At 36.6% G+C, this 144179-nt stretch overlaps 4 protein-coding genes across 4 annotated transcripts; all 4 read right to left on the bottom strand.

Annotated features, from left to right (window-relative positions):
* Window positions 1–6791: 6791 nt before the first annotated feature.
* On the bottom strand, window positions 6792–8573 carry LOC113306740 (uncharacterized acetyltransferase At3g50280-like). Its single transcript, XM_026555651.1, has one exon. The coding sequence runs from the start codon at window positions 8454–8456 to the stop codon at window positions 7224–7226; it is 1233 nt and encodes a 410-aa protein (XP_026411436.1). The 5' UTR covers window positions 8457–8573; the 3' UTR covers window positions 6792–7223.
* A 2002-nt stretch (window positions 8574–10575) lies between these two features.
* LOC113306508 lies at window positions 10576–10992 on the bottom strand. The gene has a single exon (XM_026555438.1). It carries the CDS (start codon window positions 10990–10992, stop codon window positions 10576–10578), a length of 417 nt encoding a protein of 138 aa, XP_026411223.1.
* Window positions 10993–64974: 53982 nt separating this feature from the next.
* LOC113306507 (protein DETOXIFICATION 16-like) lies at window positions 64975–77461 on the bottom strand. Its single transcript, XM_026555436.1, has 4 exons — window positions 77198–77461; window positions 76566–77037; window positions 65230–65302; window positions 64975–65122 (listed from the first exon to the last, which is right to left on the bottom strand). Exons 1-4 carry the CDS (start codon window positions 77459–77461, stop codon window positions 64975–64977), a joined length of 957 nt encoding a protein of 318 aa, XP_026411221.1.
* Window positions 77462–102853: 25392 nt separating this feature from the next.
* Window positions 102854–104194, bottom strand: LOC113306506 (F-box protein At3g07870-like). The gene has a single exon (XM_026555435.1). It carries the CDS (start codon window positions 104192–104194, stop codon window positions 102854–102856), a length of 1341 nt encoding a protein of 446 aa, XP_026411220.1.
* Between the last annotated feature and the right edge of the window lie 39985 nt (window positions 104195–144179).

Genomic DNA, 144179 nt, shown 5'->3' with positions numbered 1-144179 from the left:
AGCCTTGAGAAAAGCTCCCTTCTCGAGGTTCCTAGCATTGATTTCCAGAAAATTTTGTAAATGTGAAATCCTTCTTCGCGCACGATCTCGAGAAGAAGTAAGTAAAACTTTAAGTTTCGCGCGATCCTTCCGCATCTTAGCCATATCATACTTCAATTGAGAGATAGTGGTCATATGCGACTTCTTAGATTCTGCGAAAATAACATCAAAACTTATACAATTAAATTTCGAAAGGAAAAAGAAGTAATAATACACTGGAATTAGGGCAGTCAACTTTAAGTGACTACCTTATTTCTGGGAAATGAGAGATTGAGAAAAAGCAAAAGTATTGTTCTTCATATTATTCATAACCGTATCAAAATCATCACCAATTGAACCAGCAAGACGGGATCGAATCTTCTTCGCATCAACAGAAAGAAAATGATACTTTTTCTTAAGAAGAGTTTGAGACTCTTTTAATTGGTTATATTGTTCGTGAAGTTGATTAGTCTTTACAGTTAGGTTTATCTTTCTTTGAACAATCTTTTGGTTCTGGATGCTTAAGTCCTTAAGAGATGCTTCATACTGAGGTTTGGATGAATGGAAAGCTCGTTCACGGTCATCACAAATTTTCTGAAGAATTGAATACTGGTGCGAAAACATTGTTTCCTTAGACAAAAAGGAGCGCTTTTTTCAGAAAGAAGGAGATTTTCTTCTGATAAAGATTGATGTATTAGGTTAGCGTTATAAAGTGAATTATATAAGTGACAGATCTGCGAATTTAATGATTCATTTTCCTGATTCAGATGAATATTCTCTTGGGTTAAATTATCTATATGGTCAACAGAATATGACTGCTGACTCTTTAATTGATTTATTTGAGCCTGCAACTCTTCATTGTTCGCACGGGTGTCTTCAGCAAAAAATCGAAAAATGAAATCTCTCAGAAATTCACTTTCAGTCTAAATCTTAATAGATACATAAAAGATTTAAGAAAATAAAGATAAGCGAAGAAGCGCGTTAATGGAACAGATTAAGAAAAGTAAAGAAGTAATTACCTCTAAGTTTTTTAATTTGATCTTGCAGCTGTTCAGAATCAAAGTTTGCGACTTCAAGTTCTCCCTTTAACCTACAAACTTCCTTCTCTAAGGAAGCATTTTGATGCGAAAGTTCTAACCGAGAACAGCTAGATTCAAAGCGTTCTTCAGCAAGAACTAGTCGACGATGAGATTCCTAATAAGAAGACAAGTAATAATGAGTATGCGAAATATGAAAAATGTTAAGAAAAATATATGGAAGATATTTACCATAACATCTAGAGCAATATGAATGTTTGGATCAAACTGAGAGTAGATCTCTTCTCTCGCGGCTTTATCAGAAGGAATTCACACAGTAATTTGTTCAAAACAGAACAAAGTTGAAGCTTATAAGGATCATTGGTGGATGAATGAGTAGCATTGAGAATTTCGGACAAATCTCGAGAAACTAGATTTACATTTTCTAACATTTTCTCATAAAGAGAAAAAGGTTTCAGCAAGATAGAAGAATCCGAAGAAGAAGAGGGAGCAGTGAAAGTTAAAGAAATATTTTCTTTGATAGTCTCAACATTCGCAGATGGGGAAGTATGTGCGAAGGGTGACTGAACCACATTTACATTTGATAAGATCGTAGAGGAAGGAGGAGTAAAATCACTTACTTCAAGATTAACCACAATTTTATCCTTAGAAGGAGAAATTTCTTTAAAAGGAGTTTGAACTTTTAAAGAGGTTGCGGCTATTTTAGGTTGGATAGGAGGATTGGTATTAACTTGAGTTGGTACTGCAGAAGGTGATGGGGAAGTCATTTTCACTGATCCAAACTGGGGCATGGAGATATTAGAAGTAAGCGCTACAGGATTGCGAGATTTCTTCACTTGATTGAAACCCTGCGAATAACAATGAAGATAAGAAATAAGGGCAACAATATTGTTAAAAGAAAAATGAGATATTTCTTACTTCTTTGTTCTGCGACGGTTTCCTCTTTTGAGTTTCCATATATTTGTCAGAAGAAGATCTAGGGTTATTAATGTTATCTTCATACCGCTAGAAGAAGACATTGATCTACAAACAATATGGGAATTAGGTTAATAACAAATCAAAGAATAAAATTTGAAGAAAAAAGGATGATTTAGGGAAAATAAACATACTGTGAGTTAGTATTCATGGAAATAGAAGATGATAATAACAGCAGTAGCAGCAGATGATGATTGTGATCAAACAAACAAGCAGCAACAGGTAAAAAAGTAAAAAGAGAGAAGATAATTTCAGGAAGAAAGAGAGAGTAAAGAAGAAAAGAAAAGAAATTATCTTTCTCAGAAGAATAAATAATAAGAAGAAGATGACCGGTTAGAAACATGACCGGTTAGAAAAATGTAGGAATAAAGTATCGCACATACAAGTTATGCGAAGAAAAGAAGATATAATGAGAGTGAATATGATCGTGCACAGTTAAGTCAAAATGACGTATCAGATGAAGTCAGCATAATCACGAGTAAAATGTGAAGATCTATGCGAAGTATGGAAGATCTGCGATGTAGACATGTATAAGTGTGCGATAATAACGCACGTTCATTCCGAAATAAGGAGATATATTATCTGTCATCCACTGTGTAATACCATATATAAAGGGTAGATTGGCCTTTTGAGATAGAGGGATCTTTTTAGAATCCTTGGTCAAGAAATTAGGAGAGAGAAAGTCTGTGTAAAAGAAACTTTGAGTTTCATATCTCTTGTAATTGATCTTGAGATCTTGATATAATAAAAAGATAATTTCTACCATGATCACTTAATAATTCATAGATTCTTATATCTGTGTGGTTGTAGGATTTCCTGCAACTACAATCTTTACAAACTATAATAAGGTGGAAGTGTGGAAATTAGAGTTAGATTTGAGAGGAGAAATCATTATGATAATAGATGTGAGTCTTTCTTCTCTTAGATCTCCATGTGTGAAAGATTTAGAACAAGAAAATATATCAGATTACAAATTACTGTCTGTATCAGCGATGATGAATTGGAAGCTAATCTGCACGCAATTGGAACGCAGGGACCGTTAGCTTTTTATTGTGGTGTCTTGTATGAAAACTGAGATGGATGGAGTCTCCTTATTTCACCTTATGACAAAATGAGAAGAGAAGTGATTATGACAATTTCAAAACTCTGTGTCTCTCTTCTCTTTGATCCCTATTTTGTTTGGCTGATAAGATCAAAATCACTGAGTAATAGATCTGTGATCATCACTGCTATTTCTCCAGCTAAAGATCAAGGACTGCAGATCATCAATGCTTATAGATTACAAACAAATTAACAGTAAATAATTTTTATAAAGACATCTAAAGTAAACATGATTACAAATATAAAGACCAATTTATTTTTTATTACAGATCTAAAATAAACACCCGGTTGTAGGCTGACAAGTATAGATTATCATCAGAGGTTCTATCAACAATGTAATTGCAAGTTTCCTCACAACCACATTCCAATATAACTATAATCAATATTAGGTAATCATCATTAAACTCTTTATTGATTATCAAGACTAAAGTCGGTTTACAAGATGGATGCAAGTATTACAACAATCTTACTTGCTCCCAGATTTACTTTCTCTCTCCTGATTTCTTGTCTAACACTCACTAAAAGATCCCTCCTACAAGTAATAGCCTCTCCTCTTTATATAAGATCTTACATAGTGGATGACAGCTAAGAGATCCTTTATTTTCGGAATCTCTATGCGATACACTCGCTCATGTACAATCACTCGTTCTCACACAGACTATACTTCGCATAGATCTTCACACTTTACTCATGACTTTGCTGATATCAACCGGTGCGTCATCTCAACCTTGCTGTGTGCGATCTCCCTCGTTTAAGTTATATAGTTTTCACTTCGCATGCTTACAAACATGTGCGATATTTCACTCCTACATTTTTCCTCTTCTCATTTCGCTTATTCTACAGAGTGAGCGATATGAGAAACTCCCACCCTATATTCCTTGTTGTCTTTGCTTCAAGTTCTTCTTATTCCTTGATTCGTAAAAAACAGGTCCAAATAGTAGTTAAAGAAGAAGTGGAAAATTAAACCCTTATTAAGAAAAATTATTCTCTTCTCCCTTCTTGGACGAGAAATTCTACAACGAGCACAATGAATCTATGCAATTGGTATGGAATCACTTTAACAGCATAGGAAGTGTCGTGGCATTGCTTGAAAACTTTTCTCTACTCATCCTCGCTATTTGTTTGTTGAATGAAGTGCATGAGCCAACTAGTCAATCTTCTCTGGGCCAATAAGTTGCTACATGCCAAAGCTACTAATTTTGCCAAAAAAGTATGGTCCATGTCTTTGTGATATGGCGAATATTGATAGACATATGTGTAATGCTTCTCACATTTTGAGTTACTGATCCACTTGGCGATTGAGTTTGATCGGTCTAAATTTTGGTACTTAGGTCTCAGAAATTTTAGGGTTGATAACTCGACCCGTTTTTAGTTTTATGAAGACATCACTAACGGACTTTCACACAATCGGAGGACAAATCATTGAAAACATTTTCTTGGTCAATACTAAGATCTGTACATTGCCAGGGAAATAGGAATGCTTACAAACTCAACAACAAGAAGAAAATCAGTAAAATTTCATTTCAGGTGTGTGTAATTAATATAACAGAAAATTTACAAAATGAATTCATTAGAATGGAGAATGGATCCAATAACTCCATTTGTTTATCTACATTACTTCATCTTCAAATTCAGCGGTAATGGTGAACTACCCAGAGATTTGTTATCCCAAGTTTCAAAATTTATCTTTGCGTTAGTGAAAGGTAATCAATTAATGTAATTTCCTGATTGAATTGGACTATTCATTAATTTAGTTTCTTTGATTTAATGACATTGATTATGTTATAGGGATGAACATAATGGATCACCCGCAATGTTAGATCTTAAGCTGAATTCAACTACATTATTTGGGTCTTCAAACAATGTGAGCCTTTTTAATATTCCTCCATTTTGATTAATTAATTCAACCAATAAGAAGAGGAAAAAGTTTTGATACATTTTTGTAAATTCTTTTGCAGGAACATGTTATCTTTTGCTATAATGTGTTGGTACTTGGTAGGCCTGTGGTACTTGTTGAAACGGATATAAGCTCTACTAGTTTTTACCCTATGCTCTTGTTTCGTCAACTCTTTGTTTCATTAAGTTTTTACTTCATATCAGATATCTCATCAATCTGGATATCTGAAACTCACTCCCGTTTTCGGGGCAGAATATCGCACACAACACATTTTCTTAGTGTGCGAAATTCATCCATTTCCTTAGAGCGCGAGAGAACGTAGCACGTGAGTGTGCGAGAATAACGCACACCAATTCCGAAAGTAAAGGTTTTATTAGTTGTACTCCAGTACCTATTAGCTGTCATCCACTATATAAACACTCATATAAAGAGAAAGGTAGGAGAGAGAAAGTATGATAAAAGGGAGGACACATTTTATAAAGAGAGACATATTATTCAGAGAAAAGACTTTATTTCTTTTATCATCTTCTTCCCCAAAAACTAGATCTAGAGAGCTTCAAATACTCATTAATGGAGATTCAAAATGTAATATTCATGTAATTACAACAATCACTAGTGAAAAACCATGGATATAGATCATAATGACTGAACCATGTAAAAATTCTTTGTGTCTCTTTATGATTTTAGCACTTTAATCTTTATCTTGATTGTGAAATAGACTTAGATCTAGAAAATATCATAAGAGGTGTTAGTTGTGGGATTTCCTGCCACTACACCTGTACCGAAATATGAAGTTTAACATAGTTGGTCATATCCTTGAAGTCATGTCTCCTGTTTGGAGGTTCTCCTGTTTGTGACAGATTTGGTACAGCTAAATCACTGAGGACAGATGTGTGCTGTTTAGGCACGAGTATCACAATGATCCATTTAGTTTTCTGTCAATCGCGTCTCTTCATTTTTCTGTTTTTAGATTTTCTCCAACTTTTGTTGCATTTATTGCAACCCCTATGCTCAATATTTGTAGAGATGATGTCAGGGATGTCGGATTGGCATCACACTCGATAGTGACATCAAAAAATGACAACAAAAGGACAAGTGTGGTTATGCCCAATGGCGGTTATGTTATCTTTGGTCTTGCTGATCAGCGCAGTGGTGGAATTGTTTCAGCTGTTTATGGAGAGGTAAACTGTGAAGACTTCAAGTTGCCTTGTTCATGATGTTGCTAAGGGGCTGAAATATTATTTTTTTTTTATTTTTTTTTTTTGCATACAATGATGAATCGGTTAGGATGGACGTCTTATATGCTCATCTAAGCCAGTATATGGAGACGGAAAGGAAGCAGGCAATGAAAATGGCAACCTAGTGGAGATGTCAGCATGTTATCCTCAATCTGGCTCTGTCAAGATATCTGATGGAGAGGAGTCGAATTACAGTAGCGCCACAAAACATATAGGAGTGATGAGTTACTTCTCTAATCATATTCCAACTTGGTTCGTGCAGATTCTGGAAACCTTGGTGCCACTCTATGTAACAATATCCGGCTTCATCGGAGATGCACTTATGATTATCATCATGGCTGTCGGTTGTACCCCGAGGAAGGATGAAAAGGAAGACGGCTATAAGCAGTTAGGGGTATAAGCATTTCTCCAAGATTATCAGTTACAAATATAAATGAATAAGAGATTTAGACTCTCACTAGTGACTACTTATGTATTGATGCAAAGCAAATCGCAATAATTTCCGCTATAAGCATTTCACCAAGACGCTGCATTTCTTTTTCAGTATACTATTTGAGTGGAGCTGCTCAGGTCCTTCTTCATTGGATCTTACCTAACTCAGTCCCTAATATCTTATGAGAAACAAGGATAGAACTTCTAATTAGACTCGCCAGTTCATACACAATGAGATCTTTCTAATTTCTATCAAAGAAATATTGTCCAGTCACAGCAATGACCGCCAGCTTCATTTCATACTTAATCTCACTACATGATCTACATAGAACAAGCGCAACCCCTATTACATACCTAATTATATTGATCAGTTGCTGGAGATAGTATTGACGAACTCTGTGTCATTCTCCATAGCCATCAATGTCTTAGGAGAAAGACACGCTTCTACACATAAACTCCCTTCGACCAATCCAGAAATTACAGAAATCTTTCCGTCGGACTTGTTAGCGATCCCACTTCGCACTGCTATGGGTTTCCCCAACCAAAATCGTTACCATACATGTCGAACCTTGGAGACCCCCCAGTAAGCAATGTAGTACCTTGGAATATTGCAGCTCTATCTATAAATATAGGCTTCTGCACCCATGAATCCCAAGATCGCCGAATTGCTGCATCATCACGGGACATAATTCCTTGGTTCAGTAACAATGCTCCCCAACCATGTCCTTTTTCCAGCAGTTCACCCACCGTAGTTGTCGCAACATAGAAATTAACCGAATTACCAAAATATTCTTGAGGCAGTGGCGGCACCAATCTAGTTCTATTCCCAACCAATATACAGTAACTAGTCTCCGCATTTGGATCCAAATTCCTAGCACGGGTTACTGCCACCCAAAAGTGCGCGAGCAAAGCTTGCAAAGAAGAGATGCAACGGCCGTTTGTTGGTCCGATCTCTGCATTGGCTTTTGCTTTGAGCATTGCTACAGTTTCTCGTGTGAAATGGTAAAATCTCACTTCATATTCAGACCTAATAGTTGCAAATACATGGCTTTCTCGGAAACGTTCATCGTCAATAGAAAACGGTAAGCGGATGGGGCAATCTGCATTATTAAGGAAACACCTCTCAAGAATAGGCGGCCTTGAGATGGTACGGATTGATGATTTACCTCCAACTGAAGATCTAGAGATCTCAGACCATGAATTCATGAAATGCCAAAACGATGTTCCGTCACACACCGCATGATTCATGCTGCATCCAATAAAAATACCATCATTCAGTTCTGTTACTTGGACTGACAACAATGGTTTAATCAAACCATCATAATTCATGACACCATTTAGGGAAAAGAATGAAGATTCCACCACACTAGGAACATAGATCGGTTCTAGTATGTCAGCTACAGTTATGTGTTCAGCAACTGCATGAATAAACTCTGCCCCGGTTGAGTTACAGTTAATGTAGACAGATGTGGTTCCATCATCGACATGTTCTTCGATAACAAGGCCTCCAGCAAGCGGATAGAAGTGATCCAGTGTTTGTGAAAGAGAGGTCTTAAGGTTAGATATGATGTTGCAAATTGTTTCAGAATCTTGTAATTTGGGTTTAGTAAAGAGAAGACCTCGTTGAATGTACGCAGGTACGAGAAGTTGGAGATCCCATGTAGTTAAGTCAAGCCTCGTAGTTGTAGCACTACCGTTATAGCTTGCAGGTGCGACTATACTGGTTGAGATATGGTGAACCTGATCTTGGCCTGCCATTATCACCGGATATAACTCTTGGACCGAGCTCTGCTTTGAGATAGAACAGAATACAGGCTCCGCTGAAGAATTAAACCAAATCTTCTGTCTGACAATACCGATGAAGTTTAAATGAAATGTCCGATGATAGATTTTAAGACTGAGTCCATTGGATAGAATGTTGGGTATTAAGAGCATTAATGATTGCAGACGGACAGAATGCTACCAGTACCTAACTAAGAGAATGGATGGTTGAAATCGGGTCTAGCTGACACCATTGAGCAAGTAGCTATCTAGGGGCATGTTATGTTTCCGTCAGTTTTTTCATACATGTCAGTAGGTTGTCCATCCAGCAGTAATTAAGACTTCGTACGAGGTATGCGCTTGTTGCTTGTGATAACCTCTAGGCCATGGTTTTTACCCAACGGTTGATCTGATCCTGAAGATGGGCCGGAGTAGGACATACAGAAAACAGTACTACTAGTCAGGTCTACTTTTTAAAAAAAAAAAAAAAATTCAAGTCTAATTCAGTGTAGCTAATGTGCACCAGGAGCATAAGTTAAGACGGGAAATAGCTAAGGGTGCACACGGTACGGTTCGGCTCGGTTCTCGCCGAGGCCGAGTACCTGTACCTCCCAGAGATCGGTTCCCAGATTTTGGACCGGTACCGTGTACCTCGGTTCCGGTACCATTCGGTACATGTACGGTTTCGGTACGGGACCGGTACCGGTCGGTACTTTTCCAGCAGCAACATCATTGTCATTAAAACTCTGGATTTAATCAAACCTGCACCACCTAAAACTCCATTACTCAAACATGTAACACTTCATCAGTTCATCACCATTTCACTCCAAAGATACCCAAGCCATCACCTTCATCAACTTACAACTCCACCTGTAGCTTCAGCTTAACTATTTTATCCTACTATCTCCATTTCTGCATCATTAACAACATCATCCCAACACTAGTTTATTCCATTAATCTAAACCTCACTGCAACTCTAAGAAATTACAGCTCCATTCACATAATCTGCACCACCATCCCTGGAACTAAAGTTCAGCTGCATACTCAACTCCTCTTCTTCCCGAACTACAACTCAGCTCAACAATTTCATTACCTCCAGCAATCCACTAAATCACTAAACCTAATACAATTCAACTTCTCAAACACTTAACCAATTCAATCATCTCCAACTCTGACAACTAGAGCCAGTTATACCAAACAACTATCTTAACTATAACTCACAGATTCACATACATTCATATACACTCAAGATAATCAATAATCTACCAATTGAAACGAAAATACTAAACTTAATCGAAAAAGGAATCTTACCCAAGCGTTAGAATCCTCTGAAAAGCTGAATTTCCAATTCAAGTTTATAACATGCATTCAAACTCTTCAATTCGACCAAACCCAGTCTCTAATAATCCATGTAGAACCTTAAATTCAACTTCTAAATCTCATTTGAGTTCCTCTTGTGAAACCCTAACTCTTCAACCTAACATCAACAGCTTCTGAACATCAATTTAAACAACAACCCATTGATTCTGCGTGCAACAGATACTCGATATCGTTAACAATTCTTCTCAAACCCTTACCTCAAGTTGGGGAAGAACACATGAACCCTAACCCTTCAATTTCTTAAATCAAACTCCCGAATCAGAAACCCTAATCTTCATCCTCAAATATTCCTTGATCTCTGCTCAACCCTCACGATCTCATAATTTAATTTCATCTGTCAAAACTTTCAGAATCGCCAGAGGCGAAGAACAGAAGAAGAAAGAAAGGGAAGTAGGAAACTGAAACCCTAACCGGCTAAACCTTAGTTTATATATCCCCTTTAATCTAACGGCTAATACTGATCCTTATCCCCCAAATCTAACGGTTTATATAATTCGGGACTTTCGGTCCGGTACGGCACGGTACTTGTATTGGACCGTGTACCTGTACCTCCCAGACCTCGGTTCCTATTTTTGGGACCGATACATGTACCTTGTACCTCGGTTCGGTCCAAAACCAGGTACGGTTCCACCGGTTCCGGTTCGGTCCGTCGGTCCGGCTCGGTTCCTGTGCACCCTTAGAAATAGCCGATCTTTTTTTTTTGTTTTCTTTTTTTAAACAAAGGCCTTCAACAAGGCTAATGGTCCTCCTCAACTGTTGGAAGAATCCAAACAGGGGGTTTAGACCAGTACACGGTAGAACTGTTTTTTTTATCCCACAGAGCAAGCTCATGAGCTACAGAATTACAAACTCTAGGTTGAAAACTAAAAAAACAAGCAGATAACTTAGTAGAGAAAAAGAGAATGTGTTTAAAGATAGCATCACTTTCTATGATGATTTGAGATAGATGTTGTTCCACAGCTTTCTTTAAGACTGCCCAGATGGCTCTTGTTTCAGCTTCTTCAGCAGAGTGAACATCAAAGACTATGGAAGCGCAAAAGGTTGCTTTTCTTGTGAAGTCTCGCACCACATACCTTGCACCATTTTCTACAGAGATAACATCAAAGGCACCATCAGTATTACATTTAATCCAACCGAAAGAGGGGGCATCCATTTATCACAAATACTGACAGGCATGGTAGGGGATAGTCAGATTAGGATTCCTAGACTTCCTAGTGAGAAGCATAGCTCTAGATAAGACAACAGTGAAGTTCTCCTTAATTCCTTGGAAAATGAGGTTATTTCTACTGGTCCAGAGAGACCATAAGATAGCCACAAAGAGACATTGATCATCATCAGGAAGTTTAGACTGAGTATCAATTAACCAGAAGAGAAGCCAATCAATAAAAGATTTGTTCTGAAAAAATTGAGTGTTGATATTGAATTCAGAAATGAACCAGACCTTACTAGCAAAGGGGCAGGTGACTAAAACATGCATAATAGTTTCCTGAGGATCAGAACACCTAGGACAATCCACACTATGCATAGGCATCCTAGTGTGAAGGACAGTTCTGGAGGGAAAAGCATTTCTAGCTGCTCTCCAAATAAAGACTTGAATTATATAGGGTACTCTAACTTTCCAAATACACCTCCAAAGGTTTTTACAAGGGGAAGTCCTAAGGCCTCTGAGCCCCAAGTAGGCAGATTTAGAAGAAAATTTGCCATTCTTTGAAAGATCCCAAGCCCTCCTATCAGGAGTGCAAAACTGGCTTAAGGGAATGGAGATAATCTTCTGGACAGAAGCATTGTCAAAATGGGTGTTAAGGCGAGACACATCCCAACTTCTAGTTTGGGAGTCAATAAAATAAGCAACTTTAATACTAGGATCAGGAGGGACAAGAGGGTTGGGTGTGGCAGAACCCAAAGAAGGGATCCATTTATCACACCATGTGTCAATGAATTGACCATCCCCAATAATCCAGTAAATAAAGGATTTTATAAGTTCCTTGATGGCATGCAGACACTTCCAAGTCCAAGAGCAATTGGCAGTGCATTTCGCATTCAAAAAATCAGTTTTAGGAAAATATTAAGCCTTAATAACAGTAGCCAATAAGCAATTAGGATTTTCTAAGATTCTCCAGGCATTCCTAGCAAGCATTGATAGGTTGTTTAACTCATACTTTCTGAACCCAGACCTCCTTCAGCTTTGAGGGAGCATAAAGTATCCCAACCAAGGAGGTGCAACTTTCTATCCTTGGGATCTAAAGTTTCACCCCACCAGAACTTCCAGAGGAGATAATACATTCTTTTACAGAGGTGTTTAGGAATATAAAGAGCTCTCATTTGAAAATGAGGAATAGGTTGGACAATGTGCTTGATCAGAGTAGTTCTAGCAGCTTGAGATAATAGCTTATGAAGCCAGATAGAAATCCTGGCATCAATGGCTTTGAGAATACCCATATCGGTCTGGATTTTAGAATCTTGGAAAATAGTGGGGGTTCCAAGATATTTTTCTCCTAAATCTCTGCTTTGGATATCCAAAATATTGGCCAAAATAGCTTTCCTATGTTCAGAGATCTTCCTGCTAAACAAAAAACCAGATTTTTCAAAGTTGATTTCTTGCCCAGAAGCTAGGAAGTACTTTTGGAGATAGTCTTTTATGGCATGAATTTTTTTCAGTAGCTTTAGAAAACAAGAGAGAATCATCATCAAACAAAAGGTGATTCATTTCAGGAGCCTCTTTACAGACTTTAATGCCTTCTAAAGTCCTCTTTTTTTGAAGGCTATCAATGTAAGAAGATAGGGCTTCAAAACAAATGGTATAAAGATAGTGAGAGAGTGAATCTCCTTGCCTTAGATCTCTCTCAGGTTGGAAAAAACCAGTAGGTCTACCATTAAGAAGGACAGAATAGGAAACAGTAGAGACACACTGATTTATCAGCTTAACCCAATGGTTAGACAAACCCATTTTAGTTAAGACTTTTTCAAGAAAATTTCATTCAAGCTTATCATAGGCCTTAGATTAATAAGACATCTATCTAATCTTTCAAGAATCAAATCAGGACCTTGTTGCATATTAGACCAAGTAAACCTTGGTGGAGAAAAACCAGGATCATGAAGATTAAAGACAAAACAAAAATTTCTAATATTTTCAAAATCAGGGTCATCTACTTCTAAGCCACCATTTTTATCTTCAGTTCCTATGAGGGCATTAAAATATTCTATAAAGAAAGCAGGTTCATCTAAAGGGACGTTAATTTGTTGACATTGTTGTTCCCAAAAGGCTTGTCTTAGACTACTGTTAGGTTCACCATACATGAAATGAATATGGCAGGTCTTAGAGTGGATTATATCAGTAGTAGTAACGTAGATGCCCCTCAGACTGGATGATATAATGTTGAGGTGTACTTCCTTCTTACAAGCAAGAGCAAGACCACCACTTCTCCCAACACTTGGAACATTAAAAGTACAAGGAAATCCCATATTTCTTAGTTTTCTAGCTGCCATGTCTTTGTTCATTTTAGTCTCAGACAGGAAAATAATATCAGGGTTGACATTCTTACACAGTAGACTAAGCTCCTTATTAGCAGATTTTTTACCAAAACCCCTAAGGTTCCAAGCAATCATGTTGATGTTATTGACAGGGAAATGACTTATGGTATTATGAGAAGTGTCGATTAAAAGAGATGGGAGGGGTTGATTTACCTGAGTGGTAGATTCAGATCCACCACCAAGAGAGGCACTGGTACCATCACCACTCTGAGAAGCAAGTTGGGAGGAGTCGAGACTAGAACTAGCAGCGTTGAGAGGAGAATTATTGCAAACACCATTGTTGCTTGGGGAATTGTCAACAGGTATATTGTAGCTCCCAAAAGAATTAAAGACTGGTTGGGTATTGAAGGAAAAAGTAGAAAGGTCAATGGCTGGTAATTCTCCCAATTTGGTAATTGGAGGACATAACTGAGCATAATCAGGTTCAGTAGAAGTTTGTTCTTCAGGAATAACAACTATACTAGCCGGATTGGAATTAGCTCTCGCACATTTCCATAAGTCAGCTCTGGGATTAATCTTCCTTTTGAGATTTGCTAGAGCATCTTGTTCAACAATATTAGTTGTTACTCTAGTGATGATTGGACTGGTATTTGGCATAGCATCAGTTTTGAATCTTCTTGAGGAATTTGTGGTACGAATCGGACCACTAGGAGTTGACTCGGTGCCAGATGTAGAAGCAGCAACCGTAACATTTTGAGTGGTAAATTGTTTTAACACGATTGGCAAACCATTCTCCAACCGTGTCAGATATTTTTGAACAGGTCCAACATCAAAGATCTTGAGAGTAGAGGATCTATTGATAAACGGTCCCATTTGAAAAGTGTTTGATAAGCTCTTTTGAATAGAGTTATCCATACTTTGATCAATAGCTTCTGCTTTTCCTTTGTTGCACACTTCGATAGCAGTAGATTCAATTTGTATTTCTGGCATAACTTCAGATTGTTGCATAATAGTATCAGTGATGGCAGCAGATGAAGGAACTACTTGCTTGATTGTAGGAGGCATCATTAACCTAGAAACAACTGAAAGAGTATAATTGTTGCAAGATGCATCAATTTCTTTGATCTTTTTTTTGCTTTAATTTCCAAGCAGGGCAGTTACGATCTTTGTGATCAAGAATGCGACAGTGCAGAAATACATCGGAACTTTGATATGTCTACATTCAATCAGAAAAGGTTCTCTTCTACCACTTGTGAAGAGAGGAATGCCTATTGGTAAGGCTTGTTGGACTGGGATTGTAATACAAACTTTGACATTCTTCCTGAGAGGGTGTTTTCCAAAGGGATTTTGAGCTTCAAGTAGTTCCCCCATGCTGAGAGTGAGTTTCTAAAGATCTTCAAATTTTGTGAATTCATTTGGAATGTTGCATAAGATGAACCACATGATTTCCTCATCAAATGTGAGTTGATGGTTTGGAGGCCAACCTTCGGTCGGAACAACTTGTAGCACCATTAGATAACCACAAAGAAACCAAGGTTTTTGAGACTTGATTCTGTTAAAGTCCTATTCGGATAAGTAACGGATGAGAACTTTGTTTCGCTGACCATTAAAGGTAGTTATGGTTGGGTGTTGAGCTAAAGGCCAGTTATTATATATATAGAACCGGATTGAAGAAGTTGGGATCAAAGTTTCACAGCAGACATATCCCACCATACACCAATTCCAATTGGTATCTGATTCAGCTAGAACAACATTTATCAATGAAAACTGGTTTAGTAAGTGTAGAGGGTAAAGTTAATTTCTTAGACATTTGAGCAGAAAGAGTTTGAATTTCTTGATTTAGACTTTGGGTATTCTCAGAAGATTGTGGGAATTCCATCATGTAAGAGAGGTATATATATATGAATATGGGTTGATGGAGAACAGTTTTCCAAGTAACTAATATAAAATACAGTTGCAGAGAAAGGAATCTCTTATGAGAACTGTTTTGATATTGGATACAGACAATGTGGATGATGGATAAACAGGGAGAATTTGTTTGTTTATGGGTTTGAACCTTAAAAAAGGAATGAGAAATTTGTTGACTATGGTTTGGAAAATTTTCAGGAGGTATTTGGTGTAATATAGCTGTTGTTATATTGCAAGACTTGCTTTGGGAAGAGAGTTAACATAAGGAAAGTCCCTTTCATATCTTTGCTTTATTGACACTATCCCAGTAGAACAGTTCAAGTGAGCATTATGGACAAGAGTCCATGTATGGACAAATACAATAATACTTTGTTGATTTTTGTTGTAGGTAAGCTTGGGGATACAAGACGTAGTTTATGGTAGTTGTATATTTATCATGTTTGTCTCTTTTTGGGGTGACGTTTATACAATGTTGCAAACAGCCAAACGGAATAATGGTAGAGAATTGGAGGGAAAAATTGTGTTGAGGTGGGTGGCTATGGGTTGATTGTATAAGGTCCGTCGAGTAGTTTGGCTTAGGCGTCGAGCTAGTAACGCATCTGCCATCCATACACCAAACCGCAATAGTGCCTCTCAACTGATGTTGCATTCTTCTAGTCTGCATAAAACATAAAAAATCAATTAGACCCCAAATGGCAATCTCAAAGTTTGGTGACCTACCAAAGCCTCCCTTAATGGAAATTCTGTGAGAAGTGAGGGTAGTAATGAGGATTAGGTGTTGAAAATATATCTTGATAGGGTAATGATGGTCATTAACGTGAAGGGGTTATGCATGGCCTTGGATGGGTGTAGAGAACAAAGCGAGATGACGGTTAACTAAGCGCCATAAATGGAAGTTAATGAACAAAATGTGCCTTTAAAAGGGGGGTTTTGGAAGAGATTAACATCGCCATTAACAAATTTACTAGAAAATGGAAGGTTAAGATATATTTTAGGAGAGAATGGCAAGTTCCGGCGCCTCAAATCCGGCAAATCATGCCAACTCCGATCAATACAATCAAGCGAAAAACCAGGCATTTTCCTTGGAGATGGATGAATTAATGAGGTTGAGGGATGAGGTTCAGGGGTAGATAAATAGACGTGCAAGTGAGATTGCTGAACGTCAGATAGAAGAGGAGGAAAAGAAGAGGAGAGAAGATGAAGAGACTGAATCGCTGTTTGTTGCTTGGTTACCGAAGCATTATGAGAGGTCAGATCGGAAAACGGAGGATAGGTCTGAAAGGCATCAGAAGGGTACAAAGTATGGTAGTGTAACTGAGAGTGACTCCGAAGCGGATTCTGCAGCAGGGTACGAGTAACATGTGGAAGAGGTAAACACCGGTGAAGAAAGATCTGATGTTGCTGAGGATAGGCTAAAGATGGAGAAGTATCTTGATTGGAAGTTGCGAAGACGGTTTGAGTTTGCGAGATCCAATCCAAAGATATTTTCCAGAACCATGCAGGAAGGAGAACCCAAGGTGGAAGAGGAAAATCTTGTGTTGATACATCCCCGAACTGCTCAAGTTGAAGATTCCAGTGACTCTGATGAAAATCTCCCTGATGCCTCCAATGACGATGAAGAAGAAGATGAAAGTGATGAGTAGGACTCGTTTTATGGAGATAGTGATACTTCTCCAGCTTCATTAGACAGCAGTTGCAGTGAACGTTATGCGGAGGACGAGGACTAGAGCTACGATGAAGAGGATTGGTAAAGTTCTCTTCTAGAGTGTCGAAAGCAGCCAAGTTTTCAGACTTTGAGAAAAGTTTGAAAATGATCAACAAGTTTTTTATAAGATGGCTTTCTCGATGCTTGCTCTTGGTCTTCTGAATTTTGCTGCTGCTGTTGATAAACAGGTTACTTGTCTTCCTCCTCTTTTGATCGGCTTTTGAAGAATGTGTTTTATTTTCTAGTTGATGTGAATATATGGTGTTGTTAAGAAGGTTTTTATGGTTTGAATTAGTAATGCTTGGGTCTGTAATAGTCTTTTGGTGTTGGATATGGTATTTTACATGGTAAGTGATTTGCATTGTTTTGGTTATGGTGTTTAGGACTAGCAAAAATTTGTTTTGAACAAATGAGACTGTAATTGTTAGAAAGAAAATTTGATATGTAATTATGAATGCTAGTTTGGAACTTTTTGGAGTAATGTTTAATGAACTGAATGCTTTTAAAATTGAGCTTGTTGAAGTAGTTCTTATGGATTTTTTTGTTAGGATAGTTTCTGATCGATAAGAATTGTAGGATGAATGTGATAATGGGTAGTAAGTAGGTTTTGTGGATGATGTAACTGCTAAAGATGATCACAAGAAAAAGAAATGATTGATGAATGTTAGTAAGATCAATACTCTGAGGTTTGATTTTTGAGAACATGAAGAAATTTCAGACGCATACGTATATGGAGGAGTTGAACTTGAAACTTGAAAGTCTCAGAAATAGTCGATATTGGTCTCAAATTTTCATTTCCTTCTTCATTGGATCATTGCCTACTTCACCCCGATGAATATTTTATTAGAAACAAGAAGAGAACAACTAACGATTCAACATCTTTAACCTCTTAAATATCATGGAACCAATTTTCGTATAATATTTTACTGTACCTTCCGTTGAAAATACAGTGTCAATAACTATTTGCCTCCTTGAAATCTGATGCTCTGTGGCCAAGTCCAGTAAAATTTAAGAATGGTCAGGTAAATTTTTTTTTTTTTTTTATACTTACAGTTTCTTAGAAATCAAGTACGATACTCTAACGTAAGCAAAATACGTAATTGGAAGTAGTTATTGCTGTCTAAGATTGAAGGAGAGAGCGGCTTTGACTTTTATGTAGTAGTTCATCATCACGCAAAGGATGCTGGTCAACAACGAATACAAATTAAACCTACCACTAGAACATCTATGATCAGCTGGATTCCAATGAACTTCGTAATCGGATAAGGATTTCTTATCCCTAGTTCTTAACGTGTTGGAATTCTTCCTCTTCGAAGTCAAGCACATAGAGAAATAGGCGTAGGGGTCATTACTTGCATAATCCCACGGGTTCTAAATATAATCTTTTCATCATTTTAAGTATGTGGTTATGGCGTTGTGCATATGTCAATTGTCAAAAGTAAACAAAGTCAAATTTGGGAGATCAATTAATATGCATATCGATCATTTCCACTCACTTTCACTCCCCAATTCCAACAGCTTTTCTGTTTTTATATTGACTCGATTGTTTCTGACATACTTCAGTCAATCTATATCCATACAATCTTTGATTAACTACGCTATAAATAAAGACCTTGCAAGCACACATTTCTCGTAACAATTACAATTTCAATACAGCATTCACCAAGCCGGAGAAGAAGAATACAGCAATCACCAAGCCAGAGAAGAAGAAAATCATCCAAGAAGAAAACAGCAACCATCTTTAATACATGGAAGGTTTAATTCCATTTCTGCTTCATGCAATGAAGAACAAGAAAACTGCTCAGAATAACTACCGGTGTCTGTCTGAGGGTTCGAGCCGAAACCGCAGCTACCATCAATTGATTAATACTGAAGATTCAAGTCACAGAAGAACACGGTCGGAGTTTTAACCACCATCAACAACTGAGTTGTTTGATCAAAGCTATAGTGGTACGGCCAGTTACTTACGGTCTCAAAGTTTGCATGATACTACCATTCCCTCTCCGAAAGTCATCGAATCAAAACAAGTGATGGGTGCGACGTCTAAGCTAAACCATCGTCGGAGATAGTGGAGAAATACTGAAATATGCATAATGAAATTGGAGTAATCAATTTGGTTAAGTTGTTGAAAAGACCAACACAATCTGTTGGTTTGATTAATCTTTTAAGATGTTTGTTTTTTTCTCTTTTTTTTTTTATTTATTTGGTTCTTGTAAGTGTGTGATTATATATGAAATTCTTTGATTGATTGGTACTAAATTCGTGATCAAGTTTACTCATTTTTACAAATATAAATCTATATGGAGACTTATTTTGTTTTGGAAGAAACTTTAGTTGGAGGTTAATTTTGCTAACAGTGGTATGGAAAATTAATCACGAGTTCATAAGATCCTACAGAGTAACAAACATCACACCTATACTTGTGAAGTCGCTGCATCAAGTAGGCAAGTGACCCGTCATTGTAGAGCAGGTAGCCGTCTATTACAATGAGCAGTGTCCTAATGGACCAGCTGTGAGATAATAAGTGCAATATTTATTTTTATTTTTTGATAAAGGGAGACTTTTATAAAAACTAAGAAGAAGATACATTGTTTAGCTTACATAACTTAAAAATCTACAAATCCTTTCTAGACTTATTCCAGTACCTAGAATTAATATAAATATCTTTGTATCTGTTCAAGATTCTAGCTAACTTATCCGTGAAAATATTACACAAAATTGGTTAAAAAGATCAAAATCAACAATTTCTAGGTGAAAAAGACATCTAGGTTTTGATATTGTTTAACTGGACAAAAATGTTAAAATAGCCAGGATGTAAACAGTTTCATCATACCCATTTCCAAATACTTTTTCTTATTTTTAATTTACATCAGGATGCATCCAGTTTCATCCTAGCTATTTTTTAAGTTTAAGCTAGGATGAATCCAATTTCATCCTTGATATTTTTTTTTGTCCATTTCACCCGTAATAATATTTACGCGTCCATTAGAACCATGTTTTAAAAATATTTGGACAAATGACCATTTTTCGAAAATATTACAATTTCTTTTAATAAAAACGAAAGAAGAACTAGAAAGAAATTGGTCATAATCCAAGGCTTGCTGTAAGATTGCTTTAGACCTCCAATCAACCGCAAAATTGTTCTTCATTTCTATACCATTGATAACATTTTTAATGTCATTGAGGAAGATTATTCTTTCATCTCTACATCCTTGCATCCACTTGATAGCTTCCCTACAGGCTCTGGATTCAGCTTTTTCTGAGCTAGAACACCAACCTGAGCCTCTTGTAAAGTCAACAATGCGACCTGAATTATTAGTTTTAACGACTCCATAGGAATTTTTTTTTGTAGTACTTTGGAAAGCAGCATCAAAGTAGATATAAGAGATATCCTGCAACAAATCATAATTAGCTAAGGAACAGTTAGGATGAGGTTTATCACAGATACTAGCACCACTCTTCTTAACACGTGAAACTTTCTTGTTTTTAGTATATTTTGGTAAGTCTTTTTTGATGAATTCAATTAGATCCATAGGATTAACTTTGACATTGTGAAAGACAACTTTGCAGCGATACTTCCAAATATACCAGAGAACATAAGCAATGAAATCCTTATTGTTGTTGTCTTTTAGCCAGAAAACACACCACTCTTTGAAGTTCAAATTTGCAGCAGTATAAAAGACTCCTTAAAATGAGCGACCTCTCCAAATAGCTTCCGAAAAGACACATTCAGTAAATATATGATTGATATTTTCTCTAGCATTACAACTACATAAAGGGCAGATGATATCAATAGGTGTGTATATTCCAAGGATCTCTCTAACTGGGAGACAATCACTTAGAGCTTTCCAAAGAAAAGTTTTAACTCTAGGAATTACATTAAGATGCATACATGGTTCTTGTTGCATACATAGTTATAAGCAGACTTATCGGATACAAAACCATCTTTTGTTCCAATTCATCTCCTAACATCCTTATTTTCAATCTTATTACAAGGCTCAAGCATTCTTATTTCTTCTGTATCACTCTTTTCAAACAGGTTATTGATTATGTTGAGATTCCAGTTTCCCATATTATCAATTATATCTGAAACTTTCTTAACTATATTAGCATCTATATTATTTTTTGGTTTCGGTGTTTTGCTACTTGGATGCCATTTTTCTGTCCAGATCTGTATATCCCTTCCATTTCCTAGCTCCCGACAATGATCTTCTCTAATGATATCTAAGCCTTTACGGATACTAGTCCCAACCCAAGATTTCACTTTTTTCTTCTTATAATAAAGAGGATCATTTTTAGGAAAGTACTTATGTATTAGAACAATACACCACAAATGTTCTGGGTTTTCTAGAAGTCTCTAGGCTAACCTAGTTAACAAAGCTAAATTGAATTTAAGGATTTTTAATACCTAAACCATCATCAGCTTTGCTGATACACATAGAGTCCCAGGCTTTGAGATAGATTCCTCTATTACACTTGTTTTTTTGCCACTAGAAATCTCTTTATAGAGAATCAATTTTATCTAGAGTTTTTTTAGGAATTAAGAAGCACATCATCTAGTACATAGGCATAATCCTAGTGACAGAGCAAATTAGAGTAGTTCTAGCTACCAGCTTGTGATAGAAATTTAGCTTTCCATCCTTGAACCCTACTATAAACTTTATCAATAAGGTTTTGATAGTTGAAACTTTTTGATGTATTAAAGAATAAAAGAGTACCTAGGTAAGTATCATTTTTTGTTATTCTACGTACCTTAAGAATTCTGCCTAGTAATTTACAATGTTTATTTTCAACTTTTTTGCTAAAGTAAACACCTGATTTCTGGTAATTGATAACCTGACCCGAAGAATCACTAAATATTTTTAGCACTTCAAATAAATTTCTTACCTGGGCTATACTAGCAGTGGTAAACAGAAAAGAGACGTCAGCAAAGAAAATATGGGTAATCGAAGGACAATCTTTTGTAACTTTAATGCCAGTAACTTTACCTATCAACTCAACATGGTTCAGAAGTCTAGATAGAGCTTCCATACAAATGATAAAAATGTAGGGGGACATGGGATCCCCTTTCCTAATTCCTCTAGTGGAAAAGAAAGTTTCTCCAGGATAACCATTCACTAGAACTGAGTAAGAGACGGAAGAAATGCAATAAAAAATGAGATCCCGGAAATCTTCTGTTAGAGCATTGCTCGGTCGAACTCGCATGCGTTGCTATCTCAAGCATGTTTGTCAATACTAGTGATCAAAACTATATGTATTGATTTCTAGTTTACTTATGACTAAGTCTCGGTCTAGGATAGTCAAGTGTAGTTGAAGCTCCAGACTCCATGGTGATCATCTTACGAAGACGAAGAACTACTCGAGGAACCGGTGGAACTTCATCTGACTAAAAGGTATATGGAGACTTGAACTTATCTATCAATCAAAAGTCTATTCTATCTCATACTCTTGAGACAAAGTCATATAAGTATGATAGTTTTCATACATACATATTTGCTATTTCGAGTTGAGTTTACTCGCCTATCTTTTTCTCGAAATAAGTGTTGGTAAGCTTTCGCTTTAACCATTCTCATCTTTACCTGTAATGAAAGTCATGATGACGTTTCAATCTTGAAAATAGTTTTGATGATGATAGTCGTGAATAACGATTGTTATAACATTATAGAAGAATGTTTCAATGATTGAAATGTAGAATTGAGATTACCATCTATAGATATAAACATATATAGTGTGTTCGCACATTATTGTATAAATCCATGTGTCGGAAGCCAAGTGCGTGCATATGTGTGCATGCGGTATTGGTGAAGGAGACATGTTGAGTACACGTACCCGTACGTGTACCTACGGAAGTTTTCATACCGAAATTTTTTGTTGGAGTTTGTAAGTTTGCAAAATAGTAAACCATTCACCTTAGGTACGTGTACCCATACGCGTACTCACGGAAGTTTTCGAACCTAAAATTTCTGCTGAGTTTGTAAACTCAAATCTGGTAGCTAAGGTACGCATACCCGTACGCGTACTCAAGCTGGAGATCTCTCAAATCGGTAGTTCATGAACTTAAAAAAATAAATTATAAGATATGCAATCTTTGCAAACTGTGGCTATATTATTCATGAATTGATCCAAGTGGATCAAACTGATTTTGTTTCAATTGTGTCTATGAATAAAGACCTAAGCAATTGAACAACTCTATCAACTAGTTCTTATGAGTTATTTGAACTAGTTATGAGAAAGATGATACGGTTAATATGAAAGTGCTCATATGGCTAACCATTGGTTAACTATTTGTGAACCAACTAAGTGTACACGTTTAGGTATGATTACTCAAACCTAAATGAATTCATTTCATTTGTGTATGTGACAAGCTAAGTTTTGATCTAACAGTTGAAAGATATTAGCTTGGTTGAATCAGGTTTTTCATCTAATGGTGAATATTGAATGCTTTGTTACCAAGGTAACTTAGATTGCAAACCCTGATTTGAAAACTATACTCCCTCTGTCCTAGTTTACTTGCCAAAATAGGATTTTGCAAAAACTTGAAACAAATTCAAATTACTTCCACATACACCATCAATCTTTCAAATCACTTGCTTAATATACAAATTTTCGTATCCTAGTTTTTATTTCTTTCTTGATAATTAGATAATGTTAGTGGGAAATATAGTAATTTTCTTGGTACACTTTTGTTAAAAAAAACACAATTTTGGAAAGTAAACTAGGACGGAGGGAGTATAAAGGAGACATATATCATCTGGAAAAACTAATCCCCGCACCTCTTGTGTGATACTAGTTGGTTTGCTAGAGTCGATTCTCCTTTAACCTTAGGTTTCTTCTAGAGACCCTGTAGGTTAACGACTGAAATACTTCATTGGGATTGTGAAGCCAGACGAAACTACTTTTCTTGTAGTTGAGCGATCTGATCTTGCCATTTTCTATCGTACGAGTTCAATTGAATAATTGGTGTGAGATTATATCTCTGATAGGGCAAGATAAAAAGAAATCACAAATATCTTCGTCTCATAGTTTTTGATTCCACTATATCTAGTTTCGCTACCGTACAATTTAGATTATTGTGAGGTGATTGATAATACTAGGTTGTTCTTCGGGAATATAAATCTGGTTTATCAATTAGTTCATGTTCACCTTGATTTATCAAAAGACGGAACAGAAACTCTTGGATATTTTTGTGGGAGACAGATTTATTCAATTCTATAGACTTTTCTGTGTGAGACACATTTGTTTATCAAGTCTTCGACTTTGGGTTGTAGCAACTCTTAGTTGTGGGTGAGATCATCTAAGGGAATCAAGTGCATAGTATCCTGATAAGATCAGATACGTAAGAGCGCAACTGTACCTTGAATCAGTGTGAGATTGATTAGGGTTCAACTACAGTCCAGACCGTAGTTAGTTTATAGTAGGATAGTATCTGTAGCGGCTTAATACAGTGTGGTGTTCAATCTTGACTAGGTCCCGAGGTTTTTCTACATTTGCGGTTTCCTCGTTAACAAAATTTCTGGTATCTGTGTTATTTCTATTCCGCATTATATTTTGTTATATAATTGAAATATCACAGGTTGTGCATTAAGATCAATCAATTAGAATATCCAACCTTTGATTGTTTATTTAAATTGATTGACACTTGGATATTGGTATTTGGTACCATCCAAGTTATTATCCTTGTATTTGGTAAAGACTCGCAGATTTCTATTTCCTTGAGTAAAGATCAAATCAAGTGAGAGAGACATTAACTCCTCGATATACTTTTCTCTAGATTGAGTCTGACTGCCTAGTATATTCTCTAGAAAGTATATTGGAGTTAGTCCATACAGATTTCTAATCGAAATATTGGGTGTGGTTGTTATACCCCCGCCTTTTCAATTGGTATCAGAGAAGGCAAACACGTTAAAGACCTTATAAGTCTGTGTTTGTAGCGATCTGATTATGGACGAGTCTATCTATAATAACGTACCAGTTCAGAAATTACTAGATGATTGTAAAAGCTTGGATTTACCTGAGAGAACTGTCATATCTAAGTCAATATATAAAAATTCTCTTGATGTAAAAACTGTTGATTGGGAAACTCTCCTAGAAGAACAGTTGGATGAACTTTCTGATGAAGGTGATTCAGATATTAATAGAGATGTTGATGAGGAAGTCTCGGAGTATGTTAAGTTTTTGGAATCGTGGAATATGAAGAAGATTACAACTTATCATGTCTCACCTCTTCTGACCTCTCTCTGTCAAGAAAACAAGAAATTGAGAAGATGTTAAGCAGGTGTTTATTTTTCGAATCGTTTTAACGAATCGATCCTCAAGGATTCTGAGGAAAACCTACGTATGAAGTCACTTGAATGTGATAATATTTATCAAAAGTACTTATTGTTGGAAGAGAAACTTGCAGAATCTGAAGCAAGGTTTAAGTCTCAACAAATTATTTTTGATGACAGAGAAAGTGCTTGTCTCGCTCGAGAAAAACGCCTTGAGGCTGATTTAGCTGCTGCTCTTGATAAAATCAAGATGTTGGAAGATGACTTGAAAAAGTTAAATACTAGTTCAAGAAAATTAACCACTATGCTAGGAGCAAGTAAAAATCATCGTGATACACGAAGATTGGGCTATTAGGGAATAAATGCTCCAAGTATTAGCAAAGAGCTAAAAATTTTCAAGGCTAGTGATTCTTTTCAACAAAAGGTTTCCACTGATGGAAAAATTTAAATACCTTCACTGGCAATTAAGGTTCGAAAGAGCAAAGTATATCAACCTCCAAAGTCAGCAAATACAGATCGAGGTAAGGACATTCCTTATGTTTGCCACTATTGCGGAAATAAAGGTCACCTAGAAAGGAGATGTCATTTCCATATAAGGAATGAGAAACTTCATGATGTTCTTGTTTGGGCATCACAAGAAGTTATTAAACCAAGATCATATGTTAAGGCTAATCCCCTTAATGCTACAGGTTGTAACTGTCCAACTTTTAGGCAAAGGAATCAGTGTTGTGATAAACCTATTTTTGCCTATAAACGTCATGCGAATCCTTTTCACAATCGTAATGGTTATCAAAAGGATAACTTCGTAAAGACTAAGAGAAGATCTGATGTTCCCAGTAGGCGAAAGACTAACTTGCAAAAAAATAGTAAATCCAATCCTCTTTCGAGAAATCTTGAAGAGAGTAACGGGAAGAAGGTTCTGGTTGTTTCTAAACGCACTCATAAATGGGTTCCAAAGAAAGTCAATGATACTTTGAGTGTGAAAGGAACGATCTCCCAAAAAATTCCATGACTATGGAGAAGGCAGTATCCATGATGTTGGAACTTAAAGAGTTCTTTGGAAAGATGGATTTGGATGTGAAAGGTTCTAAAGGTGATCTCTTTTATGATAATCCGAAATTCACTTGTGGTGAGCAAGACATTGTTCACCTCAACACAACTTGAGTGTGTTTTAAGTGCATCCTCACTAAGGAATGCCCTGTTATGTATACGGTGAGGGAAGCACGAAAATTGGGGTGCAAAGATTATGTTTGGTAAGGCTGTAGAATTCAATTGGATTCATCTAAAAAGGTATGTCTATAAACTTGAGCAAGATTTGTGTTTTTATTTGCTTAGAGAACTTATAATGATTACCTTTCTTATCGCTCTTTTCTACCTAACTTGATATGTGGTTAAGGTTCTTAAATGTTTAGGTTTGAAAATAATAGTTCGGGATGTTTGGACTACATGGTAAACATACCAAGTATGCATAACATCATTTAAAATCAAAATCCAGGGGTTTAGGTATGCATACTGATAATAATTTTGATTGTTGTTGTAGTAATGAGGTTCAAACTCTCGGACTTGTGAAGATTAAATTTAAAGATTTAATAAAATTATATACAAAAATATTAACAAAGTGGGCGAGAGGTAACCAAGACACTAGATTCCACTATTACACATGAATGATGTCAAATATTTCATAACTCTAATTATCCTTTTAATCCTTTATTTCTTAATTCACAAATAATCAAACATATTCTCAAAAATTAATTGTATCCCTTAAGCATAGATTATCTAACCAAAGCATAACCTATCTAATTGAATCACAAATAATGAAGAAAATTATGTAAACTTTTAAGAACTCTGCAAAAGCAATGATTGAGTAAATTATAATTAAATATTAGAGAAAATGAAATAGTTACCCATTGTTCATGTGTGAATAGCTTCATCCATTGGCTTGGTTACGAGAGAATTAGCCTCTCATCATGTTGGAAACACGCTCAAAAGTTGATTTCATTTATGCTCAGAGGGTTACAAATGATGAATAAGGGAGAATTATAATAAAAATCGGGTTTGCAATGCTTATAACTATTGCAAAAGCCGTTACAAAGAGCCGTTACTGTACTGTTGCGTTTTTTAAGTCTGTCTCTGATCTGCGACCAACAGTATGAGTCGCTAACACTGTTTAAAAACGACGGTTGTGGCGAGTCTGTTCTTCGTGTTCTTCAGTGTTTTTCAATGGCAGCAGCAGCAGCAACTGGTCTCTCTGCAAATTCGATTATTTTGACTCTGTGGTGCTCTAAACTTCTCCCAATCTCTCCCCCTGTTTTCTCTGTGATCCCCTCACCCTATATATACTCAGCAGCATCAAAATATCATGCCATAACTCTCACAAATTTTCATTAAACTCGGCAGTGAAGAAAAATATTCTAGGAATATTTTCTTCCCTGTTTTAGCTTCTCACGTGTTTCTACAGCTGAAAAATCTCCTCATTTATCTTCTTCACGGTCCAGAGTGTTGCTAGAGTCATCATACACGAGCAGAACACGCATAAATCTTCCAAAACCCGTGAACTATTCTTCTCATGCACGGGCTGCCCTGATTCCTTGTCACGGATTTTCCAGCCAAATTTGATCGAAACAAACACCCATACCAGCTCTTTTATGACATATCACAACTACCCATGAAGTTTCAGCCCTTTAGTCCACCTAGAACATCTTCAAATTTCGATCGAAACATTCTCAGAGAGCTGCCACATTTTTCCCGCCAATTTTTAAGTTTCAAATGAAGAAGATGGTGTCCCCCTAACCAGTTGTGGGGTGCGAATAGCAGCTGCCTTTTTGGGGTGCCCCTTAGCCAAATATGGGCTCCGTATAGCAAGTGTCCTCCGGGGGTGTTCCGAGTGATTTTTCGAGCCGATTTTTCCAACAATATTTATTTTCCAAAAATACCTAAAAATACACAAAACACCATAATAAGGACGAAAACGAGTACCAACAATACGAAACATTGAGGACAAATTAGACACATAAATGCGTCTATCACATACCCGTTTGCATACTGCTCCAGGATACGAAAATTCGTTTGCAAACCCATATGCCTACTTGACGTCGATATTCGGTAAATTTGTTTTGGTCGTAACTTATTCGTCCGAATTCGGAATGACCTCATTATTTTTGCATTATATTCCTCTTTGAATTATCTTCAAAATGGTGATGAGAAATCCTAAATGTGAATGAGTTGAGGTTGGTCTTTGTCCCGTATCTTGTTTTTGAGTGTTTTGCTCCGTTTCGTCACACTTGTTCTACTGGGCTTGGGCACTTGGATTCTTGGAGTAATTCTCTTCTAAGCTCATTTGTAGCTTTTACAAGAATGATGTTGGTGAATCATAAAGAAGGAAATTAAACAATGGGAAGTAGTAGGCATTGCTTTGGGATTCTTGAATGTTCACAATCATCTTATGTGAACTATGATGCATGGTCTTTAATGACTTTGTATGTTCTTCTTTGTTAAGAAAATATTTTTATACGCTTTTGGTAACTACTCTTGGTGTAAATCCATGAGAAAAAGATTGATTCTACCTTCTAAGGACAAAGATTTATTTTTGCAGTATGAATCTTTATGGTTTTATATATTACAATATATTATGGGATATGTGTGTTTGCATCCGTGAACTATGATTGTCCCATACCCTGTCAAAAGTTATGTCTTTCATATGTCGATATGCATGTATTGATAAGAGAATGAATGAACTTTTGACATGACAAAGGTTTTAAGCCTATTATATGTCATTATGCAAATATTGATGGAAGATAGGATGAAGTTTTGTTTACGAGGATTATATCTATTATATGTCATTGTGCAAATAGTGATGGAAAATAGAATGAATCCTTGTATATTCCGCAGTATTGATCTTCCCTGATCCATATTTTATGTATATATTGTGCGGCTCTATAAGTATTCCTGTGTGAGCATTTCCAACTAAACTAATCATAGATTCGTTTGTGATTATTTTGGTTGTGTATTCCGATTAGATTAATCATGGTTCTCTTGTGGTTAATTTGATTGAGAATTTTTGGATAACAAAACCATTTTTTGGTTGTTGGTGTCCAAAGAAATCCTTCTTTTCTTGTAAAAGTAAGGTCGCTCTTGTTATTCTTTCGGGAATGACATTAAATGGGGGAGAGTTCTTTTGATCTTGCGCTTAATTTCCATATCTTTGTGGGGAGTGCGGCTGTGGAATATTTGAGGAGTTATCTTGTATCTTTATAAACTCCGTGATGAATGCATTTAGCTTCGGCTTTATGATTGCATCAAAATAAAGTTGATATGTACTTTTCTTTGGTCTTGAAGTGTCTCCATGAGAATTTCATTAGGATCTCGTTGTACCTTTGCCAATTTTATTTACAAAAAGGGGGAGAATTAATATGTAGTTCACACTACAAATACATATGGTTTTCAGATCATTACGTAAGGGGGAATGGTTTTCGTGTTGAGACGAAGTATTGACTAAGGGGGAGTGATACATATCACCATAGTATTGTTGTCGAAGTTGTGATATGATAACTTTGACGCTGTGTAATAATACTATTAACTATATAACAATGATCAAGAGCTTTTGTTTTCTCATTGTTATGGCTATGGAACTTCAACAACGATGATGCTAAACTTACAACCTTTGGAATCATTGAAGTACTTGGAAGCGACGAAGATTTCGAGTAATGTTGAAGCACCAAGGAGATCAAGCATGTGGACGAGAAGCTACAAAGTTTTATCTTTTTTGTAATCCATATGTATTGATAGTTTTGCCACTAAAATTGACAAAGGGGGAGATTGTTAGAGTATTGCTCGGTCGAACTCGCATGCGTTGCTATCTCAAGCATGTTTTTCAATATTAGTTATCAAAACTATATGTCTTGATTTCTATTTTACTTATGACTAAGTATCGGTATAGGATATTCAAGTGTAGTTGAAGCTCCAGACTCCATGGCGAGCATCTTACGAAGACGAAGAACTACTCGAGGAACCGGTGGAACTTCATCCGACTAAAAGGTATGTAGAGACTTGAACTCATCTATCACTCAAAAGTCTATTCTATCTCCTACTCTTGAGACAAAGTCGTATAAGTATGATAGTTTTCATACATACACATTTGCTATTTCGAGACGGGTTTACTCGCCTATCTTTTTCTCAAAATATGTGCTGGTAAGCTTTCGCTTTAACCATTTTCATCTTTACCCATGACGAAAGTCATGATGACGTTTCAATCATGAAAATATCTTTTATGATGATAGTCGTGAATAACGATTGTTATAACATTATAGAAGAATGTTTCAATGATTGAAATGTAGAGTTGACATTACCATCTATGCATAAAAGCATATATAGTGTGTTCGGACATTAGTGTATAAATACATGTGTCGGAATCCAAGTGCGTGCATATGTATGCATGCGGTATTGGTGAAGGAGACAGGTTGAGTACGCGTACCCACGGAAGTTTTCATACCGAAAATTTCTGCTGGAGTTTGTAAGTTTACAAACTAATAAACCAGTCACCTTAGGTACGCGTACTCACGGAAGTTTTTGAACCGAAAATTTCTGTTGAGTTTGTAAACTCAAATCCGGTAGCTAAGGTACGCATACCCGTACACGTACTCAAGCTGGTGATATCTCAAATCGGTAGTTCATGAACTTAAAACAATAAATTATAAGGAATGCAATCTTTGCAAACCGTGGCTATATTGTTCATGAATTGATTTAAGTGGATCAAACCGATTTTGTTTCAATTGTGTCTATGAATAAAGACCTAAGCAACTGAACAACTCTATCAACTAGTTCTTATGAGTCATTTGAACTAGTTATGAGAAAGATGAATACGGTTAATATGAAAGTGCTCATATGGCTAACCATTGGTTAACTATTTGTGAACCAACTAAGTGTATACATTTAGGTACGGTTACTCAAACCTAAATGAATACATTTCATTTGTGTGTGTGACAAGCTAAGTTTTGATCTAACGGTTGAAAGATATTAGCTTGGTTGAATCAGGTTTTTCATCTAATGGTGAATATTGAATGCTTTGTTACCAAGGTAACTTACATTGCAAACCCTGATTTGAAAAATATATAAAGGAGACATCTAGCATCTGGAAAAACTAATCCCCACACCTCATGCGTGACACTAGTTGGTTTGCTAGAGTCGATTCTCCTTTAACCTTAGGTTTGTTCTCGAGACCCTGTAGGTTAACGACTAAAAGACTTCATTGGGATTGTGAAGCCAGACGAAACTACTTTTCTTGTAGTTGAGCAATCTGATCTTGCCATTTTCTATCGTACGAGTTCAATTGAATAATCGGCTTGAGATTATATCTCCGATAGGGAAAGATAAAAAGAAATCACAAACATCTTCGACTCATCGTTTGTGATTCCATAATATCTAGTTTCGCTACCATACGATTTAGATTATTGTGAGGTGATTGATAATACTTGGATGTTCTTCGGCAATATAAGTCCGATTTATCAATTATTTCCTGTTCACCTTGATTTATCAAAAGACGGAACAAAAACTCTTGGGTATTTATGTGGGAGACAGGTTTATTCAGTTCTATAGACTTTTCTGTGTGAGACAGATTTGTTTATCAAGTCTTCGACTTTGGGTCGTAGCAACTCTTAGTTGTGGGTGAGATTAGATAAAAGAATCAAGTGCGTAGTATCATGATGGGATCAGAGACGTAAGGAGCATAACTGTACCTTGAATCAGTGTGAGATTGATTAGGGTTCAACTACAGTCCATACCGAAGTTAGTTTGTAGTAGGCTAGTGTCTGTAGCGGCTTAATACAGTGTGGTGTTCAATCTGGACTAGGTCCCGGGGTTTTTCTACATTTGCGGTTTCCTCGTTAACAAAATTTCTGGTGTATGTGTTATTTCTATTCCGCGTTATATTTTGTTATATAATTAAAATATCACAGGTTGTGCATTAATGTCAATCAATTAGAATATCCAACCTTTGATTGTTGATTTAAATTGATTGACACTTTGATATTGGTCTTTGGTACCATCCAAGTTATTATCCTTGTATTTGATAAAGATTCCGGATTTCTATTTGCTTGAGTAAAGATCAAATAAAGTGAGAGAGATATTAACTCCTCAATATACTTTTCTCTAGTTTGAGTTTGACTGTCTGGTTGATTCTCTATAAAGTATATTGGATTTAGTCCATACAGATTTCTAATCGAAATATTGGGTGTGGTTGTTATACCCCCGCTTTTTCATCTTCAAAGAAACCTAGTTGCCTGAAAACCATTAAAATGAAGTTCCATTCTAGCCTATCAAAAGCTTTTGAGAGTTCTAGTTTTAAAGCCATATGACCATTTTTCCTTTTACTAGTCTTCATGGTATGAAGAATCTCATGTGAAACGACTATATTGTCAGTGATCTGCCTTCCTGGAATAAACGCAGATTGATTCCGAGAAATCAAAATAACTAGTAATGGTTTTAATCTTTTAGCAACAATCTTGAAAATTATTTTATAGAGAACATTACTTAAACTAATGGGTCGAAAGTCACCTGGGTTTTTTGGACTCTTAATTTTTGGGATTAAAGATATAAAAGCATGGTTTATCAGTTGATTAAAAGTTTTTTCTTTAAAATATTTTTGAATCCAGTTAACAATATCATCTTTTAATATGTCCCAATGTTGTTGGTAAAAACCTGGAGGAAATCCATCAGGGCTACGAGCCCCCCAGACATTCATCATAAAAAGGGCTTTTTTTATTTCATCTTCACTTGGTATTTCACTTAGTTTGAAGTTATCAGTCTCATTTATTTTTGGTTTTAGGATTTCTTTAAAAATGAGATCAATATCTTTCCCACTAGTCTGAGCTACATTTTTAAAATGCTTAATTAACAGTGAGCTTAATTGACTTTGTCCTTCTATCTATAATCTCTAAGGGCATATATGCTATTAATCCTTTTTTTTATCGGAGGCATTCTGGTGAAAAAACTTAGCATTATTATCATTTTCATTGATCTATTTATCTTTAACATGTTGGCTCCAGTAAAAATTTTCTATTTCATACCATGAGCTAAGATCATCCCTGAAGTTGTTTTAGCCTAAGCTTAGTCTATAAACTGTAAGGCTTCTTATTTTCTTCTACAATAACAGATAGAATTGTAGTTATATTTTTAAATATATTTCCAAAATCATTCTTATTCCAAGATCTAAGGTCATATTGTACATGTTTTAGCATCCTCCACAAATTATTCTATTTTTCTTTACTCTTCGTAATAGATTTATTTACAATGTCATTATAATTTTTACATTCAGATCAACATCTCATATACATGTATGGTCTAGAGTGTTTATCCCTAGGGGTTATGGTTTCTAAAAGGATGGGAGCATGATCTGAGGAAACTCTAGTGAGGTGATTATTTTTAGAATTTGGGAAACATTCAAGCCATTTATGATTTACTAAGACTCTATTTATTCTTTCTTGAATATTTTGATTACCTAGTCTCTTGTTAGTCCAAGTAAAGGGAAGCCCAGTAAAGTTTAAATTACCTAAACCTAAAGTCTGAATGCAATGAAACACATATGCAAAACTACTGGTGGAAGGGTTATTTCCTCCCTCATTTTCATCCTTATGCATGATGAATTTCATGTCACCTACGATAGCCCAAGGAATATCTACCTCACTGATACTATTTATGAAATCCCATTGTTCATTCTAATATGATTGTCTAAAGCTCCAAAGATAAAAAGACATATTCATACTAAAATTATATTTTAGTAACTGAAAATGGAAAACATTGCTTTTAAAAGATATAAGCCTAACAGAAACACCATGATTCCAAGCAAAGCAAAACCTCATGATCTACCTATATATGGTATGATAAATCAATCTTTTAACTTCATATTTCTAAATATTTTTTCAACTAAAGACATTCCAACCCTAGTTTCAGAAAATGACATATAGATCATTAGATTTGTTTAAGTGATCCAGGTGATCATGTTTTAGTTTAGACCTAATGCCCTGTAAATTCCAAGAAAGAACCTTAAATTCATATCCTTTAGTGTCGTCACCAGCAATGCCATATTTAACTAAAAGATTACATTACAGGGGGAACATGTCTATATATAAGTTGAGAGATATATGATCAAATATCTATAACCATAATATAAACTACCAGTACGCGTACGGGTACGCATACTTTAGGATCCCGGTTTTGGACTTTTACACAAACGTGAGAGCACACTATGTTTATATCCAAACATGGTTACTTGTTCTAAACTATCATTTCAATCATTGAAACTTTCTTAGAGGATGTTAAAATAGTCGTTATCCACAAACTATTTTCATCAAAGCGATTTTCAAGTTACTGAATTAATCAACGTGACTTTCGCCACGAGTAAAGATGAACTTGGCCAAAGAGAAAGCTTACCAACACATATTTTGAGATATAGATAAGCGAGATAGACTCGGGTCGAAATAGCAAATGTGTAAAAATTGAAGTCTATATAGCAATGCGACTTTTGTCTCAAATAGGGGATAGAGTAGATAAACTTTTCAGTGATAGATAAGTTCAAGTCTCCACATCCCTTTTGTCGATGAAGTTCCACAAGTTCCATCGAGTAGTTCTTCGTCTTCATTTGATGAACGTCGTGGAGTCTAGAGCCCAACTACACTTATTATCCTAATCCGAGACTTAGCTATAAGTAGACTAGAAATCAAGACTTATAGTTTTGGCAACTAAACTTGACAAACAAGCTTGAGATAGCAACGCTTGTGAGTTCAACCGAGCAATGCTCTAACACTAGCCTTGTCTTTTTCTTGCATGCATATATTCTTTTTTACTTCCTCTATTTAGATAATCCAATCTATCTATTTCATTGGCATAGATCTTTAAACTTGTTGCAGCATTATTAATAAGATCAACTCTTTCATTACCTTGAGATCTTCCTTGAGAGTTGTTTCCCATGTTGGCATAAATGTCTTCTCCTTCTTCATAAATGAATATTTTTAGGAAATTATTTTGATACTCAAAATATTTCGCTCTACACTTCTGCTAGCATAGCTCAGTTGAACCCACCAAGCGTTAGTATGTCAAGTTTGGTTGTCATATTTTAGTGAACCAAAACTCATTTAAAGAGTCTCTTTATTATGTACTAGAGTTAACTTCGTATAGGTTAGCTTTAAAGTATTAGGATATGAGACATTACAAGTATTACGAATACTTAAAGAAGTGAAGAAGTAAGGAGATACAACGACAACATTATCCTTCCACTTGAGGTTAGTGATATTTGATTTGAACTGTTTCATTCCCTAACGTATCTTTCAAGTCGTGCATATTGAAAACATAACTGCGAAGCATGAATGATTATACTCTAGTTATACGTAGTATTAAGGATGCAATATGAAGTATAACGCTTATCTTTTGAACTTCGTATATAAGACATCGACATAATCGTTTAAATGCTATTGTGATTATGTATGGGTATGATGTGAAGATTTCATCATAGGAAACAATGTTTTACATTCGTTTAAAGGAAGTAAATTCATGAACTTGTTTTGTGAATCGAAAGGGAAATCGCTAGGCTTATTGGTATTGTTATTCATTACATATCGTTTGAACTACCAATATGTGTGATTAGTATAAACGCTCATGACTTGTTTATGTTCTTGGTAAAACTATTCACAAGGCCCGACTTTTGTATTGGTATGACTTTTATTAGTGAAACCGATCTTAAGTAATCACCTGAGATGGTATGATCGATTTTGTTTTATTGGTATGACCAACTCTAGGCAAAGGGGAACCGATCCTAGTAAGAGGTGCAACCGATCACAAGAGGGGAATCGATCCTTGTAAGAGGTGCAACACGTTTCTAGATATTGGGAACCGATCCTATGAACATGTGCAACACGTTTTTAGACATTGGGAATCGATCCTATGGACATGTGCAGCAAATACAAGTTAGATACCATATATATGTGGGAACCGATCCTATTACCTAGTCAACCTAATTTTGGAAAGCTAGTGTGACTAAATCCAGTACTCACATGGAGGTAGAACCGAAACTTGTTTTGGTAGAACCGTAAAACCAATGATTAGTGATTAAGTGTTCTTGATCAATCACATAGTTCTTGGAAGTCAGATGAACCAATTCTAAACTTGTTTGGAAGTGTGGAAAATCGATTCCAAGATAGTAAATATGAAAGATGATTTACTAAGTTAAGATGTCGACATTCTTTGAACATGTGCAGTAACGCTTATCTTTTATTGTTCAAAGATATTCCTTAATAGCTAAAGGAAAAATCTCGGATCGAAAAATAAGTTGAGAATCTTTTAATTAAGGTTTTTAATGTTATTTTTGGAAAATGAAAATTAGTAATGTGCATTTACTAGTTTGAGATTTTCTAAGTGATTTTCGGTCAATGTTTGGACAAAACATTTCCAGGAATTATGGAAACCGAATTTGGAATATATTTTATATCTTGAGAATATTTTCGGTTTTGGAAATTGCTTTGTGTCCAAACTTCCTTGGTCTATAAATATCAAAGTTTGCATTTCGAGCAAACTAATCCTCAGAGCCAGAAAAACTACCTAGTTGTGTTTATACTGGTGGAGCCGCCTATTCGGAGAGGAAATTAACCTAATTAGGAGAAATCTCTTATGGCCGCTTGGTTTACAGACTTCTTTGGGATTGAGAAGATCTATTAGTACCGTTGGTGGGAAGCTAGATAATTCCGGTTTATTATTAGTTTTCAATTGATTTGATTGACTAATGGTTTTTGAACTTGGATTGCACCTAGTTTATTTATGCTTGAGAATCTTCTCTTCTGATATAAGATTCACTCAAACTAGATCGAAGTTTCGACGGGGATCTTTAGACTGTTTGTAGATCTAACCACGTCTTGTCATAATCCATTGTTAACAGACTTCGTTCTGTGCGTGATTGATCACAAGATATTCAAGTTGATTGTGTGCAGGTGTTTATTGAAGATCTAAGAAGATTTGAAGACAAAGAAGACTTTGAAGATTTCTGATTTGAGTTCATAATTTATGGTGTGCACAATACTTGTTTTTGTTAAAGAGGATCCAACTATAATAGGTTTATCCTTGTGGTAGATTGGATTGATTAGTTTGAGTAGATCGACATAAATACAATTCTTTGTGATTAAAAGTATTGATTGCAAAATCTTGACAATTACTTTGGTATTTGTTATTAGATAGATCTAAGGACCTGACAAAGGAGTTTATTGGGATAAACGGAAGAGCCTTTTGTCGAAATCACATCACTTGGTTGAAAAGAATTGTTCCAAACAGATTTGTTATCCCTTTACTGTTTGGAATACGAATCAAAGGAATTGTTCCAAGTACATAACTTATTACAAGTTGGAGGCGTGGGAATACAGATCGAACTAGGTGAACTATAGGTTTAGTTGCTTGGTCTCAACTATACGAAAGTTAGTTTGATTTTGTATAGCGGCTTAATCCTGAGAGTATTCAATTCTGGACAAGGTCCCAGGGTTTTTATGCATTTGCGGTTTCCTCGTTAACAAAATCTTGATGTGTCATTTACTTTTATTTTCCGTAATTATAATTTAAAGTAAATTACACAAACATGGATTCCTATTTACTTGATGGTAATCCTATTGTGTTTGGTTAAGTAAGAACCTTTTATCAAGTAAACATACTTCGTTGTTATATTGTCTCGATCTCGTATCCATGGACGATCACACGAGGTGTGAACCGATTAGTTGTATTGTCTCGACTCAGTCCATAAACAATCACTTTCGGAGAAAGGACTTATAGGTGGAATTTTTTTAGATTGAGGTATATTTGGGTACCCTCGTCTTTTCAACTTCTCTTCTAAATGATCAGCATCAATATGCCAGCAATCATGACAAGTTCCATGGGGTATCTCCATAAAGAAGATTTTCAATTTGATTGTTTCTCTATCAGTTCCTTCTATGATGATTATCTTGATCTGGTCAACCAGGACTTTTGTTATGTCAACCAGAACATGATATTTGTATTCTTCTTATGCATTAGGTCCCATGAGATTGAGAACTCTCCCCACTTTTTCAGCCACCAATTCTGGCACAAAGCCTTTTTCTACAAGGTCACCTCTAAGATTAAACTTGATCCAGTAATATTGAGCATTAAAGTATATATCTTAAAGCTTTGTATCACCACTCCAATGTCTCATAGTAATTAACTTCCCATGTACTCAGTTTGGAATTGAGTAGATTGCAGCTGCATAGTCACCAGCATTGGAGAAACGTATTATAAACACTATAGGATCTGCGATCTTCTTAATAATGATTCTTCCAGTTGGTGACCAAGCCATATTCAGTGCATAAGCCATTTCACCTACTCTCAAACCTCTTGGGTCATCTTTTTTCTTTATTTCCTTGAACATATTGACAACTACTCGTGGAAATTTTCTTTGCTCAATTTGGATGGTAGCAAAACGAAGAAACTCCAGGTAGTATCTGAAAGAATCTGATAATGGGTTATCTTGATCATCTATAAATCTAGTAAGATTAGATATATAGTTGTTTGTAGGAACATCAGACATATTTCCTAAGTGTTTAAAGTACCAGTAATGAGAGTTATTTTGAGTTGTAGAGCAGCATTTTTTGGTAGTGTACTTGTGGTGTTTTCTTTTGGAAATGTTATGACTGAAATGAGACTCAAATTTGTTTATAAAAGAAAAACTGTTGCATGTGAATAGTGAGGTTATGATTCTGAAACTTGTTGCCATTTGTAGAAAATGAACGATATTTCCAAAGTTGCAAGTTAAAAAATTACTGACATGATAACAGTGCATGACATAATCTTCTACGCTTTTATACTCAATCTCTTTTGAGAAATTGGGTTCATTGTAATGATTATGATTTTCTTCTTCCAATGTTTGTTTTGTAATAAAATATTTATTTCCTTACTTATGTTTGAGGAAATTCCACCGCCTTAGGAAAAAACTGAACAATGACCCTGTAGCTTTTCCACTTCTCTCACAGATGAGACACTGACCTGACAAGGCCTCAACCGAGCATCAGCTCCTACCAATCTAGATAATAAGTGCAATAAAGTCCATGTTTCCGTTTACACCTATGGGTACCTTTGAAACTTAGGCCCAACACTAGTGGTCTTATGGATGTTTATGAATGTTCAAAATTTAAATCAAGTTTTTCGAGCAGCGTGGTAAAGTCTATCATCAACATCCGATTCAGCGTTTTTCTTCAAGAAACGTGTTTAGGAAAACATGTAGTATTTTTTTTCACAACAAATAATTTTGACGACGTTGATGATTGATCTCTTCCTCCCGGTGAATGAACGTGCAAAAGAACAAAAAAAAGGTCCCTAGGTAATAATTTTTTACAGGTTTTCTGTAAGGGTTAGATTTCATAGCTTGTATGATTCAAATCCCTTGTATAGTTGTGTTTTTAGGATAACTTTCTTTTGTGTGGTCAGTTAGCCAGCAAGCATTCCCAAAACTTCTAAAGCCTGTTACAAGGGTCTTGGAATTAGATCAGCAAAAATGGTCAGCATATATGGTTGTCGTGCATGGGCTGACGGAATTTTATGCTTATAAGGATGCATTTAGTTAATTTCAAAAATATTAAATTACACTTAAAAAGCATAAAATAAAACCAAAAACATGCAATGGTTTAACACGGCAAAAATACTTTTTTCGCGTAATAATTTAGCGTGAAAGAAAATCTAACAGCAGGTCAAGAGAGAAGGAAAAGGAACCTTTTTTTTTTATGCAAAACAAGGGGTCTTATTAACTTGAAAAAACTGAAAAAATATGGTTCATATCCTCCGATATTGCACTTGAAATAAAACTTGGAGGATATGCATTTCAAGTTTTAGTAATGTTATGAACTCTAGCATGTTTAGCCAGTCTATCTGCTGGCTTATTTATTTTCCTACTAATACATTTGCAAACTCAAAAAGAATGAATCACTAACTTAGTTTTTATGTCTTGTATCATGGTATGAGTTTCCCATGCATCATGTTGAATTTCTCCATTAAATTCTTTAATTACCAAATCTACATCCATTTCAAAGCACGCAAACTGTATGCCTAAATCTTCTGCACACTGCATAGCATGTAGAAATCCCCTGCATTCTGCTGCTTCGGCGCTTAAGAGTCCATTGGCATGATCACATCCTGCTTAGATGAATTCTCCTGCAAAAAAATGACAAATTAGTCCCCATCAGGAGTAGGTAACATGATTAATAATCTTAAAAGAAGTATCACAGCAAAAAGAGCAATACGGGTTTTGTGGTGGTTTCCAATTAATTATACACTCCTGCGCTCTATCTTGATTGTTTTGATGTTGTTTCAGCATGTGTGTTCCTGTAGATGTATTAACAGTTGAATCAGTCTGTTTAATTCCACTGGATTTGGTTTAATATCCTCAAAGTCACATATGCATCTTGCTTTCCGAATTTCCCAAGTTGTGTTTGCCATAATCATTGTCCAGTTTTTAATTCGACCATTGAATACATTAGTAAACCAGTTTTGAATCCAATATTGGACCGTGGAATCAGTACTAGGCATGCTTCTCCCTTGGACTTGTAGACCAAATATCTCTTGCAAAAGAGCACTTCTCGGTCGAACTCGCAAGTGTTGCTATCTCAAGCTTATTTGTCAAATTTAGTTGCCAAAACTACAAGTTTTGATTTCGAATCTACTTATAGCTAAGTCTCAGACTAGGATAGAAAGTGTAGTTGAGCTCTAGACTCCACGGCGATCATCATACAAAGACGAAGAACTACTCAAGGAACTGGTGGAACTTCATCGACTAAAAGGTATGTGGAGACTTAAACTTATCTATCGCTCAAAAGTCTATCTACTCTATCTCCTATCTTGAGACAAAAGTCGTATTGCTATATAGACTTCGATTATACACATTTGCTATTTTGAGCAGAGTTTATCTCACTTATCTCTTTCTCAAAACATGTGTTGGTAAGCTTTCTCTTTGGCCAAGTTCATCTTTACAAGTGAAGAAAGTCATGTTGATTATTTCAATATCTTGAAAATCGCTTTGATGAAGAATAGTGTGTGAGTAACCTCTATTTAACATCCTCTAAGAATGTTTCAATGATTAAAACGAGAGTTTAGAATGTATAATCTTGAATGGATATAAACATCGTATGTGAACTCATACGTGTGTAAGTCCAAAATCCTTGAACCAAAGTATACGTACTTTGCTACTCAGGATAGCCGGAACTAAAGTCCGTGTACCTGTAGGCGTACTGTCGGAAGTTCATGTCCCGTGAATTTCTGCTGGATTTTGTGAACTGAAAACAAACTTAATCCGAGTACTTAAGTATGCGTACCGGTATGCATACTTTAGTATGTTATTTTCTAAAAGAGGTTTATTCGTGAACTTAAACTTATATAAACTAAGGAATGCATATTTGCAAACCGCGGCTATAAAGTTCATGAATAGATTCGAGTGAATCAAAATCGTTTTTGATTCGATTGTGTCTTGTATACTTCTATGAGATCTAAGCAATTGAAAAACTCTCTAACCAGTTCTTTTGAGTCATTTGAACTAGTTATGGTGAAGATGAATATGGCTAATATGAAAGTGCTCATATGGCTAACCATTTGGTTAACTACTGTTGAACCAACTAGGTGTACACGTTTAGGTACGGTTACACAAACCTAATTTAACGTGCATTTCATTTGTGTATACAAGCTAAGTTCGATCTAACGGTTGAAAGATATAATCTTGAATCTAATCAGGTTTTCATCTAATGAGGTTAAAAAATGTTCTTTCTTTTACATTAAAAAAAACAAAAAAAAAACGCGGCCCTAAACTTTTCTCTCCTATTTAGTTCTCTCTTTATCTCTCACCATTCTTAGATGCATATTCAAACCTAATCTTGTTCCTTTGGTATCCCCCAATAGATCAAGATCAAGTTCTCATAACCACCTTTTTATCTCTTTGATTGTTTAGTATACAAAATATAATGTGGTATACAATGGGAGATTTTTGGATTTTTGAATCATTTTAGCCATGGAGATTTGCAGAATTTTGAATTGAATTTTGAACAAAAAATCCCACTACTAACAAAATCCTAATTTGTAGGAATTAAGTCACACATTTAAATGTGTTTAGTATTTTCCTAAAGACTAGGACACTTATCAAACAATTATTCAAATATCAAAATATTCAAAGATCAAACAGAATTATCCTAAATCTAATGTTTGAATTATAATTCCAATACCCTCCCGTAATTCAAATATTCTTCTTAAAATTTTATTATATATCGTCATTACCATGAATTAGAAAATATCAAGCATCACCATCATTAACATCATCATTATCAGCAACATCTTTGATCGTTTGCCATCTTTATTGGTATCATCATTGTTAGCAAATCAACCTCAGCATCATTTCAACCAACTCAACATATTATGCAAATCGATAATGTGCATCCTCATCATCGCAGCATAACATTTTTCTTCATCACAACAACGTTTTTTTTCTCACAATCAATCTTTGCACTCACAATAAACAAAAATGAGAACCCTTTTTTCATAACAATTTTCCTTCTGAAAATCACTATTTTTTCACTAATTTTTAGAAACAAATTTTCTTGTGACTCTCTCTCAACTCAACTCAACTCTCTGCCCCAGCTCTGATACCATGTGGGATTTCCACAATAACACAGAGAGGAGTGAAACACTCAAAAATATAAAAACTACATTGATAATCTTTCTGCTTATTTTACAATAGAAAACCAACCTTTATATAGACAGTGACTCAAAACCCTAGAATACTCTCATTATCCAACTACTAACAAAATCCTAGTTTGTAGGAATTAAGTCACACATTTAAATGCTTTTAGTATTTTCCTAAATACTTGTACACTTAACAAATAATTATTCAAATTTCAAAATATTCAAAGATCAAACAGAATCATCCTAAATCTAATATTTGAATTATAACTCCAATAATAAATGCAAGTGTATATACATTGTAAAGAAACAAAGAAATCCGTTTTAGATTTGAGCTTTGTGAATTTGATTGCATTGTCACTCTGCGATCCCTCTATCTATCGCATGATAGCCCTGCAACTTGTTACTACAAATTAAATACAGTAGTAAACTTTAATCTCCAAAATCTATGAAGATAGAATGTACGATTTATGAATATTCGGAAAATAACAGACAACCTATAAAATAATATCCCTTTATCTGTCGTATGATATCCCTACAACTTTAATTTGCTAAAAGAGTAGTACACCCTTGCATTAGTGAAAATGGTCCGTTGGACTATCAACTTGAATGCGATGGTTCTGGCAAATGTCGTATTGGTTTGGCTGTTAGCAACAAAATTGGAAAAGGAAAGGTGTTTCTCACTCTCATAGATGACTCTCGTGCACCTCCGGAAGTTTTCCACGCCATTTATCATGAAGCAGAGGCGTTGAATGCCTGCTTACTTATTGCTAAGGAAAGAGATATGCTTTCCTTTAGGATTATTGGAGACTGCGGTAATCTTATTAAGATCATCAAAAAAGTTAACAGACCAAATAGCTATGAAGAATCGTTGTATGGAAAGCTAACATGTGATTTCATCAGGAAAGTGAAAGATCGTTACAATAGTTTCATCAAACCCGGTTATACTATCTCTCTTCTACAAGTATTCCGCGAAGCGCTAGAAGTGATACCACCTGAATGATGAAGTTTATCCCAAGATTAAGGTTTTTTTTCCTTTTTTATTTTGTGTTTTTTTTTTAGTTAGGTGTTTTTAGCTTAATATCTTCACATGATGTCCGTGAAGAGTAAGGGTTTTTTTTTCTTTCTTTTTTTTGTCTCTTTATATTTTGTGCTTTAACCTGATGATATCTGAGGCTTGCTCTTTATCATCTATCTATTTTCACATGGTGTCTACAGATTAGGGTTCTAGGGTTTTCTTTTTCTTTGTGTTTTAAGTGTCACCTGATGTAATATGAGGCTTTGCCTCCTTTATTTATGAAAGAAACATATTATAAGGGCTCCAAGGATTTGGTTTTGAGGTCTCCTATAGATTCAAGTATCCTAAATGTGAATGTGGGAGGGCCTATTTTGTTATCAAAAATACAAAAATATCCTTTGAAAATCTAAATAGTTACCAAACCTAAATCTAATTAAATTAAAAACAAAACCTAAACAAAACCCGATCAGGAAAAAAACAAACAAACAAACAAACAAAAAAATCCTAAACCTAAACCTAAACCTAAACGCACCTGTCTCTTCTTCTCCTCCATCGCCATTTTTTTTTTACTTTAACAACGATTAATCATCGAATCTCAGCCAGTAATAATTTTAATTGGGTAAGAATCGAAAACCCAATCCTTTTTTAATGCTTTTGATCCGGTGAATAGGCTTGATTTGATCAAATTAGAGATTGAAAAATTAGTTTCAGAACAGGATACGGTTGGGAAATATTGATTTACGGTGGAAAAATATTGATTTTCTCACAGTATAAATTTCCATGGTTCGGAAAATATGAACTCCCAACTGTAAAAGCTTTACTAACTTTTGGATACTGTGGGAAAACCCAACTGTAAATTGCCCTAGTTTGTATACGGTTGGGAAAATAGGAACTCCCAACCGTAAGTGCTTAACTAACTTTTGTATACGGTTAGAAAACCCAACCGTAAGTTGCCTTGGTTTTGTATATGGCTGGAAAACCTAACCGTAACTTCAGTTTTCGAAACAAAAAAAGAATCGCGTGATTTTAATTTCAAATATAAACTATAAATCAAATAATTAGTCTAATTTTATTACTAATCTTACTTAATTTAGTTAACCTAATCATTAACATTAATTAATCATTGGGATAAGGGGTTTTGGATTTACTATTTCAATGACCCGCTTTTTTGTTATTTTGCGAGCTCTCAAAACCAAAATCTTGGAGCCCCAAATTTTAATTTCAACGTTAATCATAAACGGCTGATATTCAAAATCGTAGATGGTGGCTTTATACATCTCGGGGTACTCTCATTTTTGATTGGAATGTAGAGATTTATAAGAACAACATGTCACCAAAAAAATAAGCTTCAAATTTATTGTTGATTGGGCTCAGTAAAAAAAAATGACGCTAAAATGTGAAGATTACGTCAATATAACCATGTCAACCGATCCCACCCCTTCTTTATAAATCATAACAAAACAACATTGGTGTAGCAGCTAAAGAAAAACTGGCCTGTAAGAAGTTCCGAGCATGGGTATAGATGTTGAGCCCCTAGCCTGGAACTCGTTAAACGTTGTAATCCAAATCGACAAAAATAAAAAAATATTAAACTAGAGATCCATATATGAAGTAGTACTAAGAATGCGATACACAAAGTAGTACTAGTTCCGCTGAATGTGTGCTACTAGTTGTAGTACTATTGTTGTTGTCCTCCTAGATGTGGGGAGATTGTATTTTTCTTTTTCTTGGAGTTGTACTGCATTTCACGTACCATACCTCTGTAATCTTGCGATTTTGTATATATCAAGGCAAAGTTATCATTCGAAGTTATTCTCATTCCTATCTTTCACTTAATCTCTCAACCTCTGAAAATCAACCGGGAACAGGTTTGATATATGCGAACATAAATTTCTTTAACACATTGATGATTTATATGAATAAGGGAAAGTGTTTCGAATCGGTGTCGAATACAAAACTTTTCGATTTTTACTTGATTAATCATTTGATTATTGTAGTTTAGATGAGAAAGTCCAGTCTTGTAATCGAACACCGACACGAAACCCTATCCCTTTCTGTGGTCGAAGGTCATCCATCCCAACTCGCAAGCAGCAACGTCCCAAGGTAACATGGACGGATAAAATGGATCATTACAAATGTACTAGTATGTTTTACAGGTAACTCGGTAATATTAATTCTCAGTGATTTTCTGAAAATAACAAAACATCTTATAGATCGTACATTCTATCTTCATAGATGGGTTCCTAGTTAGCAATTCGGGATTCGGCAAACGTACGGAACGGCAAACGTACGAGTATTATGCGGTTTTGTAAAATTCAGATTCGGTCCAAAATTCGGTCAACGGGACGTGATTCGTCAGTAATTCGGAACGGCATATGTACGTGTATAATTCGATTTATAAATGTGAGTTCGGCTCTGAAAATTCGGTATCTATATATAACAAATAATTTGTATTTATAAGGTCATAGACCAATTTTTATGCATATGTGTGAGTTATTTAAAGAAAAAATAAACTTAATATGATGATATCAATAATATATACAACATTAGTTATCCAAGAGGACGTCGTATGGTGGTTTAGATGCTTGGTTAGTGAGTTTGAGATCTCTCTCACCTTCACCTTCAAATCTCTTCAGTCGTTTTTGTTTCATAAATATTACAACACGTCTAATATTCGGTCGTGTATGCTCGGAAGGCAGTAAAGCCCAAAAAGTGGAGTCTTTGAAAAGTAAAAGCTAAAGAATTTATGGCGAATTAAGCGGACGTATCATTCGGAATACGTAAAATTCGTGAACGGTTCGCGAATAATCCGGGAATGCCACATAATACGCGACTTGGGTTCGGAGTTGCAAACGTACGCGAATAAGACGGTAAAATTCGTAATACGGAAAAATTCGCGAATGAACACCTCAAAGACATCATATTACGTGAAATGCAGTACAACTCCAAGAATAACATATATTTAGTTGTACTGATATTAATAACATATTACGGTATCTATATATAATAAATAATTAATATTTATAAGGTCATAGACTAATTTTTATGCATACATGTGAGTTATTAAAAGAAAAAATAAACTTAATATGATGATATTAATAATATATACAACATTAGTCATCAAAGAGGACGTGGTATAGTGGTTTAGATCTCTCTCACCTTCACCTTCAAATCTCTTCTGTCATTTTTGTTTCATAAAAATTACAACAACGTCTAATATTGGGCCGTGTATGCTTGGGAGGCAGTAAAGCCCAAAAAAATAGGGCCTTTGAAAACATAAAAGCTAAAGAATTTTTGGCGAATTAAGCAGACGTATCATTCGGGATACGTAAAATTCGTGAACGATTCGCGAATAATCCGGGAATGCCACATAATACGCGTCTTGGGTTCGGAGTTGCAAGCGTACACGAATAAAACGGTAAAATTCGCGAATGATTCGCGAATCATTCGCGAACTTACTAACTAGGGTACTGCGAAGTATTACTTTCCTTGATTTTGCACGGTACCTTCTGTACTACTACTATATGTTTTTTTCTTTTCTCTTCTTCTCTTCTTTTCTTGTTCTTCTTCTCATAAAAGAGGAATAACCTCATAACCATACATAATAATATAGCCGATGCCGAAGATCGGGAACAATTACAAGATTTTTCAGGATCATTACACTATCTTCAGATTCATAATATCTCTACTAATTATTGACTATCCATCCTAATTTTACAGACTTACAAACCATTTCAGAATCTCCATAGGACCAAATCGTATCACAGGGTAAAACTAGTTTTTAAACAAAACTAATTTGAATGACTGCAAACAGCAGTGGTTGGATAGAATCCAACCTCGTGATTTCTAGAACACGTAGGCTATGCTTACATGAACTAAGGTTTTGGCTAGAATAACAGAAGTCTTCTGAACGAGTCTTTTGAGGTCTGGATAGCGATGAAACTGTCTGAATCGGCATTGAAGTCTTTGTAACGGTTGAAGTTGATGTAGTTCTTAATGATCTTGAAGTTGTTGTTGTTTCCTTTGATTCCACAGAAAAAGTGCTAGAAGTTCTCAACCGATAAAACTCATCCCTTATTGATAAACTACCCCGCCAGAAAAGTCGACAGATTTCATGTATCGGCCGGTGAATAAGAAAATCAGATGTGGTGTAAAAGCTCTCCCTAGTAGATAGATTTAGATCCCAACTTTCATCAAGACCACCAATCTTCTTGAGAGATGCATCACCCAACTTGAAACATAAAATGATGAGGTCATTACCCCCAATCAAAGATCACAACTAAAGAACCAGTCACAAAATCCATACATGAAAAAGAGAACATAAGCAAAAGAAACATAAAACTAGAAATAATAGTTGAAAAGAGTCTTGATTTAATAATAATCATGTCATCAAACAACCCCGGAAGAAAAGGACATCTGTAGCCCTGGCTGGTACTAAAATGTACATGGATGCCGGAGAAGAAACTCTTGCCGAGACCTGTTTGGAGATTAGTGATGAAAATACTTGTATGCCATCTTGATCGCTTCTCATCAATCGATCACAAACCAGACCAGCATAATCAAACAAGAAACTAAACCAAAAATATCAAGAAAAATGAGAGATTAAAGCTAGAAAAATACACCCAAACGAAATTAAAAATTAACTAGATTTACAGATAAGAAAGAGGACAAGCTGAAAAGGTTTGAGATGAGACTGTTTTGCTCAGATCATTTCCAGAGGATCCGACACTTGCAACATATTTGTTTCCTCTATCTAGAGGAGGATTTCTACGAATAACCTTTGCAAAACCTCTATATAATGGTGGATCCCGCTAATTTTGGTGTTTGTCTTTTTCACTACCTCCACAAAGATAGAGGTAACTATCTATCAATATAGAGGAAATGAAATAACAGTAATCTACTGCTATTTTTGACCCCTACCTCTATTTAATGCGTAAATTATCTAAAATAACCATAACCTAACTATCAAATTCCAACTAATTATCCAATACAAAATTTCTCCAAAAGAATCAAAACCTTTATCATGTCCTCATAATTATCCAATACAAAATTGCTTAAAAAGAATCAAAACCTTTATCGTCCCCTCATAATTATCCAATACAAAATTTCTTCAAAAGAATCAAAACCTTTATCGTCCCCTTGTAATTATCCAATACAAAATTGCTTAAAAAGAATCAAAACCTTTCCCGTCTCCTCGTCCTCCTGCACCGCCTCCTCTTCTTTTAAGTTTTAATCATCTTCAACCCCCACCACCAAGGTTGTTAACTTCTTTAGAATAAAGCCGACCTTTATCACTTCACTCCTCCACAACGGCTCAACCACCCATTATGGATACTCAACATTTCACTTCAAATTCCAAGTACCACCCCTCCACCGCTAATAAAAAGAAAAATGTTTCTGATTCAAGCCTAGATCACCAGTTATGAACTCTCTACTCAAAATCAACATCTCACCCAATACCACCACCTCCGCCGTCGCCAATAAAAAGAGCAAAATTTTGGATTCGAGACTAAATTGTTTAATTAAAACAAACCCGTGATTGATTCATTTCGACCACCATTCCTTACTTTATCACAATAAATACTTTATTATCATAAATTTGCTTATAAAGCCGATGATTCAATGTTTATACATGAGTTGTTAAAGAAAGATATTAGAGAAGGAGCAGTAATGGATTTTTTTAAGAGGGTCAAATGGGAAATGTACAACATATATTGCGCTTTGAACAAAATGTTAATGCCAGTAGAAATTAAAAAATAAACATCAAATGAAGAGGCAATAAGGTTTTGGCACTTTCAAGAAGTAGTGGTAAACATCTTCTTGGAGACCATTGTCCAAGTAGATGTAAAGACAAACATGTTGTTAATCTTCACTGTACTACATTTATGTTCTTTTATTCTCTTTGTTTTACCTAAGTAATAGGGAAAATGATTTGTTTATGAGGGAGATATTGCCCCGATAAATATCATGTGAAGAAGGAATGAGACCCATGTTAATAATTGGCAAAGTGGCCAACGGCTATGATGATTTTCTTAAGGATCATTTGGTACATGAAACCACGATCTGATGTAGATTGTAATTGTAGATTTATAATTGAAATATTGGAAACACAGAAAGATATTCCAAAATAGACGGTTTTTATGACTCGGAAGAAATGTTTTTCTGTATAGGAACAGAGTAGCCATTTATTCCTATGAAGCATTCAGGAACAAGAACATTAAATCAGAAATATCGACAAATTTTTCCGTATCCCAAGTAGTGATTAATATAATCATCTTTTTTCTTTTGATGGAAAGGTTTGACTCAGAGAATATAGTACAGAAGTTTATCAAATTCTTGTTGTGCAAACACATTACATAAAATAAATGACTCAAGATTATATTCTTTTTGTAAAAATGGATAGATATGTGATGTAAGCTTTTAATCCTCGATGTCTTTGTCATAGAGTCCGCACTCTACTGCTCTGTTGTTGTGTTTCATGTTGATGTATTTTAGCCGAGCTTGTGGTATCTTTTCCAATATCGTCGAAGCCTTGATAATAGTATTTTTGGATTGTCGGGGAGTCTCTATTTCTCCGTTATTTATAGTAACCGCCAGTTGCTTGCAGTCCATTACAATTGTGACGCTCGAGAGGATAATAATGTTTCACCAGTTACTTGTGACCAATAGTGATTGTGCTTTTGCATGAAAAGTTGAAGAAGCCTAACTCGAACCCACTTCAATGTGCATAAATGATTCTTGTTCCATAGAATATAAATTGAATGAGTAACCCGTCGACGAATCTTCTTCTTTGAACGAAGCGTCTATAGAGGTAATCCAATTTATATCCCAAGTAGACCACGAGAGTTTATTTGTTTCATTCGCTTTTTTCTGGTTTTTTGAGTAGGGGTAATGGTGGAAAAAGCTTGCAAGTGACCTCTAATTTGGTCTAACAGAAAGTTCGGATGCAGGGTTATATTTTCAAAAACCACCGAGCATATGTGTTTCCATATAAACCATAAAATGGTAGCAACTTTGATGAAGATAAGGGAATAAATTGGAGAAGTATCCAATTTGCAACCCAATCACTTAATGATTCCGTGGAATGGATAGAGGATATGGATGCTAGGGAGAAACAAAACCATATTTATTTAGTGAATGGGCATTCCAGAAAATTTCGTTTTATGGGCTTTAAGAATTATACAACAAACATTCCGTGGAAATAGTTGAAACGTGAGTTGCCAAACTGCTAGAGGTTGAAAGGGCTTTTCAGAGAAAAAGCTTAATTCTCGGTATGTTCCAGATTTTTCCCTAGGGGAAATCGATATTCTTATAAGAAGATTGAGATGGTAGGAAATTATAAACTTTTTTTAACCGAGAAAATTACTGAAGAATGGCGTTTCCATCTGATCATATCCGCTTTATCGATTTGAGGGGAAATGACTAATAATTTTGACTTATTTCTAGAGAGAAAAGATCATCTATCTTGGAAATTTCCCGTATCCCTTTCGTAGAGATTAAATCGCTGACCATACTTGGAATTGGTTCTATTTTGTCCAATGGTTTCTTGATGGTATTCAAATTTAGTATCCAGTTGTTATCCTAAATTTGAGTAGGTTTACCGTCTCTGACTTGCCATATATAGTTATATTTAATGGGGACAAGATCCTTCTGGATACTAGTCCAAATCCAAGGGAATTGGCGAAATATTTTGCTCTCAATATTTGACTCCATAGGTAATCATAGAAGGAAATACCAGATATACAGATAGATAGATAAAATAAAAAATAAACAAAATAATAACAGAAAATGCTTATGAAAATAAATGCCCATAAATTTATAATTCATTCAGAAAATGGTAGATACGTATGTTGAGAAGGAAAATGTTGTTAGACTACAAAACAAGGTTTGAACAAGTTATACAGGATAAAAAAGCGGCCCATATTTATCTAAGAAGAAGATAAATTAATGGCTATGGTTGAAAAATAAGTATTGATCTCCACTCAATCGCCTTCCCTTCTAATTGAGAGACAGGAGAGGAATATGCAAAAAAAAAGAAATTACGTTTTTCAATCGTCTCTACTTTTACTTTTCTAATAAATTTATCTCTTTGATAGATTTATGACGTAGCTTTCTCTATTCCTCTCTTTCTCTTTTCAACATCTCTCGAATTACCTCCTCCATATCCCGCGTAAGAGTGTATCATATGCTCATGCATCTAACTATCTCTTTAATGATTATCTTTGAAATAGGTTATAACTTGGCTTTTGAATTCTTATGTGATAAACACTCTTATAAGTTATACATTCACAATCCTTGGAGACTCGACAAAGTAAAACAAGTTTTAATATTTTCTTCTTGATTTTTTGATTCCTTATAATTTTTCATTTGAATTTCACTGTTCAAGAAAATCTCTATTATATTTAGGGTTATATTTCATCAAAGGATGCATGTATGACTAGGGTTTTATATTCGCAATTTATTTGCTTCAGCCAAAAATCACCATATAAGTTTGGATTTTTTTTTTATTTCCAAATATATTTATTCTTGCAGTTCATGATGAATTTAATTTATTGACTCCGGGTTACACAAAATCTTTAATTTTTGATGAATAATTTTTATGTACCGATTGGTATATATATATACACATATATATATGGTTTTTGGGTTTTTGGTTTATTGATGAATTAGGTTACGATGATACAAAATGTGAAGCATGAATCAGGTACCTAAAAGCTTATAACTTAGAAAAATCTGATGCAATGGTTCAGTGATTGAGGTTAGTTTAGTTCACTAAATCACATATTTTAGAGAATCACCATTGTTATTTTGCTCAGTTTTCTAATCTCAAAAACTTTATTGTCTTATATACTATATACAATTATGGAGTTAGAGATTACCTAGAACATTATGTTTAGATGACCTTGAACTTTAGCCAAAGAAGCTGAGGGATATTATTGCATACAATTTGAAAAAGTAACCAATAACCATTTCATGACTTCCTTGGGATATAATTATTGATTTTCCAATATTAACAGACTCAAAATCATTATTTGAATCAAGTGTATGTTGTTACTGATGAGTCTGATTGAAAACTTGAAGTTCTTTTATATTTATGAACTTGACGTGTTTATCTGGATGACTTGATTGTGTGCGACACATAAGTTGTTTATATTTGATAAACGTAAAGATGGCGGACCACTCAAAACCTTCCTCACTCGTATGGAATGAGACCCTCCCCCAAAAGCTAGCAAGAGGCCCATTATGGGGCGGTTGGTTCCACCAAGAGGTGCCAACGGGTCCAATCGAGTTCGGGTGGTATACTATCCGGAGCCGAAACCGTTTTTTTTTTTGGTTAAAGGCCTGGTTTCTAAGTTAATGGACCGGGAACCGGGACCGTTAAAAACATCAAATACCCATCGAATCCGAGTATTTATTAGGTGATATAAAGTCAACTATTTTTTTCTTCGAGCGTGCATTTATTAATTAATTAGGTAGCGAATACACTTTGATATTTGGTAACAAAGAGTCATTTAAAATAATTTGATTAAGGAAGACTGGGATTGCCTGGTCCCAGATTTGTGTTGAGGGATTTCCGGTTTGAATCTCTGTACGATGCGTGGTTGTTTAGGCCGTTCGCCACCTGATTTCCGTCTTTATAGTTGTGATGGATGGCAGAGTATGGAATTTAACGTTTTTTATTTTTTATTTCATCCATCATTTTTGATATATATCATGGCGATGGCAGGGGAGCTGACGAACTGAAGCATATTTTCAGAGTTTATCTCAAAAAGGAATTTTGGCCATTGCTTTTCTGTTGCAGTTCCCGCCACCAGAAGTAGTGCCCACATTTTAGCAACTAGCGCAGCCGTAATTCCTAACGGCTGAGCGATTGCCAGAATAACTCCGCATTCGTGCAAATGAAACCTGCAACTGCAAAACTCGTGTTGCCTCCGGCTTCTCCATTCGTGTCGGTCTTTATCAAATCCTGGATAGGGGTGGTCTATCCAAGTGAGATGGTTGTCGAATATTTGGTGCCACCATGCATGTTGCTTGATGGATGATCGGCCGGTAATACTGGATAAAGGTTTTTCTTTTCCCAAGAAAATTCTTAAAGTTGCTTCATGGCCCATAATAAAATTTCTTCAGAGGTGGTTTTCTTTTTGCAGTAGATCAGATCATTTCGGGTTTTCAGTAAAGACCATAGTAGAAAGCAGATTGATGTCAGATCTGAGGTTGGGGCTGAAGCATGCAGGAGGCTAGAAATGTTTGTTTGTTGATTTATAACATTATAAAAACTACGGTTGGGATCTTCCATGATTAAGATGAGTGTGTTCCATCCTGAGACTATTATTGGGCAGCAAAGGACCATGTGATCAATTGTTTTTGGATCAGAATTGCGTTGTGGCAGATATTGGAGCTGGTGATATAGATATGGTATAGGATAACGAAGGTCGGGAGTCATTCTTTAAATGATCTCCATAGGAAAAACTGAATTTTTGGTGCATATAGTGAGGTCCACAAACATTTGGTCACTAGGAAGGGACTCTGATGGAGTTGATTCACTTCTTGGGATAGACATTCGTATCATATTTGGGGATTGTCTTTGGGGAAGTGGATGTTTATGATTCTCTGGGATGCATTAGGGGGAAGGTCGATCAATTTTTCATATATCCAACTATGAGAAAGTGGATCAATGATACCTGCTACCCTTTATATAGGGTAATATTGAGTTGGTTCATGGTTCAGGCAATGTGGAATCCAGTTTTCCTGGAAGGAATTGCTAAACCATTTCCAATGAGATGAACAATGACCTGTTGGAAGGTAGGTGATAATGGATTTTTCGTGGTTGTAGTAATGATGATAAGGGGTATCGTTCAAACTCGAACTTGTGAAGGTAATGGATTTTTAGATTTAAAAATATATATACAAATATTGACAAATTGGTAGAGAGGTACTGGGACTAATGATTCGGCCAATCTTCATAACATAAGGCTTAATGATTTATTCTCAACAATAATAGCTCAAAACATATATGGACTCTTATTTTGCCAAAATCGATTCTCAAAACATTGGTTGTAAATTTTAAGCATGGAACATCAAATCACCTAAGCTAAGCATGACCCATCTAATCAAATAACACCCAATTTAATCAAATCATATTTCAATTAATTTTTAATGCAAAAGTCTTAAAAAGAATTAATAAAATTACCTATTTATGAAGCTCGGCCTCCTCCGTCGCCCCAGTGTTGGGGTTTAACTCATCATAGTAAAAATGCTCTCAAAATATTTCATTGATGCTCAAAAGTGTTTTACAATGAAGAGAAATACAAGACGTCCAGAATCAACGACAGAGCTGAGTTGCTGTTGTCGTTGAAGAACTACGACCCACAACCGACAGTCGATGTTGCTGTTGATAAACGACTGCTGCTGCGAGTCCGTTCTTCGTGTTCTTCAGGCGTGTTAATGGAAGCAGCAGCAGCAGCAGGTAACTTCTCTGCAACTCCTCCTGCGCCTCTCTGCTCGCCTCCAAACCTCCCCAAACTCTCGACCCCCTTCTCTCACCTCTCTCCACCTCTTATGTACTTCACAGCTCCAAATAACTCGCTTAAATCTGAGTTTATCTCCCTTTTTCCTTTCCCTCAAGTCTCGGTCTTCTCTTCAACTACAGGTCACAAATATCTGCTATTTTTCCTCTTCCTTAAGCGCTGAGTTACTCTTAACTTTCCATATTGATGTGTATGAATATTAGGAGAATATTGACTGCACTTTCACACGTAACTTCCTTGATTATTTTCTCCAGAAAAGCCGATAATAACTCAACGTCCTGTTTACTTCCAAACTCGGCTCCTAGCCAAATTTGATACCGTCCAGCAACCTCACCAGGCCTGTTTAGTTAATTATAGCCCATTCGTAACAAATCCAGCAATTGAATCTACTTCTAATTCGTCCATAAAATCGAACCCTAATATCAGTTCCGCTGCAAAGTCCTTTCCCGCCAAAATTCTGTTTTAAACGTGAAGAAGGGTGTCCCCCTATCCAGCTCCGGTGTCCCTTTAGCAGCTGCCTGGAAATGGGTCACCCCTTAGTAATTAGGTTACCCCTTATCCAAAATCGAGGGTCCGTATAGTGATTTTCTCCCACGAGCGCAAAAACCATTTTTTTAGTCAATTTCGCCGCAAAAGCTTATTTCTCCAGAAATACCTACAGGGACATAAAAAACCATAATAAGTACAAAAATGGGTACTAACACAATATACAATTGGGCTATATTAGACACATAAATGCGTCTATCAAATACCCCCAAACTTATTATTTGCTAGTCCCGAGCAAATCAAAACTACAAAATAAAATCCTAACTCACTGTCGCAGGCATCGTCGATTGCATTTAGCGTATGTAATAAGCCTTTAAACCCCTAGGTGGCCCTAGTGGCCGAGTTATAGTCTCGGGAGGGCTTACCAGAGATACACCCACAAAACCTGTACTCCAGACCTTAGCTATCTACGCAGAACCTTGGAAGGCACTAAAGAATCTCCTTGGTTGGCATACTTATTGACTACAGGAAGAAGTACCCTGATGCGAAATTCCAATTGCTGTACACGAGTTTGCACTTAAGCATACTAAAATTCATATAAAGTGACAGAGCTCTACTCAGATAGTTGCACTATGGACATCATATTCGGAGTCAAAACTAATCACATGGATAGATCAAGAAGATGGATATAGAAAAACATGTATGGTTTTGATGTTTACTAAGTGAACGGCGTTTCCCATATCTGTCTGAAGGCCTCCGCAAAAATGAACCTATCCTAATGGATTGAGATACTAGTCTGACTAATATCAACACACTGGCATATACAAGGGTACCAGTGGTCGATAACCTAACTCTAGGTCAACACAACTGGCATATACAAGGGTACCAGTGGTCGACTTTATTGAATTTATTCCTTTTGGTCAAATGGTCTGGTCTCAATTTCTTTCTTCTTTTTTTTTTTCAATTTTTTTTCAACTTTTTTTTCAACTTTTTTTTTTTTTTCTTCATGGTATCTCAATCACTCTAATTCACCCTAGCATTGGTAACAACTTGAATCGTGGGCCCCACCTATCACTTAGAGAAACATAGTTTAAAAACAAAATAAAATAAAAATAGAAGTGAAAAGGACTCAACGAGATATGGTGAAACTATCATGTTATTTCTAACACCTGAGCTCTGTGCTTTTATGAATAGACTCTTCTAGATGTTGCCATCTAATCAGATTGGTTCCTCAACTCCTATAATCAAAATGCTTCCATCCACTTAGATTAGTTAGTGCAATCCTAAATAGGCATAAATTTCTAAGCTCTGGAGTTTATTTATTCATACTGCAACTAAAAAGTTTCTCCCATACCCCCAAACTTAAATCTAACATTGTCCTCAATGTTCTAAAGATGAAATTAAAAGCATGAACAAGGAGAAACTGTTACCATTTGAAGCAAAAGAGATAAGGGAAGATATTACCGTGTCGCATGAGTTTGGGTTACCTCCCAAGAAGTGCTAAGTTTAAAGTCTTCAGCCAGACATAGAAAAGGTTTAGTCAACTCGAACCGTATAACAGTAGCCGGAATAACTGTGGGTCTTTAAAACCAAAAAGAGCTGACAAAAGGAAACTGCAGTAAACCAAGAAAATGTACAATACTGGCATGCCCTTACCTAGTTTCTGGATAACTATCGCTAATTGCGGTTCAGGTTCTATGAAGGGGTCTAAATAGACTATTTTCCTCGGATGCATTTCCTCATAGGTAAGATCCAAATTATTAGGTCCTAGAGTCTGGAAAAACTCAGATAAGAACCTGGAATCACAAAATAACCTAAATAATTTAGGATCCTCTAAGTCAATTAGGTATGACTTACATAGTTGACCACAGTCAGAGTAGTGGTCATTCTGAAGCAAATGTGTCGATTCTAATTTCCTAAAGTACTTAGGCTTAGTCTTAGAACTTAATAAGTGACACATTTGAAATCTAAACGTTCCCACAGTTGGAAGAAAACTATTTGGTGGGAAAACAAAGTCAATCTGGGGATCATAGCCTGGGCAAACCACATCAACCAGAGGATGGGTTTCTAACAACTGAGCTTCTCTTTGGACATCATTAGGTTCAGGAAAAAGTGTACGAAGATAATCTTGTAAGATGGTTGAGGCACAGATATCAAGTCCTAAGTGTGGCGATTTTCTGAGAGTTAAAGGTAAGGCACTAGGGAAGTGATAATCACCCCCAAACTTAGAGTTTTCAGTGTCTCTAGATAGACCTCTAATTATTTCTTGAATTTCCGTATCTTCAGAGTCGTTAAAATATTCAAGAGATTCTTCTAAGTTATTATCAGGTAGTGCATCTTTACTCATCTCTACGGGTCTATCTTCTTCTTCCAATACTATTGTTTCTAAGTCGCTAGACTCTAAAACAGTATTTTCGAAATGAACCCATTCCTCTAAACCACTATCGGCTTCGTAATCAAAAGGAAAAACTACATCGTCTAAAACGGTGGTATCCCTAATCAAATCCTCGTCCTTTTGAATAGGTGAATAATCATAAAAATTATTTGGATTTGAACTAGAAATAATATAATCACTATACAGCTCAATTGGATTACTAGATTCCTGATCACTATGCCTACATATTTCAGATTCTTCATCACTACTACCCTCATCATCATAATAGTACGAAGATGATTGAACCTTATCTAAATAAGTAGTGTTACCAATTATAACCTCGTTATCTTGATTATGTGAAAAAGTATCTTCATTCTCAAGGGTATTATTGGATACACTATATTGGAAATTCAAGTTATTTCGAGCAATACTTTCGTTCGTCTCTAACTCAAGTCTACGTGTCGACTCAGCTATCCTCTCAAGGGTCTCTTCCAAAGAAAGTTCCATTAGTGTAGGATCTAAGTTTTGAGTTAATATATTGAGGATATCTTCTACAGATTCAGTTGTTGTTGCAGTTCTTTCGTCCATAACTACATTATTCACCTCATCTAATTTATACGTCGATTCAGCTAACTGACGTGATGACTCAGCTAAATTCCTGAGAGTCTCTTCTAGAGAAGGAATAGGAACTGAAGGATCATAATAAGGACTACTTTTCAATAGTTTGATTGTATCCTCTAAAGACGAAGAACTAGTATTATAATCTTCTTGCTCGTATGACTGATGCGCGTGCGGATAGTAATTAGGCTCACCATGGTATGAACCATAACCTTGAAAAGGTTGGCGTCCCCAGCTACTATTCTCACTATGGTCATAATACTGATGATGTCCATATTCAAATTCAGGTCGATATTCATTGTATTGGCTTCTATCATACCAGTTCGACATTCTTAATTGCAGGGGAATTCTACGCAATCACAAACAAGTCCGACTCGACCAAATCAAACCTATAGAATCTAGCAAACAAAAAGCATGATGGCTCCACTTAGATTGTTTTCTAGACCAGCTTCTATTCCTTCGAAAAGGAATTCGTTACAATTTGAGCACACCCCTCTGGAATCAATCCGAGCTAATGTAAGTTGAATCGAGGCGAGGGAAGCTCAGTGAAGCTTTGATACCCAAGGCCTCACCGCTATCACAAGGCGGCGCAGTCACGCATTCAACTCACAGAAACCATCATGAACTTTGAAATGTGCTTAAAGAGCAACCAATATTTTTCGAACGAGTTTCCTATTAAGCTCGTTACCCTATCGGTCTCGTTCTATTCCAAATTTTAAGCTTAGGTTCGCGTTCGGTTTCGTTTTCCTAAGGCGGGCAAGAAGAGAACGGTGATGAAATCCGAACCCTTATCTTGTTTAGGCCAGGCCTTGCCCTTTACTAGGAAAATAAAGACAGTCCGGTTCGTCCTCAAACAATTATCACCTTAAGGCAGACAGTAACCCACTTGCAGGAGATTCGCGGGTGTTTCGATTGGACTTACCTCCCGTACCAGACGGGCGATGAACCGTTGTCGTCGACTCGGGCCACGACTCCTATGTCATGTACGAACCCGAGGGGCCGAGACGATATAGTAATCGTCGTCCTTCCCTGCACACAATTTATATAATAATTTTTTTTTTAATAATAATACCCTTCCGTAGGGTTAAAAAAATAAAGTCCAATTGTTTAAAGTCCAAAGTCCAAAATAAATAAATAAATAAATAAATAAAAATTACAGTTTTCCTCACACACTCTAAAAAAAAATTAAAAATTAAAAATTAAAAATTAAATCCTAAAATTGTCCCTTTTTTTTCTTCTCTTTTCGCTTTTCGCTTTAAGCTTTTTCCTCTCCAAGACCTTAGTGCTCCACTTTGAACCTGTAAATCAAAGACAAAAAGACAAAGTAAAAAGAAACAAATAATTCTAAAAAAAAAAAAAATAATAAACCTAAAAAAAAAATTCTACCTAAGCACAAATCCGCGTCGGCGGCGCCAAAATGATAATGGATTTTTCGTGGTTGTAGTAATGATGATAAGGGGTATCGTTCAAACTCGAACTTGTGAAGGTAATGGATTTTTAGATTTAAAAATATATATACAAATATTGACAAATTGGTAGAGAGGTACTGTGACTAATGATTCGGCCAATCTTCATAACATAAGGCTTAATGATTTATTCTCAACAATAATAGCTCAAAACATATATGGACTCTTATTTTGCCAAAGTCGATTCTCAAAACATTGGTTGTAAATGTTAAGCATGGAACATCAATCACCTAAGCTAAGCATGACCCATCTAATCAAATAACACCCAATTTAATCAAATCATATTTCAATTAATTTTTAATGTAAAAGTCTTAAAAAGAATTAATAAAATTACCTATTTATGAAGCTCGGCCTCCTCCGTCGCCCCAGTGTTGGGGTTTAACTCATCATAGTAAAAATGCTCTCCAAATATTTCATTGATGCTCAAAAGTGTTTTACAATGAAGAGAAATACAAGAAACTGATGTAAAACAGAACTATGCGACCCACAGAAGACGTCCAGAATCAACGACAGAGCTGAGTTGCTGTTGTCGTTGAAGAACTACGACCCACAACCGACAGTCGATGTTGCTGTTGATAAACGACTGCTGCTGCGAGTCCGTTCTTCGTGTTCTTCAGGCGTGTTAATGGCAGCAGCAGCAGCAGGTAACTTCTCTGCAACTCCTCCTGCGCCTCTCTGCTCGCCTCCAAACCTCCCCAAACTCTCGACCCCCTTCTCTCACCTCTCTCCACCTCTTATGTACTTCACAGCTCCAAATAACTCGCTTAAATCTGAGTTTATCTCCCTTTTTCCTTTCCCTCAAGTCTCGGTCTTCTCTTCAACTACAGGTCACAAATATCTGCTATTTTTCCTCTTCCTTAAGCGCTGAGTTACTCTTAACTTTCCATATTGATGTGTATGAATATTAGGAGAATATTGACTGCACTTTCACACGTAATTTCCTTGATTATTTTCTCCAGAAAAGCCGATAATAACTCAACGTCCTGTTTACTTCCAAACTCGGCTCCTAGCCAAATTTGATACCGTCCAGCAACCTCACCAGGCCTGTTTAGTTAATTATAGCCCATTCGTAACAAATCCAGCAATTGAATCTACTTCTAATTCGTCCATAAAATCGAACCCTAATATCAGTTCCGCTGCAAAGTCCTTTCCCGCCAAAATTCTGTTTTAAACGTGAAGAAGGGTGTCCCCCTATCCAGCTCCGGTGTCCCTTTAGCAGCTGCCTGGAAATGGGTCACCCCTTAGTAATTAGGTTACCCCTTATCCAAAATCGAGGGTCCGTATAGTGATTTTCTCCCACGAGCGCAAAAACCATTTTTTTAGCCAATTTCGCCGCAAAAGCTTATTTCTCCAGAAATACCTACAGGGACATAAAAAACCATAATAAGTACAAAAATGGGTACTAACACAATATACAATTGGGCTATATTAGGCACATAAATGCGTCTATCAGTAGGTATGAGAGAAGTCAATTGTTTTAATTGAGAGATGGATGATGATGGGATAGAAACACTTCTTTGTAGGTAAATAAGATATTTCTCATTGCAGAGACCGCCCCAAATGGTATTAGGTTGATTATGCAAGCTACAAATTCTTTTCATAAGCAATGCCTTATAATGCTCGCTACCTTTTCTTATGCTTAACCCTCTTTCTTTCGTTTTAGTTAATTTATTACATCATAAAGGATGAAGTTTTATAACTGAGAAATTGTGTAGCCCAGAAAAAAATACTGGTGGTGCAGGATTGATAATTTTATATATTAGTCATGTTAGCTTGAAACTGATAATTTTTTATATAAAATTAATATTAAAAATATGTATACATTTTAATTAAGATCAAATCTAAGAAAATAAATGAAAAATATAAGAAATCTAAGGAAAACAGGACATTTTTTTTACATTTTAAGTAAAATTAACAATTTTAAAAAAATATCCAGGCATATCCGCGAAAAACCGCAGGTTTGCTGTTAAGACCCAATCTTATTGGTCCCTAACAGTTCTACCCATCGAGTAGTTATATCACTAATGAATCTAATTTTATGACCCGAAACTGGATCCAATTTATGAGAGTCCGGTTTAGTTCCGGGTAATCATGTACCCATTGTCAACCTTTGTCCCACCCCATGTGAAATACGGAGCAATCCTAGCCACGGTTCGCTAAAAAGAATTGTTTTATCCTACTTTTCTTTGCACATTTGGTTTTTGCAAAAAAGAGAGTTTATACTATTCAAAGAGTTGTTAGCAGCAAGATCAAAATTATCATACCTCTCTCTTCCAAATAAGATAAAATAGAATAAAATAAGATCAACCTAAACCCTTCCTTTTGTATACACTAGTATAACACGCAGTTCCGTTTGTTCCGTAATTTTGTATTTTTCGTGTATAGCCTAGGTGTTAGAGGCTCTAATTCCACATAGCCTTCAACTTCTGTCTGCGCATTTTGTTGTGTAACACGTTCAAACAGGTGTGCAGCATTGTTGCCTGTAGCTGTTGAAGGAAGGTTCAGCTTTTCCTTGGCGGCTCGAATACGATCATGCTCGCGTCATGTTTTTCCTATGGATGCTTTGTCGATCACGGTTCATTGATCGTGAATGGCCATCTGCTCTGCAGTCATGTTTTGTCTCTGATTAACAAAGCGAGTTCCAGTAGTTTCCATGTGCTCTGCAGTCATATGAACCAAACTACGAAAAATAAGACGTGATTTTGGGATCAAAAGAGAATGTGAGAATCAGGTGGCATTCATGTGTAGTGATGTTTCTCGGAAAGTTGTAGGACAATTGTTAGATATTCATGCCTTGGTGACCCTACAATGATCTGTTTTCTCCCACTTATGTTTAGAGTAAGACTAATAACGATTGAATGAAAGCTATTTACTGTAACTCTGAAACACCTTTTTTTTTCAATTCACCAATTTGATTAACGAAACCACCTTTGTTTTTGAAGTAAATATGATAAGCTAAGAATACAACGCATATCATCCAAACAATTTTTCTCTAGGCAACCCATTAACAGTATCAATGACAGAAGAAGAGGACACCCGATAATAAAAATTCAGGGGAATAAGGGGGGTTTTGGCGATGAACCCTGTAATAAACATACACTAATTCTTACAATCCTTGGCAGATGACTTAACATAACCTCAATAGCTAAAATTCAAGTTAACACACTTCAAGAGGTAAAACAAACAAAAGATAAAACATTTTCTTTTAGAACCCAATGTGCTAAATATGCTCCAAACATAAAGAAAAAGAAGTACGTACCTTGGAGGTAAAACAAAGAAAGCGCCAAAACCCAATGTGCTAAAACATTCTCTCTAGTAAATTCGCACACGCGATGCGCCTGCAGTTTGAACCGAAGTTTGGACATCCATTTCTGATGCACACAGATCCCTATAATTCAATATCTCTTCGACGTGGGACCATTTGACGTTAACATACTTGCATTTTCTTGATTTCCCATATGACTTTTTGATTTGAATCAAAGACGCACACCCGATGCAGCTGCGGACTTGCCAAGATGTCCCTCCGTTCTAAGACCTGTAAAACATAATTTTGGATTGTTGCTAGCAAACTAACAATTTTCTTCCGCAGAAGTTCCCCTTTGAAAGCAGTACACTATTTGTATCCAGGCACTAAAAGACCACCAACTAACATCCATAAATGTAGTTTTCTTTCTGCACTCGAAAAGTACCTCATAATCTGTAACATCAAAGTTGCAATCAATCCACTACTTACGTGGTTAAGTTCAATTGTCACACAAACTACCAAAAGGTCAAAGAGATTTGGTTGTTTTGATAAAGCCTAATACACACCAATTTTTTAAGGTAACGGAATGTATTAAAACGAATTGAAAATGATCTATATTTAATGGTTGAGCTAAATTATATCGCAATAAAAATTACCGAAGATGAAGTATCAATGAAATAAGAGTTATTTACATTTTTTCATATACACAATGTATCTATTCTGATCCTACTATAGTTTCTGCTGCTAGTTTCTGCTGCACTTTGTCTAACAATAAAAGCAAGCTCATTTGAGGTGCATGGAAATTGAACATCATCTTGTCCAGCCCTTCTCTAAGTGAATCAGTTCTTTCTATCACCACTGTTTTATGATGGCACGCCTATAGTATGTGCTTCCCATCTCAAAAATATATAACTACGTGCTGCAATATGCACTTTAATTAAATGTTACGTAGAATTATATATTGTAATCCCACAAATACCTATATCTAGTTTCATAAAACTTGATGGTCTAAGATACCAAACATCTCGACACGCATTTGCAGTAGCCCATTCTGGACCACATCCACCTTTATGTTACAACTTGTGCATACCCTCAAAGAATCATCTTAAAAGCGGAACCATACACAACGAAAACATCCATGCCTAAACTTAATTCACGTGGAGTAAAACCTAAATGCAAGCGAGCTACTTAATTAAGGTTCCAAAACATTGTTTGTTCCAACTTCCCAGTCCAGAATGAAAACTGGTAAACGAAATAATACGAAAATTTGAACTTGCCAGGGGAGATGCTCATACACACTGGTAAATAGTGAGACATCCCAAGTTTCTTTCGCTCACTCCGGTAAATGAAGCACTGGTTTTGCTAAAACTTTGAAAAGTATTGGGAAAAATGAAGATACATCGTTATGTCCGAGAAACTTAACCTGATAGATAACACTGAAGTTTCTAGCTTTGGATTAGGAAGGAAACCTGATAGCAGGACCATCATATCGAAAGACCACACTTCCAAGCTGTTTAGGATGACGAAGTAATTCAATTACAAATAAAAATCAATAAAATGGGAGCTAAGAATGTGAATTTAGTTAATAATAAGTTATTCTACGAGAAGTGGAATTACCAGACCATGACAGCCGAAGGAATAGCAAGGCTCATGAAATTATATATATCCTGAACCGCTTCCTTAGAGAAACCTGTGGGCACACGAACCACGCGCGTGTCCGAACGCTCACAATCAATCTTTAACATTTAGGGAGATGATGATGATGGTACCCTGGTGTTGATTCATTGGCTCAAAACCTTCGGGTTTATCATGGCCTCATCCAACCACTCCAGGCGTGGCGTTTGTGCATGGGATATAAGTATTAAGGAAAACAAAACATATAAGCAAACACGTGCGGAGCTAAATGAATGTAAAGTGCTGAAATGTAAATAAGACCATGGTTTACGTGGTTCAGCACTAAGGCCTACATCCACGGGATTTGTTGTTCTACTATGTTCTTCACGGTTACACGAATAGTTGAATGATTTTTGGGGTTTACATGTTTCTCTCCTCTCAGGGATTAACTTACCTTTGTTATTTCTCTCTCTCTCTCTCCTTCCCTTCCTGATGTTTTCCATCCCCCTTCCTCTTGGTGGAGATTGGGTATTTATAAGGTTAGAACGTGGGACCCATCTCTGAAGACCGTTGGAACCTTATCTTCTTGTGTCCTTGCGTCCATCGCGCGGAGGTCTGTGTTTCCCCCTAGATCCCGCAGAGGCATCCTCGCTCGTTCCACAGGTTGGTCGACACGTACACTGCTCGGAGTGTTGAATGTGGGTAGTTGAGGGGTCTGCTCGTGTCAGACAAGTGTCTTCTGCCCCTGTCAGTCCGTGTCAGCTAACTTTCTCTCCACCGTTGATCTTGGCTTCTCTTTTGGGGATGAGATAAAGTAACTCCTCGGACTTTATTTGGTGTTTCGTGACCCATCATGTTTTGATGTTTTTGGCCTGCATGCTTTCCACGTACCTCTTTATATACACGTGTCTGATAGTGAGATATATGTGTACACAATTTGCCCCTTTTCTTCGGGCTTGAATGACTAATGGGTGCCTTGAAGAAAAACTATCGTCGCATATTCTTCTCACTCCTAATAACTTCTCCTAGATACTTGGGCACGTCTTTTATTCGTGCATTAACTGCTTATGTAACGGGCACGTTTTCCCATTCCTCCCTTAATTTCCTTCTCTTTCTTTCGGGTATTTTAAGGATAGAAAGAAAATTTAATTTCATTCTTCCTAAACACTCTCTCAGTTTTCATTCTTCCTTTAAATTTTCTGTCTGTCTTCATTGAACCTGTGACCTTAAATTCTCTGTCAGTCTTCATTGCACTTGTGATTTTGAATTTTTTGTCAGTCTTCATTGCACCTGTGATCTTAAATTCTCTCCACCTTAGCATTAAACACGCCCGCTTCTCCTGTTTGTTTCTTCTACTGCTGTTTTTGCCGGTAAGTTTTCCTTTTCTTTATTTCCACCGTTTTATGCTGTGTTGACTTGTGAATTTTCTGCTACTGTTGTTCCTTGTTTGTGATGAAGAACTTCTTCTGATGCTTGCATACTAGTTTGCCCCTGTTCTTCGTCTTAAATGAAGGAAGCCATTACTTCGAGGGTGAAATATTGAGCATGTATACTACTTTTAGGGTTGCTATGTTATCGTGGTTGTATTGCTATGGATGTGTTTTTTGATTTTGGTGATAACTTGTTCTTGATTTTATTCTTTCCGCAGCCATGTCTGACCGTCCGCGGCCTACTTATCAGACTCCTGATTCTGGGTTATCGAGATCTCCTCCGCGTCGAGATTCTCAAGATGATGTTCGTCGGAGTCGAGTTTCTTCTGGAGCGAAAGCCTCGTCCTCTAGGGAAGATATTCCCCCGATAAATCCGTCTGGTTCTCGAAGAGTCTTTGATCGCTCAGTGGCTCGTCTTCGTGATGATACTAGGAGTACGCAGGCTCCGCCCCGCGCTGTTGCTTTTGACATTCCTCCTCTACGTTCGTTAGTGCCCGAGCATCATCTACGGTCTTCTCCAACTTTTAAAGGGAAGAATACGAAGAGCGTAGCTCCTAGGGTTGAATCTTCAAAGAATCCCCCCGTGAAGAGAAAAGCTTCGGAAGCGTTCGTTAGTTCATCCGGCCCCGCCGAGGAGGATGAGGCTGCTCCCTTGATACGCAATGTCTCTGTTAGCAGGAAAAAAGTAACCTTCAAGCATATCGATCTTGAAATATTCAAGGAAAAGCATGAGCTTCAAGCCTTCGGGGTTCGTTTCTATGCCCCTGAGGATGATATTACGTATGAGCTTATCTCCAAGTACGAATTCGATGAGTTTCATTTGTTAACAACGGTTGGGGCATTCGAGGCTGGTCTGATGCTGCCGTTGTACAAATCCGGTGATTCCTTCTACTACGACGTGCTCGCTAGTCGTGAGGGTTCTTCCACCAATACTCATAGCCGTTCCGTATCCCAACTATCGGGGAATTATCTCCGCGCCCTGAAGGAATGCTATCTGCGGAGTAAGGGGGAAACGTCGATGACTTGTTACGTTCCTAATCCCATGGAGAAGGAATGGTATACTCCTGAGAATTTCAATAACTCCTTTGGGGATTACGTCAATAGTAGGAATCGCAAGCCGTGGAGTGTCAGCCTTCGGAATCTCCCTGCTCCTCGAGGCGAGATTCGTCTGTTAAATGAGGTCAGCGATGCCAAGCTGAAGTATGTTCCTGGCACGGAGGCGTCCAGTCGTCGGAAACTCTTCCCCGCGCGAGAGAGGATCAAGCGCGATCATGATTACGAGTGGCACGCCACCGTTATCGAGATAGTTGGTCCGTGGGCTTACGGTTGGATTCCCGGTCCCCGCGGTTGGCGGCCTACCGAGAATAGTAAGCCGCGCGAATCTCCTCCTGTTCTCTATGGAGATTTCTGCCCCTGGCATCTGAACTTCGCGGGCATGAATTTTCCTTATTCCCTGGACGTCATAGAGGGAGACGAGGAGGATGGTTCCGGTGCTATACTCCCACCGAAGAATATCTCAGCTGCTCAGGTATGAAGATTCTAGCTGCGCTTCTTTTTTAGAACTTCCATCAGACGGGAAAAATAATTCTTTTTGTGGTGTTGGTTTCAGGTATTGAAGAAGAAAAAGATTAGGCCGAAGCAGTCTTCTACTACAGTGATGGGCGAGGTTGAGGCCCAAGAAGAGGTTACTAGTCCAGTGAACGAAGAGTTTGCTGAGGACGAGATTACAGATGGGGAGGAACGTACTGGTACCTCCCCTATCAATGTCGGAGAAGAGGTCTTCGCTGGTCACGCTGGTGATGAAGGAAGGAATAAAGTTGTGATGGCTGATGACGTTGTCATCGGGGATGTTTCCGTCCCTGCTGGTGATGTCGCGGATACCCTTCCCACTTATAAAGAATTTTCTTTTGAGCGGATGTATTCCACGGGGGAGTTCTTTGACGAAGCCCTCGATTTTCCCGAGGACTTCTCTTTACTTTCCCCCAATGATGATTGGGATGTTCTTGGTGGTGATGGTAATGGGGATGCTACTGTAGAAGACGTTGGTGCGGAGGAGCCTGCTATGCATGTAGGCGCAGAGGAGCACGCTGAGGGGGTCGAGTCAGAGAAAGGAAAATCTGTCGTTGACGCGCCCGCCGATAGTCTTCCTCAGTCGCCGACGTCTGAGGGTGAGGACGCCATCATGGATTGGTTTAAGAAAAAGAATCTTCTGTTTGTCTCTCATCCCGCTCCTGTGGTCGCTGGGGAAAAGGAATCCACCGCGTATACCCGTCGCATGATGGAGATGTCTTCAAAGGCGCAGGTGTCTGAAGCCTGGGGAAAAAGGTTGACTGTTCCCGAAGATACCCTCGTGCCGGAGCCTCCTACTTCCGTTGCCGATATGATGGGTATCGCCGACGGGTATCAATATGGCTTTCCGCAGCAGCGTGTGCTTGAGGTAAATTTGAAAGCTTGTTTGATTGATAAGTTGAGGTCTGCAATTCCTCTTCCAGAGATAGAAACATGTGGAGCGGTCAGGCTCCCTTCTTCTTCTGGTACACTCCAAGCAGATTCAAATCTGGTTGCTTCTATGGGAAGTATGGTTTGAGCCATTTAGCATTCCAAGGATGCCGGAGGACCTCGTCTTTTAGATTACGAAGGTAGTAGGAACCGTTACCCGCAATGTCGTGGATCATAAAAGGTCCTCCCCATGTAGGTGCTAACTTTCCCCATTTCTTTTCTTGCTGATACCGTGGGATTGTTCTCAACACATATTGTCCCTCTACAAAATTCCGTAGCTTTACCTTTTTGTTGTACTCCCTTGCTAGTCTTTGTTGATAATTTTCCATCTTTTGCAATGCTACTTCCCTTCTTCCTTCCAAGTCGTCCAACCTTTCTAACATCATATCTGTTGTGAGGTTTTTCTCCCAAGCTTCGGTCTTCGTGGTTGGCATGAGGATTTCCGTAGTTATGACTGCTTCAGCTCCATAAGTTAGAAGAAACGGGGACTCCACGGTAGCGGATCTTCGTGTTGTCATGTATGCCCATAAGACATTGTGCAGTTGTTCGCACCATCTTCCCTTATGCTCGTCTAATTGTTTTTTGAGTATAAGGGCGAGGGTCTTGTTGGTAGCTTCCGCTTGTCCGTTGCTTTGAGGGTATAAGGGGGTGGACTTTTTCTTTCTTATTTTGAAGGTGTCGAAGAGCATGTCTATATTTTTTCCCTGTAATTGCTTAACGTTATCAGATACAATTTCCGCAGGTATACCAAATCTGCAAATGATGTTCTGGAATATGAAAGTGAACACATCCGCGTCTCTGATCCAGGCTAAGGCCTTAGCCTCCACCCATTTACTGAAGTAGTCCGTGGCTACTATCAAAAATCGTCTCTTCCCTGATCCTTCGATGAAAGGCCCGACGATGTCTACGCCCCATTTTGCAAATGGCCACGGGCTATCAACAGAGTTTAACCTTGTTGCCGGCGCGTGGATTTTTTTCGCGAAGCGCTGACATTCTTCACATCGTCGGGACATCCTCGCAGCATCTTGTATCATGGTCGGCCAGTAATATCCTTGCATTTTTGCCTTGTCAGCCAGTGATCTCATGCCGCTATGATTCCCCGCGTCACCATAGTGGATATCATTTAGAATTCGATGCCCCTCTTTTCGGGACAAGCAGCGTAGTAATGGTCCAAGGAAGGATTTTCTATACAGGACCCCCTCCCGAAGATCATATCTTCCCACTTTGGAGAGCATCTTCCTAGCTAGTTTCCGATCCGCAGGTAAGCTTCCTTTTTCGAGAAAGGACTGTATTGTCACCCTCCAGTCATCTTCGTTGCTGAAGTCTTCGTCTTGATTTGCTCTTGACAGGATGTCTTCTTCATCAAAGTCATTATGGATGTCTTCTCCTACCTGGTCTTCGATATTTTCTTCCATCACATCTTGATGGGTAGCGAAGGAGAATTGAGATGCAATCGAAGGCTCGTATACCCTTGCTATTTTAATACCTTCGGCATTTTTATCCCTCAGCATGGATGATATATATGCTAGGGAATCCGCGTGCCTGAGGTCTCTTCTGCATAAGTGCCGGAACTTAATGTTCGGGATTTGTGATGCCAATGTTTGGACCAAGGCCATGTAAGCTGAAAGAGTGTCATCGTACACATTATACTCGAGCCCAATTTGCCGTATGACAAGTTGCGAATCACTTGTCATCCTTACATCAGTTACCCCCATCTCTATTATTATACGTAGGGCATGTACGACAGCTTCGTATTCAACAATGTTATTGGTATGCTCTTTGAATTCCAATCTAAGTGCCTGTATAATCCTTTCTCCAGTTGGGGTGATAATGACAATACCTATTCCTGCTCCTTCCTTATTTTTAGATCCGTCGACAAAGACTTCCCATTGTCTATGACTCGCAGGTTCGAGGATATCCATTGGATCCTTGATTTCTTCCTCGGCTTCTGGTATTCCCTTAATCTCTTCGTCGTTGTCTAGGGGGAGGTCTGCTAAGAAATCTGCCAGCACTTGGGACTTCTGAGAATGTTGAATTTCATGAATGATGTTGAATTGGTCCAGATGGGTGTTCCATTTGGCTATTCGGCCCACTTTTCCCGTGCTTTTGAGGACTGCTTCCAATGGTGCTTTGCATGGTACCCTGATAAGGTGAGTTAGGAAGTAGGTTCTCAGTTTTTGGGTAGCCCATACCAGTGCGAGGATGAGTTGTTCAATCTTAGTATAATTTCTTTCCGCGGAATTGAGTGTCTTGCTGACGTAATAGATAGGTTGTTCTACCTTTGTATTGGTCTTGACTAATACCGCGCTGACTGCGTCCTTTGTATTGAAGCTAGATGTTCTTTGATTTTTTGGAATGCTTCCTCGCATTCAGCGGTCCATTCGAACCTGCTCCCTTTTTTAAGAATATTGAAGAAATGTTTGCATTTGTCCGAGGACCGTGCAATAAATCTGCCCAACGCTGCTATGGACCCATTGAGCTTCTGCACTTCCTTCAGATTCTTTGGGGACGACATCTCTATTATGGCTTGAATCTTAGCTGGGTCTACCTCGATGCCCCTTTTCGTCACCAGATACCCGAGGAACTTCCCCGAGGTGACACCGAAAGTACATTTTTCCGGATTCACTTTCATGTGATGCTGTCTCATTGCTTCGAAGATATTCCTCAGGTCCTGGTGGTGATTTTTACGCAGCTTGCTTTTGACGAGCATGTCGTCCACGTAGACTTCTAGGGTTCCTCCAATCCATGGCTTGAAGATAGCATTGACCATCCTCTGGTATGTTTCCCCTGCGTTTCGGAGCCCGAAAGGCATTCTGGTATAGCAATAAAGGCCATGTGGGGTATAGAACGCTGTGTGTGGCTGATCTTCTTCTGCCAGGGCTACTTGGTTGTAACCAGAATATCCGTCCATGAATGACAGCTCTTCGTACCCTTCAACTGCTTCAACCAGTTGATCTATGCTCGGCAGGGGATAGCTGTCCTTTGGACATGCCTTGTTGAGATTAGTAAAGTCGATGCATATTCTAACCCCTCCATTTTTCTTAGGAACAATGACCATGTTGGAGATCCAGGTAGGGTATTTGACTTCCTTGATAAATCCTGCATCTAGTAGCTTCCGAAGTTCTGTTTCTACCGCCTCATGATATTCTGGAGCCACTTTTCGTATTTTCTGCCTGAACGGGGGCGTGCCCGGTTTGATGCGTAGTTCATGTTGGATTACTTTTGGGTCAATCCCCGGCATATCTCCTACTTCCAGGCGAACACATCCGCATATTCCTTAAGTAATTTGGTTAAGGAATGTTCCTTCCTTCGTCCATTATGGTCCCGATTTTGATCATCTTCGGGTTTTCTTCCGTTCCTATGTTGATTTCCTTTACGGGTTCACTGGTGTGAACACAGGCTTCGGGTTTCCGAGGACTGGGACGCTCTTTAATTGCTATTTAGCGTGTTTCTGTTCTTCGCTGGTTGTTGAGGTACTTGTTTCTGTGCTTGGACATTATCTTTCGTCAAGCCCTTCCTGTAGTTTCCTTAAGGAACAGGTCTATGGCCTTCTCTTTCGCGGTTTCTTGATTTTTACTCTTCGGATTTTTCGCTGCTCTTCTTGCTCGTTGTTGATATGATCCTGAGTGGCCTGGCACTCTCGCGTAGTGATCGATCTCCCTTGATTCCATTATTCCCTCAGGTGTTGGAAATCTGAGATATTGGTGGTATGTTGCCGCAACTCCTTTGAGCTTGTGTACCCATTGTCGTCCAATAATGGCGTTGTAGGGGGAAGGGGTGTCCACCACACTGAATCGGGTATCCAGTTTCATGGGCCCTGCGTTAACCTGTAACACGATGTCTCCCAAGGGCTTCGTGGCTGCTCCATTGAATCCGTAGATGGTGTGATAAGAGGTCATCAACTGTTCATCATGGAGCTTCATCCGTTTGAATGCATCATAGAATAGGACATTTACAGAGCTTCCCCCGTCTATGAGGATCTTTTTGAGGTTACATCCAGCTACTGGTAATGTTAGGACCAAGGGATCGTTATGGTCTTCCATATCTTCTTCGATATCCTCGGCATCGAAGATGAGGAGATTCCATCCATTCTTCGTGTTCGTCCACCGCTATCCCATCGACCTTATATAACTCGCAGCGGTCTTCGAATTGCTTCCGTAACCTTTTTCCAATCTGCGCTGTGAGTGAGGGTCCTGTGGCTTCGGAACACGAGATGGTGTTGATTGTTCGGTTTTCTTCCGGAAGTTGGACTGGTTTGGTTCGTTTGGATCTGTCCTCGGTAACCTCCTTTCGTATGTAATGTTTGAGCTCTCCCGCATCAATTAATTTTTGGATCATTATTTTAAGGTTCTTGCATTTTTCGGTCTGGTGTCCGTTGAAACAGTGATACTCACAGTAATCTTTAGACTTCTCGGATCTCGGGGGCTGCTTTCCCTTAGACCATGGCCACTCTAAGTTTTCCCTCCCTTTGATCTCTCGTAGGATACGAGCATAGCTAGCGTTGAGTTTCGTGTAAACTTGATCTTCGAATTTTCGGTCGCCTGTCTTCGTTCATCCCTCCGTTCCTTCCTATCTTCGTGAGGTCTCTCATCTGAAACCCCTTTTGGCCCCATTGGTTTGTTCCGCTGAATTGGTGCGGTGAGACCTCTGCGGATATGCCCTCGGGTTTTCCCGTTGAATTTCTTCAAGTCGAGCGTGTTTCTCGATAATTATTCGGAGATCTCCTTCTGTCTTGGGCACGCTCCCGTGAATTTCAACAAATAGGGGACTCATTCGGTCTAAGCCCCATTTATAGCAGTTGATGCTTACCACTGGGTCCACGCTCCCTATGGCTTGGCAGATCTTATGCCATCTGTTTGTGTACTCCCTCGTGGTTTCCTTGTAGCCAATTGCTAGTGAAAAGAGCTTATCCATCCCGGTGTTTACAGTCTTGTTGTACATGTATGTTCTTAAGAATTTCTCTGCGAGTTGGTCGTATGAGTGGATGGAGTTTGGTGGCAGATTATCAAACCATGATAACGCCGATCCCTTCAAGCTTGACGGGAAGTATCTACAGAGTACGGCGTCGTTCTGACCCCATCTAGCTAAGACACGGTTGTAGTACCGAACATGTGCAGCAGGGTCGCTGGATCCATCATAGCATTCGAACGTCGGGACAGGGCATTTCAGTGGAATAGGGGTGTTGGCCAAGCGATGCGTTAGGGCGTGGAGTTAGCTTCTCTCATGACCTCTCTAACCTTCCCCCACCTTGTTTATTTTTTAATTGCCTGATCTCTGCCATCATCTCATCTCGTAGTTCCTCCATTGCGCGTTGGTGCTCTAAATTCTTCAGCTCATCACCGTCTGACTCTCCATCGTCATAATCCGGGTCGGATACGCTACGTCTCCTTGTCGCGTCTTCATTAGCCGCTAGGACGACTCTACAGTCTTGGTTTGGCTCTGGTGCTTTGGAGCTTGCTTCATCAAGTTGTTGGCTGGTCTTCGTGCTTAGAGCAATCCGCTCCTTTAAATCTTGATTTTCTCTGGCCAACAGAGCTACAGCTTCTGCGTAAACCTGCTGGTTCTTCCTCAGTTCCTCAGCTCAGCCATTAGTCGGTGTGATTGGTTGGACCCCTGATTGGGAGTCCCAGCGCGTGCCGCTACAGCCGTGGTGCCGCCCTCCTCCATGGTCTGTACTAAAGGTGGCAGGGGTTCAGCTTCGGTTGCTGTGTTTCCAAATTGGAGTGAGCGCCCCTCTGCGGTGCCAGAGCCGCCGGTATGGTTTGATTCTGATTATTTGTTAGTGGCATTCCAAAGGTTAGCAGGTGAGCGGGTTGGAATGTTCTGGATTCATCCACCCTTTCTCTTGGTTGATTAAGTTGACTCATGGCGAAGGTATTGCTAGCCTCCGCAGCCTTCGGAACTACCGCAGCCTCCCCGTACTTTATGTTGCTGCTCTGAGAGCCGCCGCTGCAACTGAATTAGCGTTCATGGGTGAAGTGATTTTGCAGTATCTTGCCTTCGATTGGTCATTTTAGCTTTATCTCCTTTCTGCTTGCTTCGGGTGATGATCGGGGTTGTCCTGGGCGTTTCTTTTGACAAAGCTTTGGATTTTCCTGCTTCCTGCGTCTTTTCCATCACGTGCCCTTTTGTTGATACTGAAATCTCGCGTAAACTTGCCTTCTTTACTCGCAACACGTTCTCTCTGCATAAGTTATTTCAAACAACAGAAACGGGAATATCCGCGTGAAGCGGGTTAGTTGGCGAAATACAATTTTTCAAGAGGGAATTAATACCCGCAGGCTATAAACTACGGGTTAGAGTTTTATTAAAAGCGATCCTTAGTATAAAAACTACGAAAATTGTAAATCCGATGGATTAGAACAATAACCTGCTTAGAACAATAACTCTTATCAAAGACCAAAGGTGGGTTTTTAAACATAATACAGTTGACGAATGATCTATACGGTCCGAGCTGATAAAATCAGAGCAATCATATGCCAGATTAAAATGAAATCACAGGACAAGATAAATCTTTTACCGGGACGAAGTCCCTGTTTCTAGCGCCAAATTGTGGGCACACGAACCACGCGCGTGTCCGAACGCTCACAATCAATCTTTAACATTTAGGGAGATGATGATGATGGTACCCTGGTGTTGATTCATTGGCTCAAAACCTTCGGGTTTATCATGGCCTCATCCAACCACTCCAGGCGTGCCGTTTGTGCATGGGATATAAGTATTAAGGAAAACAAAACATATAAGCAAACACGTGCGGAGCTAAATGAATGTAAAGTGCTGAAATGTAAATAAGACCATGGTTTACGTGGTTCAGCACTAAGGCCTACATCCACGGGATTTGTTGTTCTACTATGTTCTTCACGGTTACACGAATAGTTGAATGATTTTTGGGGTTTACATGTTTCTCTCCTCTCAGGGATTAACTTACCTTTGCTATTTCTCTCTCTCTCTCCTTCCCTTCCTGATGTTTTCCATCCCCCTTCCTCTTGGTGGAGATTGGGTATTTATAAGGTTAGAACGTGGGACCCATCTCTGAAGACCGTTGGAACCTTATCTTCTTGTGTCCTTGCGTCCATCGCGCGGAGGTCTGCGTTTCCCCTAGATCCCGCAGAGGCATCCTCGCTCGTTCCACAGGTTGGTCGACACGTACACTGCTCGGAGTGTTTAATGTGGGTAGTTGAGGGGTCTGCTCGTGTCAGACAAGTGTCTTCTGCCCCTGTCAGTCCGTGTCAGCTAACTTTCTCTCCACCGTTGATCTTGGCTTCTCTTTTGGGGATGAGATAAAGTAACTCCTCGGACTTTATTTGGTGTTTCGTGACCCATCATGTTTTGATGTTTTTGGCCTGCATGCTTTCCACGTACCTCTTTATATACACGTGTCTGATAGTGAGATATATGTGTACACAAAACCAGTCCAAGTTCTTTTGCAGGTGTCAGAGAATTTAATATAAAGTGCTAACAGTAATGTATTGATCCAATAAGAAATAGCATTCGCCATTGCAGCACCTCTATAACCAAGATCCGTTTTGAAAACCAGAACCCAACACACAAGTATATGTGCTAAGGCTGTAACTGCAGAGCTTATCATCATTGGGAGGACTATGCTTTGGGTTAACAAAAACCTAACTTCACATTGAAGTAGTCCAAAGGCAAAAAGGGAAGGGATCATGTAACGAGCATATACTCCGGCTTCAAATGATATGTCCTGACCTTGTCCTACGGCCGAGAGAATTAAGCCTGTGTTGGCCCAAATAAAAGCAAGGGGAACACTAACAAGTAAAAGGACAATCATGGCTCTCTGCATATGTATCCCGAGCATATGATACTGCTTTGCTCCGTATGATTGACCGCATAATGTATCCAATGCACTTCCCATGCCCATCTAATCAACACATGATAGGAGATTACCAATTCATGGACTTCAATGGAACTCGAGTTTTTCAAAAGAAAATCAAGAAACATTTTGTGGTTAACTAGTATGATTCAAAGAAACTACTTGATTAAAATAACGAATCGCTTAGAAATGAGAGAAAGCAACTTACTACCAAGCTGAAACCACTAACTGATGCAAAAGAAGTAGCAATCGAAGCGCTAGAAAGAGAAAGTTCACCAAGATGACCAACAAACATTACTGAAATTAACTGTAAGCTAAACTGTAAGACGTTAACTGATATAAGAGGTCCAGCTAACCATAGCTGCTTCTTCACTTCTTCAACAATCTCTGAACTCTCCTTACTAACAAAAATATTTTTCTTTCCAAGCAGCAACCCAAACCCATGTTCCTGTTCTCTGTTTTCTGTTAACATTGAGATTCGGTCTTTTTGGTTCTCTTGGCATTTTCAATCTGTTTCTGATTTTTTGCGGAAAAATAGGAAAGTGGTGAAGCTGATATTAGCTAGTTAAAATCCGTCTAGCCTCTCTCGTCTTTGGTGAATTTAAAATGGTGATTACTACTTGTCTTCCACGCAAATGTCCCACCTTATTCCCTTTTCTCGAATAGTAAACTTTAGTGGATTCAAGCTGATAAATTTTATTGGCACTCTCAGAACCCTTTTGGCTGTTTACAAAATGATAAAATTGTATTCTCAGTTGCCGGTCACACCAACGACAACTAGGAATAAATTAATGTTGCATCCTCTTGTTTGGAAACTTGTGTCTCACGGTCGTCGGTAACTGAACAATCCAGTTTTGAATGACTCGGGGCTAGGGCTGCACAACCGGTAGGGTGGGTAGGATATGACCTATACCCGCCACCCTATCCGTTTACCAATGGTTAAGAAAATCTTTACCCGTCACCCTACCTGCCAAATAATGGATAGGATAGGATACGGTTAAAAAACTGACGGGTAGGGTAGGGTTGGCGGGTAGGAGTAGGGTATGTGCACTTCTAGGTAGGGTGGGTAGGATATGGCCTATACCCGCCACGCTACCCGTTTACTGGCGGTTAAGAAAATCTTTACCCGCCACCCTACCCGCCAAATAGTGGATAGGATAGGATACGGTTAAAAAACTGGCGGGTAGGATAGGGTTGGCGGGTATGGGTAGGGTATGTGCACCCCTACTCGGGGCCGGCATCCCTGGTCGTCCAGTTAGAGTCGACTACAAAGTTTGAACTCAGGAACTTTTTTTCATTCCAATTTTCGTCCCCATTCTTATGGAAAATAAAATAAAATATTAGCTCAATAATATCATGACTTCCGAATATTTTCATTATTACTTCAATAAATTCAAAACAAATAACATGAATCATTAAATTACGTCAAACTTTAATAAACTATAATTGGTTTTTCGGGATTTGGCTCTAACTCAAGGTTAATAGTATTTAATGGGTTTCTAATGAAAAGGGAGATTAATGAAAAAGATGAAGATGGGGGAGAAGATGAAATCAATCGATATCATAGTTGATATCATAGTTGAATACTCTATTGTTGTTTGGAGAAAAGAGATGAAAAAAATAGCGTAAGAAGCACTCGGTAGTCGGTCTCGTAAAGATCAAGAGAAAGAGGGTAGACCTAACGGATGAAATTGATTTTTAACTAACGGTTACGCTTGAATGTGCGGACGTTGAACGGAACGAAAAATTTGTTAAGGGTTCATCCTTGTTGTCATTAAAAGGGGAGGAGATATGTATTGAGCAATTCAGTATACTTGTATATGAAATTTATCCAGAATGGTGCATGTAGCAACAATCCCGAATATTCTATAAATTTTATTAATCTTCCACCTGCATTATTCATTAATGCATGGCATGTCGAGTATTTATTCTATGCTATGTTCCCTAGTTGAACTCTTGATATTGACATGACATGACAATTAATGTTCGCTCGTAGCTGGGTAGCATGAATTTCCCGAAGTGTCGGGATTAAGATGTGCACAGAAGTACTCGATCAGAGGCACGCAAAGTGATACTTCCCTCTGAGATAAAAATTAGTGATTTTTGTATCAATGCGCAAAATTCATCAAAAGTTGATTGATTTTGTGGTAGCTCACAAAATTCAATTTTTCAAATCAATTTGCAAAAATTAGGTTTTTTACGGCCTGCGCAATATCTCGAACCCTATTGGTCGAGACCAAACCTAGGAAAACTAGGAAATTGATCCACCATGGAGTTAGTAGGAGCAAACCCTACCAAAAACAGGAAATTGGAAGAAAAGAGGAAACCGCGACCATAAGGAGTCGTGGCAGAAAAGGCTTGGCCGCTCACTTGGCCGGCCAAATTTCCCTAACTCGAGCTTCCTATGGCCGGCGCTCCTTCTTCTATTTTGTCAGCTTCGGCCCTCCTTTTCCATCAACCAATCAAATCAATCTAAATGCGCAGCCTACACTTTTCATTAAAGGTAGAAGTAAGCTGTTCGACGCTCTTAAATTCCTTAATAAACTGAATCTAGACTGTCGGTGGTACTTGGTAGGCCTGTGGTACTTGTTGAAACGGATATAAGCTCTACTAGTGTACAGATCTGTAGTAAAAAAAACTGCAAAATCATCACCATATAAGAAGACATCAAAAACTTCAAAGTCATCACCAGTTAAGAAAGGAAAAGGTAACAAATATTGGTCTTATTTTTGTGTGTTTAAATCTTTTTTCCCATCACTTATGTTACTAGTGTACAGATCTGTGCACCAGCATGTTGTTTCATCTTCGTACGACCGGTAGTGTGTGTTTTGAAGCTTTTTTTCTCGTCATTTGTGTTACTAGTTTACACTTGTGCACATGCTTGTGCTGCCATTAGAGCTACTAGAGAAGACATTTATTCATTTGTTGAGCCATACTTCACCACCGAATGGTACAACAGGACATACCAGGAGATCATCTTTCCAATCCCCAATTATGACAAGTCGCAGTCTTATGATCCTAGTGATAGGGTTATTGTTCCTATTATTGTTCCTCCACCGGGTAGACGAAGAACACAGCGCTTCAAGAATGCATATGAGAAGAAAAAGAGGAAAATGATGTGCACAAAGTGCTTCACTCTTGGTCACCATAACAGAGCTACCTGCCCCATGCTTTGAGGATTTTTTCTATGTTTCATTTGCTCAAAGATTCTGTCTTTTCAATTTGCTTTTGGCGTGGATAATTAGTGCCAGGACATGTGTACCATTATGTACACCTTCCTGCAAACTTCTGTTTTTCCTGCCTGTCTTTTTACAGGTGTACCACTATGTACACCTTGGTGTACAATGGATGCTTTTATTCTATTTTGCTCAGTAATATTATATATTTTTTCAGATCTGTATATAATTAGTAATTACTTTTTCTATGTTCAATTCTCATGTTTTTCAGTTCTACATGCTATACAAATTTTAGTAATATATTTTTATGTTTTCAATTTTTATACTTTTGATCAAGTACAAAAATCTGTCAGTACATGTGTACCATTATGTACACCTTCTAAACTTTTTCTGCTCTGTCAGTAACTGTGCACAATCAAGTACACCTTAATATTTCAAAGCCCGGTGAATGAGATAAGTCATAAACTTGTAACATTAATATTGAAACTAAAAATATTAACTCAAGGTCTTTTAGTAGTGATAAGTCAAAATTATGGTTTTACGATTTTAGCCTTTGTCGAAAATCCACCATCTACAGCAACACCACCAGTAAAAATCTTTTTATCGATTTTGACTGAGTTGTTGCTAAAATTCGAATGTATGTCATGAATGACATAATCAGAATTTTTCCAGTACAAGCCTTTTCCTTAATCAATACAAGTCGTTCCAGAGATTTAAAAACGTTTTCAAAAGCCATAAATAGATCTTTGTCAATTGATGCATCTCAAAAAGATTAATAAGAAGTCTAGTGAGGTTCCATATCCTTGAGCTTTTATTCACACGTTTCCTGCAACGATCCTTTTTAAAGGAATCATTAATTTTTCCTTTAGATTTTTTCTATCATCTAGGATTTCTAGCGTCTTAGATGATGTGAGATTATCTTGAGAGACCAGTATCCTTGAGAAGAATAAACTCTTAACAATCTTTGAGGAATTCTGGTATGCGTCACAGATGCCCAGAACAAGTTTCCCAAAGTGATTTCGATAGGAACAGTCTTTAGGATCAAACAAAGACAAACTTATTAGGTTTATCGTGTTTGCCTGCTCTGATACCAATTGAAAAAGCGGGGATCTAACAACCACACCCAATATTTCGTTTAGGAAATCTGTATGGACTAACTCGAATATAATTCCAAGAGAATCAACTAGACAGTCAGACTCAATCAAGGAAAATATATCCAAGAGTTATAACCCCAATTTCTCAAATCAATCTGCAATCGAACAGATAGGAATCTGTGAGCCGAATCAATATGAGAAATAACTTGGATGGTACCAAAGACCAATATATATCCAAGCGTCAATCAATTTCAATCAACAACCAAAGGTTGTATTTACCAATTGATTGAACTACGCACAACCTGTGCTATTTAAATTATATAATGCGGAAAAGAAATAACACATACACCAGAAGTTTTGTTAAAGAGGAAACCGCAAATGTAGAAAAACCCCGAGACCTAGTCCAGATTTGAACACCACACTGTATTAAACTGCTACAGACTCTAGCCTACCACAAGTTAACTTCGGACTGGAATGTAGTTGATCCCTAACAAATCTCACACTAATTAAGGTACAGTAGTGTTCCTTACGCCTCTGAATCCAAGCAGGACTCTATGCACTTGATTTCCTTAGACGATCTTACCCGTAACTAAGATTTGCTATGACCCAAAGTCAAATACTTGATAAACAAATCTGTCTCACACAGAAAATTCTATTAGAATAGATAAATCTGTCTCCCACAGAAATACCTACGAAGTTTTTGTTCTGTCTTTTGATAAATCAAGGTGAACAGGAACCAATTGATAATCCGATCTTATATTCAAGAAGAACAACCTAGAAATATCAATCACCTCACAATAACTTAACTATATGGTAGTAGAACAAGTTATTGTGCAATCTTAAAGAATAAGACGAAGAGCTTTGTGACTACTTTTCATATCTTACTTATCGGAGATAAATCTCGAGCAAATTTTAGAGAAGATAGTACTTAATATGATAGAGCAAAGTAAGATCAGAACACGCAACTACCAAGAACATAGTTGGATCTGGCTTCAGAATCCCAATGAAGTCTTTAAGTAGTTAACTTATAATGGTTTTAGGAAAAAAGCTAGGTTAAAGGAGAATCGACTCTAGTTGCAACTAGTATCCCACATGAGGTGTGGCGATTAGGTTTCCAGTTGCTAGAGTTCTCCCTTATATAGTCTTAAAATCAGGGTTTGTAATCAATGTTAAAGCATTCAATATTCACCGTTAGATGAAACTTGATTTAATATTCAAGCTAATATCTTTCCACCGTTAGATGGTCTTTAGGTTGTTACACACAATGAAATATACCTTCATTTAGATGTGGGTAACCGTACTTAAACGTGAATATTGAGTTAGCTCAATAACAGTTAACCGAATTTATCTATATGAACAGTTTTCTCTTAACCTTGTTCATCTTAACACTTCTATATCAATTGATAATTAAATGAATCTAATTGTGTTACACATAGAGTCGTTCAATTGTTTATATTCTCGTAAAAGTATACAAGACACTATTGAAATAAAATCGGATTGATTCAAAAGAACCAGTTCATGAACATTTTAGCCACGGTTTGTAAAGATTGTATTCCTTAATATATAAATGTATTTGTTCATGAGTATAAAATCATACTTAACCGATTTAAAAAATTGAACCACTTAAGTTTGCAAACATGTACGTGAACTTAAGTTCCAGATATTGGTCACAAGCCGACAGTTGCAAACGAGTACGCAAACTTTAGCTACAGACCTAATTCAGTTGAAACCGTTTGCGAACGGGTACGCAAACTTGGTTCCCGGACTTCAACAGTTAAATCAGTTTGTGAACCTATATGCAAACTTAAGTACCCTGACTTAAACATTTGAATAAGTTTGTGAACGGGTATGCAAACTTCCGGTCATGAATTCCGTCAAAACAGTTCATACACTAAGTACACAAATTGTAATGTATCCATACATGGGCTTGGGTCTTAACTCCCATTTCAATCATTGAAGCATTCTTAGAAGACGACAATAGCTGTCTCACACAAACTATTAGCTTATAAGCAATTTTCAAGTGATCGAATGATCAATAGGAAATATTCCGAGCCTACATCAAATGACTGTCTCACACAAATCATGTAAGATGTTTCCATGTGATTTTCATATGATCAAATTTTGACTTTTGCCAAGAATAATGATGAACGTGGTTAAAGCAAAAAGCTTACCAACACATATTTCGAGAAAGATATAAGTGAGTTAAACTCTGCTCGAAATATCAAATGTGTATAATGTAAAGTCTTTATAGCTATACGACTTTTTTCTCAATGGAAGATAGAATAGAATAGACTTTCTGAGTGATATATGAGTTCAAGTCTCCACATACCTTTTGTAGATGAAGTTCCACAAGCTCCCCTTAGTTTAAAAGGGTTATCTTGTATCCTTAAACTCCTTGATGAATGCATTTAGCTTTGGCTTTATTATTGCATCTAAATTAGTTGGTATGTATTTTTCTTTTAGTCATGAAATGTCTCTTTCAGAAATTTTATTATGATCCCGTTCTTGTACCCTTGCCAATTTTATTGACAAAAAGGGGGAGAATTAATATGTAGTTCATACTACAAATACATATGGTTTTCGGATCATTATGTAAGGGGGGAGTGGTTTCCATGTGAGATGGAGTATTGACTTAGGGGGAGTGACGTATCACCATAGTATTGTTGTTAAAGTTGTGATACAATTGAACTTTTACGCTGTGAAATAATACTATGGCACTGTATAGCAATGATTGAGAACTCTTGTTTTATTGTTGACGATGATGCTAAACTTACAACCTTTGGGATCATTGGAGTACTTGGGAGTGACGAAGATATAAAGTAATGTTGAAGATTAGGCATGTGTAATAGGATCTTCAAAAATGTATTTATCTTTTTATTATTCCATATAGATTAATAGTTTTGCCACTAAAATTGACAAAGGGGGAGATTGTTAGAGCATTGGTCGGTCGAATTCGCATGTGTTGATATCTCAAGCATGTTTGTCAATGTTAATGATCAAAACTATAAGTCTTGATTTCTAGCATATTATAGCTAAGGTCTCGGACTAAGATAGAAAGTATAGTTGAGCTCAAGAACTCCATGGCAATCATCATATAAGACGAAGGAGTACTCAAGGAATCGGTGTATCTTCATCGACTAAAAGGTATGTGGAGACTTGAACTTATCTATCACTCAAAAGTCTATCTACTCTATCTCCTATCTTGAGACAAAATTCGTTTTTCTATATAGACTAAGATTATACACATTTGGTATTTCGAGTCGAGTTTACCTCGCCTATATCTATTTCTCGAAATATGTGTTGGTAAAGCTTTCGCTTTAGCCAAGTTCATCTTTACCTAGTGACGAAAGTCATGTTATGTTTCAATCACTTTGAAAATTTCTCTGGCGAAAAATGGTTTGTGAATAACAACTCTATAACGTCCTCTGAGAATGTTTCAATGATTGAAATGAGAGTTTAGATTGTATAACCATTGATGGATATAAGCATTATTGTAGAAACACATATATGTATAAGTCATATTTCTTAAACCAAAGTTTGCGAACTTTGTTGATCAAGAGAACCGGAGTTGTTTGCACAGTTTGCGAACTCAGTCCGCAAACTGGCGGGAGTTCTCGTCCGAGAATATCTGCTGGAGTTTGGAAAATCACTCAACAAGCTCAGTCCGCGAACTGGCGAAGTTCTCAAACCCGATGGAACTTAAGTCCGCGAACTTGAGTAGGTTATATCTAAAAACGATTGTTCTTGAACTCATCTTTATTGATTAAGGAATGCTTTTTCAAACCGTGGCTATAAAGTTCATGAAACGATTCGAGTGAATCAAATCGTTTTTGCTTCGATTGTGTCTTGTCAAATTACATAAGATCTAAGCAATTGAACAACTCTCTAACTAGTTCATTTGAGTCATTTGAACTAGTTATGGTGAAGAAGAACATGGTTGATACAAAAGTGATCATATGGCTAACCATTTGGTTAACTATTGTAGAACCAACCATTGTATAATTTTGGGTACGGTTATACAAGCCCATGAACGTGCATTTCATTTGTGTATGACAAGGTATGTTTTCAATCTAACGGTTGATAAATATTAGCTTGAATCTAATCAGGTTTTCATCTAACGGTGAATATTGAATGCTTTGTTACTAAGCTAATATTGATTGCAAACCCTAATTGAAAGACTATATAAGGGAGAACTCTAGCAACTGGGAAAACTAATCCCCACACATTCTGTGTGATACTAGTTGTGCTAAGCTAGAGTCGATTCTCCTTTAACCTCTGGTTTTCTTTTCTCAAACCGGGTTAACGACTTAAAGACTTCATTGGGATTGTGAAGCCAGACCGATACTACTTTTCTTGTAGTTGTGTGATCTAATCTTGATGTTTCTATCGTACGAGTACAATTTTAATAATTGTCTTGAGATTTCTATCTCTGATAGGCAAGATAAAAAGTAATCACAAACATCTTTGTCTCATCGTTTGTGATTCCACAATACCTTTTTTCGTTGCGTCGATTAAGACTATTGTGAGGTGATTGATAATACTAGGATGTTCTTCGGGAATATAAGTCTGGATTATCAATTGGTTCCTGTTTAATTGATTTATCAAAAGACATAACAAAAGTCGTAGGTATATTCGTGGGAGACGGATTTATCTATTACCGTCGACTTTTGTATGTGATACATATTTGTTTATTAAATTTTTCGACTTTGGGTCATAGCAACTCTTAGTTGTGGGTGAGATCAGCTAAGGGAATCAAGTACGTAGCATCCTGCAGAGATCAGAGGTGTAGGAGCATAATTGTACCTTGTATCAGTGTGAGATTGGTTGGGGTTCAACTACAGTCCAGACCGAAGTTAATTTGGAGTAGGATAGTGTTTGTAGCGGCTTAATACAGTGTGTGTTCAATCTGGACTAGGTCCCGGGGTTTTTCTGTATTTGTGGTTTCTTCGTTAACAAAATTCTGGTATCTGTGTTATTTCATCTTCCGCATTATATTGTTTATCTTTATAATTGAAATACATGTTGTGCGTTGAAGATCATCAATTAGAATATCCAACCTTTGGTTGTTGATGTACATTGATTGATCCATGGATATTGGTCTTTGGTACCATCCAAGTTATTCCTTTTATTTGATTAAAGACTTGCTGATTCTATTAGCTCGAGTAAATCAAATCAAGAGAGAGATATTAACTCCTGGATATACTTTATTCTAGATTGAGTCTAACTGTCTAGTTGATTCTCTAGTAAAGTATATTAGAGTTAGTCCATACAGATTGCTAAACGAAATGATGGGTGGTATTGTTAGACTCCCTCTTTTTCAAGTTTAACGTTTGCTTACTTTGTGGATTTGAGTTGAAACAAATAACCACTTTGAAAAAGAGTGGGTCTAACAACCATACCCAATAATCTGCAATTTGTATGGACTAACTCCAATGTAATTCCAAAAGAATCAACTAGACAGTCAGACTCAATCACGGAAATATGTACAAGAGTTATACCTCTGTTTCTCAATGTAATCAGCAAATCATACAGATAGAATCCTTGAGCCTGATTATTATGAGAAACAATTTGAATGGTACCAAAGACCAATGTTCAAGTGTCAATCAATTTATATCAACAACCAAAGGTTGGATTATCTAACTAATTGAAATACGCACAACCTGTGATATTTCAATTATATAAACAAATATAATGCGGAAAAGAAATAACACAGACACCAGAAATTTTGTTAAAGAGGAAACTGCAAATGCACAAAAACCCCGGGACCTAGTCCAGATTTGAACACCAAACTGTATAAAGCCTCTACAGACACTAGCCTACTACAAGTTAACTTCGGACTAGAATGTAGTTGAGCCCTAACCAATCTCACACTGATCAAGGTACAGTCGCGTTCCTTACGTCTCTGAATCTCAGCAGGACTCTAAGCACTTGATTCCCTTAGCTGATATCACCCACAACTAAGAGTTGTTACGACCCAAAGTCGAAGACCTGATAAAAAAATATGTCTCACACAGAAAAGTATATTGAATAGATAAATCTGTCTCTCACAAAAATGCCTACGAGTTTTATTCCGTATTTTGATAAATCAAGGTGAACAGGAACCAATTGATACACCGGTCTTATATTCCCGAAGAACATCCTAGTAATATCAATCACCTCACAATAACTTAACTGTACGGTTTTGGAACAAGTTATTGTGAAATCACAAAGAATGAGACGAAGAGCTTTCTGATTACTTTTTATATCTTACCTATTGGACATAAATATCGAGAAAATCTTAGAGAAGATAGTACTCAACACGATAGAACAAGTAAGAACTAGACATGCAACTACAGAGAAAATATTTGGGTCTGGCTTCAGAATCCCAATGAAGAATTAAAGTCGTTAGCCTATAATGGTTTTAGAAAAATCTAGGCTAAAGTAAAATTGAATCTAGTACGCAACTAGTATCACGCAGGAGGTGTGGGGATTAGGTTTCCCAGTTGCTAAAGTTGTCCCTTATATAGTCTTCAAATCAGGGTTTGATAACTTTGGAACAAAGTACTAAATATTCACCGTTAGTTGAAAACCTGATTAGATTCAGGCCAATATCTTTCCACCGTTAGATGGTCTTAGCTTGTTACACACAAATTAAATAAACCTTTATTTAGATATGTGTAACCGTACCTAAACGTGTATATTGAGTTGGCTCAACAATAGTTAACCGAAGTTAGCAATATGAACACTTTTGTATTAACCTTGTTCATCTAACACTTTTATATCACATATGATGATCAATCAAACAAGAATGATAATCAAATGAATCTAATTGTACTACTCATAGAGTTGTTCAATTGTTTATATTCTCATGAAAGTATACAAAATACAATAACGCAAAATCGGTTTTGATTCAAGAGATTCAATTCATGAACATTTATCCACAGTTTGCAAAGATTTCATTCCTTATTTATAAATGTATTTGTTCATGAGTATGAAATCATACTCAACTGATTTTAGAACTTAACCTCATAAGTTTGCAAACGGGTATGTAAACTTACGTTCCGGACTTTGATCTTTTCCGACAGTTCGCAAACGGGTGAGCATAATGTTGTTTCAGACCGAACTCAAGTGAAACAGTTTGCAAACGGGTACGCAAACTTAGTTCCCGGACTCTAACATTTAAAACCGTTCGCATACGGGTATGCATACTTGGTTCCCATACCTGAATCACACTTGCAACAGTTTGCATACGGATACGCATACTGTGCTATATCCAGACAATGGTTAGTTTTTCTAAACTCCCATTTCAATAATTCAAACATCCTTAGAAGACGACAATAGCTATCTCAACAAACTATTAGCTTATAAGTAATTTTCAAGTGATCGAATGATCAATACGAAACATTCCGAGTCTACATTAAATGACTGTCTCTCACAAATCATGTATGATGTTACAAGGCAATTTTCACAGGATCATGTTTTGACTTTCGTCAAGAATAATGATGAACATAGTTAAAGCAAAAATCTTTCCAACACATATGTCGAGAAATAGATAAGAGATTTATACTCAGCTCGAAATATCAAATGTGTATAATGATGAAGTCTATATAGCTATACGACTTTGTCTCAATATATGAGATAGAATATAATAGACTTCTGAGTGATAGATGAGTTTAAGCCTCCACATACCTTTTGTTGATGTAGTTCCACAAGATACCCTTAGTAGATCTTCTTCTTCAATCGATGAACATCGTGAAGTCTCACTACACCAAAACCAGGATTTTGTCACAGACTATTTCTGTAACTAAAAAAATTTGTCACACATATTTGCCGTTGGAGAAACAATAACTGTTGTAATTTGTTGCAACGCTTTTTCTGTGAGAATTATTTATTAAAATCACGCTTAACAACCGTTACAGAAAAAACAGTAACAAATGACCTAATTTTAGGGTGGTGACACGTGTCCTGCAGCAACGATTAATCTAACGGTTTTAAATGTTACTTTATAACAGCAACAATTAGGTTGACGACACGTGTCCCTTACTCTCACATATAGAACAACAGGTATTATTGTGACTAATTACTTAGCAACAATTCTACCAGGGACACGTGTCACCTTTAGTTACGGTAATAGTAACACATATACGAGTTACCTAAAATTTAGCAACAACAATTAAACGCACACGTGCTTATTCTTGTCACGATCAGTGTAACATTTTAACTGTTACTTTCATTTATAACAACACTCTTACAGTGACACGTGTACTTTTTTGTCACAATTTCTTTCCACAGTTAACCGTGATAATTTTCTACATAACAAATAAAAAAAATATGGATAGCCCTGGTCATTTGATGGACCTGGGATTCCAATTTACAGGCCTACAAATGCAATTACAACTGAAACACAGGCCTGCAATGCAATTACAACTGAAGCACACATGCCATTGTTCTTTTTCGATCTATTAAAAACCTGCAATTTATACAATTTCAGGATCTACCAATTTACAACCCTGCAATTCAATTAAAACTGAAACACATGCATGCAATACAATTACAACTGAAACACAGTTTTTCAATCTATTCAAAACCTGCAATTCATACAACTTCAGGATCTGCAAACTCTCCACAAATTATCATTGTTTTGCTCATTATGAAATTGAACCAAATATAACTGAACGCCAACATTTCTGAGCTGCAACCAAATAAAAATGACCATTTTACCCTTAGGGGAAATAAGTGTAATAAATGTTATGGAGACTGTGAAAATGACTAGACTACACTTATCAGAAATAAGTAAAGTAAATATCACTGACAGTTAAAATGACCAAATTACCCTTACTAGAAATTGGTACAATAAATACATGGTGACAAAGAAAATGACTCGACTGGAAATAAGTTAAGTAAATATTATAGACCGTGAAAATGACCATTTTACCCTTATCACAGTCTCCATTACATTTATAAACCTTATTTCCAGTAAGGGTAAAATGGTCATTTTCATAAACTATAACATTTACTTGACTTATTTTTATAAGGGAAGTTTGGTCATTTTATAGTCTCCATGATGTTTATTGTATTAATTTCTAGTAAGGGTAATATTGTCATTTTCACAGTCTGAAATATTAACTTATATATTTTTAATAAGGGTAGTCTGGTCATTTTTACACTCTCAATAATATTTATTGCACTAATTTCCAATAATGGTAATATGGTCATTTTCAGACTGTAATATTTTTGATAAGGGTAGTTTGGTAATTTTCATAGTCTCCGTGATATTTATTGCACTTATTTCCAGTAAGGGTAATATGGTCATTTTCAGTATGTAATATTTACTTTACTTATTTTTGATAAGAGTAGTTTAGTAATTTTCATAGCCTCCATGATATTTATTGCACTTATTTCCAGTAAGGGTAATATGGTCATTTTCAGTTTGTAATATTTACTTTACTTATTGTTGATATGGGTAGTTTGGTCATTTTCATAGTCTCCGTGATATTTATTGCATTTATTTCCAGTAAGGGTAATATGGTCATTTTCACAGTCTATAATATTTACTTTACTTATTTCTGATAAGGGTAGTCTGGTCATTTTCATAGTCTCCAGAATATTTTTTATACTTATTTCCAATAAGATAAAATAGTCATTTTCATAGTATGTAATATTTACTTTACTTATTTATGATAACAGTAGTTTGGTCATTTTCATAGCCACCATGATATTTATTGCACTTATTTCTTGTAAGGGTAATATAGTCATTTTCATAGTCTCCATGATATTTATTGCACTTATTTCTAGTAAGGGTAATATGCTCATTTTCACAGTAAGGGTAATATGGTCGTTTTCAAAATGTGTAATATTTCCTTTACTTATTTCCAATAAGGGTAGTTTGGTCATTTTCTCAGTCTCCATAATAGTTATTGCACTAATTTCTAGTAAGGGTAAAATGGTCATTTTCACTGTCTGTAATATTTTCTTTACTTATTTCTTATAAGGGTTGTATGGTTATTTTCACAGTCTGTAATATTTACTTTACTTATTTCCGATAAGGGTAGTCTGGTCATTTTCACAGTTTCCATAATATTTATTGCACTAATTTCCATTAAGGGTAATATGGTCATTTTCACAGTCTGTAATATTTACTTCACTTATTTCTGATAAGGGTAGTCTGGCATTTTCACCGTCTGCATAATATTTTGTTGCACTTTTTTTCCATTAAGGGTAATATGGTCATTTTAACAGTCTGTAATACTTACTTTACTTATTTCCAATAAGGGTAATCTGGTCATATTCACAATCTTCGAAATTTTTATTGCACTTATTCCGATAAGGATAGTCTGGTAATTTTCACTGTCTTTGGAAGAAGTAGATATGTCAAAGTCAAATTTCTATAAAGTCACGACTTGTTGACTTGGTCTTGATCATGTTTTCTAATATTAAGAAAATTAAAAAGGAAAAGAAAAATATATTTTGATTTATAAAAATGAAATATAATTGTTAGTTTATACAAATATGGGAAAATTAGATGACAAGTAAAATTCAAAGTGTTATAATTTTAGGGTTGTTTTAGATGTGGTGAAATATCTGTGGAATCATCACTTTGAATTATAATTGTGATTGTCTGTAAAATTGTCAACAAATTTTCACTTTGAAATATTATTGTAAAATTGTCAAAAAAAATTAAGTAATTATTTAATATTTGTTTTATTCTTTTATGAATTTCATATTTAATATAATATGAATGGTTTCTTCGGCGTTTCACTCTGGTGATTGGAAACTCATTCCAATCACGGATTCACCATGAATTCACCATGCAATCTTTTTGATTTGTTTTTCCCTTTGTTTTCCATATCACGTTTTACCCATTTTTGCACTGTTTTCTTTCACTTTCATTGCCGTTTTTTGCATCTCATTAGGGTTCGTTGTTTTTCTTTTAGGGTTTTTCGTTGTTTCTTTTTACTTTGCCAATGCAGAGAGTTACACGAACTTCTTCTCGTTCATCGATTCACACGCCTTCACGACAAGCACGGTCTCCTCCTCTTCATCGGTAGTCGTCTCCGACAATGTCTTCCATTGCCCTTTCAAGAGTCTTCATGGATGCCCTGATGGACTTCATGGAAGAGGGTATGTCAAAGGGTCTTTCTTGAAACACCTTCATGACAAACATTTATTCTCGGAAGACAACAAGAGAAAAGTTAGAGAACTAATTACTAGGGATTTGATTGTGTACCGTGGCTTGGAGAAGGCTCTCTGCAACTTGCGAATGTGGCTTTGCGGCAAGTGCTTGTATCTGCATGCTTGGACGAAAGCTTGCAAGGGGCGTGAAGGTCCTGCTCATGATTTCATTCCAGGGCCTTTCAATTGGGAAGGAGTGGACTTTTTGATTCATGGGTTGTACAAACCTGAAGATGTACAGGATGTCGTGCAGGTTGTTGTTGTGGAAGGTGTTAACGTTGTAACTGGTTCAGTTTCAGGTGAGAGTGACGATGGTGCTGGGGTTGATGCAGTTTCAGGCCGCTTTAACGTTGTAATTGATTCAACATCAAGTGGGATTGACAGTGGTGCTGGGGTTGATGTTGTTTCACGCGGGAGTGACAGTGGTGCAGTAGAAATTCTCTCCACTGATTTGCTTAATGCTGTGCTCCAACGTCAATTTCCTACCGTCACTTGCATTCCTTACAAGTGCCGTCTTGCTTTTTCGAGGGCTCTCAAGGTCTTCCTTGATCGGATTCTAGCAAATCCGAGCTCCTTATCAGGTTGGTTACGTTTGCTATTGCTTCCCATTTGCACTTTGCCACTATATCAACCGAAGAGCTCCGCCGAAAGAAAGTACGGTAATCGTAAGCCACTACAGGTGTCTGCTATTTTATATGCACTTAATGTTTGGAAGGAGCCAAATGGCTGCTTTACATTAGTATGCAAGCTGTTACAACAGTCGGTTCGGTGGGGGTCTAGGAAATCCGATGACAAGAAGGTTGATGAGAAGCAGCAAGGGTAGCTAACATTATTGCTTGCCAGAGGAAGATCAATTCAAGGCATTTCGCAGCTGCCATACGAGTTCTGTCTTCGTCTGGAGTCGCTCCTTTTGATGAGAAGACTTATTTGGACTTGTTAGACAAACATCCGTTAGCCTCCCCTCCTGAGGTTCCCACGGACGACATCACTGAGGATCCCATCTTTGTGGATTCTAAGGCAGTTTTGGGAGCTATTAAAAGCTTTCCTAAAGGTACGTCGTGTGGTCGTGATGGTCTACGGGCGCAACACTTAATGGATGTTCTCAGTGGAGCGGTGGCAGCAGTGGTGGATGATTTTCTTTTTTCCATTTATGGGGTTGTCAATCTTTGGTTGGCTGGAAAATTCCCTAGTGAATTGGGCGAATACATTGCTAGTGCCTCGTTGACACCTTTGCTTAAGCCGGGAGGAGGTCTTCGACCTATTGCAGTTGGTACAGTTTGGCGTAGATTGGTTTCTAAGGTAGCTTCTTTTGCTGTCGGAAAGTACACGACTTCTTATTTAGGAGATTACCAATTCGGGGTCGGTGTCTCTTTAGGAGGGGAAGGCATTTTACATGCTGTAAATCGCCTTTTAGAAATGCAAGGTCATTCAGAGAAAATGTCAATGTTTCTAATTGACTTTTCTAATGCTTTCAACATGGTGAGAAGATCTCAGCTCATCAAGGAAGTCCACCTTCATTTCCCAGGTATTTCTCGTTGGGTAGAATTTTGCTACTTACGTCCGGCTAAGCTTTATTATGCCCAATATGTTTTGTCTTCTGCACTTGGTGTGCAACAAGGTGATCCCCTCGGTCCTTTGTTGTTTGCATTGACACTTCACCCATTAGTGAAGTCCATTGCTTCTCAATGCAAACTTGATCTGCACGCCTGGTACCTTGATGATGGTACTATTGTTGGTGATACATTAGAGGTAGCTAAGGCTTTCCGTATAATTGAAACTGAAGGACCATGCAGGGGGTTACACCTCAATATAAAGAAAACGGAAGTCTTTTGGACTTCCCTTGATCCCAGGAGTAAAATGGATGGTGTTTTCCCTCCCGATATTGGTAGACCTTCTAAGGGTGTTAAACTTTTGGGAGGTCCTGTGAGTTTAGATATGGACTTCATTAGCGACATGGTGTTGAATAGGGTGCACAAAACTGTTCAATTAATGGACGCGATCAAAAAACTCAAGTACCCTCAAAGTGAGATGCTTTTACTTCGCAATTGTACTAGTGTATCTAGACTATACTTTGCTATGCGAACTACCAATCCTGCTGCTCTACAACCTGCCACTGATCTCTTTGATGACCAGCTATATCAATATTTGAGGCTTCTGATTACTGGGGATGGTGCGGCTTTTGGTCCTCTACAGAAGAGAGTAGCTACCTTACCTATTAAGGATGGTGTTTTTGGCATTTATACCATGACTGACACCCGTGCTTATTGTTACCTTGCCTCTCAAAGCCAGACTACTTCAGTGTAAAAAGTGATCCTTGGCAATTTATCCTCAACAGACAAAGGTTCAGCTTATCAGTTGGCTCTTCAGACCTTCACACAGATATGTGGATTACCGTCTACTTACTGTGTCGATGATACTTCCCTCCCTTTCATGCATTCCCTGGCAGTAGTTTATTTTGATGCGGTTAAGAAGCATATCCCAGACCAATTTCATATGTCTGTAAGAGATTTCATCCTATAGCAATGCAATCATGTCAAGCATGCACAAAACTATCTTTTGGCGGTACCCATTAGTGGGATTAATCCGTGCCTCGGTCCTAGAAAATTTAGAGCTGTGCTTTGTTACCTCCTTGGTATTCCTATGTTTGTTGAGAATAGTTTATGCCAAAGTTGCAACAAATCTATGGACATTTTTGGAGATCATGCTCTTCATTGTTTTAAAAATATTGGGTATAAGTTTCGTCATGACGTTGTTCGTGATGTTGTGCTTGACATTTGTTACAAAGACAATGTACCTGCACGCAAGGAGGTTTCTCTCGGTCTTCAGACAGATGACGGTAGAGATTTAAAACATGCTGATATCCTGATTCTCAACTGGGAAAATGGGAAAGATGTTTGTATGGATGTTACAGGTGTCTCTCCATTCACTGGCAATGGTGTCCGTTTCTTCGCTCTTGGTAAGGCTATTTCTGGAGCGGTTTCTCGTAAACGTACCAAATACTCGAACAAGTGTGCTGCACATGGGTATGGTTTGGGTGTTCTAGCCTTCTCTACCTTAGGGGAACTTGGTGAGGATACTCTTATTTTTTTTCAAGCGTCTTAGGAATTGTTTGGTTAGCAATGATGCTAGTAGCGGCTTAGGTAGTTTCATTTTTTATCGTTTAGGGGTTGCAATTCAAAGGGGAGTTGGGGCCCAGCTTGTCGCTAGGTTACCAACCAAAAGTTTTGTATAAGTATTGAACTTTGGATTGTGACTAATAAAAGAATTTAATATTCCTAATTATTATCACGAATACAAAATGTAATAACAGTTATAACTGTTGCAGGACTTATCACAGGCGTATCTGTGACTGAAAAATAAACTGTGACAGGTTGCACTATTACAAAATCCTGGTTTTGGTGTAGTGAAGCTCAACTACACATTCTATCCTAATCCGAGACATAGTATACTAGAAATCAAGACTTATAGTTTTGACAACTAAACTTGACAAATAAGCTTCAGATAGCAACGCTAGCGAGTTCAACCGAGCAGTTCTCTAACACAATTGTTCTTACATTACAGTGAGATCAAAAATTATGGAATTATTTTCTTGATAGTTTTGGGTTATCATGGGTTTTATCCGACTCAGTTAAATCCAACTCGTGGGAGTGGTCCAAGAGGAAAAGTAAGAAGATGATCAAGAGGATTTTGGATCTTTTACCATTTTGGATTTGGTGGTCAATCTGGAATTGCAACACTATTTAGTAATAGGAGAAGACACTTGAATCAGTTAATAATCTCAGTCAAGTGCACTTTGTTTCATTGGGCTAGATGTAATAATCTTTCTGAGGGATACTCTTTGAGTACTTTGATATGTAATTGCAATGTTGTCATTGAGAACAACTATTTGTATATGATCTTAAATGTTATTACTTGATGACTTCCTAAGTTTTAATGAATTTTCCCTTACTTGTTAAAAAAAAAACTTATCGAATTTCTATTAAATTAAGGGGAAACTTTCCATGGGTATTAAGGTAATTATGATTCAGTATCCCATCCCGTAGTATGAGAAATTGACTGGGTTAACGAGATATTGACTCGTCTAGGATAAGATCATCACTATGGGTAGCTAGTTAAGATCTTCTCTAATTGTTGTATTTTAAACAAAAGTCTTGAATAACATAAAGAAGCTTGCAATCACAAGATAGGTCAATGGAGCATAAAATGGAAATATTCCTCGGTACAGCCTGGTTTAAAGTGGGTTTGGCAATCACTTAAATATGATGTGAGATGGTGCATTGGTGATGGTAAACAAATATCAGTATGGTTTGACATATGTATAGGTAATTTTTCATTGATTGGTTTGGTAGGATATTCAGATTATGGTAAATGTCATCGATCTGGACATGAAAGTGAAAGATATATTGATTCACAGTCGTTGGAATATTCCTACAGAACTACATAATTATTTGTCTTCATCCTTACCAGTAGTGAAGGGAGGTAAAGATCAAATAGTATGGTGTTGGAGGTACAAAAATCACAAGTGTTGTTTTCTCAAGATTTTTGTCGAATTTAGTTGATCAAAACTATATCTTGATTTCTATCTACATTTAGTCAAGTCTCAGATATGATAGAAGTGTGTAGTTGAGTACCAGACATCAGTGCGTTTTACCGCTTGAAGGCGAACATCAAACGAAGTTTTTGGAGAACTTCATCAACAAAAGGTAATTGAAGACTGAACCACATATTACTCAAGTTTTCACCTTTCTATCTATGATACTAAGCACTGTTTTAAAACCCGGACCGGACCGGACGGTTCGACTAGAGAACCGGTGAACCAGTAAGAAAAACGGGTTGGGTCACCCTTAACCCACTAATATGCTTAAAAACCCATTGAACAAGGAAAACCGGTCGGTCCAACCAGCGAACCAATTAACCCAGCTGGGTTGTTGCCGGTTCACCCAGTTACTTCGTCATCAAAATTTCGAGTTTTTTTTTTCTTGTTGAACTTTTTCCGTTACTAGAATATTAAAATTGCTCTTCGTGAATGAATCACATTATAGAATAAGATGAAATATAATCAAAACATTGGATCTGTTAATTTCATTCAATCAAACAATTAATGGAAAAGGGAAGAAAAATTTTATCAATCGGAATGAGTCCTGGCGATGGAGAAGCACAGAAGTCCAAATGGAAAATTAAAGACAATTTAAGAATGAATTGATAAAACTTCATTGATTGATTTGATACATGATCGTCAAAAGAGGATTTTGGTATAAAGAGACGGTACTGTCTATTGAGAAAGATTATGGAAAGAAGATGAAACAAATAAAGAAACGTAAAAATTAGGGCGCAGTGGCATAAAACGTAAATAGTAGCATTATATTATGGGAAACTATGAGGGATTAAACATGTGAAACACTTGGTTGTCGGACTAGTTGTGTCTCACGCCACTTATCCTCCATTCCTCCTTGTATTGGTATATATTTTTGACAGTTAGTATGTAATCTATTTGACCCACTGACCCCCGGTTGAACCACTGGTTAAACCAGTTGACCCTAATCCAGTAATTGTACTGGGTCGATGTCCGGTCCGGGTTTTAAAACACTAATACTAAGTCGCATGACTAAAGTAGACTTTACATGCACAACATAAATTTCGAGTCAAGTTTATCTTGTTAATTACTCTCGAAATATGTATGACTAAGCTTAAGAACATTTGTTCATACTTGATGAATTTGGTTAAAAATAATTGTTTATGACCAAAATCGTGATTCAAGTTAATCATTTGAAAATATCCTGGAACAATGATATGTCCCGTTGATGTTATTCGAGAGTGTTTATACAGGTGTGCCATTGATTATTAGAGAGATATAGAACTAATGTAAATCTAGATACAGGATAGTACATGTACCAGCTTACATACTGGCGCAACAGTTAGATATAGGTCCGAAGCTGCAGTACATGTACCCAGTACACGTACCAGCGTTGCTATAGTTCGGTAACGACTTTTGGTACACATACCAGGTATGCAAACCCAAAAATATTTGTTGACTCGTGAACTCAGGATGGTACACATACCTAGTATGCATAACGAAAAAAATTTGTAGACTCCTGAAATTGTTTTGTCTTAAGGGTATACAAGCGTGCACACTTACCATGACAAAATAACTCACGAAACGGAAAGTAAGTACACGTACCAAGTACATGTACTTACCCAGTCGAATATTTTCAGATGCATCAGAATTATTTTTATGAGATAATCAACATTGGAACAACTTTCCAAAAACATACCTAGACATATTTGATCACATTATAACCTATGGTTGTGACTCAAGATTAAAGTGTTAAAGTGTTATATGAAAATGGTTAAGCTTATAGTTCTTATATCTAGTTTCGGGGGTACCAAAATACATCACCAACTTTTTCTTAGGAAATCCGTATGGACTAAACTCAAATACAATTCTGAGATTTACAACTTAATGAATCTCAATCAGGAATTATATTGAGAGTTTATATCTCTTTCTCTCACAATCAACATGTAAACGGAAATAAGTCCGTGAAGCTGATTATACCGTGAGATTACTTGGATGATTCTAAAGATCAATATCCAAGATCAATCAAGTTGTATCCAACAATTACTATGGACGTATCTACTTTGATTGATTTACGTACAACCTGTGATATTTCAATTATAAATATAAACAATATAATGCGGAAAAAGAAATAACACAGACACCATAAACTTTGTTAACGAGGAAACCGCAATAGCAGAAAAACCCCGAGACCTTATCCAAATTTGACTACCAAATTATATTAAGCCGCTACAGATACTAGCTTATTATCAAAACTTCGGACTGGAATGTAGTTGATACCGAATCCACCGTCACAGTAATTCAGTTACAGTCGCGCTCCTTACGCCTCTTGAATCTTGTAAGACTCTGCGCAATTGATTCCCTAAGATGATTACAGCTTAAGAGTTGCTTTAACTCAATCGAAGACTTTAAACCAGTCTTCCTCCCACATATAAGCTTATATGTGATTTCCGTTTTGATTAAAAGGTCAAGGTGAGATAGGAAATCGTTTTCAATAGACGAAATCTAACAAACCTCAAATTCCGGTATTTACGATTCCGGAAGAATAGCCTAGATTATTATCCACCTCACAAATAAAACCTAGCTTATAAAAATGCTCTAACCTTGTTCTCATTATACTGTTGATAAAACTAAATTGAATAGTTCCAAAATTCTTCATCAATCTACGAATTTCCGCAACATGATAAGTGCCCGGGCATCACCTTCCATGATACAAGTACCCACACACCTTTTTCTTTAGAAAATTGTTGTGCATGGATAAAACCAATAGCTTCAACACATAGCGGGGACCTTTCTTGGAAGTATGTCGAGTGACCCCCCTTAAACCCACCACTGTCATTTCTAGAAATTACTCCCACTGCACCATCGTTTTCTTTGGTACTAGCATCCACATTAAATTTGATTGTGTTTGCTAGAGGTGGATTCATCTGATCGCTTATCTGAGTCACCTCTGTAAAACTGTGGTGCATTGCAATATAGTAATTAGAGAATAAGGTAGCCGCTTCACTGAGCATTCTACTATATAAGGGGCCTACCTATCGAATACCAACCTATTCCTTCTCTTCCACCAACACTATAGAATACAAGCAAGAGACTCAAAAGAAATGCCAACATCTTTAACCATGAGGAATCTGATTAACAAATTTTTAATGTAAACATTTCCATAATTTCCTATGTGTATGGACAAATGTAAAGCAAATAGGAGTGACTGTGTACTAGTGCAAATAAAGCACAAGTGATTCATAGTTTTATCGTGGGGTGCAAGAGTGTCATAAGTATCAGATTAATAGAATGTGAATTTAAAATGCATGCCAACTTTTAGAATTTTGATATATTGTGATGGTGCTTCTAAAGGAAATCCAAGACTTGCAGGGTATGTATTTATAGGTTGAATTGTAGATGGTTCACTTCTTTGTGCAGAATCTAGTGGTGCTGGATTAACTACTATTGATGGTGGATTTTAACGAAGGTCGTATTTATAAAATCACATGGGAAATTATGCATCTCTGATCAGTATCGAGATCATAAGAAATTCATGTCTTCATCTTTCACAAGAGAAATGAATTACGGTTCTGTAATATCATGACAATAACAATATATGACGACAATATTAGGGTTTCTGAGGCAAATTTTTTAATATTCCATATATTTCATGATTAAGCTGAAAGAGTCAGCATCTCTGTTGAGTTCAAAATTTATCTCTGGTGTCTGACCCAGACTAATATTCAGAATAGATATGATGTTGATCACATCATATATGAAGCTATCAAAGGTTACGAGACATGTGACATGTTAGTGCAGAACAACCAATTAAGTAATTCCGGTGAAGTATTCATCAGTTAAATTCCTAGAACAAATGTGCTAATTAAACCCTAATATTCACTTAGTCTGATCCTTGGCTTTTCTCAGCTTAATGCCATGGAATATAATGGGTATTCAGCTTTCGGGTTTATGGGGCACCCCCGAGTGAGCCCCGAGTAAAAGGCATGGGTGTGTTTAGTAATGCTTAAAGGAGCATCCAAAAACATGGAAGAACTAGGATATGGAAATTTTATCAAAGAAGGAAAAAGAAGAGAGATAATAATTATAAAATAGAAACCGTGAGGCGTGGGCCCCACACGGCTAGCCGACCGGCAATCCCCCTCTTTTTCTTTTACTTTATTATTATTATTATTATTTAGGGTTTTGTTACTTCCTCTTTCGATCAAAACTCCTAAAATTTTCATATCTTCTCCACTGACCATATGGTTAGTAAAACAAGTTGTCCCGCAACCATCATGTCTTGTTTTTCTACCATGAAAAATATTAAAATAATATTATTTTAATTTTTTAATAGTGATCCTCCCACAAATATTAAGAGTTTCAGTTAAACTCAAAATTTTCATACAAGGATGAAATAATGCTCGATGGACCATCAGAATATACCAAAATCCTCAGGGTTGGTCCCTGGACAGCATGGCGACATGGGCATGCCACCATGAATGGTCATGGTCAGCCCTTGGCTTGCAAACATCCAGTCCCACCTCTTTGGTGATTTTTTGATCTAATTAACCATCCAAAGTCCATATTCGGTTCAAACTCTTTCCTGTAACTGGGAAGAACATCCACTCAGTATCGCATGGTCCCAAGACCAATTAGGAACTTAGTGGCTTTAGTTATATTCTTGTGCAATCAAGCTGTGGTTAGAACTTTTCTTTCTAATTTCTTACCTTGGATTTTTCTAGCAAGATGGATAAGATTAAACGTCTCTTTTTAGGTACTTCAGTTTAGACATGGTTTCCGTAAGCTTAATTTTTCTACAGAACTTCTAGATAAAAAAGGTAGTAACTTAGAAAATTATCAGTTTGTAACTTACTTCGTCAGGCCAAATTTTCTGTCAAGATTGGAATGTGACAAGTATTCTCGATTCCGTTGATTTTTAATTTAGTGGTTCCTGACACGTGATATATTTTGGTTGTAACTTTGGTTTATTTTGGAAATAAATCTTTATGATTTAGCCACAAAAAATAAAATAAAAAACAAAAACGTTAGAGCAGTGTAGTTAATCTCGACTGTGCTGGAAGAGATCTCGCTGATCAAGAAACTTGCTGCAAAACTGAACTATGACCAAAATTCAACCGAGACGACCGATAAAAATCAAATTCAACTCTTAAAAACTCGTCCTATACATTTGGTAGAATTTGTGTTGTTTCTTTATTTTGCTTGACATATAAATATTATGAGCATAAAATTTAAAAATATAAAATTTGAACTTCCACTCAAGATCTCCTTGGGTTGTTTTCAGTATCCCAATTCTGACCGAGACAACACCGAGATCGAGTATATAATTACCAAAACAAGTCAGACTAAATCGGTGGTCAAGTCAAATAGAATAAATTATTCAAAAATCGGTAGTGAGTAAAAAGGTTCAAAAATCGGTGAGTCAATAGCCCCTTGGGCCGGAGCTCTCCGGAAGAATTTGTTCTCCAGTTTTCAAAATAAATAAACAATTCAATATATCTTTGCCAGCAACGCTGAAATGGGTGACACCCTGAATAGAATGCATTGCATGTTGATCCCTATAATCGGAGTTACTATTTCGTCAAAAGCGATGCAAGCAAAAATACTGACAATTTTTACAAGAGTTTCAGTTGCTAGATATGAAGAATAACAAACAAAATATGGGGTGTGATAACTTAATGCATGATAATTTGAATGTTGATCAATGTCTTAATCCTTCTTATGTTCAAAGTGAAGTAAGAAAAGAAACAGATAGACTTTTCAACGAATTACATCTCAAGAGAAAAATTAACGAATGTAAAGAGTGTGTTGTCTATGAGAATGAAGTGCTTGCTACTCCATGAGTGTTTCCTGCCTTGGTGTTGAAAATGTCAACGAGTATTGACGGAAGCATGGAGATTAAGTTCATTGTTGCCTGGCGCTCCTAAAAACATCTCGACGTTTCTTTCCCCTAGTGCTTTCAGTGAAATGAAGCTGCAGATGTGAGGTAACGGTACCTGCTGAATCCTGTCGCGTTCTTCAAGGACCCATATTTTTTCATCTTTTTGTGTCTTTAAGTCATGTCGGGTGATCCCTTTAATTGGAAATAATAATTCATCCTCTTTTGTAAGAGCAAATAAAAAATACAGTGTGTTCCAGATATCCAGAAAGGATTTCATCCTGAACATTTTTCTCCAGTTTCGAGACTTATAAGATTGTTCTATACTGCGGTAACTACTAACATTATCCTTTGAGAACCACACGTTGTAATAATCCCTATAACCGATCTCAGGATCAGCTGGGACAGTAATAAGACACAAACAACTTCTCAAAACACAGAGTCTACGGTTCGTGTTTAATAGGCCAGGCGGGTTAGGGACCGAGTGGAATTTCTCGTCCGCCAGATCAAATGCTACAATCCCCCCTGATTCTTTGTGTAGCCAATAAAGAGATCCATTCCAACAAACACTAGGGGAATGATAAACAGATTCAAAAAACAAGTTGGTTTCTCCTGCACTTGTCCACCCGCTGTCACTCCCAAGCTTATATATCTCAACCACTCCCCTGCTTCGAGGTAATCCGAAATATGAGATTCTAACGACCTTATACGCATTAGTTAGAGGGTGGTAGCCAAAGCCACATATAATGTGAACACCTAGATCGATTTTCTTCTTATCGATGTATATTCGTGGAAGGTGCACAAATTCTCTGGTAACCGGATTACATATGTACGAAGGTTCGTCAGGAGACTCAGGACTGTGGCTTGGTATGTGGGGGAATATAGAGACTCCATTGTAATTTGTCCGGGATATTAAACAGATTAATCCATTACAAGAGCCAACGATATGCTTGCATGCCGGGAATTTGATGTTGATCCTTCTCCTGCGGTATATAGGCTGATTGTCACCAACCTTGCGGTCCTCATGGTACTCTTCATGATAGAGTGCTTGAACATCTCTGTTAAAGGCAACGAAAGTCTGTATTGCAGCATCAGAACCATCACGATTCTGCTCTTGCGTGTGAGTTAATCCACAACCATGCTGTCGCTGTAGATGTTGATAAGCAAAGTAAGTATTAGTATTAACATGAAACTGTAAGAAATTTCTCCAAGATTTACATACTTGTTTGCAATTTAATACCGACTCAACTGGCAACCTAGAAAAAATATTCAATGTGATTTCTTCGGGGAGACTGTTTATTAGACTCTTTAGAGGATCATGACGGTCGGCCATCTCCTCCTCTACTAAAAAGGAATTATGGTCCTCATAAGCTTCTTTTTATATGTCCGCACTTCTTTTCTTTATTTAGAAGTTTCGGGGTTGTGCTAAGAAAACCAAAATACCCTCGCGTTTAAAGACCAAGTTATCCTCGTGTTTTCTATGGGGAAAATATTCATCTCTTAATTAAAGAGATGAATCATACTTTCCTATCTTTAATTCCAAAAACTGATAATCCATCTAGTCTTTGTGAATTCGGAACAATTTCTTTATGTAATTTTAATTACAAAAATATTTCTAAGATTTTTGTAAATAGAATGAAACTACTATTGAGCAAAATGAGAAGCCAATGACATATATTCCTAATAGACATATCCAAGTTAATGTTATTATTGCTCATAAACTGGTTTATACAATGAAAAGAAAAAGGAAAACAAAACTAGTCATAAAACACCAAGGTGATCAAATTTGTGGTACACAAAATCCAGCCATATTATTTTTAATAAATAAAAACCATTTGATTAAAAAGTGACACAAAAACCCCGTATCAAAATATAATGAGTAAATTTAGTTTTTGTTAAAAAAAAAAGCCAAAAATACCCTTTTAACATTCTCTTCTTCTTCTTCTCCTCTCGTTTCTTTCTTCGTCTCCTTCTTCGCACCACAATCACCACCAGCGGCAACAATAGATCTCCACGAACACCAGCAACAACTTTATTCTCCCCCGACCACGCTACTGCACCTTCGTATTTCACCACTACCACCACCCTCCTCTGCCTCGTTCAATTCCTTCAACACCAACACCATTACCACCATCGTAAACACCACTATCCCCAACTCCTCTCCACCTCACAGCAACTATAATCAAAACCCTACTAGTTTCATCTTCAAATTCATAAAGAAACACAGGTGGATCTGGTGATGTTGCGATGTTTCTGTAAGATTAGATGAAGAAGTTGTTGAAATTAGGGTTGCGACTGTAACTGCAATTGAAGAACAAGAAGAACACAGATAGGTTGGTGACGAATTGATGATTGAGATCAATTTTCAAGGAAGGGATGATGAAGTGGTGATGTTCCTAACAAGGGTCCGAGGAATTAGATCAATCATATCCCACCTAAAAATACCTTTACAGACACAAATCGTCTCAAGATTTCCAATCAAGACTTTGGCTTGGATTGAATCGAATTGAATTTGATTGTGTACCATCATTTATTCTAAGCTTCTGGCATGATTTTGATTAAGGTAAGGTTTTTATTCCATTAGGTTCATCCTAATTTCATTTTTGAGTTTGTAGAAATGAATAAAAGGAATAGTTTTTGTACTGTTCAATTTGCTTTGAGAGGAGACAGATAGAGGATTTGAGCTAGGTTTGGTGTCTGTTTGATTTGCTTTTTTGGATTTTGATTTTCATTTCACATAGTGGTGGTAAATTTTTAAGCTTTAGAGTTTCTAGATTTACCAAATTCCACACAGCAATTGATATACCAGTTAGAGCTTGGTGACTACTTATTCAATTTGAACTAGTCTTATTACCCTCTAGGATCACAACATCTTGAATCGGTTACTTTGTTTCTCTTTTCAATCGTAGTAGGCGGCGCCCGATGAAACATTATCGTCAGGAGGGTTCAGTTTCCAATTTCATTGTTTTAGTTTTGGAGCTTATAATATGGTTGCTGGTATATTTTTTGTGTTCTTGGCAGGAGTTTTGCCACATAGGGCTTGGAGAAAAGACATATTTTAATTGAGTAGTCCCCCGAAAGAAGAAAAATTTGGTGAGTTCAAATTAAAATGGTCTTCGGAAACCACCCGAAACGCTAGTGATGACAGTAGCTGGGAATTTCATTCTGTGTTTCAGTATGATTTGTCCATGGTGGTTTGCGAAAAAGAAGGATATATCTGAAGTTAACCTTTCCATGGAGCACAGTGTCAGTGAGTCAAAACTGTTTTTTTCCTTTTATTGTGTTACTTTCGTCTTGTATGCATGAGTTGTTGTCGCTGATTCAACCTGTGGTGTAGGACATTTTATAGGCCAAACATGTTTTCATTGTGAAATGAGCTTCCGGCTAGGATTCAAAAATTACAAGTAAAAATGTGCAAATGGATATGGTTCCACTGTGAACACTCGAGACAAATTTTCAGAGTTTGGGTTGGTTGGGTCACAGGCAAAACACATTTTGTGTCATCTTGTTTATTATACTCCGCCGAAAACCTTGAATCTATCATGATGAAATTCCAATAATAGGATCGTTAATTACACTAGGTTACATTTCTGTTGCTTTGATATTTTGGTTGGTTTTTACTATTCAACTCAACTTACGTCAATTCAGACTCTTTAAATCCTCTAACCAATACTTCATTTTTATTTTTTTTTGCATTAGATTCAGCATCCTCACCAGAAGCAAGTACTGCTTCTGAAAAACTCCCGGACAGCGCAGTTCGTGTGCCAGCCAGCCCATTTCGAGTGCCACCTAGTCCTTCTCGATTCTTACAGTCATCCAGAACGACTGCAATTGGATCTGTACATCTAAATATGAGTCAGGTTATAAAAACCAACCAAAATTTACTTTAACTTTTTCTTCAATTTCATGCCCTAAATTTACTTTAACTTCTCCTTCTTCAATTTTTACCACCACCCTCCTTCTTCACCACCACTAATAACAAGCAACGCCGTTACAAACAACTGAAAATGAAATTGAAAATTGGTATGAATTGAAACTGGATTTGTCAAAATTGGTCTTCACACCAAATTTCAAGTTATTCTTTTTATAAGCCAACACAGGTTATTTCTATTGGTGTGGTCAAACAGAATGAACCATGGTTTGTAATTTTTCTTGCAGTTGAATTCTGATGAAATCAATTATGGTTTCATCTTCATCAAAAATTGGTTCCATCGTATTTATGATGAAACCAAAAATTGGTTTCATCGTATTTATGATGAAACCAAAAATTGGTTCCATTTAATCTTATCCTTACTTAAATTGAATTTTGTTTATGAGTTTGAATTGTCGTTTTGTTTGATAAGGGATTAGATGTATGCTAGGATTTTTTACATAAAATTGAAGAAAAGACCTGAAAATGGTTAGTTTTTGTATGTGTATATAGGCTCAGGAGTGGGATAATTGCTCTGTTGGATGTCAATTTTGGACATAAAAGTGGAGATGATAAGATGCCGGATGCTGCGTTTGGTCAACCTGGTAATGGAGTGCCTGGGATTCTTCGGACAATTGAGTCGTCGCATTATTATTTAGAGAATAACGTTGCTACGGCAAGAGAGTGGATAAGCACAATCCAAAATGTTTTTTTAGAAATAAAATTGATGCACTAGCTAGTCTTGTTAGTTTGATAGTTCAGAGTTTAGACGATGAATTTGCAAGATTGTGGATATATGTGAGGCGCTGAATTAGAAGTAATCCCCTTTGTGACTTGATAACCGTTCCAGTAAGCATTAAATGAAAACTTCTAAATTGAAAATATCTATTTAGCGTTCACAGGCATCCCTACAAGTCTGAATTTTAGGCTACAAAAGTTAACCTCTGGCGAGTAACCATCTTTGACATCAGCTGTGTCTTATTGTTGTTACCACTCCAGAACTATCAAGAGTTTCTAAAGAGTAAAGTTTGCTATAATTTCTTTTGTATTAGGAAATGGTTTAAAGTTTTAATGACAACTAGTCTCTCATCAGATGTTCCTGTTGGTTATTTTTCGTGGGCTGAGTATGACGTTATAACACCCTTACAACCACAGACAGAAAAGGCCCTTGCGGCTGCCTTCATTTCCGACTGTGGTGCCCGAAACTTCCTTTTGCAGGCCCTTGAGATGCTTGAGGAGTCAAATATTCCAATAGATTCCTATAGTGGTTGCCATCGGAACCGTAATGGAGGTAGAAATCATACATATTACTTTGTATATCGTATCCCATTTTGGTGCCTTATTTTGAAACTTTTGTCCAGCTCCTAGATGGGGTTTATAAAATCATGCTAGAATTATATGCTTAGTGTTTTCTGGTTGGCTTGTGAAGAGATTTTTAATTCTATTATAGACATAGACCACAAAAGTTTAATTTAGCAACTCCGTAAGTGCATGCTACAGTTACAACATTTATATTATTATCCGACAGCCTAGCATGTATCTTCTGTTGCCTGCTGTTGCTAATAGATAATAGTTTGTTGAGGTTCTTGACGACTAAAATAGGATACCTGTTTTTAGAAATAAACTTTGCACCTGCAATGTCAAATATCCTTTTCATGAAGAATGGTACTGGTGTTGGCTTTGAGTTGGTTCTCTATGAAGAATGGTTTGAGCTGATGCTTGAGAATGGTTTTTAAGTACAGTTGCAGGGTGAGAGTGTAGAGAAGAACTGAGATTCCTATGTTGGTGGTGATTATGAACTGCAGCTGGTGATAATCAGAATCCATGGAGGAACTGGTGTTGCTCTGGTATAATTAATATGGATATTGCAGGTCAAGTTGAAGATCAAACTGAGCCTGAGATGGAGCATTTGTGGTGTTCAGGTATGAGCTTGAACTGAAATGGAAGGCAGTAATGCAGTGGGTATGGGATTTGAAGTGAATTTGTAGTTGCAGGTGCAATGAAGTGCTGCAATACAATGAGGAATTGCCTGTAAACCTAGATGGAAAGATATACCAGGTGAAGCTGAGTAATGGGTCTTGAGACATAACTGGTGGTATTGCTGTTGAAGCGCAAAAACCAATTATGGTTCATCTTATTATGATGAAACCAAAATCGGTTTCATCGTATTTCAACAATGTATTTCTATCCATGAAGATGTATAATACCTCTTAAAAAATTTCTTGCAGGTGATTTCTCACGAAACCAAGATGAAACCAAAATCGGTTTCATCGTATTTTTGGGAGGTGGTGGTGGTGGGCGGTCGTGGTGCTGGTTTTGGTCGGCGGTGGTCGACAGTGGTGGTGCTGGATGGTAGGGTGGATGGTATTGGTGGTTCAATTACGTAGTATCGGTGGTGGTGGTGGTGGTGGTCGGAGGTGGTGGCGGTGGTGGTCGACAATGGTGGTGCTGGATGGTAGGGTGGCTGGCAGTGGTGGTGCAATTGCGCAGTATCGGTGGCAGCGGCGGGCGGCGGCGGCGGAGCGGTGGTGGTCGGTGGCGGAGCGGTGGTGGTCGGTGGGCGGTGGTGGTGGTCGGTGGTGGCGACAGTGGTGGTTGGTGGTGGCGGCGGTGGTGTTCAGTGGTGGCGGCGGCAGGCGGCGGTGGTGGTCGGTGGTGGTGGCGGCGGAGGTGGTCAATGGGGCGGAGGCGAGGTGGTCAGTGGCGGCGGCGGAGGTGGCGGCGGTGGGGTCGGTGGCGGCGGCGGAAGTAGTCAGTGGCGGCGGCGGAGGTGGCGACGGTGGCGGAAGGCGGTGGTCGGAGGTGGTGGCGGTGGTGGCGGTGCTTATTGGTGGTGGTTGTTTATTTCTTGTTGGGGGTGACAATATAATAAGAATTAAAGTTTGGTTGATTTTTTTTTTATTGGGGTGATTTAAACTAGAAGGGTAATATAGACAGTTTATATTAAATGGGGTTTTTGTGAACAATTTGTTTTGTTGGAGTTTTTGTATATGGATAGTGACACCTTTGGGGTTATAACTCGCGGACTGAAAGGAAAAGGATAAATATGGTGTCATGGGCCTTAAACTTGACATGTCTGAATGGGTTTTTCTTAGAGATATTTTTGGGGAAATTAGGCCAAGGCCCAAAAATATATTATTCTCATTGTCAGACCCAAGATTATTTTTAGTTTCCGTGACACCCATAATTATATGAAATTTTGAAAAACGTCTGCGTAATTAGTTATGCATCCTAACTTTTCAGGGTTATAATTGGCAAGCAAACTCGAATATAACATATCTAAAAAAACGCGCCTTGGAATTTTACAAATTTTATATTATTGGAGATCTCTTAAAGAGAGCTACACAACAAGTACAAACAATAATATCAAATTTTTTTTTTCACGAAAAAATCGGAGGTGATCATCATTTTAGGCTGAATTTTCGAAAACTTTATATATAATCATTATGCAGTCACCGAAAAAGATGCATAACACATTATGCAGACACAACAAAAAGATGCATAAAACATTATGCAACCATATTTTGGTCCATGCATTTACTAATTTAGTTATGGAACCACTAAAACGATATATACGCCTAAAAAACAACATCACAGAATATAAAAGACGCAGAACTGATGAAATAATAATCTTCTCGACTACATAACAAGTTATTCATCCATTGTTTTTGTTATTTCAGTGCTTACAAAAAATTTGATGCATCATGCGTTATGCACCCATATTTTTGGATGCATATCAAGTTATGCATCAATTTTTTATTTTTATTTTAATGCTTATAAAAATGGTTGCATAATGCTTTATGCATCCATTTTTCACGACTGCATAACATGTTATGCAGATATTATTATAGGAGAATGAAAAACTATGCAGTCTTTTTTTTGTTGGTTTCAATAGTAACAAAAAAGTTGTTGCATCACGTGTTACGCAACCGTTTTCTGGACTGCATAACAAGTTATGCAACAACTTATGTAGATGCATAACAGGTTATGCAACCGTTTTCATAGTTTTAATTAGATAAAAAAAAATTACCAACGGAAAGCCGATTTGTATCAACATTTACTGTTGTTGCCATAGAAACCTGCAAAATTACAAAAACTAAACTCAAAATATGAAATAAACAAACCTGCACTTCTTTCTTTATTCAGAAGTTTCGGGGTTGAGCTAAGAAAACCAAAATACCCTCACGTTCAAAAGGAGGAAATTTTCAAAGGTGTCTAGTTTTAATTAGTTATTCCCAAAAATATTGTAAATTACCAAAAATTTTTGAAGGTGTACCCATTGCTTGATATTGTGTACCCAATATGATGAATCCACACCTATAATGTGTGCACATTATACCTTTTTCGGAATTTTTAAAAAACTAGACATTTTTAGTAAATAACTTTTTGTATGGTACATTTTTGGGCATTGAGTTTAAAGACCAAGTTATCCTCGTGTGGCGTGAAGCCTGCATTTATTAATGAACGATTAAGTTGCATTGTAGGTAAAGCCGGGAGAATTGAGCCAATGCCTGGTTACTTAATACCATATTTTGTAGTAATAATGGGATTGAGGTAGGATTCAATCAACATCAATCAACATATGTGAGATAGTAAGAAGAACATAAACATAAACTATTATATCCTACTAATGAGTGACCAAGAAACATCAATCAACATATCTGAGCTAACTGATCAAATGAAAAAGGTAGCAACCATTACTGATCTAGATGAACCATGTATTGAGATTGACCCTTCTTTCCTCAAAAAACCAGGAAAAAAAGACTGGAAACTAACCTTCATAGGGAGGTATGCAAGTTCAAAGAAGTGCATCATGATGGATCTAACAAGCTGCATCAAAAGAACATGGGATATCTCAAATGGATTCAACATAACAAAGTATAACAAATGGTGCAATTGTTTCATTATCAAGGTAAACACATAAGATGATAGCCAACATCTAAAAACTAGGGGGCCATTGCTAGCTCTTGGAAGTTTCATGATCATCAAGGTTGTTCCAAAGAATGGGCTAGCTGAGTTAAAGCTAGAATGGTTTAACCATATTCAAATGCCAATCCACCTGAAGAGAGAGTCCCTACAAGCCATACAACCTGGGAAGCACTATTTGAAATATGTAAGCCCAACTGGAGTCCTACAAGACTCTAAGAAGCCATATGGAAGAGATGATGAAGAAAAGAATGTAGATGTCATAGTTCTAATGAATGTGAAAGAAAAAATGCCAACAGGAATGTGGGAAAAAGTTGGAAATGTGAAAACAAGAATTGAGTACTCATATTCCATCACACCAAAACTCTGCCAGATCTGTAGAGTCCCTGATCACCCCAACAACACTTGTGAGGAGAAAACTGCTAAAGAAAAGGCCATACAAGAAAGCAAGGGAAAAGGAAAGATGGAGAACAGTACGAAGGATACAAATCAAATGCTACTGGAAGAGGAAAACACATCTGCATCTTCTGGTTCACACCTTGTGTCTATCCAAGTCACTAGAAATGAAATCCCAAGAGCTTTAAGGACTGTAGGCTTCACTGGTGCTCAACAAACTAACAAAGCATAAGAAAGTGAAACAAACAACAAAGAAAGTACAAGCACCAAAGAAGAGATCACAGAAAAAGAACTCATGGAAACCATACAACCACCTGATCTCTCAGACCCCTTCCTAAATATCCGAAACAAAAGACAATATGAAGAGAGTGAAAGAGAAATGATGTTCAAAATGGGATCTGCAAATAGCTCTGAGGGAAATAAAAACAAAGCTAAAAGAAGAGTCATCAAAGCTCAATCTCTCAAAAGAGATGCCAGAAACCACAAAACAATACCAAAAATCTCTCCATCATCCATTCCAATTGGCTTCGAAATTGTCATCCCAAACAACAAAGAGAAACATAACATAAATAGCCACTTTCCAGCAAACCTCCCGAGAAGTTTTGATGCTCAGGATCCAAGAGAGATCAATCCTAACAGTTCAAAGAAGAAAAAAGGGAGTGAAAACAGAAACAATCACTCATCTACAAATGAAGTCCAAACAGGAGAGGAAAAGGAACCAAAGCTAGAAAGCCCAAATCCTTGGTATAATACAAATGTTGAAAAGGTACACCTAAACTCAATTCAAATGCACTGTCTTATTAAACATTTGAATAATCTGATAATGCATAGTAGGTTCACAGCACAATCCAAACTTGCTCTAATAATGCACTACCAAGAATAAATTGATTATCCAATAATCTCTTATTTTTGGGAATTTGTTATTGTCGTGTCTTGGAACATCCAAGGCCTAGGACAAAAAAGAACTCAAGATTACTTAAGAGATCTTCTAGATTATGAAAATCCAGACATAATATGTCTCCTAGAAACTAAGCAACAGGATAAGAAAATGCATGAAATCCTTAAATATATAAATGTCCAAAACTACTGGTTTATCCCTCCTAGAGGTCAAGCAGGAGGTATGGCCATGATTTGGAAGCATAACATGCATGTGAGCATTAAAAATAACAAACACAACATAGTAGATGCCATTGTCACTGATAACACCACAAAAAAAAACTACTTGATCACTACTTTCTGTGGAAGTCCTTATTCTAATAAGGTTGATTCCTGGAAACATGTTATAAAAATTGCTAACAGAATAAACATTCCTTGGATGATCATTGGAGACCTGAATGTTGTTCTAACAAATGAGGAGAAAAAAGGTACTAGACCCTTTGACAGAAATGAAGCTGATACTTTCAATGATGTTATTTCCAATATGAGATTACAGGATATTGTCTTCACATGTTACCCGTTTACTTGGTGTAACCAAATAGTAGACAATGGCAGAGTGGAAGAAAGGATGGATTGAGCCCTATGCAATGATGAATGGATTGAATTATTCCCACGATCCAACCTTTTCCATCTAGTTGAAAGGGGCTCAGATCATTGTCCTATCATTCTAAAAACTAATCCAAACTGGAAAGATGGACCATTTAAATATTTTTGAGGTTGGATAGAACATCCAGACTGCAAAAAACTAATTATGGAGGCATGGAATGTAAACCAAACTGGCTCTGCTAGTTACTCCTTTGCAAAAAACTTATAAAATGTCAAAATGTCTTAAAATAGTGGAACAAAAATGTTTTTGGGAACATTAAAAACATATTTAATACCATAAAAAAGAATATATAAACTATTTCTCAAGACATAAACAGATGTCCTATCACCATTAATAGATTGGACGAAACTCTAGCTCAATGGAGAGACATTGAGGAAGAATTTTGGAAGACAAAAAGTAGAAATAACACCATTAACTTGGGAGATAGAAACAAAACTTTTTTCCATAACTCTGCCAGAACAAGATACAAAAGAAATAGAGTGGAAACCATCAAAGGGAAAGATGGCAATTGGCTACATGACAGAACTAACATAGCTAACTGAACACTTCAGAGAGATTGCAACATCCTCAAATCCCACAATCAACATGAAAATGATCAATCTCATTCCTAAAGTTGTTAGTAAAGAAGATAACAACAAACTCACTGAAATCCCTCTGCCTCAAGAAATCAAAGATGTACTCTTTGATATGGAGGGTAACAAGGCTCCAGGGCTAAATGGTTTCCCACCAAATTTCTTTCAATATAACTGGGAAACCATTGGACCTGACCTAAACAAGATGGTCCAAACTTTTTTCAACACTGGATTCATACTCAAGGAAATGAACTCCACTTTCATCTCTCTTATACCTAAAGTTCAATTTCCTACATCCCCTGTGGATTTTAGACCTATAGCCTTATGCAATATACCTTATAAGATTATATCTAAAATTCGAGCTAAAAGAATGAAGCCATTACTTCAAAACATTATATCTCCTTATCAATCTTCCTTCATTCCTGGTGGACAGATTCATGACAACACTATGGTGGCTCATGAAATAATACATAACATGAGAGTAAGAAGAGACAGTCAGGGCTAGATGGGATTAAAAATTGATATGTCAAAAGCATTTGACAGAGTGGAATGGAATTTTCTCATGACTGTGCTTTCTAAGATGGGTTTCTCCAAAAAATGGTGTAACTTGATCATGTAATGCATATCCACTACAAACCTTGATATTATGTTAAATGGGGTCCCATGTGAATTCTTTAAACCTACTAGAGTATTGAGACAAGGGGACCCTCTATCCCCATATCTCTTCATTCTTTGCATGGAGGTGTTATCTAGAACACTTGCAGATGTTGAAAACAAAGAAAAAATTCATGGAATAAAAATAGTAAAGAAAGCTCCTGCAGTGAGTCATCTGCTATTTGCAGATGATTGCATTATCTTCTGAAAGAAAATAGAGGAGAAGCACAAAAAATTCTACAAATTTTTTTAGTTCTTGATCGGGACAAATGATAAATCTGGCTAAATCTGGAATATTCTTTAGTAAAAATACTGCCAAAGAAATGGCCCAAGACATCACAAACTACATGAACATTGATCCAATACCTCTTACTGACAAATATTTGTGATCACCCTTATTCACCAATAAGTCAAAAATTAAATACTTCTATCCCATAATTGTGAACCTCAAAGGAAGGTTCACTGGATGGAAGGGAAAAACTATTAACCCAGCATGGAAATGGTCATGATAAAGCATGTAACTTCAACATTGGAAAACTACCAAATGAGCACCTTTAAGATACCAAAAGAAACATTAGGAGAAATGAATAAAGTTCAAAGAGACTTCTTCTGGGGAAAAGAAGAAGGAAAGAGTAAAGGCATTTATCCAAAAGCTTGGATAGCTCTCTGTAGAGATAAAGAGGAAGGAAGTTTGGGGTTTATAAACCTAGAGAAATTCAACACTGCTATGATATCCATACGGGTTGTAGGATGATGCAAGATCCTGACACCCTAGGGGCACAATTTATGAGTGCAAAATACTATCCAGATGGGGATATCATGCATATGCCCACAAAACCTAAACCCACTGACTCTTGGGTATGAAATATTCAAAACTTCAGCACATGGAAAGTAGGAAAAGGAGACATGATAAATATTTGGTCAGATATTTGGTTTCTTCATCAAAAGGAAACACTAATCAAACCCCCCAGGTGTAATGAAAACATATAAAAAGTTATCCATTTACTAACAATTGAATGAAGAACTCATAACAGACCTCTTCAGTGAGACTCTAGCAAACAATATCTGCCGCACTGAAATACACATCAATCAGGAAAATATAGTAAGTTGACCATTTACTAACAATGGGAAATTCACAGTAAAAACTCTCTACAAGGAACTAACCAAAAACAGAGATAACTTGCTGAAAAGGAAAGGAGACTGGTCAACAATATGGAAACTAAGTGCGAGCCCATCCATTAAACTCTTTCTCTGGAAAGATGCTCACAGTACCTTGCCAACATGAGCAACTTTAGGGAAACATCTCAACTACATTGAAGACACTTCCGTAATTTGCAACTGCCAAAGGGAGAATCTAACCCATCTTTTTATGCATTGTCCTCTAATAATAGATGTGTGGTTTGAGCTGAAAATTCACCCTAGCCAGGACTATGGAAACCATACTGAATTCCATATAAGGCTTATTCATCTTATAGAAGCAGAAAGATTGCAGGCTGGAAGCTCTAGAGTTTTGGTACTCCATACAGTACTTCAAAAAGAGTTATTTTTCTGATTCCAGCCCTTCCCACCGTCTATTATTACATCTTGAACATAATTTAGCTAACTTTAAAGCTCTTGAGTTTTAGCTAAATTATGTTCAAGATGTAATAATAGACGGTGGGAAGGGCTGGAAGCCCAGGACCTAATGCAACAAATCGATAATGATTTGACTGAAGTAAGTAGGAGAGAAAGAAACTCTAATCAACACTATGAACCTCAGGATGTGACGCCTGAAAACCATAGTGACCAATATATTGTAACCTAGTTGGTTTTTGAAGTTACTTTTCTTATATAAAAAAAAAGAGGTAGGATTCAATAACACTAGGTTTTACCATTTGCACGGGCCTAAATATTTTGTACAAAAAAATATGTTTTGCACCTTTTGGTGCTAGTAAATTTTTAGGAATTCAAAATTTGAAGCACAAAGAAGAAGAAATCGGCAGTAAAAATATTCAGTTACTAAAAAATTAAAAATTTGGTCTAATTTAATGCATTATGATTTTGGACCACCCAATAATAATAATAATACATGTTATGATAACTTGATGATCATTTCATATAGGTTCCATTAACAACTCACTACTTTTGTAAACCATCAGTTTACAACCTTAGAGTATCAGGATGACCTTCTGTTTCTAACTAATTTGGGTAAGTATTTATACTCCTATCCTCAAATGCTTTCAAAGTTGACATATAGAGATCAAATGTAGGACTTGGGAGTGGTGTTCTCCTCTCTGCAACATGAATCTCATCAAGCTTCCCAGCTTATTGTGTCCACAAAGCAGCAACATTACCTAATCATAGTCACATTTCCTCAATGGAGGAAAAAGCTTAATTGGTTGCTAAAGAAATTACAAAATACCGATATCATAATTCACCTTCAATTCGTGTACCTCATTTATATCAATGTTACCACCGCCATGTTCCGAAACAAATGCACAATTCCACTGTCGACGGAAAGTGTATTTGAGATGATATATATATATGAATTGGAACAAAGTGCTATTTTTACATTTGTAACAGGTAATTGTTTGAATTATAAACTCATCAGATCTTTTTCGCTTCATTGGTCCCTTCTCTGATTCGGATGTATACAAATCGCGTAAGAAACCACATTTCCCGTGTTTTTTTAGTCCAACCTAGTAGTAAACTATGACCGGTCCGCACAGTGGCGCACCATTATGGTACATTATTGAATTTGTAACCTGGCAGATGGGGCTGCTCAATCGATGATGTAGCGACAACATGGCTGAGACAAGAAAGGTCACTTGGCACATGCAACATTATGCGATAGTGTTGCATATCCTTATTCAGAGTTGACCCAGCTCAAGGAATGAATAAAGGATGAGATGCAAAGTCATGGAATGACTTTGGAATGGCCCCAAGCCTTGGCCAAGGCTTCGACTATGCATGTGCAACAATGGTGAGGCCAAACACGCCATTGGTGATTATTGCTCGCCAAACGAGATGCAAATGATGCATATGAAGCATGAAGCAATTAAGCAAGTCAAAACTCAAGTGGCAGGGTATTTGGATGTTGGCATCCAAATAAGCTAAGTATGCAGTTGGAATGGATGTTGGCATCCAAGAAAAGTGATACTTTCACTTTAGACACAATTCTCGAAAATTGAATGCATAGCCATTATGCAAACCACCACAAAGGATGCATAAAACATTACACAACCATATTTTGGTTTATGCATCGATTAATTTTCCGTTTCGGAAAAAGTGATACTTTTACATTTCGTTCCAGGAAAAGTGATATTTTCATTTTTTTTCAATTTGGCCTATTTATAGACAAAAATAAAATTGTAAAACTATCTCTTTTTCTGAAACGGATGTAGTATATGCTTTAAAATACCTTTCCAAAAAAAAGCATCATCAATTATGGAGCCACCAAGGCATCATGAATTATGGAGCCACCACAAGGATGCATAACAGTTTATACTGTCGTATTTTGGTTCATGCATCCACTAATTTGGTTATGCAACCACTAAAACGATGTATATGCCTCAAAAATAACATTCCGACAAAAATAAAAGGATGCATAACGCCCTATGCAATCAGGGATGTTTCGTTTTTCTTCGTTTGGTCCTTCCCACCATGGCAACGGTGTTCTAGTATTGCGGAGTCATTTTTCTTATGAAACACAAACGACAATGAATATGAAGTTAATTTTTGTATGGTAGCTTCCTTTTATAATAATTTACCTTCCCACCAAAATGAATGCACTCTGAGACGTATAAAGACACCATTTACCATTTATAATTCAACCATCGAAGATTAAAGGTTGAAAATAAATTTTATAAATGGGAAGTTTCGTATCTCAGAATGCGCTCTTTTCTGGTAGGAAGCTAGATCGTTATAAGATGAATTTTTTATTAAAAAAATTAGCTTACGACTCATTCTAATGATATCATTATAGGATTCATTTTCCTTATAAGAAGAAATTTTTGTTTTTTTTTCATAAGAAAAATAATGGCAAAGTTTCAACCAAATGTCATTTTAACCATATAATTGGATCCTCTTCCTAGGATATTATTATGTCATTACAGGAAATGATATAGAGAATTCAATCTTTCAATGTAGGTAAAGACTATAAACTAGGAAGCAATTATGTGCATAGATATCGCAAATGTCCAATACGTCCGCAAAGTTCAAGTACTGCTTACTTGAGCGTGTTTTTGTAAGAATGACAACAAGTTGATCTTCTGATCGAATTGTTGGCAATTTAGTGATCTTGTTGTCCAACTTCTCCTTGATAAAATGTTTGTCAGCTTTCACATATTTGGTACGATCATGTTGTACATGATTATGAGCAATACCGCGTGAAACTTTATTGTCACATTACAAAAATTGGATTTTCAACAGGAAACCCAAGATCCCTAAGAAGAAACTTTAGCCACAGTGTTTCGCATATAACATTTGGCATACCTCTAATTTAGCTTTTTCCCATTAATATGTAATAGCATTTTGTTTTTTATTTCTCCAAGTAACAAGGTTGCCTCCCACAAAAGGTAAAATAACCTGAGGTAGAACGTCTCTCATTTATTAGAAGAGTTTGATCTTGACTGCAACTCTTGATTTTTTAAGAACATTAAACTAAAATATGTGGATGTTCAGGTCCGCATATTCCGATTCTGGGTTGATGTTCCTCACTCACGAAGAATGCTAAGACTTAGAAGATATGTATTTATATATAGGCTGACGGAAACAATCGACAGATGTGGATGGTTTTACAAACCGAATATGACATTTATTTATATATAGGTCAATTGTGACAATCAGTGGTTATGTATGTTTCCATAAACCAATTGCAACAATCAACGTATATAGAGGGTTATATTTTCCGCTTGTATCCTATAATAAAACAAGCAGAAAAATTAGGCATTTTCTTTATCCAAAATAGGTTTATATGAATGTCGACATCGTCCGATTCTGGGTTGATGTTCTTTAACCATGAAGAACACCAAGGATAATCGACCGACACATATGTATATATGAGCTGAATGTGCAAATCGACTAATGTGGAAATTTATATCCGCCAATTCTGTGTAATCCAGAAAACCCAAGGTTTTGAAAATTTTCAATTTTAGATGTATGAATCAATTAATAACCTAATTAAGAGGAATTGGTTGGTAGAAATTTATCTAAGCGAGTGGAATACAATAAATTTGATTTAGGTTTTTAGATTTTAATAATGAATATAGTTCAATAGTTTCACCCTTTTTTGACACACCGTATCCTTCTCATCTAAGTGGGTGTAGAAAATTATAAGTCCCAAATAAAAGGAGCAGGCCCAAAATTAGCTTGGAAAAAAATACGTAGCATTTTACTGCCAGAACATCCTTTTTCCTGGCCTGATTATGGTCTATGATACCAGTTGATGTTGTCTGAATAATGTATCCAAACAGTATAAAGTTATAACGAAGTCAAAATCTCAATCATATAGATTTTTTTTTTGTTACGATTTAGAAACAGGAGATAGACCTTGTGCTTTTGGCATGTCATCCTCGTATTAAAAGATGATTTATTTATTTTTTGAAATTGTGCATGCTTCCTTTATTTTTTTTTATTTTTTTACTAAGTCACAAAGTTTTATTAACGAGAAGAACTCAAAGTATTATAATGATGAAGGTAACAAAATAACATAAAAAGTTGAAATTACAGAAATGATGATAAAATCAACTCATTAATTAGTTAAAAAAATCTATAGTAATGTCTGTCAGACAGTTCAGTTTGGATTAATAATGATGGTCTTCTTAGATGTTGCACCACCTCACCTAAATCAATTTAGCACCTTTTTAGCTAGTATATTTGAGAGAAGTTAATTTCCCTGTTACAATGGACATAATGTATTTCAGACAATACATTGCAAGCTTTTAACCATCTTGGCTGAATGAACCAAAGTATATTTCCCCTTCTGATGTTTTCCACCACTAACCTAGAATCAGAGTTAACGGTAATCTTGTTGCAGGATAGAAATACTTCCCATACTACATCCATAACTTCATATATGTAGTTTGTAGCTACTCCAAGACATCCAGAGATAGTGCCTAGAACCTGAAAGCCATGACTTCTTTCAATAATACCAAACCTTGTATTGCGTGGATTTCTAACTGCGGCACCATCACAACAAAAAAAAAAAAACAACCCTATACATGGATTATCCCAATGAAATTCCTTTATCAAGCTGAAATTAGTTTTTATCCGACCAATATTAAAGAAATCAGAATATTAGAATAATACTCTTGACTCCATCCAGTCCATTTCATTATATCCTCCAATGCAGCAAACTCGTCATTATAGTCCGGAAGATGTTCTCATTAGGCTGAATATTCTCAAACATCATTTTTTTTTTTGAAACCAAAGTTCTCTAATTATAAAACAAACTTCTGTTAACCAAATTTCCTTGATGACGGGAATCTTCTGCTTCTCAAGTTGCAGCACATCATCAAAGGAGAGTGGACATCAGAAACTGAAAATATTACCTAGCCATTGCCAAATATTTTTACTAAAACTGCAGAACCATAATGAAAATGTGGGGTTACCAAAATAGACCACCAAATTTTTCTAAGGAAAACCTATGGACTAAACCTAAATAAAATTTTGAGAATTCATCTTAATGAATCTCAATCGACGAATAATATTCAGAGTTATATCTCTCTCTCCCACAATCATAAAGTTTACATAACTAATTCTTTGAAACATATTATTATGAGAGAGAACTTAGATGATCTCAAAAATCAATATCCAAGAATCAATCAAGTCGTATCCAACAAAAAAGGTCGGATATATCTACTTTGATTGATTTACGTAAAACCTGTGATATTTCAATTATAAATAAAAACAATATAATACGGAAAAAGAAATAACACATAAACCAGAAATTTAGTTAACAAGGAAACCAAAAATACAGAAAAACTCCGGGACCTAGTCCAGATTGAACCCCAAACTATATAAGCCGCTACCGACACTAGCCTACTTCAAATTAACTTCTGACTTGAATGTAGTTGAGCCCGAATTAAACTCTCACGACAATTCAGTTACTGTTGCGCTCCTTACGCCTCTTGAATCCCAGCAGGACTCCGCGCAATTGATTCCCTTAGATGACATCTTTTACATCCTAAGAGTTGCTTCAACTCAATTGAAGACTTTAAACCAATCTTTCTCCTCACAGATAATCATATGTGTGATTTACTTTTTGATCAGAGATCAAGGTGAGATTGAAAATCGATAGTAATAGAAAAATTCTAGATAAACTCAAAATCCAGACTTATGATTCTCGAAGAGAAGCTTAGATTATTATTCACCTCACAAGTACGAATCCTTGTGGAATCGAAAATTTCAAGAAGAAGAAAACTTTGTGATTACTATCTATCTTGTTGATGAAGCAAAGACTCAACAATCAAACAAGATCAGGCTACAAGAACCATCACAGATAGTTGTATCTGAATTCATGAATCCCTAGAAGAAGTCTTTTTATTCGCTAAACCTTATAATGGTTTATGGAGAAGACGACTCTAGTTATGCAACTAGGACACACAAAGTATTGGCAGAGATTCAAAGATCCCATCTGCTAGAGTTCTCCCTTATATATACTTTCAAAGAAAAGGTTGTTGTAGGTTTAAGCTAAGATAGATTTGGAACCAAGCGAACAATACCCACCGTTAAATGAATATTTGAAATATAATTTACATAAACAAGATATACACTCTGGTTAGGTTAAACCGTAAAGGAACCGTGTACAGTTCAAGATGGTTAGACAAAACTAGCTGGTTGAACCATAAGCTTAAATCATTTTCATAAATAATTAACACTTTAACCTTGATTCACAATCATGTGATCAAATATGTCTATAGTGCCCTTAGAGATTTATTCAAACGCTAATTATCTCATAGAAATAATTTTGTTGCATTTGAAAATAATCGACATGGTAAGTAGGTGTACAAGGTACAAATACTAAATCCGTGCGTCAATTAGTTAAGTCATGGTACATGTCCCGGTATGTAAACCTTAAGTCACAACCGAGTTCCGTAGTTCAAAAAAAAATTCTGGTATATGTACTGGAACGTCTACATTAAGACACTAGCCAGTTTCGGAGATCACATAAATTTTCTGGTACGTGTACCGGTACGGATACCAAACCGGTTCCGGGACCAACATTTCTTTTTTGGTGTGCATACAAGTATGCGCTCCGATACGGGTTCACGAGATCAAATACTTTTTAAGCTGTGTATACTGATTATGCATACCACAAATTTGATATCGACATATAGCTACTCCATTACGTGTACTAAGCACATGTAATACGACTTCGGGATTCTTATAGTTTTTACGATTTGTAAGATGTATGCATAACGTCTTGTATCCTAGTTTACAATAGTTATATATTTATCTCTAAATCGATTCAAAACATTCCTAAACAACATGAATGACACATATCACTGTTCCAGGCTCTTTTCAAATGATAATTCTTGAATCACGATTTTGATTACGAATAATAAATTGTTCTTAACCGAAATTCATCAAGTATGAACAAATGTTCATTAAGCTTGGTCTTATTTCGAGAACGATATTATCAAGATAACCTTGACTCAAAATTCTTGTTATGTATTGATCGCATTTTTCAATGATGTTGTAGTGGTAAGAAGAGTTGTCGTTCACTCGGACTTGTTGGAAATTATTTTAGGAATTAATAAGGAAAAATAATAAAAATAAAGAGAATATATATACAAAAATATTGTCACAAGATGAAGAGATATGCTGGGACTCAGGATTCGGCCAAACTCATAACAAAAGGTTCAAATATTAATTCTTTAACAATTATCGCTCAACAAATAAAAACATGGACTCTTATTTTTGCCAAGGTAGATTCTCAAAATATCAATTGTAAATCCTAAGAATGGGACATCAAACATTTAAGCAAGCATGACCCATCTAATGAAATGACAACTGATTAATCAAAATCATATTTCAATTTTAAATAATGCAAAAGTCATAAAAAGAATTAATTAAAATTACCCACGTATGACATTCGGCTTCCTCCGTCGTCCCACTGATGGGTTTAGCTTCCCATGATTCAAACACACTCAAAAAGATAATACATTTCTCAAAAGGTGCTTACAAGGATGATAAAATGGGAGAAATAATTAAAAACTGGGTTTGTAACACTTATTTCTGTTACAAACCAGCTGTTACAGAGAAAGATAAATTGTTACCGTCGTTGACACTGTAGCGAAAACGACAGTTCTCTGTGTGTTGTATGTTCTTCGCAGCAGCAGAAAATGGCTATTTTTTGCGCTCTGATTTTTAGCTCTGTAATGTGCTACAAGTCTCCCAAACTCTCCATCCCCCTCTGATAGACCCAAGAAACTTATTTATACACCTTTGGACCAAGAATAACCCCTCATTAATCCAAAATATATTCCCATTAATCGGCAGTCAATCAAAATATTCCCGGGAAGAATTCTTCCCATACTTGTCTTCTTCATGCGTCAGTTGTAGCCAAACTCCATCCAAACACTCTTCTACACATCCCAGAATGTGTCAAACACGCTCAGGCAACAAAAACTCTTCCCAAACATAACCAGAAATCCCGTGATATCTTCAAGAAAACAATATCTTCCCTATTTTACTTCAAACCGCGTGAACAGCCCAATCTTTTCAATTTTAGCACCATTACCACTTCTGTTTAGTCAAATCTCGCCAAAACTCCCTAAAATCCTTCACAGAAACTCTCGGATTTTCTTGAGAAAAACCCGTAACTCCCTATTCAATCCTATCTCGATGATTCAGCCTATTCTGTTCCAAACAATGACCATTACCAGCCTTGTTGAGGTAAAATAAACAATCCCAATGATTTTCGGCCCTTGAGTCTCCCTAGAACATGATCGAAATTCAAGCCCTAATTCTGTTACGTGAATATCCAGTATTCTCGCCATCTTTCTAAATTCAAACGACGAAGATGGAGTCCCCTTAACCAGTGATGGGGTACGTTTGGAAGTTGTTGTCCTGGGGGTGGAAATAGTAAACAAGGTGTCCCTTATCAAATGAGGTGCCCATTAACCAACAGCGAGAGTCCGAATAACACGTGTCCTCTGGGTTCCTAAATCAACTTTTCGAGCCGAATTTTCCAACAATATTTATTTCCAAGAAATACCTACAAACACACAAAACATCATAATAAGGACGAAAACGAGTACCAAAAATACGAAACATTAAGGACAAATTAGACACATAAATGCGTCTATCAAGTACCCCCAAAATTATTATTTGCTAGTCCTCGAGAAAACTTATCCTAGAAAAGTGATCGAGTTAATCTCGGGTGGGTTTATCAGAGGTGTACCCACAAAAACCTTTTACTCCAAACCCTAGCTATCTGTGCATAACCTTGGAAGACACTAAAGAATCTCCTTGGTTGGCATACAGTCATTGACTATAGGAGGAAGTACCTTGATGCGAAATTCCAATTGTTGTACACGAGTTTGCACTCAAGCATACTAAAATTCATATATAAGTGGCAGAGCTCTACTCAGATAGTTTCTGGACATCATAACCGGAGTCAACCAACCACATGGAAAGATTAAGAAGATGGATGTAGAGAAAATTATAGATGGTTTTGACTAAGGTGAACCTATCCTAATGGACGGAGATATCGGTCTGACTAATATCAACCCAACTGGCATATACAAGGGAACCAGTGGTTGATAATCCTAACTCTAGGTCAAGACAACTGGCATTTACAAGGGAACCAGTGGTCAAATTTATTGAATTTATTCCGGTTGGTTTGATGGTCTTGTCTCAATTTTTTTTTTTTGGGTATCTCAATCACTCTATTTCACCCAATCACTTATAATAAAAGAAAAACAGAAGGATTAGGATTCAACGAGATATGGCGAAACTACCATGCTTTTTCTTTAATTCTAACACCTGATCTCTGTGCTTTTATGAATAGACTCTTTAGATGTTTCCATCTAATCAGATTGGTTCCTCAACTCCTACAACCAAGATGCTTCCATCCACTTAGATTGGTTAGTGCCATCCTTAATAAACATAAATTTCTAGGCTCTGGAGTTTTTTTATTGCAACTGAAAAAGTTTCTCCCATACCCCCAAACTTAAATCTAACATTGTCCTCAATGTTCTAAAGATAAAATTAAAAACATGAAAAAGGAGAAACTGTTACCACTTGAGGGAAATAAATAAAGAAGAACATTACCGTGTCGCATGAAAATGGGTTATCTCCCAAGAAGTGCTAAGTTTAAAGTCTTCAGACAGATATTGAAAGAATCATAGAATCATATAGTAGTAGCCGGAATAACTGTGGGTCATCTGAATCAAAAAGTGTTACCCAAAAGAAGAGGAAATCGCAACAGACCATGAAGATACCGAACATACCCTTATTTAATTTTAAGACAACAATATCTAGTTTTGGTACAGGTTCAGGCTCTATAAAAGGGTCTAGATAAAAGGTTTTCATTGGCTGGACTTCTTCAAAGGTAGGATCCTGAAGGTCAGGTTGTAGAGTCTGGAAATACTCAACTAAGAATTTAGAAGCACATAAAAGTAACCTGAATAACTGGGGATCCTCTAAGTAAATCAAATTTTACTTACACAGCTGACCATAATGAACGTGGTGGTCTTCCTTAAACAAATATGTTGACCCTAATCTCTTAAAGTAATTAGGTTTAGTCTCAAAACTCAATAACCGACACATCTGAAATTCAAACGTTCCCACAATTGGAATAAAAGTTTTTGGTGGGAAAACAAAATCAATCTGGGTATCATAGCCTTGGTAAACCACATCAACCAGAGGATGGGTTTCTAACAACTGATCTTCTCTCTGGACATCGTTAGGTTCAAGAAAAAGTGTACGAAGATAATCTTGTAAGATGGTTGAGGCACAAATATCAAGTCCTACACGAGGGAACTTTCTAAGAGTTAAAGCACACGGAAAATGATAATCACCCCCAAACTTAGAGTTTTCTGTGTCTCTAGAAAGACTAGTGACAACTTCCCTAATTTTTAGGTCATCGGATTCCTGAAAATGGTCAATTGATTCTTCTAAGTCGGGTTCATCCTCACTCATTTCTACGAGTTCATTTTCGTTTTCTGAGTCTAATGTTTCTAAATCGCTAGAATCTAAAATAATATTCTCTGAATAAACTCGTTCTTCAAAACTATCATCGGCTTCGTAGACAGGAAATACTACATCATATAAAACGAGGGTGTCTCTGGTCAAATCTTCATCCTTTTGAATAGGTGAATAATTATTAAAATTATCGGGATTTGAACCATAAATAACACTATCATCATAAATTTCATTTGGATTAGCAAATTCCTGATCACTATGCCTATAAATTTCAAATTCTTCATCAACACTTTCCACATCAAAATCTTCGTCATTATAACAAGAAAATGGTTGAACCTCATCTAAATTAGTGTTACCAATTCTAACCTTGTCATCTTGATAAAAATTATCCTTATTTTCACGGGTGAGTATGAAAAAATGTATTGGCAATCAAGAGTAATTCTAGCAGTTCTTTCTTCCGTCTCTAATTTAAGCCTACGTGTTGACTCAGCAAACTCACGTGTTGACTCAGTTAACTTACATGTTGACCAGCTAACTTCCTGAGGTGATCTTTTAAAGAAGGTTCACTCATTGTTACAGTTCTTTCGTCTATAACTAAGTCATTTGTGTCTGCCAACTTATGTGTTTACTCAAGTAACTTACGCATTGACTCAAGTATATTACGTGCTTCACTAGAGAAGAGGAATTTTTCTCGTATGACCGGTACGGGTGTGGATAGTAATTAGGCTCATCATGGTATGAACCATAACCTTCAAAAGGTTGACGTTCCCAATCATTATTCACACTATGGTCAAAGTAATTTCCATTTTGAAAATCAGTCGGATTATCATTGTATTGGCTATTATAATACCAGTTCGACATTCTATTGTGCATATCCAAATGCAAGGTTGACTAAAATGGGTAAGATCAGGTTACCACAGCAAAATATACCCAAAGGTACGAGGCTGAGGTTTGTGAACTTTCAGCTGGTAACTCCCTTAAGGCCCAAGGCACGGGTTCAGCTTACTAATCCACGAGTCTTCCTAAACTCGGTAGTCTGACGATGCAATTGGTGTGTGCACGTGTGTCAACAAAAGAAAACCCACTGACAGGGGAGTCATGGGTGGATAGAGTATTACCTCCCGTACCAGACGGGCGATGAACCGTTGAAGTCCACTCAGGCCACCGACTCCTATGTCAGTGTACGAACCTGAGAGGCCGAGACAGTATCGTAACTGTCGTCCTTCCCTGTAGGAGTTTTATAAAATTAACCCTTCCTTAGGGTTTTAAAAATAATAATAATGTCCAAGTCCAAAAATAAAAATAAAAATGTCCAAAAAGGAAAAGAAAAATTACAAAAAATAAAACCCTATTTACAGTTTCTAAAAATAAAACTAAATAACTATATACAAAATCTTCTTCTTCACTCCCTTTGGATTCCTCTTTTCTTTCCTTGTTTGGCGATGCTTTCCTTTTATAACACTTTTTCTTTCTTTGTAGCTTCGCTCCAAATCTGAAAAGAATCGAAAAATACCAAAACACGTAAAAAAGAACAAAAAATAATAAAAATAAAAATAAACCTAAAACAAATCTAAATACAAGTACGCATCGGCGGCGCCAAAAATTGATCATATTTTTCAATGATGTTGTAGTGGTAAGAAGAGTTGTCGTTCACTCGGACTTGTTGGAATTGATTTTAGGAATTAATAAGGAAAAATAATAAAAATAAAGAGAATATATATACACAAATATTGTCACAAGATGAAGAGATATGCTAGGACTCAGGATTCGGCCAAACTCATAACAAAAGGTTCAAATATTAATTCTTTAACAATTATCGCTCGACAAATAAAAATATGGACTCTTATTTTTGCCAAGGTAGATTCTCAAAATATCAATTGTAAATCCTAAGCATGGGACATCAAACATTTAAGCAAGCATGACCCATCTAATGAAATGACAACTAATTAATCAAAATCATATTTCAATTTTAAATAATGCAAAAGTCATAAAAAGAATTAATTAAAATTACCCACTTATGACATTCGGCTTCCTCCGTCGTCCCACTGATGGGTTTAGCTTCCCATGATGCAAACACACTCAAAAAAATAATTCATTGCTCAAAATGTTCTTACAAGGATGATAAAATGGGAGAAATAATTAAAAACTGGGTTTGTAACACTTATTTCTGTTACAAACCATCTGTTACAGAGAACGATAAATGGTTACCGTCGTTGACATTGTAGCGAAAACGACAGTTCTCTGTGCGTTGTATGTTCTTCGCAGCATCAGAAAATGGCTATTTTCTGCGCTCTAATTTTTGGATCTGTAATGTGCTACAAGTCTCCAAACTATCCATCCCGCTCTCATATACCCAAGAAACTTATTTATACACCTTTGGACCAAGAATAACCCCTCATTAATCCAAAATATCTTCCCATTAATCGGCAGTCAATGAAAATATTCCCGGGAAGATTTCTTCCCATACTTGTCTTCTTCATGCGTCTGTTGTAGCCAAACTCCATCCAAACACTCTTCTACACATCCCAGAATGTGTCAAACACGCTCAGGCAACAAGAACTCTTCCAAAACATAACCATAAATCCCGTGATATCTTCAAGAAAACAATATCTTCCCTGTTTTACTTCAAACCGCGTGAGAAACCCAATCTTTTCAATTTTAACACCATTACCACTCCTGCTTAGTCAAAACAAGATATTCCAAGTCAATCCCAGCGATTTAATCTCGCCAAAACTCCCTGAAATCCTTCGCAGAAACTCTCGGATTTTCTTGAGAAAAACCCGTAACTCCCTATTCAATCCTATCTCGATGATTCAGCCAATTCTGTTCCAAACGATGACCATTACCAGCCTTGTTGAGGTAAAATAAACAATCCCAATGATTTTCGGCCCTTGAGTCTCCCTAGAACATGATCGAAATTCATGCTCTAATTCTGTTACGTGAATATCCAGTTTTCCCGCCATTTTTTTAAATTCAAACGAAGAAGATGGAGTCCCCTTAACCAGTGATGGGGTGCGTTTGGAAGTTGTCCTGGGGTGATAATAATAAACAAGGTGTCCCTTATCAAATGAGGTGTCCCTTAACCAACAACGACAGTCCGAATAACACGTGTCCTCCGGGTGCCTAAATCAACTTTTCGAGCCGAATTTTCCAACAATATTTATTTCCAAGAAATACCTACAAACACACAAAACACTATAATAAGGACGAAAACGAGTACCAACAATACGAAACATTGAGGACAAATTAGACACATAAATGCGTCTATCATGTATGAATAGTCTAATTAGTCATGCAACAATGTCTCATAGATAGAAAGGTGAATATAACTTGAGAAATAGGTGGTTCAGTCTTCACTTACCTTTTATTGAAGAAGTTCTACAAAAGCTTCGATTGATCTTCGCTTTTAAACAGTAGAACACAATGATGAATTCGGTGATGTTCGTTTCTCAACTACACTTTTATCCAAATCCGAGACTTGACTAATTGTAGAATAGAAATCAAGATATAGTTTTGATCATCTAAATTTGAAAACAAGCTTGATATAGCAATACTTGTGAGTTCGATCGAGCAATTCTCTAACAATCTCCCCCTTTGTCAATTTTAGTGACAAAATTATCAATATATATATAAATAAATAAATAAATAAAAAGCTTCAAAAACTTCCTTGAATTCATCATGCTTGATTTCTTCGGTGTCTTCAACTCCTTGAAATCTTCGTTGCTTCAATTTGCAAAGATGATGAACATGTTCAGCGCATCATCGTTGTTGTTGAAGACCCATGGCGATAACAACATTTGAAAATTCGTATTCAATCTTCGTTATACAGAAACAAAGTATTATTATTATTCAAAGTTCAATTGTATCACAAATTCGAAGTAATACTATGGTGATATGTTTCTCCCCCTAGTCAATACTTACATCTTTTGTATAATATGTAAAATCTATAGATTTTGATCCACTCCCCCTTGTATAATGATCCATAAACCGTATGTATATATGTGGTGCGAAACTACTAATTAATTCTCCCTCTTTTTGTCAATAAAACGTGGAAAAGGTACGGAAAATTTGGGATCATAATGAATTCAAACAAAACATACTTCAAGACTTAAAGGTAATCATATCAACTTTAATTCAGATGCACATACTAAAAAAATACTTAGTGTCTCGTCTAGGGGATTTAAGATACAATCTTCCCCTATAAATTCTACAACCACACACCCCACAAAGATATATCAATTAAGCACAAGTTAATTTAAGAACTCTTCCCCATTTGATGTTATTCCCAAGAGAATAACAAAGTGACCTTACTTTCATAAAAAAAATGATTTTGTCGGATATTAACAAATCACATGGATTTTTATCCTAAACATAGACATAAATTAATTCTCAAAAAGAAAATAAATTAGTCGAAATGACTCAACATAAGAAAATCTTACGGAGTTTGATAATTAACAGAATAATAATACCAGGATGTGATCAAAAATATCAATACTGCGAAATTTTTTTCACAAGTTTTTTCTATTTTACAGTTTGTAAAAACACAATTGATTTAAGTTTTCAGCATATATGAGATATCAGTTCAATTCACATAAATTATTAAAGGACACATATATCTCATAATACTTTTGCAATACAAATAATCAACAAGGGTTATATACTGCAAGTTCATCTTCCAAAAACTTTAGAATTCAAATAAATAAATCTAAAAAACATGCAAGATGAAAATTGTTTGAATTGCTTGTGAATCAAAATATGTTATACCAAACCCTAGTTATCCTTTTGGAATAAAAGGATAAATCCTCACAAGAAGTTTCCTAGTACTTTAAATCCTTGAGGAATTTTTTATCATCTCCAAACTCGTTATCAACAACAGGCATATGAATATACAGTTCATGAATATGAGAGTTAACTCCTTCAAAGTTGTTTGGTTGTTGTTTGACAAGTGCTGCTTGTATCTTAAGAGATTTCTATAGCATGGCTTTCAGTCCCTTCACTTCCTTCTTGGTTTTCTTAAGTTCTTTGAGAAGAGCTGCAAACTTTTGTTGATTCGAGCAATCGGCTCTAGGTTTCTTCATATTTTTACTTTTCCTTCTGAACAATGAATCATAAGGATAAAATATCTCTTGTTCCTTTTGAGTTGTGTGATTATCAACGTCCATGGGAGCATAGGTTTCACGAGAAGTTGTTGTGCTTAGAGTCTCCATAACTCGTAAGAATAAAATGGATTTGTGAAACACAAATATATTGCTCAACAAACTAAACTTCTTGTGAAAGAGATATGAGTCTTAATTAAGAAGATATTCACTATCCAGGATTTTGGAACAATATAGTTCACAAACCAAAAAATACATAAAACCTGAAGAGTAAAATTTCATTTTTAACCTTCCTAAGTTTCTATATAGATCAACCTTTTCAATACCATTACTTGTGACATAGATTGAGATGGAAATGTTGGTTGATTGGACAAAACCTTGGTTAATTCATGCCATACTTTTCAATATAAAAATGACATTATGAGAATAGATTTACATAGAATCAATTATCCAACCGATTTATGACCAACTAATTAACCTGGACTATTTCGATAAAGCAAGGCTCAAAAACAAAATATTGTTATTCATTTAAGAGTCGGTAATGAGACCCAAGTAGTCATATTCTATCAAAAAAAATTTAAATGATGGAAATCCAAGAAATAATAATATTCAAGGTTAATCCTAATCCCTAATGTAAAAAATTCTTGTCTCTTTTAAGGGAACATGATACAAGATGCACTTTTCGACACAACAAGTTGAGTTGTGGTGAGCGATAGGATGCTCACTACTAGATTCCTGCACGAAATTATGATCCCTTTCTTTAAGGAATGTCTAGTACGAACTCTTATATTTATTTGAGATCTTACCTTCTCCTTAGAAACGTTCACTTTAGGATAAGAAGAGTTAACTTTACGTAACTCAAGATTGGACTTTTGAACAACTGTAAGCACATTTTCCAAAAGACTAGACCTCCGTTGCAGTTTGTTGGCATACCTTAATTTGTGTTTGTACTTGAAAATTGTATGAGTACATGACCCTCAATGGTACAATAAGGACATGTAGGTTTGGATATTGAATTAGGAACAACATTGGAAACTAAACATAGGGTACCTAAAACATTAACCGAATTTTCATTATTATATGAAAAATCTATAACATCTTCCGACGATTTTGACGAAGAATCATCAATTAAAACATCAAGATTGCTATGAGTATTAATACATTAATCAAAATTGATAATTTCGCTCCAAAAGTGCTACACTTGAACCATCATCCTCTTCGAAATCATAATGATCAGACATTTCATCAAGTGTTGTGCTAAACTCTTGTTGCCAGTGTATTTATTTCGATTTGGCCACTTATTATCAAAGTGACCGAACGCTTTATACTCACTACACCATTAGCAACCCAGAGTAGCAACATCACTAGTGTCGTTGCGAAATTTCCGTTGCTAATATTTCGCAACGGCGGACTGCTGTTGCTAATTTCGCAACCGCGAATTTTCAGTTGCTATTAACAACCGCTAGTTGTTCACGCATTCAAAGCACACGTGTGGTCGGGAACACTTTGACCTATGTTTAGGTCCAAGTCAAAGTTTGGTCAAGCCCTCTTCTTTTTTTTCCACCCTTCAGCCTTATCCGCCTTATCTTTCCATCGTTAGAGTTTTCGGTTAGAATACGGGCATTCAACTCAAGACCAATTTTCAATGAGTGGAGAGGCCCTAAAGGATTATAAACTGCAGGATCTTAGATCCCAGACAATGTGGGACTAATAATCTCAACACGCCCCCTCACGTGTAGCCTCGTTGGGTCTAACACGTGGACAATTAAATCGGGTGACGCATAGTAAAGGCGCGGTCAAATGAATCGTCGCAAATAGCCTACTCTGATACCAGGTTAGAATATTGGCATCCAACTCAAAACCAATTGGCAATGAGTGGAGATGACCTAAAGGATTATAAACCACAGGATCTTAGATGCCCAGACAATGTGGGACTAATAATCTCAACATTTTCTCAGCCACATTTTTTTTCATTCTCTTTCTTCTTCGAGCTACAGCTCTGAAGAACCCTATTTCAACAACAACTCCAAAACTTTTTAACCAGATCGATTACAGGACCACCATCAGTCTCTTGAATTCTCAAGACCCCATCTTAGATTCAAAAGAAAACCCTAGTCTCTTCTTCAACTGACTTCTTCTTAATCAAGAGCATAAAGTCATCTAAATCAGCTTCAGATACCCTATCACAAAATCGATTGGACCACAACAACCCTAGTTCGATCAACAGGTAATAATCGTTTTGTTCTGTGTATATGTTGGGTTTATGTTTATGCTTGATAACGGATTTTATTTTGAATTATATTGTAGTTGTAAGCATCGATCTGAGCTTTAGGTCATCTGTGAGATTTGGAAGCATCGATCTGATAATCAGGTAATAAGGTCATCTCTTTGTTCTAGTTTTATGATTTGGTTCAATTTTTTTCGATTTAGGGTTTCTTTTCGATTTGAGTAAAGAACTAAGAAATCACGATAAGTTAGATTTTGGTTTCTGTTTTTGTTATATTTCTTCATCTTTGTCTAAAAAAAAATTCTATCTGTAATTAAGGTTTTTTCAGTTTACTGTCTAATTTAATTTTGTGGGATTAGTTATGTCAAAAATAGAATTGGTTAGCATTTATTCTGATTTTTGCATTGCCTTGTTATTATCCCCGCGAGGATGAAAGAGGTGGTCGAATCGTGAGGATACCGAAGCCATTGGCTCAGATTATGTCGTAATCGGTTACACCTTGCTCACAAAGTAGCTTATGACTGGTTACACCTTGTTTCCCGAGTTAGCTTGTGATCGGTCACAAATTGCTTCTCAAAGGTAGCTTGTGATCGATTACAACTAACTTCCCAATTCATCTTGTGACCGGTTATACCTTGGTTCCCAAAGTAAATTATGTCTAGTATCAATTTGCATTCCAATATAACTTGTGATCAGTTATACCTTGATTTACAATGTAGCTCATGAACGATTACAACTAGATATATTATATAGGCTATGACCAGTTATACCTCAAGTCTCAACCAAGGTAGTCAATATCTGTTGTATAGGCTGATGTTAAAAGTTTTTATAGGATATTGGAAAAAATCTTTACGATATTGAAAATATCGGCGATACGAAGGAGAAACGATAAAAACGCGTTTATCGTCCTGTACGGACCGATATATCGGTTTCACTTGTACACTGGAAATATAGGTTTAACTTGTAAAGTGATATATCACTAATGTATTTTGTCCTTTGGTTATGATTTATTGAATTTTTAGTTCAAGAAAGTAACTCCACTAATTTGGTAACTTCATATATGATTATGGTGGATGTAATTACTGTAAATGTGATGTTGATGGGATAACAGACATTCAGTTCTTGGTTTCGTTGTTGATAGTATAAGTCTCTAATCAACCAACTCTTATTTTATAAGGTTGAAGTATGTTTACTACTATTATTATTTTCTGTTATGGTTATATCAATATATATTTTTGTTTGATAAATAATAAATACTAAAAAAAATCCTAATGATATCGCCTATAAAAACATATATTATCATTTGTATAGGTATATAGGCCCCGATCGATACGATATTAACTACCTTGGTCTCAACAAAGTTAAGATAGGTTCTACCAAAGTCATCTTCCATTGATCATCCAAAAATATATTCGAAGAATAACAAGACCAATCATGATTTCCCTTTCGATTATGAAAACAAGTTCATACATCTACTTCTTTAAACTCGTGTAAATATACATAATGTTATAGGATGAAATCATACCTATATAATGCTCACATAATCAAATAAATATATACAATAGATTATGTCGATATCGTAATTACGAAGTTCCAAAAGATGAGCGTTTATACTTTCTAATATGTTTCCCTTGAAACTTTGATCATACTATTATGACCAAGTCACCAGAGTATTATATACAATATATACAGCTTCACATGTTATGTTTTCAATATAGCACGACTTGAAAGGTACGTTAGGAATGAAAACAACATCAAGTAAATATTACTAAATTCAAGTGGAAAGATAATGTCGTCGTTGTAGTCGTTACTTGTTCTCATTCTTCAAGTCTTCGGAGTAATACTTGTATCTCTCAACATTCCTAGACTTTCTAGTCTAACTTAAACGAAGTTGACTCTAGTATTTAATCAAACGACTGTAGATGAATTGTGATACTAAAATATGACAACCAAACTTGACATATCAACGCTTGGTGGGTTCAACCGATCTATGATCTAACATTAATGAATCTCAATCTAAGGATTTATATGTGATCTTATATCTCCTTACCCATACAATTAGAACGTTTACAGAGCCAAGTCTGTGAACCTAATTATTGTGAGATTACTTGGATGGTACCAAAGACCAATATCCAAGAATCAATCAAGTCGTACCCAACGATCTAGGTCAGATGTATCTACTTAGATTGATTAACACACAACCTGTGATATTTCAATTATAAATATAAACAATATAGTACGGAGAAAGAAATAACACAGACACCATAAGTTTTGTTAACGAGGAAACCGCAAATGCAGAAAAACCCTGGGACCTAGTCCATACTGAACATTGTATTAAGCCGATACAGCCACTACCTACTACCAATTAACTTCGGACTGGAATAAAGTTGGGACCGAATTAAATCCTCCCAGAAATTCAGTTACAGTTACTCTCCTTATGCCTCTTGAATCCCAGTAGGACTCCGCACAATTGATTCCCTTAGTTGATGTCACACCAACTAAGAGTTGCTTCAACTCAATTGAAGATTTTAAACCAATCTTCCTCCCACAAATAATCTTATGTGTTTGATATCCTTTATCGTATATTAAGGTTAGACTAGAAATCAATAGCAATAGACAGAATCTAGCTAACCTCAAAATCCAGACTTATGCAACACGAAGTGCATCCTAGATTATTATTCACTTCACAAGTATAAAACTTGTGGAATCAACAAAGTTTGAGATGAAAAGAACTTTGATGATTTCTATATATCTTTTTCAAGTGAGAAACTCAACAATCGAACAAGATCAGGTCACTCAAGCTATCAAGATAAACAATAGCTAGACCTGACTTCACGAATCCCCGTGTAACATTTTAGTCGATAAATCCTAAAATATTTTTAGGAAGAGGATGAATCTAGTTACAACTAGGACACACCAAAAAGTACTGTCGGGATTCAAAGATCCCAGTTGTTTAATGTTCCCCTTTTATAGACTTTCAAAGCATAGGTTGCTTTACGGTTAAGCTAAGTTAGCTTTGGAACCAAGCAATCAATATTCACCGTTAGATGAATCTTTGAAATCTAATTTAAACAAGATATAAATTATAGTTAGGTGAAACCGTAACCGAACGTGTATAAAGACTATGCTCAAGGTGGTTCGCGAAACTACCCGATTTGAACTTATAATCTTAATATTCATTTTCATAAGCACTTAAGACTTAACTCGAAACACAATCAAGTGATCAAATATGTCTATGGTGTTTTTAGAGATTATCCAAATTCAAATTATCTAAGAGAAATAACTTATGTGCATAAGAATTTAATTGACATGGTTAGTAGATACAAATATCATAGACGTTTGTGAGCTGGTTAAATCACAGTACGTGTACCGGTTTGTGTACTATTAAAAACCAAGTTCCGGAACTTACAAAACTGTTTAGGTATGCATACCGGTTTGTGTACCTTAAGATTATAACCAGTTCCGGAGTCCACAGAACTATTTTGGTATGCATACCGGTTTGGATACACCACCGAGTTTGGGAAGACAGAACTTTTATGATATGTGTACCAGTATGGACACCAAACCAGTCCCGAGACTACAATTCCTTTACGGTTTGCATATGGGTATGCATATCGATTCGATTCACGAGTTAACAGATTTATTCAAGGTGTGCATAATAAGAATATGCGTACCAAATATCCGTTTGTCGACATATACCTGCCCCTCTACGTGTACGAGTACATATAATACGATTTCGAATTTACAACAGTTTTCCTGGTTTGTAAGGCTGAAACGCATACTATCGTGTATCCAAATTTACTTCTCTCTAAATCGATTCGAAACAATCCCAAATAACATCAATGACACATATCATTGTTCCAGGATATTTTCAAATTACAAAACTTGAACCACAATTTTGGTTCCGAACAATAAATTGTACTTAACCGAAATTCATCATGTATGAGCAAATATTCATTAAGCTCGGTCATATATTTAGAGAACTAATTATGAATATAAACTTGACTCGAAATTATTGTCTATGCATGATAGTCTAATTAGTTACGCGACATCGTCTCATAGATAGAAATATGAATATAACTTGAGATATAGGTGGGTTCAGTATTCGCTTACCTTTTGTTGAAGAAGTTGTCCAAAATCTTCGATTGATTGTCGCCTTCAAACGGTATAACGTAATGATGACTGCTGAGATGTTCGTATCTCAACTATACTTTTATCCTAATCCGAGACTTAACTAATTGTAGACTTGAAATGAAGATATAGTTTTGAAAACTAAATTTGACAACATGCTTGAGATAACAACACTTGTGAGTTCGACCGAGCAATACTCTAACATTACACCTAAATAAACCGATTCTGGAACCATGTTTGAGTTTGTACAAATATCAAGAATCGGTATATGTGTAACAATCTAGAAAAAACGATTGAACAATCATTTTTATATCTAAGTTTATCAACCCATTAAGGATTTGATAGTTTTAGGAGAAAATTTCTCAAAAAATACAATTGGTTCACGTTGAGTAACATTTAATCCAATTTTTGTTTGCATTTTCCTGTACAATTTTTGTCTCCACGATCAGATTACATATATACATACATAAACTGGTTGTACTATTTATGTGGTGATGAACAACGGCCTATTGTCGTCCCCAATTTGGGAATTTAACCCAGAATCACTTTATGTGGTGCTATCGAATAAACCGATCATGGGTTAATTATTTTTTCCATATATGGGTGATCATAAGATGCACCCACTTCTTCATCACTAATATATTTTTCATCGTAGCTATAAAGTTTCATTTTTGCAAACAAAATCACAAATCTTGGTTTTTCCTTTTTTCCTTTATTTCTTCTTCTTTTCCAAACCTTGAAAGAAGAAATGAATTTCTACTCTAATCCTAACACTATAATCAAACTCAAGCACTAATTAGTTTAACTAATACTAACTTAATTGATCATCACTAATGGATATAAAAACATATTAAGCATTCACAAAAAATTATAGATAAGGGGGTTTCTAGTGACTACTTAACTGGGCCAACTGAGCAAAGCGAGGGAGGATCTTATATGGCCAATTTTTTGTAAAATCTAAGTGATCAAAAGATTTGGTAGTCACTTCTTTTTCGTGTGCACCTGAAAATCCATAAAAGCCCATTTCTTTTAGTCCAATTACTATAACTTCTTATGTATTCTATCTTTTCAAAAGATATACTCCCTCCGTCTTTAAAAGATAGGCAGGTTTGTGTGCATTTTTACACACAAACCTGCCTATCTTTTAGAGACGGAGGTAGTAATTGGAAAACAAACTTTAATATAACATATCTAAAAATCCGTGCTTTGGAATTTTACAAATTTTATCTCGTTGGAAAGCTTATAAAAAAATCAACACAATGAGCACAAACAACCAAATTTAAATTTTCTACGAAAACTCGGATGTATTTATCATTTTAGTCACAATTTTTGAAAATTAAATATATCGCAAACCACCGCAAAGAAGACATAATACTTTGTGTGCCATATTTTGGTTTCTGCATCAATTAATTTTCCATCGCAACTAATAAACAATATACTCCATCCGTTTTAGAAAAAATGATACTTTTACTTCATTTCCACTTTAGGCATAATTCTCGAAAATTAAATGCATAGGCATTATGCAAACCACCACAAAAAATGCATATATTTCAACAACAGGCTCCATGCCTCCAAGCCTCCAAGCAATTACACTAGGCCCAAACCAGGAAGGTTAAAAATAGAGGGCACTAGATCGGACTCAGGCTCTGCAAGCAAGCCTCGTATTCGTGTATCACCATTCATCGCTAGTGATCTTCTTTTACTAGGAAACACAGTCAAGCGACTGAATATTCATTTCTTTATGGACGATTCTTCACAGACCGCTTTCCTGAACCACACCAAAACCGAATACATTTTTTTCTCTCACAAAATTTTTTTATGTGGCGCCGGAGAGGAAAGTAGGGGTCCCACTTAAGGACAAATTTTTGATGGGGTGTTTTTTGATGGGTGCATGAGGGACAAATGAGATGTTGACACATGTCTTTCGTGTTAATTGATTCCAATAAATTTTTTGTTTCCAAAAATACTAACACCAATTAAGATAATCAATATTTTTTCCAAAAATACAAAAAAATACATTTGTTTTTGTATTTTTAGAAACAGAATTCATTGAAATCAATTAACACGATAAACACATGTCAACATATTATTTGTCCCTCGTGCACTCATCAAAAAAACGCCCCCATCAAAAAAAATTTCTCCCCATTTAATGGGTGTTTTTGTATATCGGTGGTTCTGGTGGGGTTCCAACGCTCGGTTCATCGAGAATTTTTGTTTCTTTATTACTCTTCGGGCCACACATAGAGAAAATGTCAGAAAGAGCATTATCAATGAGAGGAAAAACAACACAAGCAACTGAAGAAGGAGTCGGAGGTGGAGTAGGAAATGAAGAAGAAAGGATGGGTTAGATTCAGATTGTGGTAATCTTGGTGTAAGTTCATTAATTCTTTTACTTTCGATCTCCTTCATTTTCAGTTGCCCCTTTTGTTTGTTCTTGGATCTTTCAATTCTAGTGGTTTCTTGGTTGATTTGATGTAATTTATCGGTTATTTTTCTGGTTCTATAGGGGATTTTGAATGTGGGTTTTGTCACTAATTTTATGGATTTTTACTGAAATTTGTTTGATTATCAGAAAAATGTTGGGTTATTTTTCACTGTTTTAGGACTTTTTTTTAGTTCCATTTTGATGGTGATTTGCTATTTAGGTTCTTGCAGAATTTGGGATTTATTGATCTGGACATTTGTTATCTTGAAGTAGAGTGATTGGGAGATGATTGTGGGCCTGTTCTTAGAGTGGCATCTGCATTTGTTTAGTTATCATGACTGGTTAGCTCTTTAGAGAATATTGGTGTAGAAGTGGCATTTCTCAATGATTTAGGACATGGTTTTAGTTGATTTGTGTAGTGAATTTCTCATCAAGATCTTGCAAAACTTGGGGTTTTTGACAATTTTGGGAATTTCATTTGTTCGATGCTTACTGATTAGCTCATTTAGGATCTTGCAGAACTTGGATTTTCTTGAAGTAGAGTGATTGGGACATTTGCTTGGAAATGGGTCGTCTTGAAGTAGGGTGATTGGGTGATAAGTTTAGGGAGTTTAATTTGTTTGGTGCTTACGGATTAGCTCATTTTTAATATGTAAAGCACATCCGTTTAAATTAGAGTGTTAACATTAAACACCGCCTTTTATTTCTTCTCCTTGTCAAATGGCAGATCGAAATCGGGATGAGCGGTGGAATGGACAACGAAGGATTTATCATAGGGATTGGAAGAGTTTGTGCTGATATATGAGACATGGCCAATCAAGAAAAATTAGTACGGGATGGGTTTTGATCATGGTTTTGGACTTTGGTTTATGACTAGGTGGATAAAACCTGATATGATGATGTAGAGTGGTGCTTTTAAGGGCATTCAGCATGGGTTCTTCGTCAAGCAAGGCCGATACCGTCACTTACACCCTGAGAATTGATAAGTATCTTATGAAGGGTCCTGCTTATGTTGATGGCAACTGTACTCAAAAGCTGGAAATGTTGATTGGAAGAGAGTGTGAAGAAACACGGTGTTACAGATTTAAATTGTGTTCCTATTTTCTTAAATCATCAGTATGAAGTATGAACTCACAAGGTGCATTTTCCAAAATATTGTGTTCCGAGTTATACTTATATCAGGGCTTATAAATTTGTCTTTCTGGGTTTCTGAATTTGTCTTTGTATGTACTCTTGTGAATAGATTGAAACAGGCACTGAAAGCTGCTGGGTTCAAGGCGTCAAGCATTGGATCTTTGAGGATAATTACGATACTGGTACTAGTGATCATTGAGGCATATGTGACCAATCCTATATCAGAGGTGCATACTCATACACAATTAACATTTGGTTAATTAGGTTATATCTGAAACAAAATTTTCTTGTAAAACATCTTGTTACCATTGCTTGCAACTACTGTGGATTGCTTATATGTGTGTGTACTCTTTTTAGGAAACTTTATAAAGTTGTATCTGTTAGCCGGAAAATAATCGTTCTGAAGGAGTAACTGTTCAAGTAGTGATGCAGTTGTTTGATGTTGAACTTGTACTATTTAGTATAAGAATCGAGATAGACAGAGATAGGAAATGCTTGAGTAGCAATGTAGCATAGAAACACAGGTCCTAAACAATCACCTAGTGATGTATCTCTTGACATCATATGACTTTATCCAGTTGTTTGTACCGATATTTGAGACACGTCCAATCAATAATAATCAGTATGCGATGGATTTTGATCTTTGTTTTGGACTTTGGTTTATGATTAGGTGGATAAAACCTTATTTGATGATGGAGAGTGGTGTTTTTAAATGGCATTCAACATGGGTTCTTCGTCAAGCAATGCCAGACTCGCCGATACTGTCACTTACACCTAGACACCCTGAGAAATGAGAAGCATCTTAAGAAGGGTCCTGCTTATGTTGATGGAAACTGTGCTGAAAAGGTGGAAATGTTGATTGGAAGAGTGTGATGAAGAAACACGGTGTTAGTCGGGTTCTTATTTTCTTAAATCATCAGTATGAACTCAAAAGGTGCATTTTCCAAAACATTGTATTCCGAGTTATACTTATATTACGGCTTATGAATTTTTCTTTCTGGGTTACTGAGTATGTCTTTGTATATACTCTTGTGAATAGATTGAAGCAGGCACTGAAAGCTGGGTTCAAGGCGTCAAGCATTTGATCTTTGAGGATAATTACGATACTGGTACTGGTGATCATAATTCTTTGAGGCATATGTGACACATCCTATATCAGAGGTGCATACTCATACACACTTAACATTTGGTTAATTAAGTTATAGTTTAAACAAAATTTTCTTGTAAAACATCTTCTTACCATTACTTGCAACTACGGGGATTGCTTATATGTGTGTGTATTCTTTTTAGGAAACTTTATAAAGTGGTATTTGTTAGCCGGAAAATAATTGTTCTGAAGGAGTAACTGTTCAAGTAGTGGTGCAGTTGTTTGATGTTGAACTTGCACTATTTAGTATAAGAATCGAGATAGACAGGTAGGAAATGCTCGAGTAGCAATGTAGCATAGAAAACACAGGTCCTAAACAATCACCTAGTGATGTATCTCTTCACATCATATGACTTTATCCATGATGGATGTAATTCTGAAAGAAATAATCTCCTCACATTGTGTGACTTTATCCATGATGGATGTATCCTCTGAAAGAAATGCATTTTTTTTTTCAAATGAGGTACCACTGAAGTCCTCTTCTGTTCGCTTTTAATAAAAACAGTAATTTATTCCCTTCAAGAACGATCATTTTACGACCTGATGCACATTATTGAATCACATACTTAGAAATGATATGTAGACCAGTTGTAGAGAGATGAACATGCAATCCTCCATGGAATTTGGTAACGCCCTGCAGCTGTCATGCAAAAAAATGCCTAATATTCAATTATTGAGCATGTAGTCAAGGCATGCTTTTTAAGTTGATCTCTTATATACACACATATGCGCCGGTTAGTATCATGTTTGCTATATAGGGTAGGAGTGAAGTTAGACAGGAAAATTTTGCCATTAGCCGCACGTCATGTTAACATATACCAAGAATAATCAGAGCTAACAAATTATGAGCACAAAACCGCGTCTATTTAGTTTCATATACGACTAAGCTACTACATTTTTTTCATTTTTTTTTCTTTCTGATAAACACTTCTGTCTTGTCCTTGATGGCCACATATGCTTAGTTTTCTGAGAATGGGACATAAATTTTCACCAGGTTAAGGGCTAGAATCCACCTTGATCAACTT

The sequence above is a fragment of the Papaver somniferum genome, chromosome 8, assembly GCF_003573695.1.
Source record: "Papaver somniferum cultivar HN1 chromosome 8, ASM357369v1, whole genome shotgun sequence".
Classification (NCBI taxonomy): domain Eukaryota; kingdom Viridiplantae; phylum Streptophyta; class Magnoliopsida; order Ranunculales; family Papaveraceae; genus Papaver; species Papaver somniferum.
Note: the sequence above shows the minus strand (reverse complement) of the source record. Positions and strands in the feature narration are given on the sequence as shown.

Bases quoted from the DNA above. Each gene is read 5' to 3' on its own strand.
- LOC113306506 (XM_026555435.1), bottom strand. From the start codon at position 104,194: ATGGCCGACCGTCATGATCCTCTAAAGAGTCTAATAAACAGTCTCCCC.
- LOC113306507 (XM_026555436.1), bottom strand. From the start codon at position 77,461: ATGTTAACAGAAAACAGAGAACAGGAACATGGGTTTGGGTTGCTGCTT. The intron at 77,038-77,197 runs GTAAGTTGCTTT...TGTGTTGATTAG, and splicing joins TTAGTGGTTTCAGCTTGGTA to ATGGGCATGGGAAGTGCATT. The intron at 65,303-76,565 runs GTTTTGTGTACA...GTGTGCCCACAG, and splicing joins CTGCAAAAGAACTTGGACTG to GTTTCTCTAAGGAAGCGGTT.
- LOC113306740 (XM_026555651.1), bottom strand. From the start codon at position 8,456: ATGGCAGGCCAAGATCAGGTTCACCATATCTCAACCAGTATAGTCGCA.
- LOC113306508 (XM_026555438.1), bottom strand. From the start codon at position 10,992: ATGGATGCCCCCTCTTTCGGTTGGATTAAATGTAATACTGATGGTGCC.